Source organism: Elephas maximus, chromosome 22 (genome assembly GCF_024166365.1).
Source record: "Elephas maximus indicus isolate mEleMax1 chromosome 22, mEleMax1 primary haplotype, whole genome shotgun sequence".
Taxonomy (NCBI): domain Eukaryota; kingdom Metazoa; phylum Chordata; class Mammalia; order Proboscidea; family Elephantidae; genus Elephas; species Elephas maximus.
The window spans coordinates 27408451-27527045 of NC_064840.1; the positions used below are offsets into that span (position 1 = coordinate 27408451).

The window sequence follows — 118595 nt, forward strand, 5'->3', positions numbered from 1 at the left end:
TAGAAGCGAGGATGGTGAGACTTTGTCTCATGTGCTTTGGACATGTTATCAAGATGGATCAGTCCCTGGAGAAGAAGGTCATGCTTGATAAAGTAGAATGTCAGTGAAAAAGAGGAAGATCCTCAAGGAGATGGATTGACACAGTGGCTCCAACAAGTAGCAAGTGGCTCAAAGTAGCAACAATTGTGAGGACAGTGCAGTGCTGGGCAGTGTTTCATTCTGTTGTGCACAGGGTTGGTCTGAGACAGAACCAGCTTGATGGCACCACCACCCCTACCAACACAATGGAGGTTAGGAAGGTAAAGTAACTCACCTGAGGTCTGTGAACTGGTGAACGGCAGGGCCTGCATGGGACCCTAGTCCTCATGAAGCCAGAGCTTATAGTCTCAAACTATGCTCAAAGGCTTCGTCAGGGAAGCCAGGCCACTTGGCCAAGTTTACATGCACAGGGTGTGACAGAAGGCCCATCCTCCCTCCCTCATGCTGCCCCTTTCTCAGCCCCACCTCTGGTCCCTGGCACCCCAAAAAACTCATGGGCACAGCTCGCGGTGTGTTTCAGGAGCAGAGGTTCCAAAGCCTTGGCTCCAAGCTGCAAATAACCTAAAGCTGGAATGAGGAAATGGCGAGGAGCACCCAAGAAGAAAAGAAGCCCTGGTGGTACAGTGGTTAAGTGTTCGGCCGCTAACCAAAAGGTCGGTGGTTAGACCCCACCAGCGGCTCTGCAGGACAAAAGACCTGGCGATATGTTCCCGTAATGATTACAGCCTAGTTCTACTCTGTCCTATAGGACCACTAAGAGTTGGAATCAACTCCACGGCATACAACACCCTCCAAGACGAAAGGCCTTCCTTTGGGTCAGTCTCCCTGAACTTGGAGGGTCAGCCGGGAAGGCGAGAAGCTGGGGAGTTAAATAGATTCTGTTTCCCCTTTGCTAAGAGATTTGGATGGCAGATCTCAGCCAAGGAAAGCAGCATGAAAAAGGCAGGCTGAGTTCGCCTCCAGGTCCGAGAAGAAAAGCGAGCGGCTAGGCGACTGGAGGACTCCCTACGTGGGAAAGGGAAATGATTTCAGCCTGGCATTTGGCTGGAAGACCAGCTGATGCTTCCAACTCATGGGTATTAGCAAAGGAGAACAAGGAATTGCTGAGGGTGGCAAATTGGTTATAATTAAGAGACCCTGGGAGACGCAAAGCAATGCAAGGGCCACCAGCTGTTCTGGAGCTAGTGCCTCTGTCCTTGGAGCCTCTGGCTTGGGCCTGGGAGCAGCTCAGGAAACCAGCCGCCCTCCCCTGGGGTGTAAACCATTCAAACTAAGATATGGTATTCAGGGAGGAAGCCTCTCCCAGGCCCTCTCTCTGATGGGGCCCAGGGTTCAGGAGGTGGCGTTACGTTCCTCCAGGCCTGTTCTGCCAGCACCTTTTCCTTCCATTTCTCCACAACTGACACTCGCCCATCTTGTCTCCCAGGAGAGCAAACAGGCTTGGGCTATGTATGCTTTTTGACTGAGTTAACCTCTCTGAGCTTCAGAGTCATCATCACGCAAACGCGGGTAATCACAATACCTAATTCATACAATTATGATAGGGATCAAATAAGATAACGCCGCTGTGAGGGGTGGGGCCCTGGGGGTACAGTGGGGGCCCACAAGTGAGCAGCCACAATTTGTGAACAAATGGGTGTGGCTGTATTCCAATAAAGCCTTATCTGTGGACACTGAAATTTGAATTTTTATATAACTTTCAAAGGAGTTCAGGTGGTGCAAATGGTTAAATGCTTGGTTGCTAACCGAAAGGTCTGTGATTTGAACCCATCCAGCAGTTCCGTGGGAGAAAGACCAGATGATCTGCTTCCGTAAAGATTATAGCCTAGGAAACCCTATGGGTCAGTTCTACTCTGTCGTGTTCGGTCGCTGAGTCAGAATCAACTTGACCGCACCTAACAACGACAGCACATACATTTTACATGTCACAAAATCTTCTGATTTTTTTTTCAAGGATTTTAAAAGGTAATTCTCAGCTTGTGGGCTGTAAAAACAGGTAGTTTACCCACCCCTGCACTACGCATACCACTTTCCTTGGGCTGTCCGGAGGCACTGCCCACAATCGTGGCGATATTTGGGGTCATGGAGCCTCCCTTAGAGCCCACCCCACTGCCATGGGTGGGAGGGGACAGCGGTACAACAGGAGTGAGAAGCCCAGCTTTGGAGCCTGCAGACCTGGGGTGAATCCTGGCCCTGCCCTCCAGTGGCTGGGTCCCTTCTCTGAGTCTCGGTTCCCTTGGTGAGTTGTTGCAAAGATGAATTCAGCAACGTCTTGGCACAGCTGCTGGCACACCGTAGGTACTGCAGAAACAGTAGCTGACATTCTTATTCTTATTCTTATCCTGGATTCTTCAAAACCCCTTTCCTCAGCTCACCCCAGGCCCATGAAGAGCTGCCTCATATTTGGCTAAATATGAACTCTGAACCCTCCCTTGACCCAATTTCATCTTTGGTGCTAGCAATAAAGGCAAGCTAACTAAACACATATATGTGATCAATATGCAACATAGCAGGCCCCCAATTTCATTTTTAAAAATCCAGTGGCCTCATTTGAAGAATGGTGAATGTTCCTAGGAGTGAAAGAAATGAAATCTGAAACTGTCTTATAAAAGTCTTGGCTGTTTCAGACATTTCAGTTCTTTCCTCTGTGGAGTTAACGCTGGACCTCAAGCTTGGATCCATGTTCCCCCTCAAATGCTTCTCTCTGGAGCCCCTGGCCCCCGGCCCAGTCATCCACAGCTAACAGGTTCATTCTAGAGCCCAGTGACCACCACATGTGACTCTCGGGAAGGCACAGGGCGTCCCGGAAGCCGGGCATCCTGGACATTGGCTGGTCCTCGTCCAGGATCCGCCCAGCACTGCCTGCCCCCGGTGGCCGGGTGTAGTCCTCTTCAGCGGGGGCCTGGTGGCTCCAGACAACAGCTGGAGACCAGAAATGAAGACTTCCTGTTACAAGCAAATGTTGTTGCTTCTTGAGGTTGAAATAATCTATCCCCAAAGTGTCCCTTTCAGCTGAGCAAAAACAATCCCCCATGGGGACCCGACCCTGCCACAGAGGAACAAAAGCACCACAGTTCTCTTCGGCCCAGGGATGGTCTGCTCTCTCAGGCATGCACAGCCCAGGGGGGACAGGGGATGGCCATGTGACTTCCAAGCTTGGAGACAAGGTCACCCTTGTCCAGCTCTTTCCCTTCCCACAGGGGGAAGAGCTTTTGATGGCCCGACAAAGGATGAGGCGGATGCTATCCTGGTGCCTGGCTCCCAGGTGGCTGGGGTTTTCGTGTCTGCATCTCTTAGGTTTGGGAGAACACAGGGCACGAGGCTCAGATCAGTGGTTCCCGAAAGCGACTCACATGGACTCTGGTCCTTGTGTTCCAGAATCCAAAGTTGGTTCTTTAGGCAGGACGGCTGCAAATTCTGGCCACATTTATTATTATTTTTCTGTCACATGATTATCTCTAAGACATTCACCAGCAAGGCCACCCCGATTGTTTTCCACCAGCCGTTTCCTGCCACTAAAAATATTTTCCTTCATGGAAGGAGGGAGCTTCTGGGAAAGACAGAAGGGAAGCTCAGAGAAGATAAACACTTGAGGAAAGCTGGCCTTTAAAGGGGCCATCCTAGTGCAACGGTGCCAGCTGGGTCTTAGGATGGGCTGTGCTGGGCAATGCAAATGGTTAAGTAATCGACTACTAACTGAAAGGTTGGTGGTTTGAACCCACTCAAAGATGCCTTGGAAGAAAGGTCTGGCAGCAATCTGCTTCCCAAAACCCTCTGAAACAGCTCTACTCTGCACACACGGGGTCGCCACGAGTCACAATTGACTCAATGTCAACCCACGAGGATGACAACAAAGCTTTGGGTGAGGGCAGAAGTTAGTAAGGGACAGGGGGAGGACAATGTACAAAACTTACATCAAGGCAATGCCCCTTCCAGAGAGGTATCTGGGAGAACCGCTGTGCTACAGGCCTCTGCCCACTTGGCCTGTGAAGAGTCTTTGGAAAGAAACAGCCTTTGCGGGTGACTAACACATACACTGCTCACGGTGAAGGAAGCAGCGATCAGGACTCACGCGGCTGTCTACGTGTGAACAATTTGTTTCAGAAGAGAAGGTGGCGACTATCAACCACATTTCTCAAATTAAAGCGGTTATCAAACTACAGTGTGCGTCAGAGTCATCTAGGAAGCGTCTCAGGGATTCTGATTTGGTAGGCCTGGGGTCGGGCCCAGGAATCTGCATTTTGAACAAGGGCACCAGGGAGTCTGATGTGAGTGGTCTGCGCACCACACTCTGAGAAAGTTGTCTGCGGTGAAGGCAGTGATAGTATTTTTTTTTTTTAATAATACAGTGGAACCTGTGGGAGCCAGAACTCGATGGGGCTGCCTTGTTTTTCCAGGTCTTGCAAGTTTTCTGCCTTTGACAGGGCACAGTCTTACCACTTTCTATTGCTCGCTTTAGTGGAAAATATTTGAGTTTCCCTTCTCTGACGGGTTTCCGCCTTACCCAGGTTCTGGTTTTTGCAGATTTTACTGGGTTTTTGGTGAAGGTTCACACAGCAGTTTAGGTTCCCATTCAACAATTTCTACACAAGTTGTTCAGTAACACTGGTTACATTCTTCACAACGTGCGAACATTCTCATTTCCATTCTGGTTGTTCCATGTCCATTTAATCTAGTTTCCCTGCCCGCTGACATTCTCATCTCTGTTTTAAAGTAATTGTTGACCATTTGGTCTCACATAGGTGATTTTTTAAAGGAGCACAGTACTTACAGGTGGCATTCATTATTTTTGAGCCAATCCGTTATTTGGATACAAGGTGACCACAGGGGTTAGTTTGGTTCAAGGTTTGAAGAGTGTCTCAGGGCAAAAGTCTTCGGAGTCCTTCAGTCTCAACCAGTCCAGTAGGTCTGGTGGTAGTATTCTTTTGTTGCACTGGCCTGTGCCCCCTTTTCTCCAGGAACCCTAAAGCGAACAAACGAAAAACCAAGCCCCTTGCTGTTGAATTGACTCTGACTTACGAGGATCCCGTGCGTTGCCGAGTAGAACTGCTCCGTGGGGTTTCTTGGCTGAAATTTTAGTGGAAGCAGATCAGTAGGTCTTCCTTTTGTGGCACCGCTGGGTGGGTTTGAACCTCAACCTTTAGGTTGGTGGACGAACGCAAACCATTTGCGCTACCGATGAGGCCATTCAAGAGCCCTACACTCCAGCAGTAAGTAGCTGGACCAGGGAGACCTTGCCCGGCAATTTATCTCCTGAGAATTTGGAATTGGGACTCGGAGAGCTAAGTCTGTGTGTGCCAACTAGTCAGTCAGGTTAGAAGCTTTGCTCGTAGGTGCCCTTGCCCTGGCTTCTGGGACCACCCCCTTGGCTGGCCCCTGCCCCTCTCTGGTTGTCCTGCCCAGGTCCCTCCTCTTCTGCCTTGATGGGTCCTGAGGCACTGTTGCCAGCAGCCATCTGGGATCACCCTGGATGCTGCCCCTGGGATGTCCTCTGCTTCCATGTGTCCCTGTTCTGTGTTCCCCGGGCCAGGCCATGGCTTGAGTCTCAGGCTGTCTATCCAACCACCTACTGGGCAGCTCTACCTCCATGTCCCATAGGGATCTCACTCCACAGATCTCAAATGAACTTGTCATGTTTTCTCCCACACCTGGTGTCCTTTTATGCTCCTGTCTCAAAGAATGGCACCTCTCTCCACTCAGGCACCTAAAACACCTGAGCATCATCCTAGATGCTTCCTTGCTCTTAACCCCCACAGCTATTCTGTAATGAAAGGAACCGCTAACATTTATGGAAAACATATGACACGTAATAACTCATCACAATCCTATGAGGTAGGCACTGTAATTCCCCCATTTTAAACCCCAAACCAGAACCCACTGCTGTGGAGTCAATTCCAACTCCTAGTGATCCCATAAGACACCGTAGAAATGCCCCATAGGGTTTCTGAGGCTGTAATCTTTAAGAAAGCAGACTGCCACATCTTTCTCCTAAGGAGCAGCTGTTTTGGGGTTCATACTGCTAACCTTCCAGTTAGCAGCTGAGCACTTTAGCCACTGCACCACCAGGGCTCCTTAGCCCCATTTTGCAGATGGGAAAACAGGCACACAGGGCTGGGTACTTGCTCAAGGTCACATCGTAAGTGGTGGAGTTGGAATCTGAGCCCAAGCAGTCAGGCACCAAGGACATGCTCTTGACCTGTAGACATGGTCAGTCTTTCTCACACCCTTGTCCTCCCTCCATCCATTGCCAGCCTGTGGGCTGGGCAGACCCTCCTCGGCATCTCTGTCTGGACCTGTGCATCTAAGGAGCTTCCCGACTGGCCTCTTTGCCCTTGGTCTTACCCTACCCAATCTGTTTTTCATAACGCAAGCAAGTAAACTTTCTAAACCAGGAATCTGATATCACTTCTTTACTGTTTTTCCTGTACGGGTCTCATGGCTCATGAATGGTGGATTCTGAACCCCGGCAGGCTGGCCACAGGGCTGTGCCCTCAACTACTACATATCCTCACCTCTGAGCCTCAGCTTCCTCATCGGCAACATAAAAACAAAAACCCAGTTGCCACCCAGTTGGCTCTGACTCATGGCGACCCCTTGTGTGTCAGACTAGAACTGTGCTCCACAGGGTTTTCAGGGGCTGAGTTTTTGGAAGTAAATCATCAGGCCTTTCTTTTGAGGCACCTCTGGATGGACTCAAACCTCCAACCTTTCCATTAGCAGCCAAAAACATCCACTGTTAGTACATCCAGGGACTCCAATGGCAAAATAGGGGCCACAACACCCAAAGTGCTGTTAGGATATGCGGAGTGCCTAAGTGACCTAACACAGTTGGCAACTCTTCCAGGGAGCTTCTATTCATATTAAAAAGAAAACAGGGGGAGAAGAAAGGGAGAGGGAGGAACTGGTTGCTCTGAAAGGCAAGGTCACTTCCACAAGGGCTCCTAATTAATTACATAAGCACTCATTTGATTTTCATAATCCCTCTGAGGTGGAGGTACAGTTACTTGCACCTTCCAGGTGAGGAAGCTGGGGCCAGTTCAGACCTGGGTCTGGAGACCAGTTCAGACCTGGGTCTTTCTGAGTCCAGAGCCCTGTGCTCTCGCCACCAACCTCCCCCGCCTCCCTCTCAAGTCTTACCAGCTAAAGAGCAACTGCGGGGCAAGGCCGTGAAAGACAGTGATGGGAAGAACCAGGGGAATGGTGAGGCGCAGGATTAGAGAAGAACGCAGCGTCACACAATGGGATACCTCCCCCACCCCCTGCCTAGTACTCCCCCCAGAAACTACGACCAGCTCCACCACTGTTTCTACAACAATGAGAATATTTATTTTCTCCAGACAGTAAAAATAACAGTTTTCTCTCTTTTGTAAAAGTTAAGTACCGTTACATTCCATTTTCTTAAATAACAAAATCCTAAAAATATATATTAAATTGTATACAGTGCGTCACACTTCATCTTATATTTTAAAATACGATGTTTCTATTTTATCCTCAAAGTTGCATATTAAGAGCATATTTACAAATAAAGCCTTGTCATCCAGAGTTGAGATCCCCGCGAGAAGGTGAGTTCGGATGTGGGAAGGTCCGGTGCTGTGTGAACCCGGGCGGGGGCGGGGGTGGGGGGGGCAGCTCCCTGCAGGCAGGGAGGGGGCCTCCGATATGGGTTTCTAAGACGCTTCTTTTCATGAAGCAATAGTTACCTCTGGCTCTCCTCCACACACCCCCTTTCTGACTTGATGATGCGTATGTTCAACCTGGCAAGACAGGAGCTGTGAGATGGGCCCGTCAGGGGTCGGCCCCCGAGCTGTCCAGCCCCAGGGCAGGAGCTGTGGCTGGAAGGTTTGAAAACACCCCACACCAGGGCAGCTAAGCTGAGAGACTTGGCCAGGAGGTAGAACAGTGAGGAAGGTAAACAAAGACACCAGAGGAAATACAATCAAAAGGGTAACAATTCCCAAGGTAATAACCAAAGCAGACATTAAACACGCGGAGATTCGCAGCCCAAGAGGGTGGCTGGGATGTGAGCAGGTAGCTGGCCTGGCTGGCTGGGGGGATCGGGGGAGAGTCTGGCAAGGCCTCATCAGATGAGGGGTACAGATCTCAGAGGCTGTCCACTTTTTTTTTTTTTTTTTCCATTATTCTAGGTATTTATTAGTGGTCATCGTAGGCTGTCTACTTCTAAGTGCCTGGAGACTAAGTGTGCAGTGCCCCCAGGACTCACGGGGGCTTGGGGACAGCCTGGCTGACTATGGCTGGACCACAAACCCGGTAAGGCCGACTCCTGACTTGGTGCTGAGCAGGCGTGGGTGTGTGACTATGCCCGGGCACACCCCACAGGTTTGCCTGCTGGCCAGGACAACTGTACTTGAGAGTGCTTTGATCTTTGCGGGTTTCTGACTGATTGGAGTCTTGAGCCAGAGCCCACACTTCAGAAGTTACAGCAACCCAGTTACCTCGCATCTGCTTGAGAGGCCTCAGGTCTGCTCTGAAGTCGGAGGAGGTGGGCACCGGGGTTCATTCCCACTGGTCACTCCTTTGCATGCCACTGGACAAACGGGAAGAACACGGGCACCATGTGTGCACCTCCTGAGACACCAGGGAGCTGCCCCACAGCCACCCCAAGTCAGTCATCACAGGATGTGACTAGGTCAGCTGGCAGAGGGCCCCTGTTGGTGCCACACCGAGAGCAGGGCTGTGCGTGGCACACGGGCTGAGGCAGGTCTAGAAACTGCAGGTGGCTTTGGGCACAGGCTTCAGCACGGCCATTCACGGTGGTCCGAAAGGCCCCTTGTGCAGTCTTCTCTGTCCTCTTTCACAGTCTCCTCTGTGCTCTGTAATTTACTTTTCTCAGGGTCACCCCTTTCCAATCACCTCCAGCCCCCATGCTCTCACTTATGAAGTAGTTTCTTCTTCCTGGGTACCCCTTATTTCTCAGGTGCTGGGGGCCTCTCTGTGGGTGTTACCGACCAGCCCTTGCCAGGCCCAGCCTGAGGCATTTATAGAGCCTCAACTTAGGACAATTTACAGCCTCCTTTCCTCATGCTGTACCAAGCTGGGCGTGGGCTTCCTGAAGCTGCGCCAGGGCCAAGAGGAACAAAGCCTGGGCATCACAGTGTTTCCTGGGACCTCCGTGAAGGGACTGGTACAGCTGTAGGCTTCAGATAGCACACTAGCGCAGGGCCTGGCCTCCCTGGCCAGAGATCCAAGATGGGAGGGTGGTGGGCAAGCATGGTGCCCCAAAGGACAGCACTTAGCAATCAGCGTAAGCCCTAGTCAGCTGAACAACTGTCCCTCTGCCGGGGTGAACCCTTCCCAGGCCTTAATTCCACACTCCCTTTATGCTGCTAATGGGTCTACTCACAGCACAGAGCCCTTCTCAGTCCACAACCTGACACTTGTCTGTGAGAGGAGATTCCACAAAAGCCAGGAATACTTGGAGGGAGACAGACATGTTGGTACATTTCCAGGGGTCCCTGCATATAACAGGCCTCTGTCCTCGGGCCCAAGGGTCTGTAGACAGCTGCTCCAGGATAATCGCCCTTTCTAGATCAAAGCATGAAGATCATGCCTAGTGGCTCTGTTGTCTACAACCGTGGCTGCACAGGCCTCACACTGTGTCTGGGCAGTGCCCCTGCCCTCCCTGTGGACATGCTGCCTGGCCTCCTTCCTCTGGGTGCCCCTGCCTGCCAGCTCCAAGCATCTCTCCTGGACTTAGGTTGCCGACTATTGCCTCTTCCTGCAGACACCTCCCAGCTGGCCCCACCCTGCCCTCTGTCCTCCCAGGAATGGCCAGGTACAGAAGGGTTGCCAGCGTGGCAGAATCCTGGGAAGGGTCATGGCCTGGGGAGGTAGGCAAAGTGTTTCAAGAAGCCAGATGCCAAACAAGCACTGAGTGCCTAGGGGAGAGTCATGCTCTGACAAATGGCCCAGCCAGGCCTTCAGAGCGGCAGGCAGCTCTTCTCTCAGCTGTTGCTGACAAAGCCTGCTTTCGAATGGTGAGGACATCTGAATTAGAGATGGCACTCACACCACCAGCTGGAGCTCTCCATCTGAGGAGCCCCACACCCTCCCTCTCACTCCTCACATCATCTCTGCAGTTCACCTACACATCTGAGGGATGCGGGGGCATGGGACCAAGGGCAAGGACCTGTCCTCTTCCACCAAGCCATGCCTAACCCCACTCCAGGCCCCTAGGAAGGGTCAGACAGGGCCACAGGGGGCACAGCCCTCAGGGTGCTTTTCAACTTCTTTTTTAACTGGGAGACACCTGAGCAGGGGATGCAGGCTCTGGGTCTCACATGGTGCTGCCTAAATGCTGCATCACAATATTTATACTCCTATTCTGAACCAGAGTCAGCCTGGAGAACCATGGAGAGATGGCGGCCTGGCCTGGTTCCCCAGGACCAAGCTCAATCTAACAAGTAGTTACTGAGTACCTATACCAGCTTCCAGTAAAGTCTGTTGCATGAAGAAATGCATGAATTTTTATGTGATCACTCTTCAAGCTTGCTCTGGTGGTCACAGAGCTATGAAAATAAAGATACAGAAAGAAGCCTGTATGGGGGAGATATCAAGGTGATGTGAATGGGAGTCACCAGATCCAATTCTCAAGCCCGCCCCTGCTGGAGGAGGCCCATGCTGGTGCAGAACCTTGACAGCAAAGCCCCGGAGTTAGCCCAGAGCGTGGGGCCCTCTTTATGCTTTGGGGGTGCTAATGCCCAGGGGTACACGCTTGTGCAGAACCAGGATAATCTTTGAGAGATCTCCAATTCTCCCCGTCTAGCCCAGGAGAAACTGATCTGTTGGTGGACCAAACAGAAGAAGAAAGAGTCAGCATACAGTATGCCTACCACCACCTGACAGTCATCTAGAATGCACCTGAGCCCAGTGCCCGACGCAGCTCCCTCTGTCCCTTGGGCCCACTGCTCTCAGGACAGAGAGGTGGAGGCAGAGAAGGCCGGGACACCCAAGCCTTCAGTCTTTTCTCCTGAGTGCAATCGATGAAGCAGGGTGAAACCATGCTGCATGGCCCTGCAGCGCAATCCCTTCCCATCTGAAGGGGGCACCAGAAGGGGCCAAGGCCGAGGGAGAGGCAGGGAAGTTGGTCAGAGGAGCACCACGGGAGAGCTCGACCCCCAGCAGCCTGAGCTTGCACAGGGACCTGGTGTCCTGGCACAGCTGGGCTTTTAGTCACTCACGAGGGGATTCCGGTCATCTTGTTGACTCTGACCCTTGAGCTTCTTCTTAAAGATGGAAATCGAAGTAGAAGGCTTATAAAAAATGCTCCAGATTTCCCCCGAAGTCCCTGGTTGATGGCAACCCCTAAGGTCCCCTGGGGCAGGAACACGATGGGACCTGTCAAACACAACATAACTCAATGTTTCAAGCAGAGCAGAGCAAAGCATCTAAACAGCTGACCACCTCATGAGCTACCTGGTACCCACTAATGGGGCGTTCAGTGCAAGGCCTTGGCAAAGCCCTAATTGTGGCCTTTAGAGACTATGGATGAACTGTGTCCTGTGGGCATCAGGGCTGCAGGGCGGGGTGCAGTCCAGCAGATTTCAGTTCAGAATCTCAGAGAACTTTCTAACTGGCAGAATTATTCAAATCTGGAAAGGGTTGGCCAGAGAGATAATGGTTTTCAAATTTTTTTTTTTTTTCAGGATTATGACTTTTTTTTTTTTTATAATAACTTTTATTAAGCTTCAAGTGAACGTTTACAAATCCAATCAATCTGTCACATATAAGTTTACATACATCTCACTCCCTACTCCCACTTACTCTCCCCGTCTTGAGTCAGCCCTTTCAGTCTCTCGTTTCGTGACAATTTTGCCAGCTTCCCTCTCTCTCTATCTTCCCATCCCCCCTCCAGTCAAGAGTTCCCAACACACTCTCAAGTGTCCACCTGATTTAATTAGCTCACTCTTCATCAGCATCTCTCTCCCCCCCGCTGACCAGTCCCTGTCATGTCTGATGAGTTGTCTTCGGGGATGCTTCCTGTCCTGTGCCAACAGAAGGTCTGGGGAGCATTGCCGCCGGGATTCCTCTAGTCGCAGTCAGACCATTAAGTATGGTCTTTTTATGAGAATTTGGGGTCTGCATCCCACTGATCTCCTGCTCCCTCAGGAGTTCTCTGTTGTGCTCCCTGACAGGGCAGTCATTGATTGTGGCCGGGCACCAACTAGTTCTTCTGGTCTCAGGATGATGTAGGTCTCTGGTTCATGTGGCCCTTTCTGTCTCTTGGGTTCTTAGTTGTCGTGTGACCTTGGTGTTCTTCATTTTCCTTTGCTCCAGGTGGGTTGAGACCAATTGATGCATCTTAGATGGCTGCTTGTTAGCATTTAGGACCCCGGACGCCACATTTCAAAGTGGGATGCAGAATGTTTTCATAATAGAATTATTTTGCCAATTGACTTAGAAGTCCCCTCAAACCATGTTCCCCAGACCCCCGCCCCTGCTCCGCTGACCTTTGAAGCATTCATTTTATCCCGGAAACCTCTTTGCTTTCAGTCCAGTCCAATTGGGCTGACCTTCCATGTATTGAGTGTTGTCTTTCCCTTCACCCAAAGCAGTTCTTATCTACTGATTGATCAATAAAAAACCCTCTCTCTCCCTCCCTCCCTCCCCCCTTCGTAACCACAAAAGTATGTGTTCTTCTCAGTTTTTACTATTTCTCAAGATCTTATAATAGTGGTCTTATACAATATTTGTCCTTTTGCCTCTGACTAATTTCACTCAGCATAATGCCTTCCAGGTTCCTTCATGTTATGAAATGTTTCACAGATTCGTCACTGTTCTTTATCGATGCGTAGTATTCCATTGTGTGAATATACCACAATTTATTTACCCATTCATCCATTGACAGACACCTTGGTTGCTTCCAGCTTTTTGCTATTGTAAACAGAGCTGCAATAAACATGGGTGTGCATATATCTGTTCGTGTGAAGGCTCTTGTATCTCTAGGGTATGTTCTGAGGAGTGGGATTTCTGGGTTGTATGGTAGTTCTATTTCTAACTGTTTTAGATAACGCCAGATGGATTTCCAAAGTGGTTGTACCATTTTACATTCCCACCAGCAGTGTATGAGAGTTCCAATCTCTCCACAGCCTCTCCAACATTTATTATTTTGTGTTTTTTGGATTAATGCCAGCCTTGTTGGGGTGAGATGGAATCCCATCGTAGTTTTAATTTGCATTTCTCTAATGGCTAATGATCGGGCGCATTTTCTCATGTATCTGTTGGCTGCCTGAGTATCTTCTTTAGTGAAATGTGTGTTCATATCCTTTGCCCACTTCTTGATTGGGTTGTTTGTCTTTTTGTGGTTGAGTTTTGACAGAATCATGTAGATTTTAGAGATCAGGCGCTGGTCTGAGATGTCATAGCTGAAAATTCTTTCCCAGTCTGTAGGTGGTCTTTTTACTCTTTTGGTGAAGTCTTTAGATGAGCATAGGTGTTTGATTTTTAGGAGCTCCCAGTTATCTGGTTTCTCTTCATCATTTTTGGTAATGTTTTGTATTCTGTTTATGCCCTGTATTAGGGCTCCTAGGGTTGTCCCAATTTTTTCTTCCATGATCTTTATCGTTTTAGTCTTTATGTTTAGGTCTTTGATCCACTTGGAGTTAGTTTTTGTGCATGGTGTGAGGTATGGGTCCTGTTTCATTTTTTTGCAAATGGATATCCAGTTATGCCAGCACCATTTGTTAAAGAGACTATCTTTTCCCCAATTAACTGACACTGGTCCTTTGTCAAATATCAGCTGCTCATACATGGATGGATTTATATCTGGATTCTCAATTCTGTTCCATTGGTCTATGTGCCTGTTGTTGTACCAGTACCAGGCTGTTTTGACTACTGTGGCTGTATAATAGGTTCTGAAATCAGGTAGAGTGAGGCCTCCCACTTTCTTCTTCTTTTTCAGTAATGCTCTGCTTATCCGGGGGTTCTTTCCCTTCCATATGAAATTGGTGATTTGTTTCTCTGTCCCCTTAAAATATGACATTGGAATTTGGATCGGAAGTGCGTTATATGTATAGATGGCTTTTGGTAGAATAGACATTTTTACTATGTTAAGTCTTCCTATCCATGAGCAGGGTATGTTTTTCCACTTTTTTATGTCCTTTTGAATTTCTTGTAGTAGAGCTTTGTAGTTTTCTTTGTATAGGTCTTTTACATCTTTGGTAAGATTTATTCCTAAGTATTTTATCTTCTTGGGGGCTACTGTGAATGGTATTGATTTGGTTATTTCCTCTTCGATGTTCTTTTTGTTGATGTAGAGGAAACCAAGTGATTTTTGTATGTTTATTTTATAACCTGAGACTCTGCCAAACTCTTCTATTAGTTTCAGTAGTTTTCTGGAGGATTCCTTAGGGTTTTCTGTGTATAAGATCATGTCATCTGCAAATACTGATAGCTTTACTTCCTCCTTGCCAATCCGGATACCCTTTATTTCTTTGTCTAGCCTAATTGCCCTGGCTAGGACTTCAAGTACAATGTTGAATAAGAGCAGTGATAAAGGGCATCCTTGTCTGGTTCCCGTTCTCAAGGGAAATGCTTTCAGGTTCTCTCCATTTAGAGTGATATTGGCTGTTGACTTTGCATAGAAGCCCTTTATTATGTTGAGGAATTTTCCTTCAATTCCTATTTTGGTAAGAGTTTTTATCATAAATGGGTGTTGAACTTTGTCAAATGCCTTTTCTGCATCAATTGATAAGATCATGTGGTTTTTATCTTTTGTTTTATTTATGTGATGGATTACATTAATGGTTTTTCTGATATTAAACCAGCCTTGCATACCTGGTATAAATCCCACTTGGTCAGGGTGAATTATTTTTTTGATGTGTTGTTGGATTCTATTGGCTAGAATTTTGTTGAGGATTTTTGCATCTATGTTCATGAGGGATATAGGTCTATAATTTTCTTTTTTTGTAATGTCTTTACCTGGTTTTGGTATCAGGGAGATGGTAGCTTCATAGAATGAGTTGGGTAGTATTCCGTCTTTTTCTATGCTTTGAAATACCTTCAGTAGTAGTGGTGTTAAGTCTTCTCTGAAGGTTTGGTAGAACTCTGCAGTGAAGCCGTCTGGGCCAGGACTTTTTTTTGTTGGAAGTTTTTTGATTACCGTTTCAATCTCCTTTTTTGTTATGGGTCTATTTAGTTGTTCTACTTCTGAATGTGTTAGTTTAGGGAGGTAGCGTTTTTCCAAGAATTCATCCATTTCTTCTAGGTTTTCCAATTTGTTAGAGTACAATTTTTCGTAGTAATCTGAAATGATTCTTTTAACTTCATTTGGTTCTGTTGTGATGTGGTCCTTCTTGTTTCTTATTCGGGTTATTTGTTTCCTTTCCTGTATTTCTTTAGTCAGTCTAGCCAATGGTTTATCAATTTTGTTAATTTTTTCAAAGAACCAGCTTTTGGCTTTGTTAATTCTTTCAATTGTTCTTCTGTTCTCTAATTCATTTAGTTCAGCTCTAATTTTTATTTTTGTTTTCTTCTGGTGCCTGATGGATTCTTTTGTTGCTCACTTTCTATTTGTTCAAGTTGTCGGGACAGTTGTCTGATTTTGGCTCTTTCTTCTTTTTGTATGTGTGCATTTATCGATATAAATTGGCCTCTGAGCACTGCTTTTGCTGTGTCCCAGAGGTTTTGATAGGAAGTATTTTCATTCTCGTTGCATTCTATGAATTTCCTTATTCCCTCCTTGATGTCTTCTATAACCCAGTCTTTTTTCAGGAGGGTATTGTTCATTTTCCAAGTATTTGATTTCTTTTCCCTAGTTTTTCTGTTATTGATTTCAAGTTTCATTGCCTTGTGGTCTGAGAAGATGCTTTGTAATATTTCGATGTTTTGGACTCTGCAAAGGTTTGTTTTATGACCTCATATGTGGTCTATTCTAGAGAATGTTCCATGTGCACTAGAAAAAAAAGTACATTTTGCAGCAGTTGGGTGGAGAGTTCTGTATAAGTCAATGAGGTCAAGTTGGTTGATTGTTGTAAGTAGGTCTTCCGTGTCTCTATTGAGCTTCTTACTGGATGTCCTGTCCTTCTCCGAAAGTGGTGTGTTGAAGTCTCCTACTATAAATGTGGAGGTGTCTATCTTACTTTTCAATTCTGTTAAAATTTGATTTATGTATCTTGCAGCCCTGTCATTGGGTGCGTAAATATTTAATATGGTTATGTCCTCCTGATCAATTGTCCCTTTTATCATTATATAGTGTCCTTCTTTATCCTTTGTGGTGGATTTAAGTCTAAAGTCTATTTTGTCAGAAATTAATATTGCTACTCCTCTTCTTTTTTGCTTATTGTTTGCTTGATATATTTTTTTCCATCCTTTGAGTTTTAGTTTGTTTGTGTCTCTAAGTCTAAGGTGTGTCTCTTGTAGGCAGCATATAGATGGATCGTGTTTCTTTATCCAGTCCGTGACTCTATGTCTCTTTATTGGTGCATTTAGTCCATTTACATTCAGGGTAATTATAGATAAATAAGTTTTTAGTGCTGTCATTTTGATGCATTTTCATGTGTGTTGTTGGCCATTTCATTTTTCCACATACTTTTTTGTGCTGAGACGTTTTTCTTAGTAACTTGTGAGATCCTCATTTTCATAATGTTTAACTTTATGTTAGTTGAGTCGTTACGTTTTTCTTGGCTTTTATCCTGAGTTATGGAGTTGATATTCCTTTTTGTGGTTACCTTATTATTTACCCCTATTTTTCTAAGTAAAAACCTAACTTGTATCGTTCTATAGCGCCTTGTATCACTCTCCATCTGGCAGTTCAATGCCTCCTGTATTTAGTCCCTCTTTTTGATTATTGTGATCTTTTACCTATTGACTTCCATGATTCCCTGTTATGTGTATTATTTTATTTATTTATTTATTTTTTAGAATTAACCTTAATTTGTTTGTTTTTGTGCTTTCCCTATTTGAGTTGATATCAGGACGTTCTGTTTTGTGACCTTGTATTGTGCTGGTACCTGATATTATTGGTCATCTGACCAAACAATCTCCTTTAGCATTTCTTGTAGCCTCGGTTTGGTTTTTGCAAATTCTCTAAACTTGTGTTTATCTGTAAATATCTTAATTTCGCCTTCATATTTCAGAGAGAGTTTTGCTGGATATATGATCCTTGGTTGGCAGTTTTTCTCCTTCCGTGCTCTGTATACGTCGTCCCATTCCCTTCTTGCCTGCATGGTTTCTGCTGAGTAGTCTGAACTTATTGATTCTCCCTTGAAGGAAACCTTTCTTTTCTCCCTGGCTGCTTTTAAAATTTTCTGTTTATCTTTGGTTTTGGCAAGTTTGATGATAATATGTCTTGGTGTTTTTCTTTTTGGATCAATCTTAAATGGGGTTCGATGAGCATCCTGGATAGATATCCTTTCGTCTTTCATGATGTCAGGGAAGTTTTGTGTCAGGAGTTCTTCAACTATTTTCTCTGTGTTTTCTGTCCCCCCTCCCTGTTCTGGGACTCCAATCACTCACTCGCAAGTTATCCTTCTTGATAGAGTCCCACATGATTCTTAGGGTTTCTTCATTTTTTTTAATCCTTTTATCTGATTTTTTTTCATCCTTTTATCTGATTTTTTTTCAGCTATGTTGGTGTCGATTCCCTGGTCCTCCAGATGTCCCAGTCTACATTCTAATTGCTCGAGTCTGCTCCTCTGACTTCCTATTGCGTTGTCTAATTCTGTAATTTTATTGTTAATCTTTTGGATTTCTACATGCTGTCTCTCTATGGATTCTTGCAACTTATTAATTTTTCCACTATGTTCTTGAATAATCTTTTTGAGTTCTTCAACAGTTTTATCAGTGTGTTCATTGGCTTTTTCTGCAGTTTGCCTAATTTCACTTGTGATGTCTTTAAGCATTCTGTAAATTAGTTTTTTATATCCTGTATCTGATAATTCCAGGATTGTATCTTCATTTGGGAAAGATTTTGATTCTTTTGTTTGGGGGGTTGTAGAAGCTGTCATGGTCTGCTTCTTTATGTGGTTTGATATGGATTGTTGTCTCCGAGCCATCACTGGGAAACTAGTTTTTCCAGAAAATCCGCTGACTGGTACGCTGGCTCCTGGCTCTGAAAACAATTGCTGTCTCCCCGTATTTGTTCATGCTCCGTCTCTAAATCTGTGTTTGTTGTTCAGAGTTCGTAGATTGTTATGTATGTGATCGATTCACTTGTTTTTCCAAGTCTTTGTTGCAAGAGGGATCCGCGGTAGCGTCCACCTAGTCTGCCATCTTGGCCCCGCCTCCTTTTTTTTTTTTAGATAGCAGAACTCTTCCTTTGAATGATATTTATGTTCACCTGGAAGTTCACTTAGCTAAAAGAGCTTGATAAAAGCAAAACTGCTCTGCTTGGTGTAAAGGCCTGCCTTACCTCTAATGCTTCGCCCCTCCGCCCCATGTCAGCCCCAGGGCTGCCTGAGAAGGTGCTATAGATGGACATCAGCCCTGTGCTTTGGGGCTCACGGGCCCTGAGGGCCCCGGCTGTGCTGTGAAATGCTGGGCCCGTGCAGGGCGGGGGGACACGTAAGCAGGATGGGGCCTGAGAGGATTTTCCAGAACGTGGGAGTTGTGGTTTTTTAAAAATATGTATAAAGGGCATGACAGTGAGCTTAGTAAACAATAATACAGATATTATTCCCACTGAAAAATGTAAAGTTGAGGGTGGAGATGCCTGTGTAGAGTGGCAAGTTGGAAATATAGGAAAGAATGTGGCCAAAGGCAGCCCTCACAGTGCAATGGAGGAGCCTGCATTTAACACATAAGAGTCTGCAGCAGAGGGCAAGTGGCAAGATCAGGAGAAATTCAGCTGCTTCTACTGGACGCAAACATTCAGGAAGGCCTTGCAACGGGGAGCACCCAGACCGGGAACCACGTGAAGACAGAGCAGGGCCCCAGAAAAAATGAGAATGGACTACCCTCTGGAAGCACACAAACGTCATCAGCAGCATAAACTGCCCTTTCCTGGAAGGCAGAAGTGTTATGTGAACAGCAAAATAAGGGAGGTCTGAATTGAAGGATGAAGCTTCTATAGCTTCTTCAATAATTGTTTTATTGTGCAAGCAAGGGTTAGAAATGTTAGAATCTCTTCCTAAGAGTGCCTCCCAATTTTTAGGGGAAACCCTCCCCCCCCAAAAAAAACCAGTAACCAGTTGCCATGGAGTCGATTCTGTCGTATCGCGACCCTATCTGTGTCAGAGTAGAACTGTGCTCCATAGGGTTTTCGATGGCTGATTTTCAGAAGTAGATTGCTAGGTCTTTCTGCCGAGGTGTCTCTGGGTGAATCTGAACAACCAACCTTTTGGTTAGCAGCCAAGCATGTTAACCATTTGCACCACGCAGGGACTAGGTGTCTAGAAAACACCAGGAAATGAAAGCACTGTTGGCCCTAGGAACCTTTGCTCTCATATAAAGACCTCTTTATGGGGCCAGCAGCAGCCAAAAGATGGGAATGGTTGCTTTTTATGCTCAGACTGTTTCAATCCTCCTTGAAATCATATCCTTTGGACACAGGAGCAAACACAATCCCTCCAACCTGTGTGAGATTTGTCCAGTTGTACATTTCACTCTGCAGAGAATGAGAAATGTCTAATGCTTTATGTTGGCTAGGACTAAGGGCTTTGGAGTCATGCTCTGATATTCCAGTTGTACCCAGACAAATGAAGCATAGTAGAAAAGGAATCCAGAGGCTTCCCCTTCCCAGGATCAGGCAGCTCTCTCTTTTACTCACTTGAACGTGACATGCAGAAGTATCTTTGCTACGATTGCTGTGACTGTGAGAATGAGGAGAGTTGCCAGGCCATACACTGTCCATCCTGCAAGTGCAAAAGACAGGTTTGTCAGATCTGTTTGTGCTTGGTTTTCAAAAGGAGGTCTGCTGGAAGCCCTGAGTGAACACTGGGAGCTCCGAAAGGCAGGGCTGGCTGGGGAGCCCTCTGTAGCTGGGGGGGCAGCCACCAAATGCAGCCGTGGGAACAGCTGAGAGCTGGTCTGAGCATGGAGCCCCAGGCCTTCCGAGTGCCTGTCCTTGCTTAGAGCTCACTCTTGGAGAGAGGCAGAGTGGTGAGGTCCAAAGTGCACTGGACTCAGTCGAAAGGGGTCTGTCTCTACCATTGGAATCACTGTGCAACTGCAGAAGAGTTACATAAAGTCTTTGGGCCTCAGTTTCACTGAGATGTGTGACCTATAAAGCTGTCCTGGGATACACAAACAAATTACATACAGCGAGCACTGCAGCGGCTCTGACCTTCCATGGTGGGTCCTGCAGGGATTCCGTGAGCAGTCTAAAAGCCTCTAGGCGAGGTACTCGCTACCGGTACTCTCCAGCTCCCCAGCTCATAGAGGCTTTGGCTTCCTTGGCAGAAAGGAGGGCCAGGACATATATACTCTCTCAAGTACCCAGCTTAAGCCACAAGACCATACCCAGTGGTGTCACTAGGGTTGGTGTTACCCAGTGCGGTAACTCATAGTGTCACCTCCCCCCCAATGGACCTCCTCCTGTACCAGACCATACAGAATCCTCAATAATGTTTATTATCAATTTTAATCATAGAATAATACGTGATATAGTTGTAAATTGCTCAAATGTAATAGTTCTTAGATTATATAAATACTAACAAGCTTGTTTTGTAAAATCTTTCTACATTGAATTATAACATTACATTATTGGTAATGCAGCAGAAGTCTTTTTTGATCTTTCTCCTCCTTTTCCTTTAATTACAGCTTCATTCTCAGCAAAGTTATTGATATAGGTTCACAAATACTAATTACCGCAATACTGTAGCTAAAACACGAGAAAATCTGACAAAATTAGCAACTGTAAAGCCACCAGAAGCAACAAAAGCAGCAGCACATGCTTGTAGCGCGTGCAGACGGCATCACCTGACTCGACGTGTCACTGTAATCGGGTAATAATGACGGCTCTGACCAGAGTGCGTTAGAAGCTTCAAAAGTAAATCGGCACAGAGTTTCAGCTTTGCGGTATATTGATATATGTAAGCTGGGCTTACGAAAAATGTTTTTGTTGTTATAACTAACTACAGGGATATTTTCATAAAAAATAATTTTTTTGTGTGCTGAAACATCACAAAAATTTTAAAGACAGTCCTTTTGGTGTCAACCTCTCTGACAGTGTCACCTAGTGCAATCCACACCTCCTGCATCCCCATTCTGATGCCACTGCCTACCCACTCTCTCTCTCTCTCCTGCATGACTCTTCTAGCTCTTACCAATATATGATTTGTTCGTTTTGTTTTTTGTCTTTCTCCTCCCATTTAAAATATAAGCCACAAGAAGGCAGGGATTTTGTTGGGTTCACTGTATCCAAGAACAGTGCCTGGCACTATGGAAGCACTTAAATACTTTTGAATGAATGAATGAATGGAGCTGTTGCCAATGCCAATAAATTTAGGGAGCTACCAATGGAACTCTAGAAAGAAGATCTCAAAGTGAGGAGACACTGGATTAGCTGAATTGCCGTGTACACAACATTCAAAAGGCACGTGTTGGATCTCTGGAGGTGAGTATTCTCTCCTAAGGACTAAGGAACCAAGCCAATGAGACAATTTCCTTCAAAGGCCAGGACAAAGTATAGGTCATGGGGCCAGTACCTCCAACCTGTCTCTGAATGAGAAACGCTCAAAGGCACTTCTGTTTCTGTAACTGCCAAGGGCACTACCTTCAAGCTCTGAGGCCTCCACCCCGTATTGATGGTGCCCGAGAACTGCTACCTGGGACGGTCTGAGGTGGGTGGCTGGGGCTGGTGGTAATGACATAGAGGACTTTGGAGGACCGGGCAGCACTGACGCTGAGGTTGGCCTGTTCGGTGATCACTTCGGCCAGGGTCTGGTTGATGGTGGGCCTCTCCTGCGGCTGTTCTTCCTTGATGGCTGGAAGATCAAAAGGAATTAAGTAGGAGTAAAGCTGACGGAGACAACAGAGAGCTGTGAAGGAAGAGGGCGCTGATTATGAAGAGGGGGCCGCTTTCTTGGATTCAATTCTGGGTGCAAAATTCTGAGTGGAATAGCTCCACTCACCACATTGATTCCCAAAGCAGAACCTGTCAGGCTCTGGCTCTGGTGCTGAAGGAGCTGTCAACTTCTACTTATTTGATTGGTCTCTTCAGAGACACCTCAGCATACTTTGGAAGGCCTTCTTCCTTTCTATCTATTGACCCAAATCCTGCTGTTCTTCAAGCCCGTCCCACCCCTGGGAAGGCCACACACGAACTCTATTCAAGGCCTGCTATTGCTACCCAAGATAACACACGCTAGGTCTGAGATACCTTGCTCTGGGCTTCTGGTGTATTGGCAAAGAGACATGGCCACACACGTGTGTTCACATTAGAGGGGCCCAGAGTGTGCGCCACCTCAGGACGGTTTGAAGAAAGACAGGAAATTGGTCTTTTGGGATGGGCGGGAATGTTTAGAGGCAGCAGGACGATCCAAATTACCTCTTTAGATCCTTTCAACTCTTCCAATCCCAGCTCTTTAAGTTACTTTTTCACCCCACCCCACCATGAAAGCTGTTATTAGCACTACTAAAATAGCAAAATGTATAGGTTTCACCTCTTTTCTCTATCATGAAACTTACACAAGTTATGAAATGGGAGGTGAGAAAACCCACAGGTTCAATTAGTAGCTCCTTACAGTCCTCCCAATGAGAGCTGCCTGAGGCTCCTAAATCAGGACCCTGAAGGGTCGCCCCCCAAGGAAGCAAGGCGGTCTTACCTTGGTACAGGACAGCAAATCCCTGGGCCTGATTGACACGATCAGAGAAGAAGTACAAAATGACGAAATCCAGAGAGACATTAAAGGACAAAGGGGGGCGGTTCCTTCCATTGAAGCGGACCAGGACCCGGTGAGTGTAGCCATCCAGCAGCTCTACCATGTCTGCGGAATCCCTGATGTCAAATAAGGTGAAGTTGAAGTGGATGTGGGAGGCGCCCGGGACGCGAATGGTCCAGTAGCAGACCCTCCCTGTGGCGTAGGTGTCAGGAAAGTCCGGGGAGTAGACCACTGCAGTCATAGCAGAGTAATTCCCGCCACAGGCGCCCACGAGAGCTGGGGAGATAGAAGGACACTGGGTTCAGTCTGGGTCTCAGCCACAGAGCACGCTGTCCAACTTGGTTATAATCAAGACTCTCCCTGACTAACGTCATCCAGTTTGGGATATTGTTTTTTTAATCTACAAAACCAGACCATCTTATGTTTCAGGATCTGATCACAAAATGAATTACTTAAACCCTGAACAAATAGCTGTGGAAGCTTTTCTTTTTTGTCTAGGAGACCTGGAATGAGAGCACAGCGTGGTGGTGCAGCCCAGGCCAGGGCGGGCTGGAGTCAGAGAGTCTGGATTCTGGCTGGCTGGGCCATGTGATCCCAGGGCCGCACCTCCCTTTCCAGGCCTCTCATTTCTCTCAGTTTTGAGGATCGAGAGACTACCACCTGCTCCTGTATCGTATGAATGCATGAGGACAGATGAGATAGAACACATGAAAATACTGGGACCCATTTGGAAGGGAGGGGTTTGATAAAGTAAGGTTGTAAAAGGAGAAGGGCTTTACAACTGTGCAGGCATCCCTGACACGTTAGAGAAGCAACACTCACGTGAGAGGTCCAGGCTCATTTTTCCAATGAAAAACTATGGCACAAGAAAGAACCTTCCGCTTGGGGGAGACACGCTGGATCTCTTTCACTCTGTGCTGATGACAGCTGATTTCTCAACACCTGTTTATTGATCGGTAGGTTCTAGGGAGGGGACACACCATTCCACCATAGCTTACACAGTGAAGTGTAAGCAAGATCCCAGAAATGAAAAGTCCTTGAGAGGGCGTGTAGAAGGGCTTTACCATTTACTAACTGTATAAATTTGAGCAAGTTACTTAACTTCTGTATACCTTAGTTGCCTCATCTATAAAATGAAAGTGGTAGTAACAGTGTCTCCTTCATGGGGTTATAAGAAGTAAATGAGTTACTACATGTAAAATGTTTAGTATAGCTAGGGCCTGGAACATAGTAAAAGCTAAGTAAATAGGAGCTATTCTATTATTACTTGAAAAGAATAAAGTATGCAGATTAAACGTATATTTCAATAGCAAAGGCAGGCCTTAAATTTGGAACTTTTGGTCCCCAGATATGTGCCATGCTGACAGTACATCCAATTTAGCAATTTTGAGAGCAAACACATGATATCTATGATGAATCATTAAAATACAGTGACAATTCAACAGGAAACGTGAATCTTATCTTTTGGAGGGGAGGTTAGCCTGACACATACAATCTGGGCAGGTGGAAGGTGGGGAATAGACCTCTGATGGCAGGGGGTCAGAGTCCTCCTCCTGCTTTCTGTGATGGCCTCTTGGAGTCTACGAAATACAATTACTAACAAGTCACAGCAGTCAGAGCCTACCCATCCTTATGCCCTCAGTCTTTTTCACCATTAATCTCTTCCTTTCCCACCAGGATGAGGACAGGGATCTTGGTCTGTGGGGCCTTGGGCAAATTACTGAACTTTCATGAGTATCAGTTTTCTCATCTGGAAAATAGGGATATTAGTGCCTTCATCACAGTATTGTGAGAAGTAAAGGAGGTAATGCCTGTAAAGTGAATAGCACAGTGCCTACAGATGATGAGTGCTCAATAATGTTACAAAACATAGCCCAATCCATATGACTAACTCTTCTCATCAGTGCTTTCAAGCTGAGGGGGTCCCAAAAGTCCAGCCTGGGTGATCTCAGTAACCCACTGTTGACTCCAGCCGACCTGATCTTCTCTTTGGTTCTGTTAGTTCAATAAATTACAATTCCAGGGGTACAGAGGTTTGAAGTCCCCATCAGCACTGTGTTTACACTTCAGCGACTTCTTTAAGTTCTTGGGAGCTTGCTGAAAGTCAGCCATGGGACCTGTGCCAAATTACTCGCTGGTGGGGCAGTGACTGAGCAGGCAGCTTCCACCAGCTGCCTCTGTCAACTCTCCAGATCTGAGGAGCCTGGAGGACTCCCGTGATTACCCGAGAGCAGTAGGAACTTGCGGACATTCTGACTGAGACCCAGATTTGAGCTGCACTGATAGCTTGGCCTGATGTTCTGGGGGGCAGAGAGTATAACCTGATCCCTTCTCGTCATCTAATTTCTCTTCCTATCTCTTTAGAGAGACATCTTTGCCCTCACAAATTACAAGACAGTCTGTAGTCACCATCTCCAAAATGTTCAGCCTTATCCAGTTGGTCATAAGGATCTACACGAGGTTCTGCTTGAGCTAGTTAAAATATTTAATCTCTATAGACAAAATGGAACCCTGGTAGTGCAGTGGTTAAGTGCTCAGCTGCTAAGCAAAAAGAACTGCAGTTCGAACCCATCAGTCGCTCTGTGGGAGAAAGATAAGGAAGCCCTATGGGGCATTTCTACTCTGTCCTATAGGGTTGCTCTGAGTCGAAATCAACTTGACGGCAACGGGTATGGAATGGTATAGGTGAAACTTTAGAGATTATTTCTACAGTGCTGCATTTGTGCCTTTCTTGGCAGAGCAGTGCGGTATGAGCTACCGGGTTGGCTACTGTCAGAGGCTCTGGAGACTACAGTAGACCACCTTTCAGAATGCTAACCTTCTTAGTGCCTGAGTGAATGGAAGCCGGAGAGGGCAGCTTCTGGAGAGCTACATTAGGGCCAACTGAATAATAATTAGTACAACTGGGCAAACTTTGTTTACTTAATTTTTAAGCAGTAAACTAGATCCATTATTACGATCTATTTCATTATTGTTAATAAAAGGAGTTCTAGTCACTGAAATAGATTAAAAATGTGGCAAAGTGGGGTTTGAATCCTGGTTCTGGCACTAGCTTGGACAATTATCTTCTGATTTGCAGTTTTCTCATCATCGGGGCTGTTGCAAGGATTAAATAACATAAAATACACAAAAGTACCTGGCGTTGAGTCTCACACACAGCAAACATGCAATAGATAGCAGTCTTTTCCATTATCATTAGCTCATTTTAGTGTATCTTTGTGTGAGGAGCAGTACTGTCTCCTGAATCTATTTCTAGTACCAAAGGTGATACTTGGTATAAAAGTGACTAAACCAAATTATTGCCCAGAGCAATTTTTACACTTCTGGTAGAGCACAGTACTAACTAAAACAGATAATTTTATCTGCCACACAGCAGATATCCAATAAAATGCTGAATGAAAGACTGTTATGTAAAAAGTATATTCTTTTTCTAACTGAGATAAAGTTCACCTAACACAATTCACCAATTAAATGCTTTTTAAAATTTTTTATTGTACTTTAAGTGAAAGTTTACAAATCAAGTCAGTCTCTCATACAAAAATTTATATACACCTTGCTATATACAAAAAAAAAAAAAATTTTTTTTATATAATATACTCCTAGTTGCTCTCCACCTAATGAGACAGCACACTCCTTCCCTCCACTCTCTGTTTTTGTGTCCATTCAGCCAGCTTCTGAACCCCTGTGCCCTCTCATCTCCCCTCCAGACAGGAGCTGCCTACACAGTCTTATGTGTCTACTTGATCCAAGAAGCTCGCTCCTCACCAGTATCATTTTCTGTCCTATAGTCCAGTCCAACCCCTGTCTGAAGAGTTGGCTTCAGGAATGGTTCCTGTCTTGGGCTAACAGGAGGTCTGGGGACCATGACCCCTGGGGTCCTTCCAGTCTCAGTCAGACCATTAAGTCTGGTCTTTTTATGAGAATTTGAGGTCTGCATTCCACTGCTCTTCTGCTCCCTCAGGGGTTCGCTGTTGTGTTCCCTGTCAGGGCCATTTAAATGATTTTAAAGTATATGATTCAGTGTTTTTTAGTATATTCACAATGCTGTGCGACCATCACCACTGTCTAATTCCAGAACATTTCATCACCCCACACTTAAACCCCGTACCATTAGGCAGTCACACTCCGACCTCCCTTCCCTCTAGTCCCTGGCAACCCTAATTTGCTCTCTGCCTCTATGCATTTGCCTATTCTGGACATTTCATATAAATGGATTCAGACAGTATGCAGTCTTTTGTGTCCAGTTCCTTCACTTAGCATAACGTTTTCCAGGTTTATCTACACTGTAGTACACATCAGTATTTTATGCATTTTTATGGCCAATAATATGCCATGATATGGATATACCACATTTTGTCTATCCATTCATCAGCCGATGGACATTTGGGTCATTTCTACTTTGGGGCTATTACGGATAACGCTGCTATGAACGTTTGTGTTAAAGTTTTTGCTTGAACATATGTTTTCAGTTCTCTTGGGTATATACCTAGGAGTGAAATTACTGGGTCATAAGGTAATTCTATGTTTACCTTTCTGAGGAACCACCAAACTGTTTCACACAGAGGCTGCACCATTTTACATCCTCACCAGCAGTGTGTGAGGGTTCCAATTTCTCCACATGCTCAACACTTGTACTTTTCCATTTTAAAAAAAAAATTAAAACTGTATTCTATTTAAAGTCGAAAAACAGGTGGTAAATCCCAGCACCCTGCTTCTGTTTACTCTCTAGACCCAAAGCTTCTACTCCCAGAAAGGTATTTCCTCTCTTCACGTCCTAGGACTTTCTTCTGTAATAATAGTAATGCTATCATGGATTGAACTGTGGACCCCCCCAAAAAAACATGCATTGAAACCCTAACCCTTGTTACCTGTAAACATGACCCTGTTTGGAATAGGGGTCTTCTTTTGTTATGTTAATGAGGCCACAGCAGAGTAGGATGGGTCCTAAACCTAATCATGTCTGAGTTATAAGAAGAGCAGAATAGACACAGAGACACACATGGGGGAATACAGACTCCAAAGGATGCCAAGAAATGCCAAGGAACTCCTAGGAATTCCTGGGGCTACTGACAAGGAAGGACCTTCCCCTAGAGCCATATCCTGAATTCAGATTTCTAGCTTCCTAAACCATGAGAAAATAAATTTCTGTTCTTGAAACCTACCCATTTGTGGTATTTCTGTTAAGGTGGCACTAGCAAACTAAGACAAATGTCTACCTCAGATGGCTGCCAGGAGGACTCGATGTGTTAATTTGTATAAAGCCTTCATCATACCAGATATTCAATAAATGTTTATTTCCTTTTTTTTTTTTCTTTCCCCACTTAAGAGTATACCAGGTATTTTGTAAGCTCAATACACATATTCTCCTGAGTTGGCAGAGAATCTTATAATAATGAACTCTGGAAATGAAAGGCTAAATAGATATGCAATGCATATTATTTGCCAATATAATTTTATTTTTGTTGTTGGTGTTGAGAATATACACAGCAGAACATACACCAATTCAACAACTTCTACGTGTATAATTCAGTGACACTGACTACATTCTTCAAGTTGTGCAACCATTTTCACCCTCCTTTCCCGAGTTGTTATTTGCCAACTATTCCTCCTTAAGTGTTACTCAAGGTTCAGTGTTTAGCTGCACAGGGGTAATATACCAAACATTCCTCTTGAAATAGCTGGATGTATAGGAAGCCATTATAGTCTCAAATGGATACACTTAGCTAAAAAGACCAAAAGTGACCACATGAGTTCTGGTGGCCAGTCCGCTGGCCCAGTACGAACACACGTTAGACAACATCTAAGCTATAGCCTGCAAAAGGCTCAGTTACAGACTTGGGCTAGGTTCTATAGTCACCGTATGTAGTGGGTTGAACTGTGTACCCCAGTACCTGTGAATGTGACTTCATTTGGACATAGGGCCTTTGCAGATGTAATTAAGATGAGGTCATACTGGGTTAGGGTGGGCCCAAAACTCAACTACTTATAGGGAGATTTATAAGCAGAAAGAGATTTAGAAACAGGCACACACACACAGAGACTCAGAAAGGAGACACAGGGAAGACGGCCATGTGATGACTAAGGCAGAGATTGAAGTGCTGCAGCTACCAGCCGGCAACCACTGTAAGCTAGGAAGAAAGGAGGATTCTTCCCTGGAGTCTTCAGAGGGAGCATGGCCCTGCCAACACCATGATTTTGGACTTCTGGCCTCCAGAGCTGTGACAATACATTTCTTCCATTTTAAGCCACCCAGTTGATGGCAATTTGCTATGGCAGTCCTGGGAAACTAATATACCATATGACATTTTTGCTTAAAACTGAGCCACTGAGCCAAGTTGAGATGTCAGGGGTGTATCTACTTTAGCCTAAGGACTAACAAAGACACTAGAGACTCTATGTACTTCTCAGGAACCTCAGGCCTTTTCTTTTGTCTGCCTCATTTGTGACTATCTCCTTTCTACCATTTTAAAATCTGGCACTGGACTGGAGCTGTGAGTATCGTAAAGCCTCACTATCACTAAGAAGCACAAGGATGGAGGTAGATTATGATGAGAGATCAGGTGCCCAGTGGCGAGAACAAGGTGCTGGAGAGGTCAGATCCAAGCCCCATTTAGAACACCCCCTGCCTCTAGCCAGAATCTCAAGAATGGGACAGGCTAGAGAGGATGTGGATCAGGGTACACTCAGCACGAGGCTTGGAAAAACAAGAAAGCATATGCTTTCTTTTCAGATACATGACAATAAGATATAAATCCCAAGTGCCTTAAAAAAATACAACAGTTAAAAGGGGCTGGAAATTACATTAAACCAAGAGGATATCCAAGCTGATACTGAACAGTTATATCAGTGTCTATATTAAATTAGAAAAATTATCTTTTCTAGGTTGTCAGAGTATCTCCCAATAGGTCGCTTCTCTTAAAAGCACTTGGCACAATTGTAATTAATTACTTGTTAAGTGTCTTCCCTTCCAGAGGGCAGAGGCCGAGAATTCTTGCTCAGTGATGTATCGTCAGGGTCTGCTCAGTGCCTGGCCTACAGCAGGTGCTCAGTGAGTGTTGCCAAGTGAATGAATGAATACATGGAAGACAGGGAGAGCAAGCAGGCTTGTTCCCCTGGTCTAAGGATTCCCATGCCTTCCTGGGCAGTGACGGGCACAGCGCATACTCACTATCAAAGAGGATAATCCTGCCATCGCCACCACAGGGCTGGGTGTGATCCCCGAAGCAGACGCTCTTACACTCGGTACTGGCTGCCTCCCCGTACTTCCAGTAATCAGGGTTGTTTCCACAGAAGCAAGCATAGCCTGACTCCATTCCAGCAAACTGCCACAAGAAAGAAAGGGCACATGGTGAGTGTTATCCAGGGGTGTCAGGTGGTCTGAAAGAGCCTGGCAGGGTCAGCCCCCAGCAAACAGCCTCACCTTCCCACGGCACCCTTCTTCTAGAACCCTCCCTTGTCCCACTCTCACCACACTTCATTCCAAGTTGGAATGGACTGGAGCTGTGTTTCCCCTTCAGTGAGCATCCCTTTGTAATGTTTGCAACTCTACCACCGTATTTAATAAGTTTTAAGGAGGGGAAACCCCATAAACTTTAAACATTAATAATAACTAAAAATGTTATGAAGTTTTCACTGGCCAATTTTTTTTAGAAGTAGATTGCCAGGTCCTTCTTCCTAGTCTGTCTTAGTTTGGAAGCTCTGCTAAAAACTGTCCACCACAGATCACCCGGCTGGGTATTTGAAATACCAGTGGCAAAGCCTCCAGCATCGTGGCAACATGCAAGCCACCACAGTACAACAAACTGACAAAAATGTTACTGAATGTTTATTATGTGCCAGGTAGTAAGTGCTTTACATCAAATATTTACAGCAAACTAAAAAAAACTTTTAAAAAAATATATGTATTTTTGTTGTTGAGAATAAACACAGCAAAATATACAATAATTCAACAATTTCTGCAAGTACAATTCAATGACACTGATTACATTCTTTGAGTTGTGCAACCATTCTCACCCTCCTTTTCTGAGTTGTTCCTCCCCATTAACATAAACTCACTGCCCCCTAAATTTCCTATCTAATCTTTTGAGTTGCTGTCAATTTGATCCCATATAGATAGATCTTAAAAGAGCACCATGCTCAAAGCAGACATTCTTCACTAAACGAAAGCAAAAAAACCAAACCCATTGCCCTCGAGTTGACTGCAACTCATAGTGACCCTATAGGACAGAGTAGCACTGTCCCTTAGGGTTTCCAAGGAGTGGATGGTGGATTTTAACTGCCAACCTTTTGGTTAGCAGCTGAGCTCTTACCTGCTATGCCACCAGGGCTATACCATACAGTGAAATTGACTTTTATGGTGTATAGTTCAATAATTTTAACACATGTACAGATATGTATAACTACCCATGATCAGAATACAAAATAGTTCCATCATTCCCCAAAACTCCCTCCTGCTATTCCTTTAAAGCCCCCCATCCCAAACCTGGCCACCACTGATTAGCTTCCCATCACTGTAGTTTTGCCTTTTCTAGAATGTCATACAAAGGGAATCATACAATATGCAACCTTTTGAGTCTGGCTTTCACTGAGCATAATGTTTTTGAGAGTCATCCAAGTTGGCACATGGATCAATAGGTTTGCTCTTTTTTATTGTTGAGTAGTATTCCGTTGTATGGACGTATTCCAGTGTGTTCATCCATTCACCCACTGAAGGACATCTGGGTTCTGTCCAGTTTTTCTGGGTTGTGTCCAGTTTTTCAAGATTATAAATACAGCTTCTACAAACATTCGTGTAAAGAGTTTTGTGTGAACATAAGTTTTCATTTCTCTAGGGTACATACCTAGGAATGGGGTTGCTGGGTCATATGGTAAGTGTATGTCTAACTTTATAAGAAACTACCAAACTGTTTTCCAGAGTGGCTGTACTGCTTTACGTTCCCAACAGCAACGTACAAGAGTTCTAGTTGCTCCATATCCTCGTGAGCACTTGTTATTGGTCAGTGTATTTTATTTTAGCCATTTTAATAGATGTGTTTGACATTTCATCATGGCTCTCATTTGCATTACTTTAATGGTTAATTGTATTGACTATTGTTCCATGTGATTATTTGCCATCCGTAAATCCTCTTTGGTGAAGTATCCAAGTTTTTTTGCCCATTTTTAAATTGGGTTGTTTGTTTTCTTACCACTGAATTTTCAGCTTTTTAAAACTACGTTCTGGCTAAAAGCCCTTTGTTGCAGATGCGATTTGCAAATATTTTCTTTCAGACTGCAGTTTCTTCTTCATTCTCTCACAGTGTTTTTTACAGAGCAAAGGTTTTAATTCTGAAGAAGTCTAAATTAAGATTTACCAATTTTTTCTTTTACTGACCATGCTTTCGATGTCACATCTAGGAAATCTTTCCCTAAAACTAGTTCATAAAAATTTTTGCCTATGTTTTCTTCTAAAAGTTCTATAGCTTTACATTTAGATCAGGATTCATTTTGAGTTCGGTGTGTAGTCTTTTGTGTTTAAAATTTTTCGCTTAGCATAATGTTTCTGGGATTCATCCATGCTGTTGGATGTATTAATACGTCTTAATGCCTTTTCTTTCTATTGCTGAGTAATATTCCATAGTATGGATATATCACAACTTATTGATTCATTCATCTGTCAGTGGACATTTGGGTTATTTTTAGTTGGGGGCTCTTATGAGTAATGCTGCTATGAACATTCTTGGATAGGTCTTTGTGTGAGCATAAGTTTTCATTTCTCTTGGGTAAAATACCTAGATGTAGTATGGCTGAGTTGTAAGGTACACTTGTATATTTAACTTTATATGAAACTGCAAGACCTTTCTACAAAGAGGCTATACCTTTTACATTCCTATCACCAGTCTAAAGCCCTGGTGGTGCAGTGGTTAAGAACGTGGCTGCTAACCACAAAGTCAGCAATTCAAATCTGCCACTCACTCCTTGGAAACCCTATAGGGCAGTTCTACTCTGTCCTATAGGGTCGCTATGAGTTGGAATCGACTCAATGGCAACAGGTTTTTTTTTTTTTTAAATTACCAGTTGAATAAGGAAGACCAGAGAAGAACTGATGCCTTTGAATTGTGGTGTTGGTGAAGAATATTGAATATACCATGGACTGCCAAAAGAACGAACAAATCTGTCTTGGAAGAAGTACAGCCAGAATGCTCCTTAGAAGCAAGGATGGTGAGACTATGTCTCACATACTTTGGACAAGCTATCAGAAGGGATCAGTCCCTGGAGAAGGACATCATGCTTGGTAGAAGGTCAGCGTAAAAGAGGAAGACCCTCAACAAGATGGATTGACACAGTGGCTGCAACAATGGGCTCGAGCATAACAACAATTGTGAGGCTGGCATAGGACCAGGAAGTGTTTCATTCTGTTGTACATAAAGTCTCTGCAAGTCGGAACCGACTCAATGGCACCTAACAACAACAATGAGCGTTCCAGTTGTGCAACATTCTCACAAATCATTGGTATGGTCAGTATTTTTAAATTTAGTCATTCTGGTTGGTATGCAGTAGTATCTTATTGTGCTTCTAATTTGTATTTCCCTGATAACTAGTGTCTTAGTTATCTAGTGCTGCTATAACAGAAATACCACAAGTGGGGGGCTTTAACAAAAAAAACTGTTTTCTCACAGTTAGGAGGCTAGAAGTCTGAATTCAGGGCACTAGCTCTAGGAGAAGCCTTTCTCTCTGTTGGCTCTGGAGGAAGGTCCTTGTCTCTTCTGAGCTTCTGCTCCTGGGCGATCTTCATGTGGCTTGGCATCTCTCTTTCCCCATCTCTGCTTGCTTGGTTGTCCTAATCTGCTCTTTTTATATTTTGCAAGAGATTGACTCAAAACACATCCTACACTAATCCTGCCTCAATATAGCAAAGACAAGCAAGCCATTGTCAAATGGGATTATAGCTATAGACATAGAGCTTAGGATTTACAACACTTATTTTGAGGGGATACAATTCAATCCATAACAACTAGTATTACTGAGCATCTTTTCAAGTGTTTACTGGCCATCCATATCTTTGGTCAAATATCCTTTCCCCATTTTTTAATTAGGTTATTTGTCTTTTTATTGCTGAGTTGTAAGCATTCTTTACACGTTCTGAATACTAGACCCTTATCAGATAAATTATTTGCAAATATTTTCTCCCATTCTGTGGGTGTCTTGTCAATTTTCATCAAGTCCAATTTATCCATTTTTTTCTTTATCTGCGCAATTGGTATCATAACTGAGAAACCATTGTGTAATCCTAGGCCATGAAGATTTATAACCTGTTTCCTTATGAGAGTTTTATAGTTTTAGTCTTAAATTTAAGTCTTTGAATCATTTTTAGTTAATATTTGCATATGGTGTGAGGTAGGGGTCCAAATTCATTCTTTTATATGTTGAAAGCACTATTCTTTCTCCACTGAATAATCATGGCATCCTTGTCAAAAATTAATTAACCATAAATGTATGAATTTATTTCTGGACTCTCAATTCTATTCCATTGGTCTATATGTCTATCCTTATGTCAGTACCATAGCTCTTTTTATGTTGTTGTTGTTGTCAGGTGCCATCAAGTCAGTTCTGACTCATAGTGACCCCATGTACAACAAAACAGAACGCTGCACAATCCTGCGCCATCCTCATGAATGTTGTTATGCTTAAGCCCTTTACTGCAGCCACTGTGTCAATTCATCTCCTTGAGGGTCTTCTTCTTTTTCACTGACCCTCTACTTTACCAAGCATGATGTTCTTCTCCTGGGACTGATCCCTCCTGATAGCATGTCCAAAGCATGTGAGACAAAGTCTCGCCACCCTCGCTTCTAAGGAGCATTCTGGCTGTACTTCTTCCAAGACAGATTTGTTTGTTCTTCTGGCAGTCAATATTTGTGGCAAAACCAAAATTCAAAGGCATCAATTCTTCTTCAGTCTACCTTATTCACTGCCCAGCTTTCACATGCATACGAGGCAACTGAAAACACCACTGTTTGGGTCAGGTACACTTTGTCTTCAAAGTCACATCTTTGCTTTTTTTTTTTTTTTTTTATAATAACTTTTATTAAGCTTCAAGTGAACGTTTACAAATCCAATCAGTCTGTCACATATAAGTTTACATACATCTCACTCCCTACTCCCACTTACTCTCCCCGTCTTGAGTCAGCCCTTTCAGTCTCTCCTTTCTTGACAATTTTGCCGGCTTCCCTCTCTCTCTATCCTCCCATCCCCCCTCCAGACAAGAGTTGCCAACACAATCTCAAGTGTACACCTGATATAATTAGCTCACTCTTCATCAGCGTCTCTCTCCCACCCGCTGACCAGTCCCTTTCATGTCTGATGAGTTGTCTTCAGGGATGGTTCCTGTCCTGTGTCAACAGAAGGTCTGGAGAGCATGGCCGCCGGGATTCCTCCAGTCTCAGTCAGACCATTAAGTTTGGTCTTCTTATGAGAATTTGGGGTCTGCATCCCACTGCTCTCCTGCTCCCTCAGGGGTCCTCTGCTGAGCTCCCCGTCAGGGCAGTCATCGATTGTGGCCGGGCACCAACTAGTTCTTCTGGTCTCAGGATGATGTAGGTCTCTTGTTCATGTGGCCCTTTCTGTCTCTTGGGCTCTTAGTTGTCATGTGGGCTTGGTGTTCTTCATTTTCCTTTGCTCCAGGTGGGTTGAGACCAATTGCTGCATCTTAGATGGCTGCTTGTTAGCATTTAAGACCCCAGACGCCACATTTCAAAGTGGGATGCAGAATGATTTCATAATAGAATTATTTTGCCAATTGACTTAGAAGTCCCCGCAAACCATGTTCCCCAGACCCCCGCGCTTGCTCCGCTGAGCTTTGAAGCATTCATTTTATCCCGGAAACTTCTTTGCTTTTGGTCCAGTCCAATTGAGCTGACCTTCCATGTATTGAGTGTTGTCTTTCCCTTCACCTAAAGCAGTTCTTATCTACTGATTAATCAATAAAAAAACCCTCTCCCACCCTCCCTCCCTCCCCCCCTCGTAACCACAAAAGTATGTGTTCTTCTCAGGTTTACTATTTCTCAAGATCTTATAATAGTGGTCTTATACAGTATTTGTCCTTTTGCCTCTGACTCATTTTGCTCAGCATAATGCCTTCCAGGTTCCTCCATGTTATGAAATGTTTCAGAGATTCGTCACTGTTCTTTATCGATGCGTAGTATTCCATTGTGTGAATATACCACAATTTATTTACCCATTCATCCGTTGATGGACACCTTGGTTGCTTCCAACTTTTTGCTATTGTAAACAGAGCTGCAATAAACATGGGTGTGCATATATCTGTTTGTATGAAGGCTCTTGTATCTCTAGGGTATATTCCGAGGAGTGGGATTTCTGGGTTGTATGGTAGTTCTATTTCTAACTGTTTAAGATAACGCCAGATAGATTTCCAAAGTGGTTGTACCATTTTACATTCCCACCAGCAGTGTATGAGAGTTCCAATCTCTCCGCAGCCTCTCCAACATTTATTATTTTGTGTTTTTTGGATTAATGCCAGCCTTGCTGGTGTGAGATGGAATCTCATCGTAGTTTTAATTTGCATTTCTCTAATGGCTAATGATCGAGAGCATTTTCTCATGTATCTGTTGGCTGCCTGAATATCTTCTTTAGAGAAATGTGTGTTCATATCCTTTGCCCACTTCTTGATTGGGTTGTTTGTCTTTTTGTGGTTGAGTTTTGACAGAATCATGTAGATTTTAGAGATCAGGCGCTGGTCGGAGATGTCATAGCTGAAAATTCTTTCCCAATCTGTAGGTGGTCTTTTTACTCTTTTGGTGAAGTCTTTAGATGAGCATAGGTGTTTGATTTTTAGGAGCTCCCAGTTATCGGGTTTCTCTTCATCATTTTTGGTAATGTTTTGTATTCTGTTTATACCTTGTATTAGGGCTCCTAGGGTTGTCCCAATTTTTTCTTCCATGATCTTTATCGTTTTAGTCTTTATGTTTAGGTCTTTGATCCACTTGGAGTTAGTTTTTGTGCATGGTGTGAGGTATGGGTCCTGTTTCATTTTTTTGCAAATGGATATCCAGTTATGCCAGCACCATTTGTTAAAAAGGCTGTCTTTTCCCCAGTTAATTGACACTGGTCCTTTGTCAAATATCAGCTGCTCATACGTGGATGGATCTATGTCTGGGTTCTCAATTCTGTTCCATTGGTCTATGTGTCTGTTGTTGTACCAATACCAGGCTGTTTTGACTACTGTGGCTGTATAATAGGTTCTGAAGTCAGGTAAGGTGAGGCCTCCCACTTTCTTCTTCTTTTTCAGTAGTGCTTTGCTTATCCGGGGCTTCTTTCCCTTCCATATGAAATTGGTGATTTGTTTCTCTATCCCCTTAAAATATGACATTGGAATTTGGATCGGAAGTGCGTTAAATGTATAGATGGCTTTTGGTAGAATAGACATTTTTACTATGTTAAGTCTTCCTATCCATGAGCAAGGTATGTTTTTCCACTTAAGTATGTCCTTTTGAATTTCTTGTAGTAGAGCTTTGTAGTTTTCTTTGTATAGGTCTTTTACATCCTTGGTAAGATTTATTCCTAAGTATCTTATCTTCTTGGGGGCTACCGTGAATGGTATTGATTTGGTTATTTCCTCTTCGGTGTTCTTTTTGTTGATGTAGAGGAATCCAAGTGATTTTTGTATGTTTATTTTATAACCTGAGACTCTGCCAAACTCTTCTATTAGTTTCAGTAGTTTTCTGGAGGATTCCTTAGGGTTTTCTGTGTATATAATCATGTCATCTGCAAATAGTGATAACTTTACTTCTTCCTTGCCAATCCGGATACCTTTTATTTCTTTGTCTAGCCTGATTGCCCTGGCTAAGACTTCCAACACGATGTTGAATAAGAGCGGTGATAAAGGGCATCCTTGTCTGGTTCCCGTTCTCAAGGGAAATGCTTTCAGGTTCTCTCCATTTAGAGTGATATTGGCTGTTGGCTTTGCATAGATGCCCTTTATTATGTTGAGGAATTTTCCTTCAATTCCTATTTTGGTAAGAGTTTTTATCATAAATGGGTGTTGGACTTTGTCAAATGCCTTTTCTGCATCAATTGATAAGATCATGTGGTTTTTGTCTTTTGTTTTATTTATGTGATGGATTACATTAATGGTTTTTCTGATATTAAACCAGCCTTGCATACCTGGTATAAATCCCACTTGATCAGGGTGAATTATTTTTTTGATGTGTTGTTGGATTCTATTGGCTAGAATTTTGTTGAGGATTTTTGCATCAATGTTCATGAGGGATATAGGTCTATAATTTTCTTTTTTTGTAATGTCTTTACCTGGTTTTGGTATCAGGGAGATGGTGGCTTCATAGAATGAGTTGGGTAGTATTCCGTCATTTTCTATGCTTTGGAATACCTTTAGTAGTAGTGGTGTTAACTCTTCTCTGAAAATTTGGTAGAACTCTGCAGTGAAGCCGTCCGGGCCAGGACTTTTTTTTGTTGGGAGTTTTTTGATTACCGTTTCAATCTCTTTTTTTGTTATGGGTCTATTTAGTTGTTCTGCTTCTGAATGTGTTAGTTTAGGTAGGTAGTGTTTTTCAAGGAATTCATCCATTTCTTCTAGGTTTTCCAATTTGTTAGAGTACAATTTTTCATAATAATCTGAAATGATTCTTTTAATTTCATTTGGTTCTGTTGTGATGTGGTCCTTCTCATTTCTTATTCGGGTTATTTGTTTCCTTTCCTGTATTTCTTTAGTCAGTCTAGCCAATGGTTTATCAATTTTGTTAATTTTTTCAAAGAACCAGCTTTTGGCTTTGTTAATTCTTTCAATTGTTTTTCTGTTCTCTAATTCATTTAGTTCAGCTCTAATTTTTATTATTTGTTTTCTTCTGGTGCCTGATGGATTCTTTTGTTGCTCACTTTCTATTTGTTCAAGTTGTAGGGACAGTTCTCTGATTTTGGCTCTTTCTTCTTTTTGTATGTGTGCATTTATTGATATAAATTGGCCTCTGAGCACTGCTTTTGCTGTGTCCCAGAGGTTTTGATAGGAAGTATTTTCATTCTCGTTGCTTTCTATGAATTTCCTTATTCCCTCCTTGATGTCTTCTATAACCCAGTCTTTTTTCAGGAGGGTATTGTTCATTTTCCAAGTATTTGATTTCTTTTCCCTCGTTCTTCTGTTATTGATCTCTAGTTTTATTGCCTTGTGGTCTGAGAAGATGCTTTGTAATATTTCGATGTTTTGGACTCTGCAAAGGTTTGTTTTATGACCTAATATGTGGTCTATTCTAGAGAATGTTCCATGTGCGCTAGAAAAAAAAGTATATTTTGCAGCAGTTGGGTGGAGAGTTCTGTATAAGTCAATGAGGTCAAGTTGGTTGATTGTTGTAATTAGATCTTCCGTGTCTCTGTTGAGCTTCTTACTGGATGTCCTGTCCTTCTCCGAAAGGGGTGTGTTGAAGTCTCCTACTATAATTGTGGAGGTATCTATCTCGCTTTTCAGTTCTGTTAAAATTTGATTTATATATCTTGCAGCCCTGTCATTGGGTGCGTAAATATTTAATATGGTTATGTCTTCCTGATCAATTGTCCCTTTTATCATTATATAGTGTCCTTCTTTATCCTTTGTGGTGGATTTAAGTCTAAAGTCTATTTTGTCAGAAATTAATATTGCTACTCCTCTTCTTTTTTGCTTATTGTTTGCTTGATATACTTTTTTCCATCCTTTGAGTTTTAGTTTGTTTGTGTCTCTAAGTCTAAGGTGTGTCTCTTGTAGGCAGCATATAGATGGATCGTGTTTCTTTATCCAGTCTGTGACTCTCTGTCTCTTTATTGGTGCATTTAGTCCATTTACATTCAGGGTAATTATAGATAAATAAGTTTTTAGTGCTGTCATTTTGATGCCTTTTTATGTGTGTTGTTGACAATTTCATTTTTCCACATACTTTTTTGTGCTGAGGCGTTTTTCTTAGTAAATTGTGAGATCCTCACTTTCATAGTGTTTGACTTTATGTTAGTTGAGTCGTTACGTTTTTCTTGGTTTTTGTCTTGAGTTATAGAGTTGTTATACCTTTTTGTGGTTACCTCATTATATACCCCTATTTTTCTAAGTAAAAACCTAACTTGTATTGTTCTATATCGCCTTGTATCACTCTCCATATGGCAGTTCAATGCCTCCTGTATTTAGTCCCTCTTTTTGATTATTGTGATCTTTTACCTATTGACTTCCATGATTCCCTGTTATGTGTATTTTTTTTTTAATTAATCTTAATTTGTTTGTTTTTGTGATTTCCCTATTTGAGTTGATATCAGGACGTTCTGTTTTGTGACCTTGTGTTGTGCTGATATCTGATATTATTGGTTCTCTGACCAAACAATATCCTTTAGTATTTCTTGTAGCTTTGGTTTGGTTTTTGCAAATTCTCTAAACTTGTGTTTGTCTGTAAATATCTTAATTTCGCCTTCATATTTCAGAGAGAGTTTTGCTGGATATATGATCCTTGGTTGGCAGTTCTTCTCCTTCAGTGTTCTGTATATGTCGTCCCATTCCCTTCTTGCCTGCATGGTTTCTGCTGAGTAGTCAGAACATATTCTTATTGATTCTCCCTTGAAGGAAACCTTTCTTTTCTCCCTGGCTGCTTTTAAAATTTTCTGTTTATCTTTGGTTTTGGTGAGTTTGATGATAATATGTCTTGGTGTTTTTCTTTTTGGATCAATCTTAAATGGGGTTCAATGAGGATCTTGGATAGATATCCTTTCGTCTTTCATGATGTCAGGGAAGTTTTCTGTCAGAAGTTCTTCAACTATTTTCTCTGTGTTTTCTGTCCCCCCTCCCTGTTCTGGGACTCCAATCACCCGCAGGTTATCCTTCTTGATAGAGTCCCACATAATTCTTAGGGTTTCTTCATTTTTTTTAATTCTTTTATCTGATTTTTTTTCAGCTATGTTGGTGTTGATTCCCTGGTCCTCCAGATGTCCCAGTCTGCATTCTAATTGCTCGAGTCTGCTCCTCTGACTTCCTAGTGTGTTGTCTAATTCTGTTATTTTATTGTTAATCTTTTGGATTTCTACATGTTGTCTCTCTATGGATTCTTGCAACTTATTAATTTTTCCAGTATGTTCTTGAATAATCTTTTTGAGTTCTTCAACAGTTTTATCAGTGTGTTCCTTGGCTTTTTCTGCAGATATCCTAATTTCATTTGTGATATCATTAAGCATTCTGTAAATTAGTTTTTTATATTCTGTATCTGATAATTCCAAAATTGTATCTTCATTTGGGAAAGATTTTGATTCTTTTGTTTGGGGAGTTGGAGAAGCTGTCACGGTCTGCTTCTTTAAGTGGTTTGATATGGATTGTTGTCTCCGAGCCATCACTGGGAAACTAGTTTTTCCAGAAAATCCGCTAAAAAAAAACTGCAGTCAGATCCCTATCAGAGTTCTCCCTCTGGCTCAGGCTATTCAGATGTTAATGAAGCCGCCTGGGGAGGGTGGGGGAGGGAACAGAGAGATAGGAGAGTAGCACCTCAGAATATAGCCAGAGTTGCTTGTCTTGCTTGGAATGACTCTTATATCTGAGATTCCCGCGGGCGCGTCGCCTATGTGTGCTGTCTGTGTGGAGATTGCCCCCGGGGGGTCTGGCCCGCTGGAGTCACGGTCAGATCCTCCGCTTCCAGCCCCACGCCCAGCGTCAAGGCTCCCCTACTGGGACGGTGCACTCTCGACTCCAAAATCAGTCGCTGCCTCCCGGGGACTTCTCGTCCCTCCAGCCGCGTGGCCGTGCCGCCCCCGTGAACCAGGTGGGCCCCCTCCCGGGGTTAGTTCAGATGGGTGGAGTAGCTCCCCGTGCTTGTGCCGCGACCGAGTGTCCCGGCTGGAACGCTGTTCTCCCTGCTCCAATACCAGTCGCTGCCTCCCGGGGACTTCTCCTACCGGCTGCGTCCCACGCCGCCCGCGCGACCCGGATGGTCACCTTCCCGGGGTTAGTTCAGGGGGTGGAGCAACTCTCCGTGTTTATGGCGTACCTCCGTGCAGTCCAAATCCCTGTGGGACGGTTCCCCGGCTCGGATGCTACTCTTTCTGCTCCAAGATCAGTCACTGCCTCCCGGGGACTTCTCCTAACGGCTGCGTCCCACGCCGCCCGTGGAACCGGCTAGTCCCCCTCCCGGGGTTAGTTCAGGGGGGTGGAGCAGGTCTCTGTGCTTGTGCCGTACCTGACTGGTATGCTGGCTCCAGGCTCTGGAAACAATCGCTGCTTCCCCGTATTAGTTCGTTCTCCGTCTCTAAATCTGTGTTTGTTGTTCAGGGTTCGTAGATTGTTATGTATGTGATCGATTCACTTGTTTTTCCGTGTCTTTGTTGTAAGAGGGATCCGAGGTAGCGTCTGCCTAGTCCGCCATCTTGGCTCCGCCTCTCACATCTTTGCTTTTGAACACTTGAAAGACGTCTTTTGCAGCAGATTTGCCCAGTGCAATGCATTGTTGACTGCTACTTCCATGGGTGTTGACTGCGAATCTGAGTAAGATGAAATCCTTGACAACTTCAATCTTTTCTGTTTTTCATGATGTTGCTTATCAGTCCAGTTGTGTGGATTTTTGTTTTCTTTATGTTGAGGTGTAATCCATACTGAAGGCTGTCGCCTTTGATGCTCATCACTAAGTGCTGCAAGTCCTGTTCACTTGCAGTAAGCAATGTTGTGTCATCTGCATAGCTCAGGTTATTACTGAGTCTTCCTCCAATCCCGATGCCACGTTCTTCTTCATATAGTCTAGCTTCTCGAATTATTTGCTCAGCATACAGATTGAATAGGTATGGTATAAGGATACAACCCTGATGCACACCTTTCCTGACTTTAAACCATGAAAATGTATCCCCTTGTTCTGTTCCAACAACTGCCTCTTGATCTATGTACAGGTTCTTCTTAAGCACAATTAACAACAACAAAAAAAAACCCAAACCCGTTGCCATTGAGTCAATTCCGATTCATAGCAACAATTAAGTGTTCTGGAATTCCCATTCTTTGCAATGTTATCCATAATTTGTTATGATCCACACAGTCGAATACCTTTCCGTAGTCAATAAAACAGAGGTAAACATCTTTCTGGTATTCTCTACTTTCAGCCAGGATCCATCTGACATTAGCGATGATATTCCTCGTTCCACGTTCTCTTCTAAATTAAGCTTGAATTTCTGGCAGTTCTCTGTGGATATACTGCTGTAACCTCTTTTGAATCATCTTCAGCAAAATTTTACTAGCGTGTGAGATTAATGACATTGTTCGATAATTTTTGCATTGTTGGATCACCTTTCTTTGGAATAGGTATAAATATGGACCTCTTTCAGTTGGTTGGCCAGGTAGTTGTCTTCCAAATTTCTTGACATAGGCAAGTAAGCATCTGCAGTGTTGCATCCATATGTTGAAACATCTCAATTGGTACTCCATCAATTCCAGGAGCCTTGTTTTTCGCTAATGTCTTCGGTGCAGCTTCAACTTCTTCCTTCAGTACCATGAGGTCTTGATCATATGCTACCTTCTAAAATGGTTGAACGTCGGCCAATTCTTTTTGATACAGTGACTCTGTATTCCTTCCATCTTCTTTTGATGCTTCCTGTGTTGTTCAGTATTTTGCCCATAGAATCCTTCAATATTGCAACCCAAGGCTTGAATTTTTTCTTCAGTTCTTTCAGCTTGAGAAATGCTGAAAGTACTATTCCCTTTTGGTTTTTCTAACTCCAGGTCTTTGCATATGTCATTATAATACTTTACTTTGTCTTCTCGAGCTGCCCTTCGAAATTTTCTGTTCAGGTCTTTTAACTTCATCATTTCTTCTCTTCGCTTTAGCTACTTGATGTTCAAGAGCAGGTTTCGGAGTCTCTCGTAACATCCATTTTGGTCTTTTCTTTCTTTCCTGTCTTTTTAATGACCTCTTACTTGCTTCACATATGATGTCCTTGATGTCATCCCACAACTCGTCTGGTCTTCGGTCCTTAGTGTTCAATGTGTCAAATCTATTCTTGAGATGGTCTCTAAATTCAGATGAGATATACTCAAGGTTGTACTTTGACTCTCAAGGACTTGTTCTAATTTTCTTCAGCTTCAACTTGAACTTGAATATAAGCAATTGATAGTCTGTTCCGCAGTCGGCCCCTGGCCTTGTTCTGACTGATGATATTGAGCTTTTCTATTGTCTCTTTCCACAGATGTAGTTGATTTGATTCCACTGGGCAAGGTCCACATGTATAGTCACCATTTATGTTACTGAAAAAGGTATTTGTGATGAAGATGTCGTTGGTCTTGCAAAATTCTATCATGCATCTCCAGCACCATTTCTATCACCAAGGCCATATTTTCCAACTACAGATTCTTCTTTGTTTCCAACTTTCACATTTCAATTGCCAGGAATTAGCAATGCATCTTGATTGCATGTTCAATCAATTTCAGACTGCAGAAGTTGGTAAAAATCTTCAGTTTCCTCATCTTTGGCCTTAGTGGTTGGTGTGTAAATTTCAATAATAGTAGTATTACCACGTCTTCCTTGTAGGTGTATGGATATTATTCTATCACTGACAGTGTTGTATCAGGACAGATCTTGAAATGTTCTTTTTGACGATGAATGCAACACCATTTCTCTTCAATTTGTCATTCCTGGCATAGTAGACCATATGACTATCCAATTCAAAATGGCCAATATCAGTCCATTTCAGCTCACTGATGCCTAGGATATCAATCTTTATGCATTCCATTTCATTTTGATGATTTCCAATTTTCCTAGATTTATACTTCATACATTCCACATTTCAACTATTAATGGGTGTTTGCAGCTGTTTCTCCTCATTTTGAGTCACACCATAACAGTAAATGAAGGTCCCAAAAGCTTGACTCCATCCAAGTCATTAAGGTCAACTCTACTTTGAGGAGCAGCTCTTTCCCAGTTGTCTTTTGAGTGCCAACCTGAGAGGCTCATCTTCCGGCACTATATCAGACAATGTTCTGCTGCTATTCATAAGGTTTCCAATGGCTAATTTTTTTCAGAAGTAGACTGCCAGTCCTTCTTCCTAGTTTGTCTTAATCTGAAAGCTCAGCTGAAACCTATCTACCAGGGGTGACCTTGCTGGTATTTAAATACTGGTGGCAAAGCTTCCAACATCACAGTAACGTGCAAATTCTTTTTTTTTTTCTATTTAAATGGTGAATCATATTAATAGCTTTCAAAATACTGAATCATTCTTGCATTCCTGATATAAATGCTTCCTACCATTTGCTACTGAGTTAATTTTGACTCATCGCAACTCCATGTGTGTCAGAGTAGAATTGTGCTCCATGGGTTTTTAAAAAAAATTGTACTTTAGATGACAGTTTACAGAACAAACCAGTTTCTCATTAAACAGTTAGTACATACCAATGTTTCACTACATTGGTTAACAACCCCACAACATGTCAACACTCTCCCTTTTCATCCCTGGGTTCCCTATTAACAGCCTTCCTGTCCCCTCCTGCTTCTAGTCCTTGCCCACGGGCTGGTATGCCCCTTTAGTCTCATTTTGTTTTATGGGCCTGTCTAACCTTTGGCTGAAGGGTGAACCTCAGCAGTGACTTCATCACTGAGCTAAAAGGGTGTCCAGGGGCCATACTCTTGGGGTTTCTCCAGTCTCTGTCAGGACGCAAGCTCTTTTTATAGTAGTCCCAACCCAGTGCCATCGAGTCGATTCCGACTCATAGTGACCCTATAGGACAGAGTAGAACTGCCCCACAGAGTTTCCAAAGGAGTGCCTGGCGGATTTGAACTGCCGACCCTTTGGTTAGCAGCCATAGCACTTAACCACTATGCCACCAGGGTTTCCTTTATGGTAGTATAATTTTTAATTTTTGGCTATGGTGTGAAAAAAAAATGGTGTGAGGGAAGGGTAAAGGTTCATTTTTCTCTATAAAGACTTCCAGTTGTTCTCTAGAATCATGTTGAAACACTATCCTTTCTTCCATTGAATGAACTTAGCACCTTTGTCAAAATCCTTTGTTGGGACTTGTGGGGGCACAGCCAAGATGGCAGAATAGACAGACACTTCCGGCGAGCCCTCTTTACAAGAAAGACCCGAAAAAACAAGTGAACCGAGTGTATTTGTGACAAGCTGGGAGCCCTGAGCATCAAAGGCAAAGCTTAGACAATGAACTGAGGGACAGGGGGAGGAAGAAACTGTTCAGAAGTGGAGAGGAGTTACCGGACCTGAATCGCGGGGAGCCCTCAGGCACCATTCCTGGAGCAGTGGCAGTGGTGGCGGTGGGCTGGTGCTAGCACTCGGCTGCAGTTTCTTCAGGGAGAAGCAGCCAGCCACACAGCCTATTCACACCTCCGGAACCTGAGGAGAAGGGCGCTCTCGGCAAAAGCTAAGTACTTGTGTATGTTTTACCATACCCCTCTACTCCCAAGCCAGCTTCAGCGGCTGAATCCCCATGCCTGAGATAGACCCTGTTGAGCACCTAGAGCCATCCTCCCGGACTTGGGGAAGGAAAAAAATTGCAACTGGGGGGAAAAAGATAATTTGCTAGCTCCATTTCCCGGGGGAGCTCGAGACAGAAGCGGCTCCTGTCCAGGCATAAACTGTCCGAGGACCCTGAGCACCTTTCCCTTCTGCATGGACCTGTGTGGGCCTATTTCAGGAGAATAGGTCCTTGTTGGCAAACTCCAACCGTTTCAGCTGTGCGGTGAAGAGGTGGGTGTTTGACGTTTGACATTGTTTTGCCTATTAAACAAGGTCCTCACCTACACACATCAGGGACCTAAGGACTGGTAGCTCTACCAGGTCACCCAGCCACCAACGACAGGGGCCCAAAGATAACTGGTACCTCCCAGTCCTTACAACCAAAAACTTTGGGTGCCCATGGTCCATCTGCAGAACCCACCCACCAGCACGCTCTAGGGAACAGGGATGCATTTTCCTCAGAGACACTCGGGGGTCGGATCTCAGCCCCCTGCCTTGTTCAGAGCGTGACCCCCTGCTGCAATCAGATACTGGTATATACTCCAATCACCCGTGCCCCCCTAAGTCTGTAGGACAGGGTCTGTACCACACACTTGATGATCAGCTACCTGGAAACCTGAGCTGAATTCATATAAGAAAACGGAATGGACTCCTAGACTAATATACCTGATAACAGGTCTAGCCAGCTAGGGACAGGACAGCAGGGCTCCAAAGGCAAAAATAATCAAGCTAGCTCCCTCAAGCAACCCATAGGGGTATACCAAAACAAAACAAGCAGCTACAACACTGTAAGCAAGCATAAACTAATACAATAACTTATAGATGGCTCGGAGACAACAGTAAATATCAAGTCACATAAAGAAACAGACTGTGATCACCTCAAAAGGCTCTCAAAACAAAGAATCCAGGGATCTTCAAGATGAAAATGCATTCCTGGAATTACCAGATGCAGAGTACAAAAGTTTAATATACAGAACCCTTCAAGATATCAGGAAGGAAATGAGGCACTACACAGAACAAGCCAAGGAACACACAGATAAGGCAACTGAAGAAATTAGATACTCAGGAACATAATGAAAAGTTTAATAAGCTGGAGAAATCCACAGACAGACAGCAATCAGAAATTCAGAAGATTAACAACAAAATTACAGAATTAGACAACTCAATAGAAAGTCAGGGGAGCAGAATTTAGCAAGTAGAAGCTAGAATTTCTGAACTCGAAGATAAATCACTCTGGCACTAATATATCTGAAGAAAAATCAGATAAAAGAATTTAAAACAACGACGAAATCTTAAGAATCATGTGGGACTCTATCAAGAGAAATAACCTACGAGTGATTGGAGTACCAGAACAGGGAGGGATAACAGAAAATATAGAGAGAATTCTTGAAGATTTGTTGGCAGAAAACTTCCCTGATACTGTGAAAGATGAGCACATATCTATCCAAGATGCTCATCGAACTCCACATGAGGTAGATCTGAAAAGAAAGTCACCAAGACATATTATAATCAAACTTGCCAAAACCAAAGATAAAGACAGAGTTATAAGAGCAGCGAGGGATAAACGAAAAGTCACCTACAAAGGACAGCCGATAAGAATAAACTCTGACTACTTGGCAGAAACCATGCAGGCAAGAAGGCAATGGGATGACATATTTAAAAAATTGAAGGAAAAAAATTGCCAGCCAAGAATCATATATCCAGCAAAACTGTCTCTTAAATATGAAGGCGAAATTAAGACATTTCCAGATAAACACAAGTTTAGGGAATTCATAAAAACCAAACCAAAATTACAAGTAATACTAAACGGAGTTCTTTGCTTAGAAAATCAATAATACCAGGTATCAACTCAAGACTAGAACACTGGCCAGAGCAACCAAAGTCAACCCAGACAGGGAAATCCAAAAAAACAAAGCAAGGTTATAAAAAACAAAACAAAAAGCTCAAAACAGGGTAACGGCGATGTTACTATATAAAAGAAGACAACATTAAAATAATAAAGAGGGGAAATCGGGCCAAGATGGCTGACTAGGTAGACGCTACCTCGGATCCCTCTTGCAACAAAGACTCGGAAAAACTAGTGAATCGATCACATACGTGACAATCTACGAACCCTTACCAACAAACACAGATTTAAAGAGTTGACCTGAGTGACAGAGACTGAGAACGAACAACCACGGGGAAGCAGCGACTGTTTTCGGAGCCTGGAGCCAGCGTCCCAGTCAGGAAACCTTGGCGCCGGGCTTTGGACTGGGCGCAGGAGAGCTGAGCACGGCATCCTGAGATGGCACAATCACAGGGCGCAGCCCTAACCCCCTGAACTGACCTCGGGGGAAGCCCAGCCAGTGCACACAGGCAGCGCAGTGACACAGCTGACAGGAGGAGAAGTCACCGGGAGACAGCGACTGGTTTTGGAGCCAGGAGTGCGGCATCCTTGCCGGGGAACCTCGGCACTGGGCTTTGGACTGGGAGCGGAAGAACTAACTGCGGCTTCTGAGACAGCGCAAGCACAGGACGCAGGCCTGACCCTCGGGGGCAATCTCTACCCAGCCAGTGCACACAGTCGACGATGGGCCCCTCGGGAATCTCAGATAAAACACTCATCCCAACCAAGATAAGTAACTTTGTCTATATTCCGGAGTGCTACTCTCTCCTATTTATAGGAACCCTCCCCTCCCCTTCCCAGGCGGCTTCATTAACATTGGAATTTCCTGAGCCAGAAAGTAAACTGCTCTGCGGTTTACGAAAGGATATCTATCCAAGATGCTCATCGAACCCCATTTAAGATTGATCCAAAAAGAAAATCACCAAGACATATTATCATCAAACTTGCCCAAACCAAAGATAAAGAGAAAATTTTAAAAGCAGCCAGGGATAAAAGAAAGGTCTCCTACAAAGGAGAATCAATAAGAATAAGTTGAGACTACTCAGCAGAAACTATGCAGGCAAGAAGGCAATGGGATGACATATATAGAGCACTGAAGGAGAAAAACTGCCAGCTAAGGATCATATATCCAGCAAAACTCTCTCTCAAATATGAAGGTGAAATTAAAACATTTACAGATAAACACAAGCTTAGAGAATTTGCAAAAACCAAACCAAAGCTACAAGAAATACTAAAGGAAATTGTTTGGTCACAAAACCAATAATATCAGATACCAGCACAACACAAGGTCACAGAACAAAACATCCTGATACCAACTCAAATAGGGAAATCACAAAAACAAATTAAGATTAATTTAAAACAAAAACAAAAAAACGCTCAAAACAGGGAATCATTGAAGTCAATATGTAAAAGATCACAATAATCAAAAAAGAGGGACTAAATACAGGTGGCATAGAACTGCCATATGGAGAGGGATACAAGGCGATATAGCACAATACAAGTTAGGTTTTTACTTAGAAAAATAGGGGTAAATATTAAGGTAACCACAAAGAGGTATAACAACTCCATAACTCAAAATAAAAACCAAGAAAAACACAATGACTCAGCAAATATAAAGTCAAATACTATGAAAAGGAGGAACACACAAGTTACAAAGAAAAACGTCTCAGCACAAAAAAGTGGAAAAATGAAATTGTCAACAACACACATAAAAAGGCATCAAAATGACAGCACTAAACACATACTTATCTATAATTACGCTGAATGTAAATGGACTAACCGCACCAATAAAGACACAGAGAGTCTCAGACTGCATAAAGAAACACGACCCATCTATATGCTGCCTACAAGAGACACACCTTAGACTTAGAGACACAAACAAACTAAAACTCTAAGGATGGAAAAAAATATATCAAGCAAACAATAAGCAAAAAAGAGCAGGAGTAGCAATATTAATTTCTGACAAAATAGACTTTAAAGTTAAATCCATCATAAAGGATAAAGAAGGACACTACATAATGATAAAAGGGATAAATGACCAGGAAGATATAACCATATTAAATATTTATGCACCCAATGACAGGGCTGCAAGATACATAAAACAAATTTTAACAGAACTGAAAAGTGAGATAGACACCTCCACAATTATAGTAGGAGACTTCAACACACCGCTTTCGGAGAAGGACAGGACATCCAGTAAGAAGCTCAATAGAGACACGGAAGACCTAATTACAACAATCAACCAACCTGACCTCGTTGACTTATACAGAACTCTCCACCCAACTGCTGCAAAATATACTTTTTTTTCTAGCACACATGGAACATTCTCCAGAATAGACCACATATTAGGTCATAAAACAAACCTTTGCAGAATCCAAAACATCGAAATATTACAAAGCATCTTCTCAGACCACAAGGCCATAAAAGTGGAAATCAATAACAGAAAAATTAGGGAAAAGAAATCAAACACTTGGAAACTGAACAATACCCTGCTCAAAAAAGACTGGATTATAGAAGACATTAAGGATGGAATAGAGAAATTCAGAGAATCCAATGAGAATGAAAACACTTCCTATCAGAACCTTTGGGACACAGCAAAAGCAGTGCTCAGAGGCCAATTTATATCGATAAATGCACACATCCAAAAAGAAGAAAGAACCAAAATCAGAGAACTGTCCCTACAACTTGAACAAATAGAAAGTGAGCAACAAAAGAATCCATCAGGCACCAGAAGAAAACAAACAATAAAAATTAGAGCTGAACTAAATGAATTAGAGAAGAGAAAAACAAGTGAAAGAATTAACAAAGCCAAAAGCTGGTTCTTTGAAAAAATTAACAATACTGATAAACCATTGCCCAGAATGACTAAAGAAATATAGGAAAGGAAACAAATAACCCGAATAAGAAACGAGATGGGCCACATCACAACAGACCCAACTGAAATTAAAAGAATCATATCAGATTATTATGAAAAATTGTACTCTAACAAATTTGCAAACCTATAAGAAATGGATGAATTCCTAGAAAAACACTACCTACCTAAACTAACACAATCAGAAGTAGAATAACTAAATAGACCCATAACAAAAAAGAGATTGAAACAGTAATCAAAAAACTCTCAACAAAAAAAAGCCCTGGCCCGGATGGCTTTACTGCAGAGTTCTACCAAACTTTCAGAGAAGAGTTAACACCACTACTACTAAAGGTATTTCAAAGCATAGAAAATGACGGAATATGGCCTAACTCATTCTATGAAGCCACCATCTCCCTGATACCAAAACCAGGTAAAGACATCACAAAAAAAGAAAATTACAGACCTATATCCCTCATGAACATAGATGCAAAAATCCTCAACAAAATTCTAGTCAATAGAATTCAACAACATATCAAAAAAATAATCCACCACGACCAAGTGGGATTTATACCACGTATGCAAGGCTGGTTTAATATTAGAAAAACCATTAATGTAATCCACCATATAAATAAAACAAAAGACAAAAACCACATGGTCTTATCAATTGATGCAGAAAAGGCATTTGACAAAGTCCAACACCCATTTATGATAAAAACTCTTACCAAAATAGGAATTGAAGGAAAATTCCTCAACATAATAAAGGGCATCTATACAAAGCCAACAGCCAACATCACCCTAAATGGAGAGAGCCTGAAAGCATCTCCCTTGAGAACGGGAACCAGACAAGGATGCCCTTTATCACTGCTCTTATTCAACATTGTGCTAGAGGTCCTAGCCAGAGCAATTAGGCTAGACAAAGAAATAAAGGGCATCTGGATTGGCAGGGAGGAAGTAAAATTATCTCTATTTGCAGATGACATGATCTTATACACAGAAAACCCTAAGGAATCCTCCAGAAAACTACTGAAACTAATAGAAGAGTTTGGCAGAGTCTCAGGTTATAAGATAAACATACAAAAATCACTTGGATTCCTCTACATCAACAAAAAGAACATCGAAGAGGAAATAACCAAATCAATACCATTCACAGTAGCCCCCAAGAAGATAAAATACTTAGGAATAATTCTTACCAAAGATGTAAAAGACCTATATAAAGAAAACTACAAAGCTCTACTACAAGAAATTAAAAAGGACCTACTTAAGTGGAAAAACATACCTTGCTCATGGATAGGAAGACTTAACATAGTAAAAATGTCTATTCTACCAAAAGCCATCTATACATACAATGCACTTCCGATCCAAATTCCAGTGACATTTTTTAATGTGATGGAGAAACAAATCACCAACTTCATATGGAAGGGAAAGAAGCCTCGGATAAGTAAAGCATTACTGAAAAAGAAAAAGAAAGTGGGAGGCCTCACTCTACCTGATTTTAGAAGCTATTATACAGCCACAGTGGTCAAAACAGCCTGGTACTGGTACAACAACAGGCACATAGACCAATGGAACAGAATTGAGAACCCAGATATAAATCCATCCACATATGAGCAGCTGATACTTGACAAAGGCCCAGTGTCAGTTAATTGGGGAAAAGATAGTCTTTTTAACAAATGGTGCTGGCATAACTGGATATCCATTTGCAAAAAAATGAAACAGGACCCATACCTCACACCATGCACAAAAACTAACTCCAAGTGGATCAAAGACCTAAACATAAAGACTAAAACGATAAAGATCATGGAAATAAAAATAGGGACAACGTTAGGAGCCCTTATACAAGGCATAAACAGAATACAAAACATTACCAAAAATGATGAAGAGAAACCAGATAACTGGGAGCTCCTAAAAATCAAACACCTATGCTCATCTAAAGACTTCACCAAAAGAGTAAAAAGACCACCTACAGACTGGGAAAGAATTTTCAGCTATGACATCTCTGACCAGCGCCTGATCTCTAAAATCTATATGATTCTGTCAAAACTCAACCACAAAAAGACAAACAACCCAATCAAGAAGTGAGCAAAGGATATGAACACACACTTCACTGAAGAAGATATTCAGGCAGCTAACAGATACATGAGAAAATGCTCTCGATCATTAGCCATTAGAGAAATGCAAATTAAAACCACGATGAGATTCCATCTCACCCCAACAAGGCTGGCATTAATCCAAAAAACACAAAATAATAAATGTTGGAGAGGCTGTGGAGAGATTGGAACTCTTATATACTGCTGGTGGGAATGTAAAATGGTACAACCACTTTGGAAATCTATCTGGCGTTTTCTTAAAAACTTAGAAATAGAACTACCATACAACCCAGAAATCCCACTCCTCGGAATATACCCTAGAGAAATAAGAGCCTTCACACGAACAGATATATGCACACCCATGTTTATTGCAGCTCTGTTTAGAATAGCAAAAAGCTGGAAGCAACCAAGGTGTCCATCAATGGATGAATGGTTAAAGAAATTGTGGTATATTCACACAATGGAATACTACGCATCGATAAAGAACAGTGACGAATCTGTGAAACATTTCATACCATGAAGGAACCTGGAAGGCATTATGCTGAGTGAAATTAGTCAGAGGCAAAAGGACAAATATTGTATAACACCACTATTATAAGTTCTTGAGAAATAGTAGAAACTGAGAACACATACTTTTGTGGTTACGAGGCGGGGAGGGAGGGAGGGTGGGAGAGGGTTATTTACTGATTAGTTAGTAGATAAGAACTACTTTACGTGAAGGGAAGGACAATACTCAATACACGGAAGGTCAGCTCAACTGGACCGGACGAAAAGAAAAGAAGTTTCCGGGATAAACTGAATGCTTCAAAGGTCAGCGGAGCAAGGGTGGGGGTTTGGGGACTATGGCTTCAGGGGACTTCTAAGTCAATTGGCAAAATAATTCTATTATGAAAACATTCTGCACCCCACTTTGAAATGTGGCGTCTGGGGTCTTAAACGCTACTAAGCGGCCACCTAAGATGCATCAATTGGTCTCAACCCACCTGGATCAAAGGAGAATGAAGAACACCAAGGTCACACGATAACTATGAGCCCAAGAGACAGAAAGGGCCACAGGAACCAGAGACATACATCATCCTGAGACCAGAAGAACTAGATGGTGCCCGGCCACAACCCATGACTGCCCTGACAGGGAGCACAACAGAGAACTCCTGAGGGAGCAGGAGATCAGTGGGATGCAGACCCCAAATTCTCATAAAAAGACCAGACTTAATGGTCTGACTGAGACTGGAGGAATCCCGGCGGTCATGGTCCCCAAGCCTTCTGTTGGCCCAGGACAGGAACCATTCCCGAAGACAACTCATGAGACATGGAAGGGACTGGACAATGGGTAGGAGAGAGATGCTGATGAAGAGTTGGCTACTTGTATCAGGTGGACACTTGAGACTGTGTTGGCATCTCCTGTCTGGAGGGGAGATGGGAGGGTAGAGAGGGTTAGAAACTGGCAAAATTGTCATGAAAGGAGAGACTGGAAGGGCTGACTCATTAGGGGGAGAGTAAGTGGGAGTATGGAGTAAGGTGTATATAGGCTTATATGTGTCAGACTGACTTGATTTATAAATGTTCACTTAAAGCTCAATAAAAATTATTAAAAATAATAATAATAATAAAAAGGGACTAAGAAATGTAATCATACACCTTCCATATGGAGAGGAAGACACGACAATACAAAGAAATAAAAGTTAGTTTTAAATTTAGAAAAATAGGGGTAAATAATAAGGTAACCACAAAGGAGACAAACTACCCTACTCATCAAAATAAAATACGAGGGAAAAATACAGACTCAGCAGAAACAAAATCAACAATAACAAATACGAGGAAAGGACAGTATATAAAGAAAATCTACTCAGCACATAAAATCAAGTCGGAAAAAGAAACTGTCAACACACAAAAAAAGACATCAAAACGATAGCACTAAATTCATACCTATCCATAATTACCCTGAATGTAAATGGACTAAATGCACCAATAAAGAGACAGGGAGTGGCAGAATGGATTAAAAAACAAGATCCGTCTATATGCTGCCTACAAGAGACAAACCTTAGACTTAGAGACACAAACAAACTAAAACTCAAAGGATGGAAAAAAATATATCGAGCAAACAACAATCAAAAAAGAGCAGGAGTGGCAATATTAATTTGGGACAAAATAGACTTTAAAGTGAAATCCATCATAAAGGATAAGGAAGGACACTATACAATGATTAAAGGTACAATAGACCAAGATGATATAACCATATTAAATATTTACGCACCCAATGACAGGGCTGCAAGATACATAAAACAAACTCAATCAGCATTGAAAAGTGAGATAGACAGCTCCACAATAATAGTAGGAAACTTTAACACACCACTTTTGGTGAAGGACAGGACATCCAGAAAGAAGCTCAATAAAGATACGGAAGATTTAATGCCACAATCAACCAACTTGACCTCGTAGACATATACAGAACACTCTACCCAACAGCAACCAAGTATACTTTCTTTTCTAGTGCACATGGAACGTTCTCTAGAATAGACCACATATTAGATCATAAAGCAAGTCTTAGTAGAATCCAGAACATTAAAATATTACAAAGCATCTTCTCTGACCATAAGGCCATAAAAGTGGAAATCAATAACAGGAAAAGCAGGGAAAAGAGATTAAACACTTGGAAACTGAACAATACCCTGCTCAAAAAAGACTAGATTATAGAAGACATTAAGGATGGAATAGAGAAATTCAGAGAATCCAATGAGAATGAAAACACTTCCTATCAGAACCTTTGGGACACAGCAAAAGCGGTGCTCAGAGGCCTATTTATATCAATAAATGCACACATCCAAAAAGAAGAAAGGGCCAAAATCAAAGAATTATCCCTACAACTGGAACAAATAGAAAGAGAGAACAAAAGAAACCCTCAGGCACCAGAAGAAAACAAATAATAAAAATTAGAACTGAACTAAATGAAATAGAAAACAGAAAAACAATTGAAAGAATTAACAAGACCAAAAGCTGGTTTTTTGAAAAAATCAACAAAATTGATAAACCACTGGACAAACTGACAAAAGAAAAACAGGAGAGGAAGCAAATAACCCGAATAAGAAATGAGATGGGTGATATTACAACAGACCAACTGAAATTAAAAGAATCATATCAGATTACTACGAAACACTGTACTCAAACGTATTTGAAAACCCAGAAGAAATGGATGAATTCCTAGGAACACACTACCTATGTAAACTAACACAAACAGAGGTAGAACAACTAAATAGACCCATAACAAAAGAAGAGATTGAAAAGGTAATCTAAAAACTCCCAACAAAAAAAAGCCCTGGTCCGCACGGCTTCACTGCAGAGTTCTACCAAGCTTTCAGTGAAGAGTTAACATCACTACTACTAAAGGTATTTCAGAGCATAGCAAAGGACGGAATACCACCAAACCCATTCTATGAAGCCACCATATCCCTGATACCAAAACCAGGTAAAGACACCACAAGAAAAGAAAATTATAGATCTATTATCCCTCATAAATGTAGATGCAAAAATCCTCAACAAAATTTTAGCCAATAGAATTCAACAACATATCAAAAAAATAATTCACCATGACCAAGTGGGATTCATACCAGGTATGCAGGGATGGTTCAACATTAGAAAAACAATTAATGTAATCCACCACATAAATAAAAGACAAGAATCACATGATTTTATCAATTGATACAGAAAAGGCATTTGACAAAGTTCAACACTCATTCATGATAAAAACTCTCAGCAAAATAGGAATAGAAGGAAAATTCCTCAACATAATAAAAGGCATTTATACAAAGCCAACAGCCAACATCACCCTAAATGGAGAGAGCCTGAAAGCATTCCCACTGAGATCGGGAACCAGACAAGGATGCCCTTTATCACCACTCTTATTCAACATTGTGTTGGAGGTCCTAGCCAGAGCAATTAGGCTAGATAAAGAAATAAAGGCCATCCAGATTGGCAAGGAAGAAGTCTAAGTATCTGTATTTGCAGATGACATGATCTTATACACAGAAAATCCTAAGGAATCCTCCAGAAAACTACTGAAACTAATAGAAGAGTTCAGCAGAGTATCGGGATACAAGATAAATATACAAAAATCAGTTGGATTCCTCTACACCAACAAAAAGGACATCGAAGAGGAAATCACCAAATCAATGCCATTTACAGTAGCCCCCAAGAAGATAAAATACTTAGGAATAAATCTTATCAGAGATGTAAAAGACTTATACAAAGAAAACTATAGTACACTTCTGCAAGAAACCAAAAGAGACATAAGTGGAAAAACATACCTTGCCTGTGGATAGGAAGACAACATTATAAAAATGTCTATTCTACCAAAAGTGATTTATACATTTAATGCAATTCCGATCCAAATCCCCCCCCGAAAAAGAAAAAAAATCCCCCCCCCCCCAAAAAAAAATCCCAAAGACGTTCTTTAATGAAATGGAGAAACAAACTGCCAACTTCATATGGAAGGGAAAGAGGCCCCGGATAAATAAGGCATTACTGAAAAAGAAGAACAAAGTGGGAGACCTTACTTTACCTGATTTTAGAACCTATTATACCGCCACAGTAGTCAAAATAGCCTGGTACTGGTACAACAACAGATACATAAACCAATAACAGAATTGAGAATCCAGACATAAATGTATCCACATACGAGCAGTTGATATTTGACAAAGACCCCAAAACAGTTAAATGGTGCTGGCATAACTGGATATTCATCTGCAAAAAAATGAAACAAGACCCATACTTCACTCCATGCACAAAAACTAACTCAAAATGGATCAAAGACCTAAATATAAAATCTAAAACTATAAAGATCATGGAAGAAAAAATAGGGACGTTAGGAGCCCTAATATATGGCATAAACAGTATACAAAACATTATTAAGAATGCAGAAGAAAAACTAGATAACTGGGAGCTCCTAAAAATCAAACACCTATGCTCATCCAACGACTTCACCAAAAGAGTAAAAAGACTACCTTCAGGCTGGGAAAAAGTTTTTAGCTATAACGTTTCTGATCAGCACCTGATCTCTAAAATCTACATGACACTGCAAAAACTCAACTACAAAAAGACAAATAACCCAATTAAAAAATGGGCAAAAGATATGAATAGACACTTCGCTAAAGAAGACATTCAGGTAGCTAACAGATACATGAGGAAATGTTCACAATCATTAGCCATTACAGAAATGAAGATCAAAACTACAATGAGATTTCATCTCACTCCAGCAAGGCTGGCATTATCCAAAAAACACAAAATAATAAATGGAGAGGCTGTGAAGAGATTGGAACACTTCTACACTGCTGGTGGGAATGTAAAATGGTACAACCACTTGGGAAATCGATTTGGCGCTTCCTTAAAAAGCTAGAAATAGAACTACCATATGATCCAGCAATCCTACTCCTTGGAATATATCCTAGAGAAATAAAAGCCTTTACAGGAACAGATATATGCACACCCATGTTTATTGCAGCACTATTTACAATAGCAAAAAGATGGAAGCAACCAAGGTGCCCATCAATGGATGAATGGATAAATAAATTATGGTATATTTACACAATGGAATACTACGTATCGATAAAGAACAGTCAGGAATCGTTGAAGCATTTCATAACATGGGAGGAACCTGGAAGGCATTATGCTGAGTGAAATTAGCCAGTTGCAAAAGGACAAATATTGTATAAGACCACTACTATAAACCCACCCAGCCCAGTGCCGTCGAGTCGATTACGACTCATAGCGACCCTATAGGACAGAGTAGAACCGCCCCATAGAGTTTCCAAGGAGCGCATGGTGGATTCGAACTGCTGACCTTTTGGTTAGCAGCCATAGCACTTAACCACTACTATAAGATCTTGAGAAATAGTTTAAACTGAGAAGAAAACATTCTTTTGTGGTTACCAGAGCGGGGGAGGGAGGAAGAGTGGGAGAGGGGTATTCGTTAATTAGATAGTAGATACGAACTATTTTAGGTGAAGGGAAAGACAGCACACAATACAGGGGAGGTCAGCACAACTGGACCAAACCAAAAGCAAAGAAGTTTCCTGAACATCTAAGTCAATTGGCATAATAAAATCTATTAAGAAAACATTCTGCATCCCACTTTGAAGAGTGGCGTCTGGGGTCTTAAACGCTAGCAAGCAGCCATCTAAGATGCATCAGTTGGTCTCAACCCACCTGGATCAAAGGCGAATGAAGAACACCAAGGACCCAAGGCGATTACGAGCCCAAGAGACAGAAAGGGCCGCATGAACCAGAGACTACATCAACCTGAGACCAGAAGAACTAGGTGGTGTCTGGCTACAACAGATGACTGCCCTGACAGGGAACACAACAGAGAACCCCTGAGGGATCAGAAGACCAGTGGGATGCAGACCCCAAATTCTCATAAGACCAGACTCAATGGTCTGACTGAGGCTAGAAGGACCCCAGTGGTCACGGCCCCCAAGCCTTCTGTTGGTCCAGGACAGGAACCATTCCCAAAGCGAACTCCTCAGACATGGATTAGACTGGACAATGGGTTGGAGAGGGATGCTGGTGAGGAGTGAGCTTCTTGGATCAGGTGGACACTTGAGACTATGTTGGCATCTCCTGCCTGGAGGGGAGATGAGAGGGTGGAGGGGGTTAGAAGCGGTGAAATGGACACGAAAAGAGAGAGTGGAGGGAGAGAGCAGGCTGTCTCATTTAGGGGAGAGTAATTGGGAGTGTGTAGCAAGGTGTATATGGGTTTTTGTGTGAGAGACTGACTTGATTTGTAAGCTTTCACTTAAAAAATCACTTAAAGCACAATAAAAATTACATATAAAAAAAAATCCACTGTCCACGTAAGTGTGGGTCTATTTCTAGACTCTCTATTCTGTTTCACTGGTCTACAGCATGGCTCAGAAAAAATTTTTCTATAATGGTCGGAGAGTAAATATTTTAGAATTTGTGGGCCATACTACGCATCTTTGCTACTGTAGCACAAAAGCAGCCACAGACAATATGTAAAAGAATAGATGTGGCTATGTGCCAAGAGAAGAAGCCCTGGTGGCGCTGTGGTTAAAGCACTTGGCTGCTAACTGGAAGCTCAGTGTTTCGAACCCACCAGCTGCTCCTCAGGAAAAAGATGTGGCAATCTGCTTCCGTAAAGATCACAGCCTTGGAAACCCTATGGGGCAGTTCTACTCTGCCCTACAGGGTCCTTTTGAGTCAGAATTGACTTGATAGCAATGAGGTGGGTATGTGCGAATAAAACCTTATTTCCAAAGTAGGTAAATAGTAGAATTTGGCCTATGAGCCGTTATTGTTGATGCCTGATCTATATGACTATTCTTATACCAATATCATTTGCTTGATTACGTACCTTTATAGAAAATCTTGATATCAGGCAAGGTAAATTCAAGCTTGACCTTCTTTTTCAAAATTATTTTGGCTATTCTAGGTTTTTTGCCTTTCCATATATTTTAGGATCAACCTGTCAATTTTTTAAAACAGTCTGCTATGATTTAGGTTGAAATTGCACTGAATTTACAGATCAATTTCGGGAGAAGTGGCATCTTAATAACACTGAGTCTTCCAACCCACGAACAAGGTCAATGTCTCCATTTACTTAGGTCTTCTTTAATTTCCCTTTACAGTGTTTTATAGTTTTCAGCGTACAGGTGTTTAACATCTTTTCTTAAGTTTATTCTTAAGGTTTTTTTGTTTGTTTAATGTGATTGTAAACAGAATTTTAAAATTGCATTTTGTAATTGTTTACTGCTAGTATAGTGTGTATATATATATACATATTTTTTTTTTAGTATATAGAAAGAAGTCCTTGGGTGGTGTAATTGGTTAAGACCTTGACTACTAACCAAAAGGCTGGAGTTTCGAACCCACCCAGAGGTGGCTCAAAAGAAAGGCCTGGAAATCTGCTTCCAAAAGGTTAACAGCCTTCAAAACCCCATGGAGCAGGTCTACTCTGTACACACGGGGTTGTCATGAGTTGGAATCGACTCAATGGCAACTGGTAACTGGTTGTATACAGACATAAACCTGCAGCCTTACTGAATTTACTTATTAGTTCTAGTATCTTCTTTGTAGGTTTCTTAGGGTTGTATGAAGACAAGATTGTGTTTTGGTATCATAACTAAGAAACCATTGCCTTATCCCAGGTCACACAGATTTATATCTGTCTTTTCTTCTAAGAGATTTACAGTTTTACATTGTAAGTCTTTGATCCATTTTAAGTTAATATTTGTATATGTGAATATATATAAGTATATGGCATGAGGTAGGCAAAGGACCGAGAATAGCCAAAAGAAAGTTTTACTTCTTCCTTTCCAATCTATATGTCTTTCATTCCTTTTTCTTACCTTACTTCATTGGCAAGAACTCCAGTATGCTGTTGAATAGAAGTGGTGAGAGGGGGCATCCTTGTCCGTTCTTTATCTTAGAAAGAGAGCACTGAGTCTTTCACTGTTGAGTACAATGTTAGCTGTAGGTTTTTCATAGATGTTCTTAATCCGGCTGAAAAAGTTCCTTTCTAATCCTAGTTTCCTAAGGATTTATACCATAAATGGATACTGTATTTTCTCAGATGCTTTTTCTGAATTTTTATTTTGAAAAATATCAAACATACAATAAAGTTGCAAGAACAGTACAAAGAGCTGACCTATCCCCTTTACCCAGAGACTTCATTCAAGAAGGCCACTGTCTTAATAATGTCCTCTGTAGAAAAAGGATTCAATCCAGGGTCATACATGTACTAAATTGTCAGTTCTCTTCAATCTCCTTCAATCTGGAATAGTTCTTCAGTCCTTTCTTGGCCTTTATAACCTCAACATTTTTGAAGAGTAAAGGCCAGTCATTTTACAGAATGGCCCTTATTTTAGGTTTGCCTGCTGGTTCCTTGTGATTAGATTCAGATTATGCACTTCTGGCAGAAATATCACTGAAGTGATGACCTATATCCCATCAGGTGGCATATAATGTCTATTTGTCCCATCATTGGTGATATTACTTTGATCACTTGAGTAGGATAGCATATGCCAGTTTTCTCTACTATATTGTTTTCCCTTTATAATTAATAAGCATTGTGTGGGAAAATCTTTGAGTCTATGTAAATATCCCGTTCCTCATGTAACCTTTACCCACTAGTGGATGCAAACTGGGATGTTTACATACTCATTAATATTTGTTCCCTGAATTAATTATTACTATGATACTTGCCAAACGGTGATTTTCTGATTGCATAATTTCTTCTGCTTTTATTAGTTGGTGTTCTACTGTAAGGAAAACCTTTCTGTCTTCCACATTTATTTATATATTTGTTGTTGTTGGGTGCCATCCAGTTGGTTCTGACTCACAGTGACACTACGTACAACACAATGAAACTGCCCAGTCCTGTGTCATCCTCACAATCACTGCTATGTTTGAGCCCATTGTTGCAGCCACTGTGTCAATCCGTCTCATTGAGGGCCTTCCTCTTTGTCACTAACCCTCTACTTTATCAGGCATGATGTCCTTCTTCAGGAACTGGTTCCTCCTGATAACATGTCCAAAGTACGTAAGATGCCATCCTCGCTTCTAAGGAGCATTCTTGCTGTACTTCTTCCAAGACAGATTTGTTCATTCTTTTGATAGTTCATGGTATACTCAATATTCTTCGCCAACACCATAATTCAAAGGCATCAGTTCTTCTTTGGTCTTCCTTATTCACTGTTTAGCTTTCACATGGCAATTGAAAATACCATGGCTTGGGTCAGGCGCATCTTAGTCCTCAAAGTGACACCTTTGCTTTTTATTTATATTAGCATGGATTTATGGATTCTTATTTTAGTCAGTGGGGTATAATTCATTACTATCATCTTTTGCTTTGAAGCACAAATTATCCCAGACGTGGCCATAAGTCGGCTCTTATGTCCCACTGACACGTCCTTAACGCTCTTTGAGCACTTCCTTACTTTCTTGCACAAGATGTTTCAGGCGCCTCTTACACTTTCCCAGTCCCAGCCCTAGAATCAGCCATTTTCTCCAAGGAGCCTTATTTCTTTTTACTGGAGAACAGTATCTAGAAACCAAGATCTGGGTGCTAGGTGTGCTCATTGGTGTGTTGCTGCTCATAGGCCCTGTCAGTGGACAGAGCTAAGAAATATATATGTGTATGTATACATACACACATTTTTACATTTCTTTCTTTCTTTCTTTCTCTCTCTCTTTCTCTCTCTCTTTCTCTCTCTCCTTCCTTCCTTCCTTCCTTCCTTCCTTCCTTCCTTCCTTCCTTCCTTCCTTCCTTCCTTCCTTCCTTCCTTCCTTCCTTCCTTCCTTCCTTCCTTCCTTCCTTCCTTCCTTCCTTCCTTCCTTCCTTCCTTCCTTCCTTCCTTCCTTCCTTCCTTCCTTCCTTCCTTCCTTCCTTCCTTCCTTCCTTCCTTCCTTCCTTCCTTCCTTCCTATCTATCTATCACCATGCACTTATACTAATAATTTCAATTCCTATCCAACATTGCAGGCTTCATGCCAGCTTTCCCCTGCTTCCATATTTGTAACTGTCTTCTCCAGCAGTGAGAAACCTAGTTCCCATCATCCTCAATATATTTACTTATATGCTCAATCCCTTTGCATGCAACCAATCACTTGACTGTGATGGGCCACCTGCCTTTCTTAGCCACCTGCTTCACACAGGCTCTGAACCCTGCCAGGCTACCCTCCTCACTTGGGTCTGCTTAATGGCTTTTTAACTGGAGAAAGGAGGAAAGCAGGGAAGAAGGGAGGGAGGGAGGAAAGGGAAGGAAACAAGGGAGAAAGGAAGGAAGGGAAGGAAAAGAAGGTAGGACAAGTAGGACAGAAGGAAGGAAGGGAAGGAAGGAAGAAAAGGAGGAAAGAAAGGAGTAAGGAAGGAAGAAAAGGAGGAAAGAAAGGTTCTTTTCTTCTTTTTTTAAACATAACAAATAATAGCATTATTGAACCTCAATGACTAAGGAATGAATTTCAGATAAAGGAATGGATAGGAGAAAAAGGAAATATTTTGGATTGGTGTCCAGACTAGGGCCCCTTAGTCTATTAAGGAAGTAGCCATTATATGGCTTTTCCCAGACTGTCTGTTGATCCAGAGAAGTACCAGCTTGTAACATACAAGGACATAAGGAAACGTATAATTCTGTAGGAGGCCAGGTGGGGATGCGGATGTTGGGGATTTTTCCTCCCCTTTTCTCCCAGCCTTTAGATAAAGTGCTGTCTCACATTGCTGAATCTCAAGCCCCACTCTTCCTCCAAGTTCTCCCTGGAAGAAGAAAAGTCGAGTGATATGGCTCAACAGGTTGTTGTTGTTGTTTAATCTATATACATTTCCACATTATCTCAGCAGAATACATTCATGTGTTTATCTTGTACTTTAGTTATTAATAACCACTAACAAGGCTTTTTTTTTGTTTTTTAACAAGGCATAGCCACAGAGCCATTACCTTGAACCTCTGACTCCGACAAAAGCTGATGCAGGTTTGTATGGTAAGTTTGTTAGACGTTTTACTGGTGCCAGTTAGAGGAGGTGGGTTTCCATGATCCTTGTAGCAGCCAAGGTTTCCGGGCACTGGAGAAAAAAGAAAAACAAAAGAATTTCACAACACCTGGCTGTGAAACGCCAAGAGGGAAAAGTTCTTTGTGCCAGGTACTTTCATCCCAGCCAATATTTCCACTCTTGAAGTACAAATAACAAGCAACAAGTTTTAAACACGGAAGCCTTCGTGTCATCTGCCAGATGCCATGTTTTTGTTTTTTTCTGAAGAGTATGAGAGACCCAGACCTACCTTTAACTAACCCTAAGAAATTTTGTAACTGTTCAATATTGATAGGATTTAGTACTGAAGGGAAATAGGAACAATTCTCTAAAAATAGAGAAGTTACAATGTAACGGTAAATTATGTCCCAGAACCACTAGAGGACAGGAAAAGCCCTGGGCAGCCCATCATCCCATGCCTTGTATCTAAACCCCTCTATCCTTAGGAAGCTCCACCAGAGGATTTCTCCCAAGGTCTTCTGATGAGTACATTAATTTCCTATTGCTCTTGCAATGAATTACCACAAACTCTGTAGCTTAAAACAACGTAAAGTTTATTATGTTACAGTTCTAGAAGTCAGAAGCCCTAATTGGATTCTGTAGGGCTAAAACCAAGGTGTCAGCAGAGCTATATTCCTTCTGGGTGCTCCAGTGGACCATCTGTTCTTTGCCTTTTCCAGATCCTAGAAATTGCCCACATTCCTTGGTTGGTGGCCACCTCGTTCTTGCATCTCCTTCCATAGCCACATCTTCTCTCCCTCTGCTTCTGTAGTCACATCACCTTCTCTGACTCTGACCCTCTTGCTTCTCCCTTATAAGGACCCTTGTGATACTTGAGGATCGTCTCCCATCTGAAGATCCTTAACGTAATCACACCTGTGATATCTTTTTTGTCACGTAAGGTAACTTATTCACGTATTCTGGAGATTAAGACATAGACAGCTTTAAACCAAAACCAAATCCACTGCCATCAAGTCAATTCTGACTCATAGTGACCCTATAGGACAGAGTAGAACTGCCCCATAGGGCTTCCAAGGAGTGCCTGGGGGATCTGAACTGCTGAGTTTTTGGTTAGCAGTCACAGCTGTTAACCACTGTACCACCAGGGTTTCTCGCAACTCTACAGGACAGAGTAGAACCGTACCATAGGGTTTCCAAGCAGCAGCTGGTGGATATGAACTGCCGACCTTACGGTTAGCAGGCAAAAATGCTTAACCACTACACCACCAGGGCCCCTGAATATCTTTGGGAGGCCAATATTCAGCCTACCACAGTGAGCATACTAGTGTTTCACAACCCCAAAATCAGATGGTTTGGTCTAGTAGAAAAAGCTGTATCTGAGAATAAAGAAACCTGAATGTATGTACTGCTTGTGGTAGATAGATTTCAAAGATGGCCCTCAATGATCCCCACCTCTGGTATTCACACCTGTCTTAGTCATCTAGTACTGCCATAACAGAGATACCACAAGTGGAGGGCTTTAACGAACAGAAATTTATTCCCTCACAGTCTAGGAGGCTAGAAGTATGAATTCGGGGTGCCAGCTCCAGGGGAAGACTTTCTCCCTCTGTTAGCTCTGGGGGAAGGTCCCTGTCATCAATCTTCCTCGATTGAAGAGCTTCTCAGCACAGGGACCTCAGGTCAAAAGGACGCGCTATTCTGGCTTTTCTACCTTGGTAGCATGAAGTCCCATCCCCTGCCCCCCCATCTCTCTGCTCCCTTCTCTCTTTTATATCTCAAAAGAGATCGGCTTAAAGACAAAACCTAATCTTGTAGATTAAGTCCTACCTCATTAACATAATTGTCTCTAATCCTACCTCATTAGTATCATAGAGGTAGGATTTACAACACAGCAAAGTCATATCAGATGACAAAATGGTGGACCATACCGGGACACAATACTGGGAATCACGGCCTAGACAAATTGACACATATTTTTGGGAGACATAATTCAATCCATGATAACGCCCGTGTGTAATGCCCTCCCCCTTGAGTGTGCCTGTCTGGTAACTTCCTTCTGACCAATAGAGTGTGGCAAAGTTAACAGGATATCACTTCCATGATTAGGTTACGAGAGAATGTGACTTCTGTCTTGTTAGCAGATTCTCTCCATTTCTTTCTCAGCTTGTATTCTTTGATGAAGCAGTAAGTCATGTTGGAGAGGCCACATGGCAAGGAACTAAAGACAGCCTCCAGCCAATAGCCAGCAAGAAACTGAGACTCTAGGTCCAACAGTCCACAAGAAACTGAATCCTGCCAACAATGACATGACCTTCGAAATAGATCTTTCCCAAGCCAAGCCTTGAGACGTGATCCTGGCCCTGGCTGACAACTTGACTGCAGACTTGTGAGAAACCCTGAAGCAGGGACCCAGCTAAATTGTACCCAGATTCCTGATCCACAGTAAGTGTGAGACTAAAAATGTGTTTTCTCAAGCCACAAAGTTTTGGGGTCATTTGTCATGCAGCAATAGATAACTAATATACCTATACATACCAAATATCTGTTTATTGAATGAAAGAATGGATTAATTGTGGGCAATGAGCAAATCAACCTCTCTGGACCTTAGTTTTCCATCTGTGTTATCAATTTATTGATCACTGCATCTCTATCTGGCTCCTCACAGTTTATATATCTGAGGCTATAGCAAGACATGAATGCAACCTGGTCCTGGAAGCACTTCTAGGTCAGTTAAGAGTTATATATTACCCAGTGCCAAAGTGATAGCCATAAAGACTCTTAGATAGCATTTCCCCTTTATGTTTGAGACTGGAAAACAGAATGCTCCAGTTTAATAAATTTATATCCACACTGTGATTCTGGAAGCTATGCCACAGATATTTTAAATACCAGCAGATTCATCCATGGTGGCAGGTTTCAACAGAACTTCCATACTAAGGCAGACTAGGAAGAAAGGCCTAGAGATCTACTTTCAAAGATCAGGCAAAGAAAACCTTATGGATCACAACAGAACACTGTCCAACTCACTTGCTTTGGGCACATCATCAGGAGGGATCAATCACTGGAGAAGGCCATAATGTTTAGTGAAATAGAGGGCCGGTAAGGATGAGGGAGACCCTTGGTGAGATGAATCTGCACATAGCCCAAACAATGAACTCAAACATGCCAGTGATTATGAGAATGACACAGGCCTGGGCAACATTTGTTCTTTTGTATGTTAGGTCACCATGAGTTAGAGTCAATTCAATGGCAGCTATCTATCTATCTACGTATCTATTTATATCCACCTACGTACCTACCTATCTCTACATCCACACTGGCTTTTAGGCTCTATGAAACTATGTATGTGTATATGTATACACACATACTTTTTTATTTCTGCCACCATCTAACCAGCTCATTTTAAATTGGCAGGAAGTACCTCTGCTAACCCCAAGAGTCACCCTTCCCCTCTAAGCCAAGTCGTTACCCTTCTCCCTTGCGTCATAGATGGTTCAAATATAACAAATGTGGCTCACCACACAAATGTTAAAATCCATCTTTCGGAAACAAACCAAATCTCTATAGTAGCAAATGTAAACAGAAAGGCTCTAGGCAGTAGGAGTCCAGGGGCCTGCTTGGGAATGTCTGGGCTTTAGGGTTTAAACAGCTGCAGTGCAGTCAGGGGCATATGATATAAGTTGCTGTTGTTAAAGGGACCTTGCATATGGAAACTTGAGCCGTGTGTTTAATGGTTCTTAACAAAAACTACTGGCAGTCCCGGGTTACGAACAAGATCCGTTGCTAAGTGCGTCTTTAAGTTGAATTTGTCAACAAGTCAGTGCATGTACATACGGTGCTTATCTAGCCTTACTATAGTGCAAGAAAAGGCTCGAAGACTTTTCAGTGATTTAAAAGCTGCACGTGCAGTAAGTGAAGGTGATTGCGATGAAGAATTTGTCCTGAGTAGGGATTGGTTCAATCATTTCAAAGTGAGGGCAAATTTCCATAACTTTAAAGGGCAAGTTCAAGTTGTCCATAAGTTGGACATTTGTAACCCAGTGACTTACTGCACTTGATTATGATCACCTTGGTCATTTACTCTGAATTTTTTCTCATTTGTTCCATTATGCCCACAAGTAAGCATGTTACTGCTTATTAGTTCATAAAGACCCCAAAGCACAAATCATATGTGTTAAGATTTGACATAAACAAGGCCATGGGTTGCATTAATGTAGCTAGAACCTATAAGCTTTATTCACAACAGTTTGCTGAGCAAATCCAGGCAGTTCATGTTCCAGCAGGGCAGCAAGGTCCCAAAACACACCATGAGGTGGATCTCTGGGAAGCAGACCACGCCCTGCTGCTGCTCTAAGCCACTGGAACACCAGCGGCACCTCGGGGATCATCCTTACTGCCTAAGTCAACCACTTGCCAAACACTGTCAATTCTACCTCCTAAAATACCATGCAACTGTCCATCTCTTTCCATCCATGCTGCCACCTCCCCAGTTCAGGCCATTGTCTCCTTCCACTTAGACCACTGCATCAACCTTCTATTCCATCTACCTGTTCCCAGGCCCATCCTCTCTAATCTAGTTAGTATACTGCGACCAGAACAATCTTTTCACAGTACATTTCAGACAGAAGGAGTGGCAAATACAAAGGCCTGAGGCAAGGACGGCCTTGGCCTTGCACATCTAAGTGAGCATGGCCAGTGGTGAAGAGAGGGAAAAGCAGCAGCAGATGGAGAGGTAGGCAGGGCCCTGTGTAAAACCCTTCAAAGTGCCCTGGTTGCCACTCAGGATAAAGTCCACACTTTCTCACGGGGTATACAAGGCACTGCCTGATCTGTGCTGTCCTGCCTTCCCTCCCCCAGCAGTATGGCCTTTCTACCCCTGGGCTCACATTCTATACCAAGGCCAAATTAAATTATAGTATATGTACAAGTTTCCCAACTGCACCTTGCTCTCTGGTCTCTGAGTTTTTCCACATGCTATTCCTTCTGCATGGAATACTCTTCCCTACTTAGCCTGAGCATCATTTCCTCTGGAAGTCCCTATCCCCATCTGTGTCCCTGACCTCTTAGCTGGGTCTTCAGCTTCAGGGCCTCCCACTGGTCTGCAGTCAGAGTGTCAGCCAGGGCTGTGGTCTCATCTGAAGGCTTATAAACCCCTGTTGTGTGGTCCTAAAGCAGCCTGTGTGAGTTTGATTCTAAACATCTGTTACTTGTTTCTCTCTTGGATTTAACCATGAACGACTTGAAGCAGGACTATATCTTCTCCACACAATTGTGTGCCCAGGGTTGGCACTGGCCCCAGCCACACAGCAGGTGTGCTATAACTATGTGCTGAATGAGCAAGCCTAGCCCAGGTCGCCAGCTGAAACCACAGAGGGAGTGGGTAAAGGTAACCTGTCTCAGGCAGCACTGAAGGAACAGAGCAGACTAGAATCAAAAAGCAGAGCTGACCTGCATAGCAACATCCACTGAAAGCTAGTAACCACTGGTTTTGACTCCTGCTCACTGTCCTCTTTGTCAGTTAACTTTAAAACTAAAAATGTTATCCTAAACATTTTGGATAAAACCTCTCTAAAATGCATTACATATTTCTTAAGCAAATTTAACATACTTCAACCTGTTTTAAATTTTTCTTGGTGACTCGAGGTCATCAAATGTACTTCCCTGAATAGCCCCAGACTGCTGTGCTTTTTTGTGTTCTTGTGTCTGACTTTAATAGTTGATCTGTCTCCTTGGTTGTTGTCACGGCTGCTGAAGCCTCAGAACATTAAACTGAAAGAGGTCTTATACAGCAGCTAGCTCTTGCTACTGTCAGTGCCTGCAGGCTTTGCTTAGCTTCTTCATCTGCTGCCGCTTAGGCTTAGGCTTAGAAAAAAACGACGGCGCTTAATAGAACTGGATGAAAACTGAGCATCATTTCGAAAAGAGGGAGAGTCTTTTTGCTCCCCACTTGCTGCCCTCCAAGGCGTAGCTCAGGGGTTGTTTCTGCTTGCTCAATTCGCAGAACGTGGTGACATCCTAAAGGGCACTGGCGCTACCACCATCATCTGTCCCAGAGCAGCCAGCACATTGCTGTGATCACAAACGTGGGCTTTGGTGTCAGACAAACCCTTGCGTGAGCTCTGGCCCCTCCACTGCGGCCTTTTTAGAAAGTTCAGTTTCATCAGCAGTGGGAAGAGGAACAATATTAGCCTCAAAGGGCTCTTGTGAGAACTAAAATGAGATAATGTAAATAAAATAAATACCACCAGGCCTGGCAGGATAGGATGTGCTGAATAAATAGTGTTTATTATCATTTTTTTTATTATCATTATATATAATAAGGCTTTTTATCATTCACCACACAAATAAGAGCTTGCTGAGACCAAATCAAAGGCAGCCTCCTCAGAAAACTGTTTTACCCTCAATATTAAGATATTAATCTCTTACATCTGTCTAGCAGACAATGTGCTTTCCCATAAGTCCTCTCCCATAAAACTCACAGCCCTTTCAGGAAAGCAGGGCAGATGATGGTATTCCTATTTGACAAAGAAGAAACCACAGTTTAGTGAGGTTAGGGACTTGTCTGGGAACATACAACATGGCACCAGGGAATAGGGGTCAGCGCCGGGGTTGCAGATTCTCACTCCAGTGTTTTCCTTGGTGTCCCTATCCCCTTTTCTCAAAGGGTCAGTTTGAGGAACTAAATGAAAAAGTGACTCCCTGAGATTAAAGTTCAAATTCTCAAACGTGCTACTGCTTCCTTAATGCTCTGTGCACAATGCAAGGAGCCTCTGAGATAGTGGTTAGCCTCTGAGGGGTGCCACTGCCCTCTGACTCGTACTGGAAAGTGTGGCTCGAAGTCTCGCCAGAGAAGACACGTCATGTAGTCTTCAAAAGCGTTACTGGTCAACTGAGTGGATTTCCAGACTGTGTCCCACCCTCAGCTCTTCCGAGAAGCAGGGAGGAAAAGTCAATTTGAAAAAGGATATTTGTTCTCAAATTCTTTTTTACTTTCAAGGCCACTTGAAAGTCCTTGTGGCTTGGTCATGCATTTTTCCTCTTACCAAAGAGGCTTCATCACTTTCGGTTTTTAAAAAATCATCTTAAAACACAAATGGACCCCTTGTTTATCATAGTTGAGGCTTTAAGACTCATAGTAATTCATTACCAACATTTTCTCTAGATGTTCAGAGTTCTTGACCGAGATACATTTGAGAGGTGGGCTGAGGGGAGATGGTGCTCTACTCAGATTAACTCAATAACTATTATGTGACTATCACAGGAAACAAACCTGTTGCCGCCAAGTCAATTCCAACTCAGAGCAACCCTACAGGAGAGGGTAAAACTGCCCCACAGGGTTTCTAAAGCTGTAATCTTTATAGAAGCAGACTACCACATCATCCTCCCATGGAGTAACTGGTGGGTTTGAAACGCTGACCTTTCGGTTAGCAGCCAAATGCTTAACCACTGTGCCACCAGGGCTCCTTGAACACTGAATAGATATATTTGGGTATAACTGTGGCCTTGTTGTAAAGGTGCTCCACACACTTTCACGGGGAACTACACAGCTCACAGCCCTCCTCTGAGAACCGCAACACCTTCTCAGGGAATCTGCTCCCATAACTGCTGCTGGTTGAGGACAGGACAAGGGGCCCCTTCCTCTGGACACAGCTGATTCACACTGGGGCCACTGGATTCTCTCTCCCAAGAATCTGGAATTGCAGGTATTGGACCTGTAGGGATCGATCAAATAGGGGTTAAGGCAAGTTACCGTATCTGGGCCATGTGAGTTGGTACAGGGGCAGATTTTGCTGATCCACAAACAGGAAGACGAATGGGTGCCATTCTGAGAGAGGCAGAGATGGGAGGCCCTGTGGCCTCGGGGAGAGACCACGAGAGTGGGTACTTTCTTCCAGGTTCTTGGGAGACAGGGATTAGGTTCTGTGATATACCCCTAATGTCTTTCAATAAATCCCTTTTGCTCAAGTTAGCTTGAGTAAGTTCTATTCCTGGCAACCAAACAATTCCTGTCAAAGACAGAAGGCTGACCAAACACACAACAAAATATTATTTAAAAAAAAAAACACACAGAAGGCTGCCCATCATCATAAAAGCTCACCTTGAACACAGATCTTCAGATGGCAATTCACATAAGAAGCAGCCCTGACTGTTCCTGTTTTCTATTCCAGAGCTCTGATCAGACTTTCAGAAACCAGAGCCAAAGTTCTTATCCCGAGTTTTTAGAAAACTCCATTCATGGCTCTGCAGAATTTCTTTTACTTCTTCTTATAAGTAAAATCTGCTTCTTCAGAAATGATGCAACTCCTTTGCCTATTTTAAATGTCATTTAAAACCTGTGTCAATACCACTTTCTGCCCCAGGGACTTGCACTGGTACCTCAGTAGCTGACTTCTCCCCTCCATAGGAATGTGAACGAAGTGAGAATGTGGGGTAGTCTTCTTACGGAAAGATGATACTACTGGTGCCCTACTAAGGAACTAATCATTTAGAATACTTCCTTCAGAGTATTGATGGGTTATGGGTAGATTCATCTACACTCTCAGCCCTGTGACCACCAGCACACTGCAGCCCCTCCTGTCCACCTATAACTTCTGTTCCAAATTTGGAAGCTGCCGTCTTGGTCCAAGTCCTTATCACAACATGGCTCCACCATCCTTCTATAACTTTACTTCTAAACATCAGCAATCCACTTCAGTCACTCTGATTCTTCAAACTCCTCACTCATGCCTCTGAGTCATACCAACTCATCCAAATAACTAAGCACAGCTTTGTTTTCTTCCTCAATGAAATGAAACCTTTAGGGAAAGGTAGTAAGGGTTCCTAAGGATCCTGACCCCTGAATGGCACTGATGTCTTCCAGTAGTAGTTCCCTTCTGGTAGGAGACTCTTCTCTGAAACTTATTTCTGGAGATTTAATATGGCAGATAGTCTCCAAAGAAGGCCCCAGCAATTTCTCCCTGCCCTGGACATTAATATTGTTCCCCACTTTGAAGAGTTGGAATTGATTCCCCCTACTATTGAATCTGGGGTGGACGTGCAACTTGCTGTTGACCAACAGAATGTGGTGGACTTGGGAGTTCACGCCTTAAGAAGACTGGCAGCTTCTATTTTCTTTCTCTTGGAAGCTAGCCACCACGTAAGAAGAATGACTACCCTGCTGGAAGGAGAGATCACGTGGCTAGAGGTCTGAAGTCATCTTGGATGTTCCAATCCCAGCAGAGCTCCCAGCTGAATGCAGCCACCTGCCTGAGCCCAGGTGAGAGCAGTAGAAAAACCGCTCAGCTGAAACTCAACCAATGCACAGAATCGGGAGTAATGACAAACTTGTTGTTTTAAGACACTAGGTTTTTGGGTGGCTTGTTATGCAGTGATAGACAACCGATACACCTTGCTTGATTAAAGTTCAGTCTACTATACCTCATAATACATCTGTGCCTCTGGGAAGAAGAGCTTGGTTTGTTGACTTGGACATTTTTTTCAGGGACACCACAAATATCCAGGCAAGGAACCACAGAGTCATCTTTTATTCTTCCCACTGTTTCATCTCTCATATATTCCACTTGTCATCAAGTTCTGTCTTCCTAAATGCATCTTGGATTTAACCCTTCCTGTCTTATTGGGCTATCACAGCCCAGGCCCTTATCCCCTGGATTTAGAAATCTACACTCATTCTCTCCTCCCCAAACTTCCTTCCTCTGATCCATCCCATAAATGGACACTGGGCCCATGTTCCAAAAATAGGGCTTTCAGCATGTCATTCCCCATCTTACCAACTCTGATGTTCAAGGTCTGCCTGGTTCCTCTCTGTCCACTCCTCTACTCCAGCCTAGATCCCAATCTGCATTCACACCAATCTTGTGCCCTTCTTCCATGCCTCTCTCATGTTGTTACCGAGCTGGTGTGCCTGACCCATCAATTCCCTACCCACCTTTCTCCATAATGACACCCCCCAACTTCCACAACCCTATTGAGCCCTCTCATCTTCAAAAACTCATAGCATTGTACCTCATAATTCAACATTTATTTTTGTAATGGCTGTGCTGGTCTCTGTCTCGTGTTTATAACTCAGATTCCTAACTATATCATAAGATTGAGGGTAGGAACTATTTCTTATGTTTATTTATATTCCTTGGATGTCCCTGGGTGGTGCAAACAGTTAAGTACTAGGCTACTAGCTGAAAGGCTGGCAGTGGATGTCCCTTGGAAGAAAGGTCTGGCCATCTGCTTCTGAAAGGTCACAGCCAGAAAAACCCCATGGAGCACAGTTCTATTTTCACATACATGGGATCACTATGAGTCGAAACCAGCACAACAGCAACTGGAACCAAAACGTATGTTCCTTATAGACCCTATCAAGTGCTGGTATAAAGATTTCCATAAAATCATCTTTATCGATCTCAATAGTTTTCCCTTTTCAAGTTATTATTATGCTTTACGCGACTGTGCTTTGGAACATTTTGGAAATAACAGTGTATCTGTCACTGAGGAAAATGTCCATTTGGTTCAGAAAATCTGTACTTTTTTTGTGGAAAATTAAATAACATTCACTGCCAAAAATAAAGAATAGCCGAATGTACACCAGACCTGAATCCACGAAGCTGCATTATAAGAACAAACACGGGGTCTCTTGTGTTCTCTGGGTTCAACGTCACACCAGGTCCCAAGGGGACTGGCCACAGCAGCAGCAGCTGATGGCCTGGTACCAAGCCCCTCAGTCAGTCATATGAAAAAGAATGGGCAGAAATAAAAAGGCTAGGAATAACGCCTTCAAGGAGTTAGGCCACAGAAACACGCCAATGGTAGCCTATTTCTTGAGGAAAGCACTGGTCACCACAATACCTATTGTTACCACCATGCACCAGGTCCTGGACTTAGAGTTGTATGCATTTTACTCATTTAATCTTCAAAACAACCCTGGTAGGAAAGCACAGAGAGGAAACCACGGCTCAGAGGGAAGTTGTTTTGCCTAAAGCCATAAAGCAAGTGATTATTCAAACCTAAGCCATGTGGCTCTAAAGTCCACATTCTTTCCACTAGCTTGTGTTCTCTCTCTTATGAGAAGAGATCTCTCATCACGTCTCCAACAAAGAATAATTACTGAGCACCTGTTACGGCCTCCACTGTGCTAGGTGTTGTAGGAGATTGTTGAAATATACGGTTCTTTTCAGTGTTAGCCAAGGAGTGGTTTGAGAGGGGAAAGCCCCTATAAATTCCATCAGCACCCCTCCACAAATAAACATTTGCTAGGGAAACACAGTTTCGAGAGAAATCCTTGAGTTCCCCTTTCTACACTAAGTCTCTCATCCACAGAAATTCCCAAGCTACCGCTGCTCCTATCTTTGAACAGCTTAGTCTAGTTGGGAAAACAAAACTAAATACTCACGTAAAATAAGAATAAACAATATAAAACAGGATTCTGATAAGACGAATTTGGGCAGTCAAAAAGGGTTCAAAGAAGCAAAAACACTAAGTAACTGTAACTGAAAGACAAAGCCCAGAGGAAAAAAATTAGTCCGCAACGTTTATATTATGAATGTTCATTTCCATATTGTTTTTGCTACAGGTTGAAGTTTGAGGCTGTGAACTACAAATGATGCACAGAGAGCAGGTGAACCGATCCAACAGCAATAAAGGTGCAGGACTGGGAGAGATCTTGAGACTCGGACAAAGCTGGTGATGTGGTGTTTCATGCAAAAAGTCCAGCCATGGGAAGCCTTTTTCCCAGCTGAGAACAGCTGGGTTGAGAACACCCATGGAGCCAGCCCAGCATTCTCCAGGGCAGCTCTGCTGTGCAACAAATGCTTCCTGGATACCATCGTTGCCTGCTTTACTCCTGGGGCCTGGGATTTCCCAAACCCAAAGAAGAAAAGAAAATCACTTAGAGCTAACAGCATGAACTGCAGACCCTCTGTCGCCACTGAGCTAATCCTCTGGTTTCCACAATGTCAGAAAGGCAATCTTAATAATTTGGCATACTATCAGAATTCCAAACTTTAATTTTACACAATCCACAAAGAAAATTCTGAAGAATGACCTCAACAGTAGCCCGGCTATATCCCAGGGCCCCCGTTTTCAAGGCGATAAAGGAAGTGGGGGCTATTCTCAAGTACTGGAAGGAAAGGGCCCTGGGCTCACTGTCAGAATCCTGGATTCAAATCCCATTCAGCCCAGAGTGTCATCCTCATGAAATCACACAGCCATTCTAGCTTTACTCTAACCACGATTTCCTCATCTGAAAAATGGGGGTAGGGTGGGGGTAGGGGAAGAGTAGATATACTACCTGCTCCATAGGATTGTTGAAAAGGTTAAATATGATAACGCGAATATAAGTTCTTTGCACTTAGTAGGCACTCAATGATGGCAGAAACACTAAAATTCAGTGCCGACATTAAAATGCATAAAAGAGAAACTAAGCATTGACTATAATTGACAAGCTGTCTTGACCACCACTGCCAAAGTGCCCTTGGGTTTTTGTAAACTCTAAACACAGCTTTAAAAATTCTTATTAGGGATCACAATTGGAAGCCTTCAAATCCTGTTTTTTGGGCTGCATTTCAATAAGGTAAATACTAACAGTTTAGGATAGCAAATTTGGAGCCAATGAGGGCATAGGCTGAGATCCCCAAAGGTTCCATGTTGCATAGGTGTTATTGCTGGCATCCTCCTAGATTTGTGTGGATGGTAAAATCACTAGACAATTTCTCCCTGATTCAGAGAAATCTTACCCCAAGTCCCTAAATACAGATGCTGAAGAAGCTATGGAGAAATGTCTCCTTCAGACACTCCACGCTCTCCTTAGCCTTATCACCATCTTTCTTGCCAAGTCCAAGCTCTGTACCCAGACCACAGACTTTCCACTATGTGGCTCTGTTTATTTCTTCTCAGACCTCGTCTCCTCTTCTTCCCCTTCCTCCTCCTTCCTCATCTTCTAATGGGAGTTGCATTATTTATTACTTTTTTTTTTTTTTTTTACATTTCACAACGTCTTACTTATAGCACAATGTTCTCCCTTTAAATTAAAACAAATTTAACACGATTTCAGGAACGCTGTGGGCCAACCCAGTTTAACAGAGAGAGCACTGGTTGCATAAAAGTTCTAACAGCTCAAAGAATGAAACTTATCAGTGCTTTCCCAGATCTCTGCCTCCTCTCCCTGACCCTAGCCCCAGTCTTTTTAACTCAGGGGGCTCAGGTAAAAAAGACCCTTGCTAGTTGGATGTGAAGCCTGAGGTGGAGCTTTTCCTTAAATGAAGGGCAAGCTACAAGCTGATGGGGCTAACTACATGGAGAGAGATGTGTGTGGAGTGTTCTTGAGCGAGTTCCTGCCCTTTACTTCTTAAAATTTGCCACTCCGTGTGTGTGCATGCAAACTGTTCCTTCTGCCTCAAATGCCCTCCTCACCTCCACCCCAACCAACATCTAGAACTGTGCTACTCAAATTGAAAAAAAAAAAAAATGAGGTCCTGCAAATTCAGCATCCCTGGAGCTTGTTAGAAATGCAGACCCTCAGGCCCACCTATACTTTCATACGTATCTGTAATTTAAAAGGACATTTAAAAAATATATATAACTACCATGCCATTATGCTGTTATGGATTGGATGGCGTCCCCCAAAAATATGTGCTATAAATCCTAAATTCCTATACCTGTGGCTGTAATCTCATTTGGGAATAGGACTTTCTTTGTTATATTAATGAGACCACATCAGTACAGGGTGTGTTTTAAGCCAATCACCTCTGAGACACAAAAAGGGCAGATTAGGCACAGAGGAAGAAGCACAAACAGAGGCAAAGGTACACGCTACATTAAGATTGCCAAGGAACCAGTAACAGAAGCTGAAATGAGACAACGACCTTCCCCAAGAGCTGACAGAGAAAGCCTTCCCCTAAAGCCTATGCCCTGAATTTGGCCTTCTAGCCTCCTAAACTGTGAGAAAATAAATGTCTGTTAAAGTCACCCACTTGTGGTATTTCTGTTACAGCAGCACTAGCAAACTGAGACACATACCTAATAAAATTAACAGTAATTTCTTAATATAATCTCATGCCTACTCGATATTCACTCCTCAACTATTCCAAAGATGAATTTTTTATAGTTAGGTTTGTTCTAAACAAGTGAACTTTTTATAGTAAACAAGTAAACAAAAAATAGCTCCCAGAGATGAGAAGGTAAATTTCTCACGCCCACGGCTTTGGGCCCAAATGAGCTATGTGAAGAAAATTACATTTGCCTTTAAATGCCATTTGCAGGTTTCCCCTACTCACAACTACATCATTTACTTTCAAAAACTGTACAAAACTTTTATAAACATCCTCTAGGCCAAATAGAGCAAAGTAAAAGCCATGCTGAGGTCCTCACTAATATGTCCCTCAAAAGCAATGAAGCAAAGGAGAATTGGGATGGTAAGGACGATTATTTAACAAAGAGAGGCGTGCAAAGAACAGATAATAAGCCAGATTTCCCTTTTCCATAGCTAAACCAACAGGACTAGAGATCTGGAGGGTAGGGGCTAGAGAGATGGTAAACTTGATGACATTGGAATTTGCTTTTAGAATTTGTATTTCTCCTGCCTGTAACAAGAACTCGGGGCTTCTGAAACATCTTGGCAAAAGCAGTTTGAAGGGCAAATCCAATTACCTTGGAGTTGTTCTCCTTTTAACAGTTCTGATCCATGTTCTGGAGGTCGAGGGCACAGTTCAAATTTTTCTTTGCCCCTTTTGAATCATACTTCAGTTCTGCCTCCCTGCTTGTTTTCACTTTCCACCTAACGAGCTGAGAGGCAGAGATTCCGGTCTCCACACAATGACCCACCATTCAACCAGATTCTGCTTTGTTCCTAAACATTCAACCCCCCGGCTCCTGCTGGGACTGTTATATTCAGATATGAACTTTCCAGGAATCTGATCATGTCACAGGCCTTTTCCTGTATGACAAGTTCAATGTTAATCATGAATGGCGGGCTTCACACAGAGGGTTAGTATTATTCATGAAAATTCTGACTCCACATCCAGAAATAGGGCAAAAGTGGCTTAAAATAGGCAGGCTGTATCTCAGCTGGATCCTTTGGTCAACTACCAAGGCCTCTTGCTGCAGACGGCCCAAGAGCTTTTCTCAACCATGTTAGTCAGATGTACCCGAAGCACAATGTTCTGCCAGACTCAACGTCTGAGGCTGGGCCTGATGTGGAGCCCTGGTGCCCATGGGGCAGACTGAAAGATTCCCCAAAGCACCAAAGCCAGACACTGCTCACTTCCCCCAAACCAAGTATTCTCGAATTCTTGTTCCCAGCTTCTGCAAGTCTCCCTCCCTAGACCAGTTCAAGGTCAACTTTAGTAGGAGCATTGAGAAGGTTATCAAAAGTGTTGTCAGACATGGAAATAATATTTAATTTCTCTTATTTGGAACAAACAGTCCTGGTGGTGCAGTGGTTAAGCATCTGGCTGCTAACTGAAAGGATGGAGGTTTGAACCCACCAGCCACTGCTTGGGAGAAAGATGTGGCAGTCTGTTCCCGTAAAGATTACAACCTTGGAAATCTCATGAGGCAGTTCTACTCTGTCCTCCAGGGTCGCTACGAGTCGGAATTGACTCGACAACAGTGGGTTTGGTTTTTTGTTTATTTGGAACAGTGAGATATATCAGACAAATATTACACATTGGAGGGGTTTGTACCATTTTGCTGTAATTCTCTCTTCTGTAGCCTAGAGTCAAGGACCACAGGAATCAGCTTCTATTGGCCCATATTATATTTTATAAATGCAAGCTGAAGAGGATGATCTTTCCAAATAAAAGTAGCCAGACTGAAATCCCCTCTTCAGCATCCCTGAGAGAACGACATAGGCTAGTACTAAAAGGCTATCTTTGTACACAACAAATGGACCGAGGAAAATCTGCTTTCCTCCCCCCTTGCCTTTCTCCTTTACATAATGAGAGCCAAATGAGACGCTTTTTATTTTAAAATTTTAACTAAGTAGACTGAACAAAAGCCCACTCCGCTGGTCTTCACAGTTTTCTCAATTTTGTGACTGAATTAAGACACAGTCAAGCAAGAAGGATAGGGAAGCTGAAGCCTAGCTGTCAGGCAGTGGTGACAGTTGGGAGTTTCATTATGAAAGGTAAGCATCGGGCCGGCAGCACTTTCCCCTGGAGGCATCAGGATTCAGACTGCTATTCTGGGCATGAGTGGACAGGGGCCCCAGGTCCCACCTGAATCTCCATACCATTCCACATACACAAACTTCCTGACCTAAGTGAGGAGTGAGAAGGGGGCAGGACAAGATGTAGGTTTAGAAAATAAAGAATAAGCCAGGCAGAATAATGGTGAACGAACTGACCTTTTCTTCAGCTCTAGATACTGAGAAACCCTGCTCCTCTGGCATATTTAAAAAGCCATTATAAACACTAATTAGTAAATTCCTTACAGTGCTAAGTTTAGTTTTGGTTTCTGAAATTTAAACTTTCTGTAAAAGCTTTCTACAATAGTTTCTACCTTGTTTTAAAGTATCCTTCTAGGGTTCCTTCCTAGACAATACACTCCCAGAGGGCTGGGGTATCTTTTTGCCTTTCTTATCTTGCATATAATAAACACTTAATACAAGAATGAAAGAATGAAACAGAAAACAGGTCTTCTAATAAAAGACTGAAAAAACCGGGTTTTTCAGTAGTAGAGAGGTACAAAACCCAAAACCAAACCCGTTGTCATAGAGGCAGTTCCAACTCTTAGCAACCCTACAGGACATACTAGAATTGCCCCATAGGGTTTCTAAGGAGAGGCTGATGGATTCAAACTGCTGAGCTTTTGGTTAGCAGCTGAGCTTTTAGCCACTGTGTCACCAGGGCTCCAGGGAGGTGAAAGATGTGAGTTATTATCATAAATAAAATAAAATATTAGAATACCTTTATGCTAATGTGGGGAAAAGAACTATAATATTGGCTTTGTATGGTATTTAATCAGGTATTTACTCAATATCATTTTTTTCAGGCGGCACATCCAAATTCAAATAATAGCAATCAGCTTAACTGTCTATAAATAGAGTATTTACTCATTCCAAAAAGCACAAGGTACGTTTTCTTTTCTAGCCTGCTACTGACCTGCTGTCCTCTGTATCCGTGAAAGAATCTGTGAAAGGAAATTAAAGTATGAATTCTGGTTAGGTTTACCCAGCAAGGGAATGAGGTACTGAGGGAACCAGGCATTCCTATTCCTGAAAAGCCCAATAAGAGAAGTGATGGCTTCTCCCTTCACCTGCTTTCGGAAATCCATCTGCCTGAACTATCTCAGCTGGACAGTGGACTTCCATTCTGCACTCCTAGTGTTCAGATCATGTATCATATATAGTCTTACTTTGGCAAGCAGGTATCTCGCAGTACTTCCAGTAGACACCATCTTCATGCTCAGCCACATAGCACCAGGGGCTCACATCTCCATCTGGGTTTCTGTTGGGGAAAAGGACACAACCAGTAACATTTCTGGCATTTTAGGTCAACTGGCTTGTTGCTTTGCAGTTTCACAGAAATGGAACACTTCACCTTCCAAGTTATTTCTCATGACTGGCATCCATTTCAGCGCTGTCTCTTTTCAAGAAGGGAAAAATGGCAATACTACAATAACAAACCTTTCCCTTCTGACACATATTCCAGAGTTTGAGAAGGAAGTGGGCAAAGGTGACATAAAAAAACCAAAAAATCCATTGCAGTCGAGTCAATTCCGACTCATAGCAACCCTACAGGACAGAGCAGAACTGCCCCATAGAGTTTCCAAGGACCGCATGGTTGATTTGAATCATCGACCTTTTGGTTAGCAGCCATAGCACTTAATCACTACACTACCAGGGTTTCCAAAGGTGATACAGGTTTACAAAAATTTACTGCAGTGTAATTAGGACAACTGATCACCAAGCAAATCATGGCAAATAGCACTAGCACCTTGAGTGTGAACATTGGGATGCCACCCTCAGAGGGCACAGGTGTTCTCACACACCAATGATGAGAATGTGAACTGACACAAAAGGCCAGGTAGTGATTTCGTAATTAGAATCAAAGGCCCTAAAAATGTGCAAACCTTTTACCCAGCAATTTCCTCTTTAGGAATTTATTCTGAAGAAGTCTTTACTTACAAAGGTGTTGCCAAAGCATTTTTATAATATAAAAAAGTTGGAAACAACAAATACCTAACAATCAAGGATTAATTAAATATATATGGTATATCCATACAAAAGAAGCTGGGCATTCAGTAAAAATGAATGTTAAGTGAGGAGTGAGCTTCTTGGATCAGGTGGACACTTGAGACTATGTTGGCATCTCCTGCCTGGAGGGGAGATGAGAGGGTGGAGGGGGTTAGAAGCTGGCAAAAAGGACGTGAAAAGAGAGAGTGGAGGGAGAGAGCAGGCTGTCCCATTAAAAAAAAAAAAAAGGGGGGGAGAGTAATTGGGAGTGTGTAGCAAGGTGTATATGGGTTTTTGTGTGAGAGACTGACTTGATTTGTATACTTTCACTTAAAGCACAATAAAAATTATTTTTAAAAAAACGAATGTTAATACGTGTTTGTATTAACATGGAAACAAAAGAGCAAACAGTTGTCATCAAATTGATTCTGACTCATGGCGACCCATGTGTGTCAGAGTAGAACTGTGCTTCATAGGGCCTTTTTTCTTTCTTTCTTTTTTTACAGTTTTATTTAGTTTTCTTTTTTTTATTGTGATTTAGATGAAGGTTTACAGAGAAAATTAGTTTCTCATTAAACAATTAATACACACATTGTTTCGTGACATTGGTCACCAATCCTGGGCAGGTTAACACTCTCCCCTTCTCTACCCTGGGTTCTCCATTTCCATTCTTCAGCTTTCCTGTCCCCTCCTGCCTTCTCGTCCTTGCCCCTGGGCTGGTGTGCCCATTTGGTCTTGTATACATGGTTGAACTTCATGTATTATTGTTTGTTTTATGGGCCTGGCTAATCTCTGGCTGAAAGGTGAACCTCAGGAGTGACTCAAGTTCTGAGTTAAAAAGGTGTCCGGAGACCATACTCTTGGGGTTTCTCCAGTCTCTGTCAGACCAGTAAGCCTGGTCTTTTTTTGTGACTTTAAATTTTGTTTTACATTTTTCTCCAGCTCTGTCTGGAACCCTCTATTGTGATCTCTGTCAGAGCAATTGGTGGTGGTAGCCAGGCACCATCTAGTTGTGCTGGACTCAGTCTGGTGGAGGTTGTGGTAGTTGTGGTCCATTAGTCCTTTGGACTAATCTTTCCCTTGTGTCTTTGGTTTTTCTCATTCTAACCTTGCTCCGGACAGGGTATTCCATAGGGTTTTCAATGGATGATTTTTCAGAACTAGAACACCAGTTCTTTCTTCTGAGATGCATCTGGGTAGACTTCAACCTCCAACCTTTCAGTTAGCAGCAGAGTACATTAATAGTTTGCACCACCCCAGCAACTCCATTAATATAGAAAGGTATTTACAATGTCTTAATAGGTTTTTTTTTAAAGGCAATTATAACACACCATGGATGACAGACCCCATTAATCCCTCATATTAAATACTTACGTGGTTGTTGTTAAGTGCCTTTCAATCAGTTCCAACTCATTGCAACCCTACGTACAACAGAACGAAACACTGCCCCGTCCTGGGCCAACCTCACAATTGTTGCTATGCTTAAGCCCATTTTGCAGCCACTGTGTGAATCCATCTCATTGAGGGTCTTCTCTTTTGCTGCCCTCTACTTATACCAAGCATGATGTCCTTCTTTGGTGACTGGCCCCTCCTGTTAACATGTCCAAAGTACATGAGATGAAGTCTGGCTATCCTTGCTTTCAAGGAGCATTCTGGCTGTACTTCTTCCAAGACAGAGTTGTTCATTCTTTTGGTGGTGGTGGTGTCGTTAGGTGCCATCAAGTCAGTTCTGACTCATAGTGACCCTATGTATCACAGAACAAAACACTGCCCAGTCCTGCGCCATGCTCACAATTGTTGTTATGCTTGAGCCCATTTTTGCAGCCAGTGTGTCAATCCATCTCGTTGAGGATCTTCCTCTTTTCCACCGACCCTGTACTTTACCAAGCATGATGTCCTTCTCCAGGGACGGATCCCTCCTGATAACACGTCCAGAGTATGTAAGACGCAGTCTCGCCATCCTTACTTCTAAGGAGCATTCTGGTTGTACTTCTTCCAAGGCAGATTTTTTGTTCTTTTAGCACTCCATGGTATACTTAATATTCTTCGCCAACATCACAATTCAAAGGCATCAGTTCTTCAGTCTTCCTTATTCATTGTCCAGCTTTCACAAGCATATGATGTGATTGAAATTACTACAGCTTGGGTCAGGCGCACCTTAGTCTTCAAGGTGGCATCTTCGCTTTTCAACACTTTAAAGAGGTCCTTTACAGCAAATTTGCCCAATGCAATGCCTCATTTGATTTCTTGACTGCTGCTTCCATGGGTGTTGATTGTGGATCCAAGTAAAATGAAATCCTTGACAACTTTAATCTTTTCTCTGTTTATCATGATGTTGCTTATTGGTCCAGTTATGACGATTTTTGTTTTCTTTATGTTAAGGTATAATCCATACTGAAGGCTGTGGTCTTTGATCTTCATTAGTAAGTGCTTCAAGTCCTCTTCACTTCCAGCAAGCAAGGTTGTGTCATCTGCATATCACAGGTTGTTAATGAGTTTTCCTCCAATCCTGATGCCCCGTTCTTCTTCATATAGTACAGCTTCTCAGATTATTTGCTCAGCACACAGACTGAATAAGTATGGAGAAAGGATACAACCCTGAAGCACACCTTTCCTGACTTTAAACCTTGTTCTGTCTGAACAACTGCCTCTTGATCTATGTAAAAGTTCCTCATGAGCACAATTAAGTGTTCTGGAATTCTCATTCTTCACAATGTTATCCATTATTTATTATGATCCACACAGTCGAATGCCTTTGCATAGTCAATAAAACCCAGGTAAACATCCTTTTGTATTCTCTGCTTTCAGCCAGGATCCATCTGACATCAGCAATGGTATCCCTTGTTACACATCCTCTTCTGAATCCGGCCTGAATTTCTGGCAGTTCTCTGTCAATATACTGCTGTAGCCACTTTTGAATTATCTTCAGCAAAATTTTGCTTGCATGTGATATTTATGATACTGGTCGATAATTTCCGAATTTGGTTGGATCACCTTTCTTGGGAACAGGCATAAATATGAATCTCTTCCAGCCATTTTGCCAGGTAGCTGTCTTCCAAATTTCTTGGCACAGACGAGTGAGCACTTCCAGCACTGTAACCCTTTGTTGAAACATTTCAATTGATATTTCACCAATTCCTGGAGCCTTGTTTTTCACCAATGCCTTCAGTGCAGCTTGGATTTCTTCCTTCAGCACCATCGGTTCCTGATCATATGCTACCTCCTGAAATGGCTGAATGATGACCAGTTATTTTTGGTATAATGACGGTGTATTTCTTTGATCTTCTTTTGACGCTTCCTGCGTCGTTTAATATTTTTCCCATAGAATTCTTCATTGTTACAACTCAAGGCTGAATTTTCTCTTCAGTTCTTTCAGCTTAAGAAATGCCGAGGGTGTTCCTCCCTTCTGGTTGCCTATCTCCAGCTCTTTGCACATGTCATTATAATACTTTGTCTTCTCGAGCCACCCTTTGAAATCTTCAGTTCTTTTACTTTATCATTTCTTCCTTTTGCTTTAGCTGCTCGATGTTCAAGAGCAAGTTTCAGAGTCTCTTCTGGCACCCATTTTGGTCTTTTCTTTCTTTTGTCTTTTTAATGACCTCTTCCTTTCTTCATGTATGACATCTTTGATGTCATTCCACAACTCATCTGGTCTTTGGTGTTCAACGCATCAAATCTATTCTTGAGATGGTTTCTAAATTCAGGTAGGATATACTCAAGATGGTACTTTGGCTCTTGTGGACTTGTTCTAATTTTCTTGAGTTTCAACTTGAACTCACATATGAGCAATTGATGGTCTGTTCTCCATTCAGCCCCTGGCCTTGTTCTGACTGATGGTATTGACCTTTTCTACCCTCTCTTTCCACAGATGTAGTCAGTTTGATTCCTGTGTATTCCATCTGGGGAGGTCCAGGTGTGTAGTCACTGTTTATGTTGTTAAAAAAAGGTATCTGCAATGAAGAAGTCATTGGTCTTGCAAAATTCTATCATGCGATCTCTGGCATCATTTCTATCACCGTGGCCATATTTTCCAACTACCGATCCTTCTGGTAGTACTGACTCTTCTGATAGTCCATGGTATATTCAATACTCTTCCCCAACATCACAATTCAAAGGCATCAATGCTTCTTCCGTCTTCCTTATTCATTATCCAGCTTTCACATGCATATGAGGGAATTGAAAATAACATGGCTTGGGTCAGGTGCACTTTAGTCCTTAAAGTGACATCTTTGCTTTTTAACACTTTAAAGAGGTCTTTTGCAGCGGATTTGCCCAGTGCAATGTGTCGCTTGATTTATTGACTGCTGCTTCCATGGGTGTTGACTGTTGACCCAAGTAAAATGAAATCCTTCACAACTTTAATCTTTTCTCTGTTTACCATGATGTTGCTTATTGGTCCACTTGTAAGGATTTTTACTTTCTTTATGTTGAGGTGTAATCCACACTGAAGGCTGCGGTCTTTGATCTTCATCAGTAAGTGCTTCAAGTCCTCTTCGAGCTGAGCAAGCAAGGCTGTGTCATCTGCATATCACAAGTTATTAATAAGTCTTCCTCCAATCCTGATGCTCCGTTCTTCTTCATACAGGCCAGCTCTTTGAATTATTTCCTCAGATGTAGTCAATTTAATTTCTGTGTATGTCATCCAATGAGGTACAGTCTTTGTTTATACTGTTGCAAAAAGTTATTTGCAATGAATAAGCCATCGGTCTTGCAAAATTTTATCGTGCAGTCTCTGGCGTCATTTCTGTCATGTAGGCCATATTTTCCAACTATCGATTTTTCTTCTTCATTTCCAACTTTTGCATTCCAATCACCAGTAATTATCAATGCATCTTGACTGCATGTTTGATCAATTTCAGACTGCAGAAATTGGTAAGAATCTTCAATTTCTTCATCTTTGGCCTTAGTGGTTGGTGTGTAAATTCGAATAATAGCTTTATTAACTGGTCTTCCTTGTAGGCATATGGACACTATCCTATCACTGACAGTGTTGTACTTCAGGCTAGATCATTAAATGTTCTCTTCTGAATGTAACACCATTTTTCTTCAATTTTTCATTCCCAGTATAATAGCATAATAGATTGTCTGGTTCAAAATGGCCAATACCAGTCCATTTCAGCTCACTAATACCTAGCATATTGATCTTTATGTGTTCCGCTTCATTTTTGACAACTTCCAATTTTCCTAGATTCATACTTAGAAATATTTATCTCTAGATGATGGGACTAATAGTGATTTTAATTTTTTCTTTTCTGGTTTCTTTATTTTCTTTCTCCTCTACAGCATACTTCGCATTTTTGTAATTTTTAAAAACTAAACCAAGTTGGACCTGTTGCTGTCTAGTCAGCTCTGACTCATAGCGACCCCACGTGACAGAGTAGAACTTCCCCATACAGTTTTCTAGGCTGTAATCTTTACAACAGCAGATCACCAGTTCTTTATCCTGCAGAACCGCAGGGTGGGTTCAAACCATGGACCTTTTGGTTAGCAGCCTAGCCCTTAACTGCTGTGCCACCAGGGCTCCTTGTCAATTTTAAAGGGTTACTTAAGCAATAAAATAAAATGCATATGATACAGACTCCACTGACAACCTTTCACCAGGACTGGGCTGGACAATTCATGTTTGATAGAAATGGGCTCTAATCCTTCCTCAAAACACTGACTCCTCAGAGAATTCAGAAGAAAACTCTAACAAAGTTTCAATTGGGACCTACAGTCCTGTAATCCCCATACCAATTTCTGATATCAAGATAGCATTTTAAAAAGATTTATTTCACATTTCTAACAGATAATGGCTTGGAATAAAAGCCCTTGAAGGCCTTTTCAGTTCAGAGACATCCTGACAATAATGGGGCACCACTGTGGATGCAGACCAAAAAGTGGCAGGGGCTACTGGGCACACAGAAAAGCCTTGCCTCTTCATCGTTTTCCAAGCTCCCTTTATTTGGACTCAGAACACTGGAAACCTGATACTCTGGTTAGGCCGGAAATGGGCATAAAGAAGTTGCAGCTGGGAGCTTTGGATCAACCCCTATCAGGCCTGAGAGGGATCCGCCTATTGTGTGGCCAAGACGATAAGCCTCCCTGAAGCACAAAGGGTCCTTTTATTCCTTGTGCCCAAAGGCAGGTGCCAGGGCCAACTCTGCTCTTCCCTGTTTCTGCCTTACACTCTAATCCAGATACATCGAGCTCAGAGAAGTGCTTTCCCATCACTTGCCATCCCTCAGACATCTCAAATGTGATGGGTCTGAAAAAATGGCACAAGACAAACATGGTGTCAGGTGTCGGCTGCAAAATCAAAGTAGGAGAATTTATACAAAGCCTTTCTTTAAACAGCATTTCACTGTCATTTTCTTCTCTCTATTCAGTGTTCAGCTTTGATGTATTATTTGGTAAAGCCCTTAGAATACAACTGTTTGTTATCAATGTCACAACCATTCTGAAAGGCATCAGAATAGCTTAATAAAGAATGAGCAAATTCATCTTTGACCTCACTGCAGGGCTAAAACAAAAAGGCCCCAGGCTCTCTGATGTGATAATAACAATTTCAGCATAAACCAGTAGTTCAGGTCTGGTACATTCCATCAAATCAAAGGAGAGGGATGCAGACAGGGAAGAAAATGGTTGCCCCTGGCTCTCACTGCACTCTTAATGGGTATTTACTGGTGGGTTTCTGGGAGCCTATGTGTAGAACTTGGTGCTAATATATAAGAAAAAAAGTTTTTTTTTTTTTTTCATATAAATTAAATCTCATTGGAAATTTCAAATTTACCTTAAAGTCAGACTTAAAAGCAGGAACTCTTCTGAGAAGACTTGCTTGATAGAAAGCAATAGAGCAATAAACATAACCACAGCCTGCTACTAAGGAACACTTTAGAACAAGAAGTAACTACATAAAAACAAAAAACAAGCACCCATTTCTCTTTCTAAACGCTCTTCCCAACCCAACTAATCTAATGAATGGAAATATTGGGGGAGGAACTAAGCCAGAAATGGAATGGGGCTAATTTTCTGACTTATGCAAAATGTTTTAAACGAACATGTATAACTTTGAAAGTAAAACACAAAAGAATTATCTAGTGAGCATGTGTAACTTTAACAACAAAATACAAAAGATAACAAAATGTCAAGTAGGATATGTACCAAATTGTCACCTATGAGAAGTGGGAGTTGATCAAGGAAATTTTGGGAAAAAGAGGTGAAGTGGGGGGTTTTAACTTTTTCAATTATATATCTCTCCAGTGTTTGGGAATTTGTCACAAGAGCTTTTAAGACTTTTATCATGACAAACTAAAAAATTATGCAACGACAACTATGGGCAATGTCCAACTACGGGGGGATGCCCAACTACGGGGGAATGCAAGTTAGGACACAGGTGAAATTAAGAGCTGAAGGTACAGGGATAAAGACACCATGGACTCTAAGTCTGGTGACTTCAAGACAACCTCAAGGGTCCTGGAGTATTAGCAAAGGTATGTAGGCAAAGCAGAAGGTAAGCAGTGTGGCCCATGCAATGCAGGTATATGTTGGCTCAGCTGTGTCCACAGTGCAACGGCTGAGATTCTAAGGTCCCCGTAGAACTGGGGGACACAGTGTTGAGTGTACTGCAGTGATCCCCCTTCCCTGTTCCAATGACTTAAGAGGCTGCCTTTGCACCTGTCCTAATAATAATCAAATTCGACAAATTATTGAGCCATGACTCACATTATCAGGATCTTGGGAATAAATAACTAAAATGTAGCTATAACCAAAAGTACTTAGAATCTTGGTTCTGATCCCTACAGGTCAGTGATTCTTAACTTGTTTTAGCTCAAGCATAACTGTGAGAATCTGATTAGAACCATAGATCATCCGCTCGTAAAATCATGAATATGCAACATTTTATGCACTCTAAGCCCCTGCTAGATTCAGGCGAGAGGTGTAGACAAAGAACCCCCTAGCCTAGTGAGAAGAAGTAAAGAACACAAATCTGAAGAATACAGCTGCTCATAGAGCATGGTTATGCTGAGCTGGCAGGAGGTGGGGAATGTAGGGCAGCCTCCTTTGCTCAGAAACAGAGGGCGGCTTGGGTCACAGACGGTGACATTTGACCACCGCATTCACTGCACTCAGGAAGCTCTCTGTGTGTGTACTGTCTCCCAGTGGAAGAGCCAACTAAGAAAATTCTCTCAAAGAGACATGTAATGATCAGACAGGACGGCAGAGCTCTGAAAGCCAGTATAAAAGCAGCCTAAGTTGAAAAGAGTGGTAGATTGTGTGTGTGTATAAGGCGTAGGAGAAAGATTTTTAAAATACTGATAAGAAAGGCCTTTGGAGTTGGCCAAAGGACACAAAGAAGTTCTCCCTAGTTGTGAGCGGACTATAAGGGGCTAGAAGAAGAGACCAGAGATTTTTTTAAGTCCTGAGTGGCCCCATCTTACCTGCAATAGTTATGTTCGCCCAAGCCCCCCTCCCCGTTGGGGTATTTCAGAGTGTTGTATGGATGCTGGAAAGTCTCGTTCCAGAACAGACATGGCTTCCCACCGTGCAGCGCTGTCCAGTTCTGTGTTCCCCTATAATCCACACCATTGGCTGTGAAACACTCTAGGAGAAAGAAGAGACAAAGTAAACTAATTTCTGGCAACATCTATAGTCTCCTCCCCTCTCTAGTTGATGTTTTATTTTGTTTTGGTTGGGGTCAAGCTGAGAATGGGTAGTGTCTTGCTAGATCCTGGAATTGGCACAGTTAACACTGCTAGGGCTGAGTCAATCTGCAACTAGGGGCCCTCCAAACGCTAGGCTAATCTTGGCACTAGCCTATCTACAGACACCAGAACATTTCCCCCAAAGTATACAGACCCAAATTAGGATATAAACAGGGACCTGAAATGTACTGAAGTCCATGAAATGAACCAGGAAACCCCCAAAACTGGGAACAGTTGGTAACAGCCATCCATGTGGGATTCTGGGTACTCTGAGGGGGTCACTGCTCTTGCCAGTGTCTTTGTGTGGTAACTAGAACCAGGTCACCAGCTGCAACTGAGCTCTCCCCTACAGTCTGAAAGGCTGCACTGACACTTGGATTTAATAAGACCATCGGATACAGCAACGCTTTGGAATCTCAATCACACCAGTTGGGAATGACTCACATTCTCTGGTAATGAAGAACAGTCCTCCCCAAGCTCTGTGAGACAGAGGTGCAACAAAACAGACAGTCAACACAAGGGAGGAAGGGCCCAGTTGGCATTTTCTCTCACCTTTTTCTGAAATTCCTTCCTACAAGAGCCATGGAAAACAGACTTAAGTCCTAGTTTAGTAAAATGACAAATCCTTGCAGGTGAAACAATGTGCTTCTGAAGTATGTTTCTCAGACTTTGGAAGGGATGGGAACTTAGGCTGATGGGATTTCCCCCACATATTGCACTCATTAAACTCACAGAGGTTCATGGGGAAGGCACAGTACAAAAAGCAATTTTTTTTAATTAGCTTAGTTGAAACTGACAGAAGTACTTCAAACACTTCTTTGAGATGTCTCACTAGAAACCTGACAATCTGGTGGAGTTACACTAACATTCTTAGCTTTATTCCTTTCCTTCTCTTGGCATGCACTGGCCCATGACTTACGGAATTAAGGACTCTTAATGTCGTCTCCTGTTGAAGTTCAAGTGTCTTGCCCGGCCTAAGCATGTGGACATGAGCACAGCTACATTCTGGAAGATATTTCTTTTAGTATTTAAAAACTACCCGTAAAACATTACTCTTCCTATACCCTCATCCTCCCAACGTCCATGCCCAGTATTTTCTCTGGAATGGCACAGTTTTATGGATAGCCAAAACAATCTAGAATTCCAGGTTATACTGAAAACCCTAATAATTTATTGTGTTTGGTACAACACTTATACGTATGGTAAATAAGACTCATTATGTACCCTGATGACCAAACCCCCTACCAAGTGTCTCCGTAAATAAAAAGAGCAAAGGTAAGTGAAGGAGGCAGATCAATGTAGCACAAATTACACTAAATTAGGAGGCTAAGCTCTGGCTTCTCATTTGGACCTGCTGCTGACCAGCTGTGTAACCTTGGATGTATCACCACATCCACATCACCGATAATACTGATGTGGTGTTTTACTGTGTGACAGGCTCCATTTTAATGGCTTTACAAATATCATCTCACCACCAATCCAATGATGAAGTACCCTCAGAACCCCCATTTTATAGATGAGGCAACTGGCGGACAAAGAGGTTAAGTAACTTGCCCAAGGCAGTCTCACTACAGAGAAAGGACTCAACCACACCCAATACTGTCTCTAGTAGAAGCCCCTTGGCATGCCTCATCCTTGCTTCCCTTGTCCTCTCCCTCACCCCTCTTCCAACTCGTCACTGAGTCCTGTTGACTTCTTTAAAATCTATACCCAAAGCCCCCCTTTCCCTCCATCTTCCAGGTCACTGCTTTAGTCCTATTCATCACCAGAAGAGAGTACAGCCTCCTTCAGGTCTCACAACTTCCGCTTTTATCCTGCTACAATCCATTCCCACCTAGTACTCAAAAGCCTTAGGAAAACCTAAGCACTCAAAACAAAACCCAAACTCATCACTGTTGTTTACAAGGCAACCATGATGTGGCCTTTCCTCTCACCACACCCCAGCTCTTCCCCTACTCACTTGCTATGTTCCAGTCACACTGGTCTGCTTTTAATTCCATGAACACAGCATGCTCTTTCCTGCCTAAAAAGTTCTTCCTCTAATACTTCCCATCACAGACTAAGCATTACCTCCTCAGAAAACCCTTTCCCATCATCTTCACTCTTATTTTTCTGCCCTTTGTTTGCTTCTTCATAGCACTTATTACCACTGGGAATGTATCTGATCTGCTTTAGTATGTGTATGTACACACACAGACACAGACACACAGACACACAGACACACACACACACACCAGAGCCCTATCCCCACCTATGAGGCTGGAGTGGGACCTGGGAATCTGTATTTTTTTAAAAGCTGCCCAGGTGATTCTGCTAAGTAATGAGGTTTAAGAACCACTAAGACTAGATGATTCTACTAAGATCATAAGTCAACGTTTGCCAATTGCCGACATGGTAGTTAAGAGCCCGGCTGCTAACCAAAAGGTAGGTAGTTCGAATCCACCAGCTACAATTTGGAAACCCTATAGGGCAGTTCTATTCTGTCCTACAGGGTTGCTATGAGTCAGAATTGACTCAGCAGCAATGGGTTTGGGGTTTTTTTTTCCAAACTATACAACTTGGTACAGAAGATGAGTAGTTTTTCAAAAGGGCCTTGTAGCTTGCCCTCTTTGTACGGTTACACTTTGTTCTTCTATCAAAAGTGAATGAGGTGTGGCCCAGGGGCCAGCAACCTGCACGGTAGGTGGGGTCAGTGTTCCCAGAGACTCAGATGATTTGTAACAAAAAAGAATGTGGCTGCCATCCAGGCACATGCGTGTCATTATGAATGAGGATGAGATGATCTATGGGGAATGGAAAAGTGCAGACTCCATCTTGTTCTATTACAATGGGGAAACTGAGGCACTATACTGGATTTGATTATTATTTTTTTGACCAGACTTGCCCAGTACATGCCCATTATGGGGGGTGGGGGGAAGCAAGAAAAACAAACTTGAATAATCTGAATTTAGTTGTGTGTGCATACTGACCTCATCAAAATATTAGGGTGCGTACTAGGTGATAAGGACCCTGCCTCCCTTATTTTCTACTGCTGTGAAACCAACATAAGCTTTGGCTAGATAGCCAAGGAATGGCTTGAACCATGGCCATCTGTATATTATGTATTCAGGGAAAGGCAATGAGTGATGGTGACAGGTCTAATATCTACAGCAAAAAAAAAAAAAAAATTTTTTTTTTTTTACAGCATTATTCATTAATTCCTTCAACAACTATTTCTTTGACATTTACTATATGCCTAGCACTGTTCATGGCAGTGGGACTACAGTGGTGAACAAATACCCTGTATTCATGAAGCTTACGTGCTAACAGGAGAAACGCACTAATAATAAACCAATCAAAATTAATGTCAGAGAGTGCTAAGTGCCATAAGGAAAAATGAGGCAGAGTAAAGGGATGGAGACTGAATGGTGGGGAGTTCTCTTTTATTGGGTGGGTCAGGGAAGGACTAAAGAGGAGGAGCATGTGAGCAGAGATGTGAATGAAGGGAGGAAGCAAGCCAAGGGCAAGACTGCGGGAAGAGTGTAATTGACAGAAGGTACTTCAAGTGCAGAGGAGCCCTGGTGGCACACTGGTTAAGCACTCAGCTGCTAAGCAAAAGGTTACTGGTTCACACCCACCAGCCACTCTGTAGGAGAAAGATGTAGCAGTCTGCTTTCGTAGAGATTACAGCCTGGGAAACCCTACGGAACAGTTCTACTCTGTCCTATAGGGCTGCATCAACTAGACAGTGATGGGTTTGGGTTTGGGTTTAAAACAAGTGTAAGGCTCCTGCAAGTGACAACGCGCTTCGCAGGTCCAGTGAAGTATAAAGCAGTTCCTCAAACCTGGCTGGAGTAGGAAGGCTGAGTGGGGGAAGGGTGGACCCTCCAACATAGGGTCTAGCAATGATGACTGAGAAAGTGCAGCCTGTAAGGAAGGAGAAAACCTAGGCAAGTGTGTGGGTCTCGAAAGTCAAGGGAGGGAGGTGTTTCAAGAGGGAAAGAATAATAAACTGTGATAGGTGCTGCTTTATTTCCTCCTCGTCTTTTCTCGCTAGATCCCATTACTTCACAAAAATCATTTCTATTCGACTCTATCTCTCCATTGGAAATCTCACATCTTTTTGAGTGGAGTGGATGAAAAGAGCCCTTAAGTTAGACATAACGGCCCAACTGAAAATTAATAGAAACTTAGTTTCTTAAACAGTAGAAAAACTACCTTGATAAAAACCTCCAAGGCTGTCATCAAAACCCTGAGAGAATTAATTCTACCCTTGTAAGTTAGTACCCCCTCACATCTGTCAGTTTGTCATACTGTGGGGGCTTGCATGTTGTTGTGATGCTGGAGGCTATGCCACCAGTACTCAAATACCAGCAGGATCACCCATGGCAGACAGGTTTCAGCTGAGCTTCTAGACTAAGACTAGGAAGAAGGACCCAGAGGTTTACTTCTGAAAAGAATTAGCCAGTGAAAACCTTATGAATGCTAGAGGAACACTGTCTGATATAGTGCCAGAAAATGAGCCCCTCAGGTTGGAGGGAGCACAAAAGATGACTGGGGAAGAGCTGCCTCCTCAAAGGAGAGTCGACCTTAATGACGTGGACGGAGTCAAGCTTTCCAGACCTTCATTTGCTGATGTGGCACAACTCAAATGAGAAGAAACAGCTGCAAACATCCATTAATAATCGGAAAGTGGAATGTACAAAGTATGAATCTAGGAAAGTTGGAAATCATCAAAAATAAAATGGAATGCATAACATCAATATCTGAGGCATTAATGAGCTGAAATGGACTGGTATTAGCCATTTTGAATTGGACAATCATATGGTCTACTATGCCAGGAATGACAACTTCAAGAAGAATGGCATTGCATTCATCGTTGAAAAGAACATTTCAAGACCTATCCTGAAGTACAACTCTGTCAGTGACAGGATAATATCCATATGCCTACAAGGAAGACCAGTTAATATGATTATTCTTCAAATTTATGCACCAACCACTAAGGCCAAAGACGAGGAAATTGAAGATTTTTACCAACTTCTGCAGTCTGAAATTGATTGAACATGCAATCAGGATGCATGTGATTGAAATGCAAAAGTTGAAGAAGGATTGGTAGTTGGAAAATACGGCCTTGGTGATACAAACGATGGAAATAGCATGATAGAATTTTGCAAGACCAATGACTTCTTCATTGCAGATACCTTTTTTTAACAACATAAACAGTGACTACACACCTGGACCTCCCCAGATGGAATACACAGGAATCAAATTGACTACATCTGTGGAAAGAGAGGGTAGAAAAGGTCAATACCATCAGTCAGAACAAGGCCAGGGGCTGAATGGAGAACAGACCATCAATTGCTCATATGTGAGTTCAAGTTGAAACTCAAGAAAATTAGAACAAGTCCACAAGAGCCAAAGCACAACCTTGAGTATACCCCACCTGAATTTAGAGACCATCTCAAGAACAGATTTGACACGTTGAAAATTAATGACTGAAGACCAGATGAGTTGTGGGATGACATCAAGAACATCATACATGAAGAAAGTAATAGGTCGTTAAAAGGACAGGAAAGAAAGAAAAGACCAAAATGGATGTTACAAGGGACTCTGAAACTTACTCTTGAATGTCGACGAGCTAAAGCAAAAGGAAGAACTGAAATCAAAGAGCTGAACAGAAGATTTCAAAGGGTGGCTTGAGAAGACAAAGTATTATGACATGTGCAAAGACCTGGAGATAGAAAACCAAAAGGGAAGAACACATTTGGCATTTCTCAAACTGAAAGAACTAAAGAAAAAATTCAAGCCTCAAGTTGCAATGTTGAAGGATTTTTTATGGGGAAAATATCAATGGCACAGGACGCATCAAAATAAGATGGAAGGAATACACAGAGTCACTATACCAGAAAGAATTTGTTGATGTTCAACCATTTCATGAGGTAGCAGGTGATCAGGAACTGACACTACTGAAGGAAGAAGCCGGAGCTGCACAAAAGGCACTGGGGAAAAACAAGGCTTCAGGAATTGACGGCATACCAATTGAGATGTTTCAACAAATGGATGCAGCACTGGAAGTGTTCACACATCTATGCCAACAAATTTGGAAAACAGCTACCTGGCTAAGCGACTGGAAGAGATTCATATTTATGCTTATTTCCAAGAAAGGTGATCCAACAGAATGCAGAAATTATCCAACAATATCATTAATATCGCACATGAGTAAAATTTTGCTGAAGATCATTCAAAAGTGACTGCAGCAGTATATCGACAGGGAACTGCCAGAAATTCAAGCTGGATTCTGGAAAGGACAATAGAACCAAGGAAATCATTGCTGATGTCAGATGGATCCTGGCTGGAAGCAGACAATACCAGGAAGATGTTTATCTGCTGTTTTATTGCCTATGCAAAGGCATTCGATTGCGTGGATCCTAACAAATTATGGATAACATTGCAAAGAAAGGGAATTCGAGAACACTTAATTGTGCTCATGAGGAACGTTTGAACAGAACAAGGGGATACTTTGTGGTTTAAAGTTAGAAGAGGTGTTTGTCAGGGCTGTATCCTTTCACCATATCTATTCAATCTGTACGCTGAGCAAATAATCCAAGAAGCTGGACTATGTGAAGAAGAACAGGGCATCAGGATTGGAGGAAAACTCATTAACAACCTGTGATATGCAGATGACACAACCTCACTTGCTGGAAGCGAAGAGGACTTGAAGCACTTACTGATGAAGCTCAAAGACCTTAGCTTTCAGTATTGATTACACTTCAACAAAAAGAAAATAAAAATCCTCACAACTGGACCAATAAGCAACAACACGATAAACGGAGAAAAGATTGAAGTTGTCAAGGATTTCACTTTACTTGGATACACAATCAACACCCATGGAAGCAGCAGTCAAGAAATCAAAAGACGCATTGCACTGGGCCAATCTGCTGCAAAAGACCTCTTTAAAATTATGAAAAGTAAAGATGTCACCTTGAAGACTAAAATGCGCCTGACCCAAGCCATGGTGTTTTTAATTGCCTCATATTCGGGCAATGAATAAGGAAGACAAGAAGAGTTGATGCCTTTGAATTATGGTGTTGGCGAAGAATAGTGAGTATACCATGGACTGCCAAAAGAACGAACAAATCTGTCTTGGAAGAAGTACAACCAGAATGCTCCTTAGCAGCAAGGATGGCGAGCCTACATCTCACATACTTTGGACATGTTATCAAGAGGGATCCGTCCCTGGAGAAGGACATCATGCTTGGTAGAGGGTCAGTGAAAAAGGGGAAGACCCTCAACGAGATGGACTGACACAATGGCTGCAATTGTGGGTTCAAGTATAACGATTGTGAGGATGATGCAGGACCAGGCAGTGTTTCATTCTGCTGTACGTAAGGTCGCTTTGAATTGGAACTGATGGTAGCTAGCAAGTCTGTAATTTCTTATCCTTTTCCTCATCACCAAAATCCTCCAAAGTATAGCATAAAGCATTTATTTTTAAAATTGGAGATGCTAGTTTTATTAAAATTCTCTTAGGATAAGCAGAATCACATTAGGGTATGAAAATCTTTAGTTGAGAATCTCCAGGCAAATGACTTTGTGCACACTGATTATTCTCTGTGGGACCTGTTCGCATGTTAGCTGGAGGTTATTCCGTTGGTAGTAAAATCTGAGAGCAAAGACTACATTTGGGTGAAAGCTCAATATTCCCTCACTGCTAATTAAATCTAGCTGGAGTTTTCTCTCATGAAAAATATTACTGTTCATTATGCTTAGAATTTAGACAGGCTGGGTATAGAGCAAAGACTGGTAGACTTCATTGCATGTGTACTCTAAACTTTGATATTTATACCTCAACTGCTATAAGGTCTCATACTATCTATACATAAAATTATTTGAAGAGTTTTAATGTAGAAGCATGACCTGCAGAAGATTTAGAAGTATTGCCAAAGATATTTTCTATATTGCAATTCCTAAAGCCAGTCTACCCAATGATTTAATGGACTATAGTCTAACAGTTCATTAATTGCATACTCTGGAATGGATAGTTGCTGCTTGCATCTCATAAAGAGCAACGAAAGAGGCCCGGACTTGCGCTAATGTGGCTGTCCAACTGCAGAGGTTAGGATCACCTCTCTCTGTCAGGATGGAAAGAGTACTCATGATCAGTGGAAAGAACACTGAGGTCTGCTTGGGCCCTAGCTCTGACTTTGCCGCCCTCTGGTGCCCTCGTGCACAGTGCATGTTATTCACAACTCGAGTTTCTTTCTCTCTGAAATGAGGAGGTTTGATTAGATCAGGAATTCATTTTACTTGGATCCACTATCAACACCGATGGAAGCAGCAGTCAAGAAATCGAACCAAAAAAAAAAAAAAAGACATCAAACGATGCATTGCACTGGGCAAATCTGCTGTTCAAGACCTCTTCAAAATCTCAAAAAGCAAAGATGTCACTTTGAGGACTAAGGTGCATCCAACCCAAGCCATAGTTATTTTCAATTGCCTCATATGCATGTGAAAGCTGGAATAATGAAAAGGAAGACAGAAGAAGTATTGATGCATTTAAATTGTGGTGTTGGTGAAGCCCTGGTAGCATAGTGGTAAGAGCTACGGCTGCTAGCCAAAAGGTCAGCAGTTCGAATCCACCAGGTGCTCCTTGCAAACCATATGGGGGCCGTTCTACTCTGTCCTATAGGGTCGCTATAAGTCAGAATCGACTCGACGGCAGTGGGTTTGGTTTTTTTTTGTGTGTTGGCGAAAAACATTGATTATACGATGCGTTGCCAGAATGAACAAATCTGTCTTGGAGGAAGTACAGGCAGAATGCTCCTTAGACTTTGTCTTGTTTACTTCGTACACGTCATCAGGAGGGACCAATCACTGGAGAAGGTCATTCATTCTTGGTAAAGTAGAGGGTCAACAAAAAAGAGAGAGACTCTCAATGAGATGGATTAACACAATGGTTGTAACAACAGACTCAAACACTGCAATGATTGTAAGGATGTTGCAGGACTGGCCAACATTTCATTCTGTTATCCATGAAGTCACTATGAGTTGGAGCCGACTCCACAGAACCTAACAATAACAACAATCCTTTTAGGGACACGCACAGACACCTTGAAGGATCTATTGAAAGACAGGAACCCACTCCCCAGGCAAATATCATACACATACACTTCACATACAATTTCAGAAGTATTCATGGATCCCCTGAAGCCCTTCTACATCCACTAACCATGCGATGTAGGTTGTATAGAATCCATTAACTATAAGTTAAGGACTTCCTAAATAAGCATATATGTACAAAATACACACACACAGGAACTTCAAAGGATTTAGTAAGTTATGAAAAAGTTTAAATCAAATGTGGTACAATATGAAAAGTGCATGTTAGGGGCCCTGGAATCAGACCTTAGCTCTGCAGTTTACAAGCTAAGGGGTACCTGCCTACCCTCTTTGAGCCTCAGTTCCCCCACCTATAAAATGGGGAATTAGATTAATTATAGCTCAGGGCAGTTCAAACAATTGGAGGATGTGCAAATAAAATGGCTAGTGTGCAGCAGGTACCTAGTAATTTATTATGTAATGATAACACTTTAAAAATAATCAAAATTTATTATAAAAATTTTAACTTGTAAAGTATTATAGTCATCACTATTATAGTTTATTCTCGTCCATAAAGATCAGTAGCTATGAAAGACAGCATAATACAAGTAGGTGGCATACCATTCTACTATGATTCTGTTTTAAGTTATCAGGCTACCATCAGGATAGAAAACATATAGGATTTGAACCCCGTACTGGATGCTGGCGTTCAATGAATAAGAGGTAAGGAAAAAAGATATAATTGAGCAAACAGATTTTTCTTAATAAAAAGTTCAGCTGTAAATGGGATGAAACACAGCTTTGTTTAAATATATGCTACTAAAATCACATAATTCAATATGCGTACTTGTAAGTGAGGAAAATACCAAGTCAATAAAGTACCAAGAAATTTAACTCTGCCAGGTTGGGCATGAAGTGCATTTTAAAAATACATGTGTAAAACTATAATGAGGTGTTCTTTTAAAATAAATAATTAAAACTTGACATGCATAAGATAGTGGTATGAGAACGAGTTAATCTAAAAGACATTCTATCCTTTGATAAGAGTTAATGATGCTCTGTAACTAGGTCATTTCTAATTACCCTATTTGTTCAAAACCACATTGTTAAGAAATAGAAACATATTCTTATTTTGCATCTAGAATATTCCTAGTTTCCTGGTAGAATTACTAAAAACCCATTGCCGTCGAGTCGATTCCAACTCACAGTGACATTACAGGACAGAGCAGAACTGCCCCGTAGGGTTTCCAAGGAGTGGTTGGTGGATTCGAACTGCCGACCTTTTGGTTAGCAGCCGAACTCTTAAACATTAAGCCATAGATCTCTGTCTGTGATGTTTGAGAGAGTCACTTTATCTTTTTTTTTTTTTTAAATCAACTGAAGTTAAGTCTTCGCTCTACGTAGGACCATTTAGCATCTCTATTGATCCTATGTTGGAAAAATCTGGCTGGTTTTAACCTATTTTGGCATCAACATAAGTCAATACACATTAAATTAAACCGGAGCATCTTAAGACCAGACAGCAGAAAACATTTTCAAATGAGAATATTTTCTGTTCTTTTAAAGGTGTCTACGAAATTTGGTAAGTGGGCAGGTCATAGAGATACAATGCTTAGGTGGAAAAAGTTCCTTTTATTATCTTAAACCCAAAAGAGTGTTAAATGTTCGCACAGAATACCTGCTGCTCTCTTGGGTTTCCAATAAAGATTAGTGCCCAGTGGGAACTCATGAGTACATCATCAAAGCCCATGCTCATTGGGAAACTGCCCTCAGACATTCAAAAACACTACAGCAATGCTTGTTTCAGTTATGTGGAACCCTGTAGTGAAGAGGCACATGTCCCTGGGAAGGAAGTGGTTCCCCACCTTTTTCCACCCCGGCACCACTGAGGCTATGATAGGACACTCTCCCATCTTTAATATTGGTTCTCCACGAACAGTGATTCCTGCAATTATATGAAGAAAGGTTATCAGGTCTTGACTAGAGAGAGGAACCCCAGGGTGGAAAGTGCTCTGCACACATAGTACACATAGAGAGTCACCAGAATAAAGAGGAAACCACACCAGGTAAGTTGCTAACACTATGTTGTCTTGAGCAAATCACCCAGACACCCTGGGCTTCAGTTTCTTCATCTCTGAAACAAGGGGATTTGAGCCAGCTGGTCTCAAAGTTTCTTCACTCTAAGAAAACATAAGGAAGATTCAAAAGTCTAGGGTGATGTGACTGAAAGGGATCGACGGCTAAAAAATCTCTTCCAGGCATAAAGGTCTCTAATTGTACATGGTTCTTTAATGGAAGTGAGAATTCTACAGTAAAAAATAACTCACCTCCCATGTGGGCCCTCACTCTGCCTAAAAGAAACTATATCTTCAATAAATAAATTACAAGAAAAAGAGGGGAAACCTATAGGTTAAGAGAGACTTAAGAGTCCCATCCACTAAATGTACCTTGTGTAGACTTTGTTTGACCTAAAAAAAATACTGATGAGTGCTGACATGTCATGGGGGTGACAACCAATGTCACAAAATAATGTGTACTAATTGTTTAACAAGAAACTAATTTGCTCTGTAAACCATCTAAAATACAATTAAAAAAGTTGATAGGTCATTACATTAAAAAAAAAAAAAAGAAGAACTATTTTATTTGCAGGCTGGACAAGGGTTCGCTTTCATTCATTTTAATTCAAATTTGGCTCCAAATAATATATCTCATTATTGGAAAATTTTCAGTGTTATCTAAAAAAAAAAAAAAAATACTGATGAGACAAAGAAGGAAATTTGGACACTGAATATTTGATGACGTAAAGGAATTATTGTTAATTTTTTTAGGTGTGATATGGTATTGTTACTATGTTTTTTACAAGAGCCCTTATTTAGATGTACATACAGATGATACACAGATATATACAGACATTTACAATTGAGATAATATGATACCTGGGATTTGTTATAAAAAAAATTAGCAGAGGCACAAGGGGTCTCTACTCGCCTGGAGCAACGGAGTCAGGAAGAGAAGGAGGTGGAAACGGAATGTGCAGCGAACTGCCTCCGTGAACGTGAACGAGTGTTTCTTTTGCATTGAGTCCAGAAGAACTGGATGGTGCCTGGCTGCCATTACTGAACATTTTGATCAAGGATTTTATAGAAGAATCCTGATCAAAAGCAGGAAAATGCAGAACAGAATTTCAAATTCTCATGGAATCCAGACTTTCTGGAACCATGAAGGCCGGATAAACCCCCAAAACTATTGCCCTGAGATAATCTTTAAACCTTAAACCAAAAATGTGCCCTGAAGTCTTCTTAAAACCAAAGTTCAGCTTAACTAGTAAAAAATGTCTGCCTTGTCCATTATGTTGTTTTAAGAGCTATCTTTATGGGGTCAAAATTAACAACAGTAACTTGAAAGATTACACAGATAGGAACCTGAGGGGCAGTGAGTCACGTTAATGGGGGAGGAACAGCTCAGAGAAAGAGGGTGAGAATGGTCACACAGCTTGAAGAACTAATCGAGGTCGCTGAATTGTACATGTAGAAGCTGTTGAATTGGTCTATGTTTTGCTGTGTATATTCCCAACAAAATAAATAAGATTTAAAAAAACAAAAATCTAAGGGCGGGAGCAAGGGGAGTACAGAGGAAATAACATCGTGGAAGCTGCGAGATACGTGTGACTTCATTATACTCTCCTATTTTCGTGTATGTCTGAAATTTCCCATATTAAAATGTTTAAAAAGGACATCATAAAAGCAGTCACTATTGTTTTGTTTTACAACTAATCCACGTTAGCCTCTTCTTAAGAACTTTAAAAAAACTCAATCAGCTATGAACTCAGTCATCTAAAATAAAAATAAATCATCTATCCCATCATGTTATTGGATTATGTATTCACAGTGTAAAACAACCATAGAACAAGCTGCGCTGTGACCTGAAGCTGAATTACCACAAAAATAATTGCTGTAACTTTTCAAGTATCTGCAGATTTTCCATTAAAATACTTTGTAGGTCTTCCTTTTTGTTCAGAGATGATGTCTTTAAAAATCGTAATAGAAGAAAAGGCCACGCCTCTCAAAGTTATTTTATAGTTTGGAAGGGGACTTGAGGGCTCCTATTTAAAGCTCCCATTTATTCATCTCTATAAAATTTTTTTTTTTTATCTACTAACAGATGGAATATTTAATTGTTTAAAAGACTATTCTAGGAAAAATGGAACCTATAGTAAGCACAGAGCCAGAGGTTTAAATTCAGAAGGTCCATATAAACACTTCAGAGAGGGGCCTTTATTATTTGTGAAATAAAAATTTGAAAACCAAATAATATCAAGGCAGAGAAGGCCCAGAATGCAGAGGTGACTTGGGCGTCCGTTGTTTCCCACCTGGCTCCCACTTCACTATGCTCCATTCCTAGCCAGGATCCAGTAGAAAACATGCCATGGTTGTCACTGTGAAGTGCATATACTTTTGCTTCAAATAATCACCATGAATATGCAGCAGCGCTTGAGGAATTTACACACATATATATATATATAAATTTAGGATATTATTAACACCAGAAATCATCAAATTAGTTTTGGACAAAAAAATGACAATGGACATACCTAGCTCTATAATGTATATGAGATTAGGCCAAGCCTGAGTTTAAGAATGGACTCAGTAGGGCAGTTAGAAATTACTAGCTCAGTGGAACGCTACGGAAAACACTTCTTTAATTAACCAAAACACTGTGATGAATTTTACTGCCAGTACCAATAGAACATATGCTATCACACATTGGTGATGGTGTATCTTTTGATATAATAGGTGCATATGAATGGATCTACTCTGCATATTTATTTATTAGGATAAGCCAACCCCTCCTCAAACTTGAAATAAAATTTCACACTAGAAATAATCTTCACCTTAGGAAACAGAAAGCATAAGATGTTTAAAAGCTCACATCCAACTCTCTGGTGGGTAATACCTTATTTCATTTTAAGTCAGCTCTAAAGGAAACAAAAAGCAATATAAAAGATGGAGAACTATTTGTAAGTTCAGGGTCTATACTACGTATCACTGTACTCCTACAGAAATCAGGAGCTCTAAAACAAGTTCCAAACATCTGATGCCATGCCTCTTACAGGACTTGATTATCTTGAACTACAATTGCTAAAGAAGCATCTGGCCCTGCTTCTACTAGCCTACAGAGCTTCTTGAGCATCGTACTGATCTTTGTCTCTTCGGCAACTATACACCACAAAGGGCCCTGACAAATGCTTGTTGAATGAGGGAATGAAACAGGTGTACAGGGAGTTAAGGAAAAAAATCCATTACAGACATATTCAGAATGCCCCAATTTCCTCACCAGTTTATGCCTCCAGACTGGCCTCATGAGTTACCTAGCCATGACCTATGAAATGTTTCAGGAAAGTTTATGTAAATCACGTATTTGAAAATCAAAAGCTTGCATTTAAGTCAGAGGAATCTGCTCTTGAAAGAAAATCTTTGGTAAAGTCATTCGTAATGGGGAATAATCAACATCCTTTTTAATGAACACAAATTTTCCAATTCCAAGTTTGCTTTAAGCAGCAAACACTTGGCTCAAATCTATACCTTGCCTTGCCATCAGTTGAGCAAACCTGTTTCATACCGTCTGAAGCTCTCAATCAGACTAAAGGGAGACAAAACAAACTGACACAATCCAGCTTCTGGTCAAGTTTCATCAGTACTGTCTGTGCACTATTTTAAATTTCAGATGGCAAGAAAGTTTCCAATAATGGAGTCCTGGAGGGCAGCCAACACTCCATGGAAGCCAGGCTCTGGGCTATTCAGCTTCCCTCAGTTGGTATGAGATGAGCCAAATAATACAAGAGTTCCTGAGTGGGGAGCTGATTGTCAGGGAGTCAATATATATCTACAACACATCTTTAAAGCAAAACCTGAAGCAATAAAGCTGTAGCCTTCTAAGAATTGGCAGAGGGATGAGTCCTAGTTGAAGATGCTGGGCACATAGCAGGCATATGATAAGTACTTGTTAATTTGTCCCAACAAAAAAATACGACTCGAGAGACAGATTTCAGAAGTTCTGGCCAGAGAGACAATTTGGGGCACTGAGGAAAGTCTCTGTGCAGCACTAACTTAGGTAGAAGCAGACGGTGTTATTATCTCTAGCCACCCAGAGTAATAAGACTAAGGACAGACAGTGACCAACTGATTTTGATAAAAATCAGAGGTTTAAAGTTTTGTATAGCATTTCATGGCTCTAAGGTAGGGTTGCCAGATTTAGCAAATAAAACACAGGACGCCCAGTTAAATGTGAATTTCTGAATTACCTGAAGTTCACATGTAACTGGGTGTCCCGTATTTCGTCTGGCAATCCTACTACAGAGAGAGAAAGATACAGTGGATCTCAGCCCTCTTTAATAAGGTTTCTGAAATGCTGTCTACAGAAATGCCTAAGGAGTTCAGATATGAATGAGGAAGAATCTAAAAGGTGATGATCAGTTATCTGCTCCTAGGCGACAATGAAGGAAAGGACAAAAGAATAACATAGTTAGGGCAGGGTTTCTCACCCGTGGCACTACTGACATTTGGGACCAGATAATTCTTTGTTGTGGGGGGCTGTCCTGTGCATTCAATGATGCTTAGCAGCATCCCTGGCTTCTACATACCAGATGCCAGTAACACACCCTTCCCCTATCCCTCCCCAGTTGTGACAATTGAAAATGTCTCCAGACATTGCCAAATGTCCCCTGGGGGCAAAATCTTCTCCACTAGAAACCACTGAGTTAAAAGAAGTGGTCAAATAAACAGAAAGTGTCACATCCAGTAACCAGTGGTCAAATAATAAAAAATTCTTCTCAAGGTAGAAACTCTCAGCTCAGCCCTGGGGCCCTCCAAGCCCATAGCAGGGAGGAGAAGGCCTAGTCATTTCAGCTAAGACCGTCAGAAACCCTTCATCTGCCAAAAGCGCTAGAGAAGAATGTTTGGTGAGCCAAGCAATGGCGCTCAGCACGGCAGTGCACACATCACAGCAAGCAGGGCGTCGCACCCAGCCTTTGAAGACGTTCTTTTTAAGTGAACCTCCCTGCCAACTAAACTTTTTTCAAATCTCTTCCTGCCATTGGGAACTGGAGTGATTCTCAGCTGAAAAGGCCTGTATATACGAGGTGCAGATGGCAGCAGTTACGGCCCTCACCAGATGCTGCAGTCTCTAATTTGATTGAAAGGATATAATTAGACAACAGAAACACTTTAATGAAAGAGCAAAACATGGAGGGAGGGAAGGATTGAAGGCCCTTAACTGATGCCAAAACACCCACCAGTAATAGAGGCTTTGAGTCTGGGGAAAGGAAAGGGGAAAGCCCCTTAAAAAGACAGTCCCCATCCTGTTTATTTCCCCATAGACATAGGAATAGGGATTTTATTATTGTAGATTTCCACTGTATTTTATGTGGGAACAATCTGATTAAAACCAGAAGAGTCTTCGGGAGAACATCAAAGAAAAACAAATATGGCTTCTGTGGTCATTATTAAAAATATTTTTACCAGCCCAATAATTTTCTTTGAAGATGAATTTTTATAGATTGAACAGCAGCAAGTAATTTACATACAGAGATGGAATTGGCTAACCATGCCTACTATTCTAGAAGAGAACTTGGCCACCATGTTTTCATTCAACTTTACGATACCAAGGAACGTGCACATTTAATATATCTGCTCAGAAGATAGACAGAAGCCACGCAGAGCTCCTCATATGTGCTGATAGTTACAACCATTTGATGATGCTGTTTTTTTCCAGCTTTAGAAGTCATTTATTGCTCCAGTATGAGTATACTGTCCTAGTTCTAACCGAGAATCTAACCAAACTGAAAGAAATCCAGCCCTCGAAGTCTGCAGTCACTAATGTGGTGTGACACTAGGGTTTGGAAACGGCTGCAGCCTCCTTAGCCCACTAGCAGCAGAGCCCCGCCCTTGTGGTAAATTGAACAATAAAAGTTGAATGCTTTGGCTACTTGCCAGGGATTAAATCAGTGGCAAGAGAAATTGGAAGCTTGGGCCCAACAAAGGGGAACCCTAAGGGGATCCTGTTATAACTGGAAGGGGGAGAGGCAACTTTGCATGTGAGGTGGCCTAAAAATTTTGTCTGCTGAGGTGCTTCCTAACACCCAAACTCATTCCTCTTCCGACTGGTACAAGTCTAGGCTAAGGAAGTGTTTACTTAGAAAGTTTTCAAAAATGAGGAAGAGGGAGTCCCCTCACAGGAGAAAGCAAGTTTCTGTGGAATGGCTATTTGTGAGAATTATGGACACCCTTCTGACATTTTACAAGGAACTTTTCCTTTCTCTGTTCAGTCCAAATCCAGGACAATGTCTCAGAAGGTGAGGTTTGGGAAAGGTGAGGTCTTGAAGAGGAAAAACTACAGTGACTACAGACTTCTCGTCCTAGACTAATACTTGCCAGTTCCAGCTGGAATCTCAAGGTCAAACTGACTACAGAACGAACGTTAGTCACCATTCTCACCTGTGTGGAGGCTGCCCGGTGAACCAGCCAAAGAGTCACCTGCCAAATGGCATCAAGAGGCTTGAGGAGATCTCACCTAAGATCTGATACTTTTCTATGGAACACATTTTACTTCCTCTTATGTTGTCCTTATTCAAAAAGCAAAAAAACTTAGGCAAAAGCTACGGCTCTAAACTTCCGGCCGCTTTGGAGTGTTTTGCATTAACTGTTCCACAGTACAAACACAATCAACTTGGTATGTTTGAATGTTTCATTTTGTTTTTCAAAAATGTTTTAATTAAAACAAAATAATCAGCCATCCTAAGCACACTGTTGTTTTTTAAAGGCCACTTTTAAAATGGTGATAGAACTATGGAAATAAAAATCAACTGCTTAGGAAAGGGACAGATTTTTTTTTTTTTTCTTTTTTCCCCCTAGCTGCCTACATCTCAGGGCTGGTGCCACCTGCTGCCTGGGCTTTCCTGATAGAGGAATCTCTCAACAGTTTGTTCCAAACAGCATGTGCAGGCATAGCTGAACAAACCACGGGCCAGTTCCAGGACAGGCACTATTTTCCTGATGTACTACACACGAAACCACATGGAACTTCTTTTAAAGCATTTTTTTTAAAGTCTTTTTAAAGATCCAAATGTATGTGCATGAACTTCTACCCCATATGTATCTTGAAAATTAGTCTGCAGTAAAAGGTTCATTCATTCACCAAAATCAAGCCTCCCTGTCACCTTTCCAGACCAGCGGATGCTGAAAAAAATACATACGGACCTTGAGCAGAGGTTGCCAAAGTACAGCTTGTAAGCCAAATCTGTTTTTGTATAGCCCATGAGATAAGAATGGTTCTTATATTTTTTAATGGTTGAAAAAAAATCAAAATGAGGATTTTTTGTGACATGTGAAAATTACATCAAGTTCAAATTTCAGTGTCCATAAATAAAGTTTTATTGGTACACGGTCATGCTCTTCATTCGCTTTTTGTCTACGGCTGCTTTTGCGCTATAATGACAGAGTTGAGTAATTGCGACAGAGAAGGTATGTTGTCCTCAAAGCCCAAATAATTTACTCTCTGGACCTTTACAGAAAATGTTTGCCGACCCCTGACCTACAGCCTCAGATGGCATTCCAGGCTCAAAGATCCTAAACTAAAGATAGTACCTTGCCCATCACCAAAACCCCTTAATCTGTATATTGTGAAGTTATTTAAGTAATACATTTTATCTTAAACATTTACTACTTTTCATCCAACTATGCTAGGCCAAGGGGGCCCTGGTGGCACAGTGGTTAAGTGCTTGGCTGCTAACCAAAAGGTCGGCAGTTTGAACCCACAAGCTGCTCCGCAGGAGAAAGACGTGGCAAGCTGCCTCCATAAAGATTTATAGCATAGGGCCCTATGGGGTGGTTCTACTCTGTCCTGTAGGGTTGTTATGAGCCAGAATAGACTTGACAGCCGTGGGTTTGGTTTGGTTTTACGCTAAGCCATTAAAGTGTGTCAATAATATCTACCTATATTGAGTGCACTAACTTGCTGTTTACTAGTCAAACCAAAAAACCAAACCCACTGCTGTCGAGTTGATTCCCATTCATAGAGACCCTGTAGGACAGGGTAGAGTTTCCAAGGAGTGCCTGGCAGATTCAAACTGCCGACCTCTTGGCTAACAGCCATAACATTTAACCACTACGCCACCAGGGTTTCCTTGTTCATAAGTAATGAGCCTAAATGGAACTTCTTGCTTTAGAATTTGTAAAAGGGTTCACACTGCATATCTCAGACATTTAAATAGTTTCGTCCAAGGGCCAAAAGAAATTTTCACAAAAGGATCAGAGTTCTTTGATACCAAGTCAAAACTGTGTTTTGTAAAACACTCAAAGTGTAAATGTAACCAGTATATATGCTGATTCACGCTTCTCAGCCCCGACTCTGTGGACAGGTAGTATATTAGCATTAACAGAGCCCCCAGGAGGGGCAGGCCTGTGTAAGAGTATGAAGCTCTCACTGCTAACTGAATTCATAGGTTTTAGCAAGGCATGCTACAGGCTAATGGGAGGAATTCCAGATGAGGAGTTGGAAGAAGATGACTGTCAACTATAAAAGGCAGTTCACAGAAAATGTAACCTGAGTCAAGAAGCCCTGTTGATGCACACCTGATGGCTCCCAAATGTAGTCAAACACCCAAGCCACAGGCGGAGCCCACCCAGCTTTCTCTGCTCTTCCTACCTCTCTAGCAAATTCTAGATGGGACCCACTAGGGAAAGTCACTCAGCCCCACGGCCCTGGCTGCTTTCCTCCTTGGAAGTGGAGTCTAGATTCCGCCAGTAACCTCTATCTTTCTTCTTATCAGTTGTGAAAGAAGGGAAAGAATCTCAAAGGAAGAATGGAGTGGGGAAGGGAGCTCATTTGGGGTTGGCTACATAAAAAAAAAAAATTTTTTTTTTTTTACATACTGTAATTAGGAGCACTGATGGGGAATGAGCTAACTGTTTTTATAAAGTCAGCATTCAAAAATGCAAACCACCAGTAATATAAATATTACAAAATTGTGCAGAATATAAGTATTGAAATAATTTTTTCCATCCGCAAAAGTTTTGAGAAAATTATAGTATCAAACAATATAAAATGGCAAGCTTGGCATATCCTCAGAGTAAAACGTGTTTTTTATTGGAAAGGATTTTAAAAATTTGTGGGTAGGCTCTAGACAGGATGTGATGCTGACGACCATGTGGTATATCTCCCTAGAAATCCTTCTAGAACTAGAGAGAAAAAAGTCAGAAAAGCACTGATGTAGCAAGATGGTAGGAAACCAAGCTGGTGAGGTTCGCTGAATTAAAAAGTTGGATCACGTTTCACAAATCATTTCACAATGGAGTCCCTGGGTGCCACAAATGATTAAGTGCTCAACTATTGGCCTAAATGTTGGCAATTCGAACTCACCTGGAGGTGCCTCGGAAGACAGGCCTGGCTATCTGCTTCCAAAAGGTCACAGCCTTGAAAACTCTATGGAGCAGTTCTACTCTGCACACATGGGGTCACCATGAGTCAAAATTGACTCAACAACAACCCTACACTTGTAAATAAAAGCACGCCAAAGCCTGGGGTTCAAACTACATAAGACCTGCTGAGTTTGTCCCTTCCTAGCAAAGCAAGGGTGCCTGAGGAAAGAATGCTACCTTCTAACAATCATAAGCACAGATTTGGCTCACTTACTGCTTTTCAGTGGTATTGCTGTCCGTTCCAGAAGGGGGACCAGCTTATTTCCACTGAGGGGTTACTAGGTTACAGTTATGTTGACATATCCTGGTCTCAGAATGTCCCTCCCTCACTCCTAACATACAGCAAATAGTAGAAGTGGTCAAACTGTAGAAAGTTCCATAGAAGGCTGGCAACCACTCAGAGGCCACTTACTGCACCTTAGGTTGACAGCATTCAGAGACCCTCCCCCCTTGCACTGATCTAAAGCCAAGCTTTACCTTTTATAGGCATTAATCAGGCTGCAAGTTTATGATATTCCCAGGGCAAATGAGGTATCTAGCACTTGAACCATGAAGCACTATAAAAAGTATTATTAAAAGATGGTTTATGTGGCTTCCATATGCACGTGTATGACCTTCAGTATGTCATTTAATTCTCACAATTCCCTGCGAGGGAGGCACCATTATCCCCCCACCCCCTTTACAGATGAGGAAACTGAAGCTCAAGTCACACAGTAAATGGCAACACCAAGTCCTAGCTTTTTCACTAATTTTCAACCTGATAGTAAACAAAGCAACTCCGACTTTTCTTTCATCGGCAAAATCCTGTCTTTCCAATATCATGGTCTGTGACTCTGGGTGGAGAAACTAGAGGCTGGTTTTCTTACTGGGGTAGCCTGGTAATGAACTCTTCCCATCGCTTTTGCAAATGTCCAATGCTCAACACCCAAACAACCTGCAGAGGGACAGTAACTGGGCCAGACTATGCCCTCCTGCCTACTCTTCAACTTGGAAAGGGCTCTGCTGCAAGGGAAGGGTGTGTGTAGAAGCTAAGCAAAGTTCCAGCTTCCATCCTGGTCCAGGGCCCAACCACAGAAGACCTGGCCTTGGCCTGGACAGTGGGTGGGTGACTGTGTTAAAAGCGTGCGGCTACTCGGACTGGGGGCTCAGCATTGCACCCTCAGGATGAGCACCCTGAGATCTGTCTGGAAAAAATTTCCCATCTCCCCTTCCTTTCTCTCTCTCCCTCTGCTGTGCCATCACCTGAGTCATGGGGAAGTTCAAAGCGCCCCGGAGGGGAGGGAGAGGGCATCCCGTCTGGGTGCAGCGGGTCGTCCCGGGTCCCTGACCTGCCTCCTGTAGGGCGGGCAAATCGGCCCGTCTCCTGCGAGGCAGTCACCGTCAGGCCAAGCGAGCTCAGCCGACCCCAGCAGAGGGACGCCGCTCCTGCTACCTCTGCACCCGCTCCTGGGGGCTGGGGGTACGCGAGCGTCGCTGGGGGGCTCGTGGAGAGGGTCCTAGCCCGGGGGCATCGCTAAGGGGCTTGGGGAAGGGGTGCTACTGAGGCGGGGGCCGTCCCGGGCCGAGGGTACGTCGCTGAGAGACTTGCGGGGGACAGTCCTGGGTCTTCAGGCGGGGCTGGGGAAGGGGGGTAGCCGGGCCCGCGGGCATCTCTGAAGGGCTTGAAAAACGGGTGCCGGGCTCTGAAGCGGGGTCCTGGCCCGAGGGGCGCTGCTGAGGGACTCGGGGGAGGGGTCCTGGAAGGTACTGAAGTGGGGGTGTCCCGGCCTGAGGGGTGTCGCTGAACCGCTTGGGGAAGGGTCCCGGACCCTGAGGCTGGGGGCTGGCCGGGCCCGAGGGGCGTCGCTGCGGGACTTGGAGAGGGGGCCCTTGGACGCCGGGAAGCCGCGGGTCCCGGCACGCTAGGCTGGTCGGGCCGAGTCGCCCCTCGGGGGGCTCCGCGCCGGGGGGCGCCGGGGTCGCTCACTCACCGGGTCCGGGTCCAGGCGCGGGCCGGGCCGCCAGCGTGAGCGCGGCGGCGGAGAGCAGGGCGAGGCGGGCGGCGGGCGGCGCCATGGGCCGTCAGTGCGGGGCCCCGGGGCGCGGCCCGGGGGAGAGGGGGCAGCGCGGGGAGCCGGGGGCGGCCATGGGAGCGGGACGCGGGGCCCGAGTGTGGCCCCGCCCCGGCCGCCCGCCGCCCCGCCCCGGCCCGCCCTCCTCAGCGCCGCTGCCGCCCCGGCCGCCGGGGGCCCGCCCGGCTCCGCAGCCAGGCCGGAGGGCGGGACTCACTGCGCACGCCCGGCCGGCCCCGCCCGCGCGCCGCGCCTGCCACTCAGGCCGGGCCCCGCCCACGCCCGCACCTGGGCCCGCCCCGCGGCGCGTCCCATTGGCCTGCTCGAGGGGCGGGGCCGGCAGGTGAGAGCCTGATCCAAGGCCTGCCCCCGAGTCCCCACGCGAAGGTTTGGCCCGCCTGGAGTGGGCTGGGCGCCCGGTGACCCCTGCTGCGCCCTCACTTGGGCTGTGACCCACACGCGGCCTCAACCGCAGCAGTAATAATCAGAGCAGCAGTTTGCAAACCGCGTTTCCCCACTTGGCTCGTCAGAGTGATGGAAACAAGGCTGCTCTGGTGTCAGCCTGCCGGGGTTCGGAGCCCAGTCGGTCACCTGTGAGACCTTGGGCAGGTTTAAAGGAAAAAAAAGCTCTCTGAACCTCATCAGTAAGGGGAGGGAGATGAGAGCACCTACTTCCCAAGAAGGCTGTACTAACAAGGCAACACACTGCTCGTAGTGTGCCTGACGCACAGTAGGAGCTCAGAACGTGTTGGGTTCCTTTTTCATCCCAATTTTTGCAGCCACAAACCCCTGATTCCTAGTCTATCGCACAGGCTGTGTCACCTGGTGCCCGTTTCCTGATTTCTCGGAGCCTCAGTCATCTGTAAAATGGGAGTGATAAACGGGCTTCACAGGATTAGATGAGATAGAAGCAAGTATAGCGAGAAAGTCAGGGAAGGAATGGGGAAACGACTTTAAGATAACAAGTTCCTTCTCTTGAGCGTGACTTGCTCGAACTCGCGGCCCAGTTGCCGGGCCCTTCTCTCCCAACCCCAAGGTCTCCCCCGGCCCCACCTGGGGTCGATCCTGGGCCTTCCTCTCCTCCACATCCCTGAGGCAGAGGGATTTTCCTCCTCTCCGGCTTATAGCGCCGCGGCGACGCCCAACCCGGCAGGTCCGGGCGGCTCGCCGGGTACTTTCAAGTGCCGGGTCCCGGGCGTGCAAGTGTGGGCCTGCGCCCGGCGCAGCGGCGGCAACATCTGGCCTCGTGTGCCGACTCGCCGCGCCCAGAGCAGGGCTGGGCGGACCGGGACCCAAGGCTCCCGGGCCCGCCTTGGGGCGACACCCGGCCCAGCGCCCCCTGCCATCTGGGAGCCGCCTCCTCTTCCCCTCCAAGAGCCCCTCTCGTGCCAGAGCCACGCCCCCTCCAGTCCACCCCACTCCAGGGCCCCACAGGCGCAGCTACCTCCCGAGAGGCTTCTCAACCTCCATCCTTCTCCACCCACATGTCCCAATGCCGTGGCAAAAAAAAAAAAAAAACTTCTTCATTTTTTTCACTATGTCACTCCTGAGTTCAAGGCTTCTTGTTAGAGCAAGGGGACAGGGCCCCTCCCCGCAGTGAGGCCAAGTCTCTGAGACACACCCTCCATATCCCACCTGGGTGCCTCCTACTCTTGCTCACCCTCTCTCTTCTTCACCATTTTGGGTTCATCTCTGCCTCCAAAGCCAGCTACAGTGGCAGGACTGGAACTCTTCACCTCTGGCTTGCACCCTTGCCGGCAGGAGCACCTTGAAAAAGAATGAAAGGAGAAGATGCAGGTGAAGCCATAAGCACAAACAAGCACTTGATAAACGTGACTCTTCCTTCATTCAGGAGTCCCTGCGTTGTGCAAATGCTTAACACCAGCTGCTAACTGAAAGACTGGAGGTTAGAGCTGCCTGGAAAGAAAGACCTGGGAGTCTACTGCTGAAAAATCCGCCATTGAAAACCCCGTGGAGCACAGTTCTACTCTGACTCCCGTGGGGTGCCATGAGTTGAGTCTACGGCAAGTGGTTTTTCCTTCAACAAATATTCAATGAAGTGCGTGCCAAGTGGTGAGGACACAGCCACCAACAACGTTAGCCCTCTCTCCCCAGAACAGACTAGCCCATCCTTTCCTCATGGCCCTCACATTCTTATGAGGGGAGGGGGAAGACAGTTCACCAACATGAAAAAATAGGAATTTCAGAAGTCAAAAGTTCTACAAAGACAAGAAAACGGTGTTGTTGATACAGGATCTGTGGATGATTGAAATAGGATGCTCTGGAAAGCCTTGAACAAAGCAAGACACAGCTCTCTACAGTTTACAAGGTTCTTTCCCATGTCACCCCAGTTTCAGAGGGGGGAATAGGAAGGGGCAGAGCAGAGGATGGAAACAAGGCATCTTTGGCCAAGTCTGGACTTCCCTTGCCAGGCCGCCCTGCAGACTATACCCATGGCAAACCTCATATTCGCCTGGCCTGGCCCCCTGCAGGAAGTCACCCTGTCTTCATTTGGCTCTCTCCTACCTTGTATACAACCAGGATTGACTGTATAATTTGCAGAACCCAGTACAAAATGAAAATCTTGGAGCCCTTTGTTCAACATTGTTCAGAATTTCAAGATGGCAACAGCAGAGCTTTAAATCAAGCACGGAGTCCTTCCAAGTGTTGGGGTCCTATGTGACTAGCCCCAGAAGCTGGCCCTAAGTACAAGAGAATTCAGAAATAAAGAGTATACAAGCTGCTACCCCCAATAGCTGCTATGAGAAACATCTCTCTAGCCTCACCCTCCCCCTTCTCATTTCCAGCTTAAAGCCCGGCACAGGTGATGGAAACAGTGCACAAGAGGCTAAAAATACAGCCGAGTGTGTCTAGGTCACGGCACTTAATGGCTCAAGGTCTTTTGCTCAGTTATGTGGTCCTGGCCCCCGACGAGGAGCAGCCCAAGATATATTCATTTCAGTGCTTCACATGCCTGGGGCATTTAGTGGCTTTATTTCATGGAAAGAGTGGGGACACTGACTGCAACCCTGGGGCACTGAGGAAGAAGTTAGTGTCTGTCTGTCTGCTTGTGCGACTCCTCCAAGGGCAGCAGGATTTGCTGAGAAGCTGGGGGACCCAAGCTGGTAGAGTTTGGGTCATTCTAGTTGGGATGTTTTCTGCTCCAAGGAGAGTGTTGTAAAGAGAGCACTGGATGAGGAGCCTGATTATAATAATAACAATGGCAAACCTTTACACAGGACTTTACTAAGTACTAGGCAGGTGTGTAGTATTTATTATCACATTTAACATAATTCTCACTGCAGCCCTATAAGGAAGGCACTGTTACCACCCAACTTGTACAGTGAGGCTAAGTCTCTTGCCCAAAGATCATACAGTGGTGGAGCTGGGCTTTGAACCCAGGCATTGGGACTCTGGGCCTACACTCTTAAGCACCATGCTAGATTGCTCCTTGTCTTCCTGGCTTCTTGGCTTCTGTCAACAAATGCTTGCTGAGCCATGCAGAGCCAGGCACACAATTTAAGGGGGTGCCAAAAATCTCAGTTGTTGTTGTTGTTGTTAGTTGTCATTGAGTTGATTCTAACTCATGGCGACCCCATTCGTGGAGAGGAGAACCTCTCCACAGGGTTTTCAAGGCTGTAACCTTTTGGAAGCAGATCACCAGGCCTGTGTTCCAAGGCACCTCTGGGTGGGCTTAAACCGCCAACTTTTCAGCTAGTAGTCATGAGCTTAACCATTGCTCCACCAAGCGACTCCTTAAAAAAAAAAAAAAACTCAGTAATCAAGATAAATAATATTTTAATGCAGTATCTTAAAAATCTACACCAGCCTAAGACTAGAAGAACTAGATGGTGCCCTGCTACAGCTGATGACTCCCCTGACAGGGAACACAACAGAGAACCTCTGAGGGAGCAGGAGAGCAGTGGGATGCAGACCCCAAATTCTCATAAAAAGACCAGACTTAATGGTCAGAATGGGACTAGAAGGACCCCAGAGGCCATGGTCCCCAGACCTTCTGTTAGCCCAAGACAGGAACAATTCCCAAAGCCAACTCTTCAGACAGGGATTGGACTGGAATATGGGATGGAAAATGATACTGGAGAAGAACGAGCTCCTTGGATCAAGTAGACACATAAGACTATTTTGGCATCTCCTGTCTGGAGGGGAGATGAGAGGGCAAAGGGGGTGAGAAGCTGCCCAAATGGACACGAGGAGAGAAAGTGGAAGGAAGGAGTGTGCTGGCTCATGAGGGGGAGAGCAATTAGGAGTGTATAGTAAGGTACACATAAATTCTTGTATGAGAGACTGACTTGATTTGTAAACTTTCACTTAAAGCACAGTAAGAATTAATTAAAAAAAATCTGTTTATAGCCGCATTTGTACACAGTAGCTAAAGGGTGGAAACAACCCAATTGTCCACCAACTGATAAATGGGGAACACGTCCAGTAAATAACACGTGGTATACACATACAATGGAATATTTATTCAGCCATGTAAAGGAATGAAGTATTGATACATGCTACAATGAGAATGAACCTTGAAAACGTTGTGCTAAGTGAAAGA

The 118595-nt window shown here is 42.9% G+C and overlaps 1 protein-coding gene and 1 long non-coding RNA gene across 5 annotated transcripts; one reads left to right on the forward strand and one right to left on the reverse strand.

Moving 5' to 3' along the window:
• Positions 1–7375: 7375 nt before the first annotated feature.
• KREMEN1 (kringle containing transmembrane protein 1) lies at positions 7376–115748 on the reverse strand. 4 transcript variants are annotated; one of them, XM_049866954.1, is made up of 10 exons: positions 115692–115748; positions 91165–91327; positions 81925–82016; positions 64529–64653; positions 29986–30139; positions 22761–23093; positions 21759–21920; positions 19763–19847; positions 11238–11394; positions 7376–8584 (listed from the first exon to the last, which is right to left on the reverse strand). In XM_049866954.1, exons 1-10 carry the CDS (start codon positions 115708–115710, stop codon positions 8567–8569), a joined length of 1308 nt encoding a protein of 435 aa, XP_049722911.1. In that variant the 5' UTR covers positions 115711–115748; the 3' UTR covers positions 7376–8566. The 4 variants fall into 4 exon arrangements, with proteins under 4 accessions (XP_049722911.1, XP_049722907.1, XP_049722908.1 ...); XM_049866950.1 differs by lacking the exon at positions 115692–115748 and adding an exon at positions 113951–114128; XM_049866951.1 differs by lacking the exon at positions 115692–115748 and adding an exon at positions 113951–114127 and having other exon boundaries at positions 21762–21920.
• Positions 66751–76354, forward strand: LOC126066103 (uncharacterized). The gene is made up of 3 exons (XR_007514999.1): positions 66751–67023; positions 73707–73837; positions 76145–76354. It is a non-coding gene; the product is annotated as an uncharacterized LOC126066103 (long non-coding RNA).
• Positions 115749–118595: the final 2847 nt, after the last annotated feature.

What these genes read in the sequence shown, in the direction of transcription:
- KREMEN1 (XM_049866950.1), bottom strand. Translation starts at nt 114,035, where the DNA reads ATGGCGCCGCCCGCCGCCCGCCTCGCCCTGCTCTCCGCCGCCGCGCTC. An exon ending in CAGGATTATCCTCTTTGATA is followed by an intron (nt 23,094 to 29,985) that starts GTGAGTATGCGC and finishes CTATCTCCCCAG; the next exon opens with CTCTCGTGGGCGCCTGTGGC. An exon ending in CTTCTGCATGTCACGTTCAA is followed by an intron (nt 11,395 to 19,762) that starts GTGAGTAAAAGA and finishes TGTGTTTGACAG; the next exon opens with GTCCCATCGTGTTCCTGCCC.